General features: G+C 43.3%; 1 protein-coding gene across 1 annotated transcript; it reads right to left on the reverse strand.

Annotated features, from left to right (window-relative positions):
• Positions 1-31,859: 31,859 nt before the first annotated feature.
• LOC147678556 (vomeronasal type-2 receptor 26-like) lies at positions 31,860-119,085 on the reverse strand. Its single transcript, XM_086945690.1, has 4 exons — positions 118,828-119,085; positions 65,016-65,240; positions 32,864-32,987; positions 31,860-32,770 (listed from the first exon to the last, which is right to left on the reverse strand). Exons 1-4 carry the CDS (start codon positions 119,083-119,085, stop codon positions 31,860-31,862), a joined length of 1,518 nt encoding a protein of 505 aa, XP_086801816.1.
• Between the last annotated feature and the right edge of the window lie 25,094 nt (positions 119,086-144,179).

Raw genomic sequence — 144,179 nt, forward strand, 5'->3', positions numbered from 1 at the left:
CACATACGCAGATGATAATTACTGCAACGCTGTTGATTATCCTGGATGGTAATCACGAGTTAGCGAAATTAGGTTCAGCCATTTGAGGCACAATTAGTGAGATGAGCTCGAGTGTGACCTTGCTTTGCTTTAGGAGACTTTTCTTTATAAAGTATGTGGTGTGCAGCGATTTTTCCCCAAAAGTCTGAGGGGCGAAGATTTAGATTCCTATTATGAGTAGTGCCTTTTTCAGGACCTCCATACTTGTGGTGGTGGTCCCACCACCACTCTGGGTCCACCCGCAGTATTCTGAGTGTGGCGGTCGGACCACCACAGGACCGCTGCCTGCCCTGGGGTCCAGGATCTCACAGTGGTGGTGCTTGCAGGGGAAGTAATATGCTGGTGGTGCCGATGTTGGCACCAACAAGCACATTACGACTTGTCTCTCCACCGCCCCTTCACGGCAGGGAGTCCGCCATGAATAGGGTGGCACAGATGCAGGTAAGGGGGCGCTGACAAGGACCACAGCTGCATCTGGCCATGTTTTGTGCGCCCCTACAAACACACCTTTGTTCCTGTACGGTGTGCATTGCACACAATGGCGCGTGCCACACCTTGCAGGAATGTGCACTTGGCCCTCTCATGTTAGGCTCTCCCCAATGAGCCTAACATACCACTGCTGTGGAATCGCATCCACATGGATTCAACTCTGAATCTGGCAGGTGAGTGCTCCATGGCCTTGGTGGTCCTCCTGTGGGTGGAGTGGTGGAAGATCCACAGGAGGACTGCCAAAGTCATAATAAGGGTCTCGCCTGCAGCTGTGCATATCACATGCATACCCGGCCTTAGGTATCTTGAGTAACAGACCTTTATACTATATTATGTGTACAAATACTGACTGCTTGAGCAATGCATCTGTACAGACACTCATCCATTTACCTTGAATACTGAGTGACATCCACTTGAAGGAAATGTTGGGGGTGAGATACCCACACAGTCTTTGGGCGGCTATCACTGTGTGAAGGGGTCATTCTGAAGCCTCACCTTGCTACAGAGTAAATACATTTATAGTTTGAGAAGTGTTCAACGCTTCTCGAACAATGCACATAGATGGAATGTAATGCATGTTCCATCCTAACTTCTCAATGCATGCCTGCTACGTGAATCCATTAATCAATATTGATATAATTCCTTTCAAAATTGTATTGTACAGTTTGGCGGTCTAGGCAGCCTATTTCGACCTGAGATTAAGCAGCATTCCCACGCCACGAATAAGATGTGTCATCACTCCGCCTGTAACACTACTGTGTCCATTGGTAGTGGCCACCTTTTTCTCTCAGGTCTACGCGCATTACTCTGGCAGGGGACTAATGTATGTTGTAATGTTCTTTAATGCTTTTAATTTATGCTTTGTCTTTTTACAATTTAGTGCGATGGAGGACCCAAACATCAAAGAGATAGTTGGCCATCCTCTGTATCACCTGGCCTATCACTTATAGGCCAGCATGAGGATTTAAATGTGTGTTCGTTGTTTCAGAGTGACTATACCAAACTGGTCCTGATGAAAGCCCCTGAGCTGGGTCAATCTAGGACAGAAACATGTCGGACTTGTAAATTGACATTTTTTTCCAAACTCTCTGTCACCTTTGGTTTAATCCTATCCACTAGGGGCTCAACTGATATTGAGCCCACCACAAGATAGTCTTATTATCACCACACACTCTATACATATATATGTATAGCATTCTACCTCTCACCCATACGTAGCGCTCACCTGAAACTAAAACCACCCCAGCTCCTCTCCATTGGAGAGTTGTAGCACACACCAGCCCCATTTGGTGCATGTGTGAGCAAAGATATGGCACTGGAGCGAGTGAAATCGTATGTGTTGCAAGGTTGGGCAGAGAAGACAGTTGTTGAGGGAGATTGTCATAAGTTCTGGGACATTTGTGGTGAATTGTCCATTTAAGATGAGAATTTGATGAGATGAGAGGAAATTGTGCTACCGCAGAGAATAAGATCTAAAGTAATTGAGTTATTTCATGAAGGACATTTGGGCATTGTAAAGATAAAGAAAAGGAATAAGGAGAATTACTGGTGGCCAGGGATAGATGTCGATGTGGAATGTGCTGTGAGGTCTCCTTTAGTTCCTCTGGATGGGCCTTTCGTGGCTTGGAAAACGTTTGGTGTGGACACTATGGCTCCTGTTATGGCTGAGAAAGAAGAATGTGTCCATGGATTTTTTTCAGAAATGACTGAAAATGGCTTTTGTAGAGAATGTAGTGAAAATGTTTAGAATGCATTTTTACACAAGGAAGGTTTACCTAGGAATGTGATTGCTGATAATAGCGCACAATTTAGAAGGTTGAATCCATTTTTAAGCGTAATGGCATATGGCACAAGCCCACTTCCATTTCTCATATATAAGTGAAGGATGAAGTGGAAAGGTTCAACCAAGTTATTAAGGATGCTCTGCAATTGGTCACTAGAAAAAACTTAAAAATGGATGTTGAAAGTGAGAAAATGATGTAGTTGTACTGGATTACACCAGGTGTCACTAGATTCAGGCCTTTTATGGTCATGCAAGGTAGAGTTTCGCCCACTAAGGATTCTTCTGTGGTAAGTGATGAATGCTTTAGTGGTCGACAGAAGTAGTTAAAGATACCATTAGAAATGTGCAGAAAAAGTATAAACTTTGCAGTAATAAAATGTCTAGAGCAAATATGCTGCATTCACGAGTGGTAGAAATGGTGCAAAAAGAAAACAGTGAAAAGGAAGACGAGAGAGACTGTATTTTCTAAAACTATGAAGGCAAAGGAAGGCTATGTGAATGCTGCTAAACTGAGTGATGGACATATGTAGCATATGAGCAGAATGGTGAGATGCAAAGGTGTAGTGACGGAAGAGGAAGGTGATGGTTATGGAGGAGTCATGATTGGTTGACCTGGGGTGAGTCTGGATACAGAGTTGGTGTGGGAGGAGGTGGTACTGCAGAGTTACACTTGGCTGCCTGGAGAAAGAGGGATCCGAGTAAACCTGGTTGCTTTGTCACAAGACCCATTTACTTAAAAGATTAAGTTACCTGAACTTTCTTTTGTTTAGAAGTGGTGGGAAGGACTGAATCAAGTGTTACCTACCAAGGCATGGATAGAGTATTTTTTGGCGGAGGAGGAGTTTTATAAAGCGTGAGCTCGACCCAAAGGTATCAGAGGGCTTTACATGAGTGCTAGATGCGTTGCAGATGGACTCATTCATTTTGTTAGGCAAGGGGAGTTTGAGTGATTTTCCCAGAATCACAGGATGTTGAGCGTTCCTGTCGAGACTCAAACCCAGTTCTCCAGCTTTGAGGTTGACTGCTCTAGCCATTAGGCCACAGTCTTACTTTGTACACAATCTAAGGGGCTGATTACGAGTTTTAGCTGTGAGGGAGTGGGGCAGCATGCCACCTCCCACTTCCACACAGTAAAACTCAACCCCTGACGACCCACCGGATTCCAAGTTGTAATCTGGGTGGGCGGTCCTGCGGCGGCTGACCAACAGCGCTGCCTTTCAAAGGATCGTAGGAGAGGCTTAGAAAGGCAGTCCAGTGGGACCGTCACAGCATGTTCCAGCACAACATGGACGGAAAAGTCCTTGCCATGCTGGAACAGGGGGTGAATACACACAGGAAGACACAACATGTGCCCCCCTGCAGGCACCACATCGCCCTGAGACCATGAAAGCTGTGGCGGTGAGGAAACTTCAAATATGCTCTGCGGTGGCCCAGCAGCACTGCCAGGCATATTGGAGCCTCTGACCACCATGCCACCGCTAGGGATCGTGGATCCCTGGCGGTTACGGCAGTCTTGCAGAGGTGGGTTGGCTGCACTCAAAATGTTTACAACAAGGGGTGGTGAGGGACAGAGTCTCTGAATTAAGAAGAAAGCTCTCACCCAGTCAAGAGATCAGGGCTAGATCCAACACCGTTTTTTAGCTCACTGCACCATCCCAGTTTCAGAACCTGGCTGTATGCAAATTAGTCTGTTCCTGTCCCGGTGCATGATGGGAACAGGGCAAACCAAACTACAAAAGCCAATTCTTACACTGGGAACATCACCACCCCCTTTTCTGAATCGTTTTTGGCCACTATAGGTGTGGCAGGGTATACTCAGACATGAGTCCCTTTCTCACTGCTCCATCAGGATTCAAGCAAGCCGGGCCGAAGACGGCTGAAATGCCAGAAACCGGTTCCCGGTAGCTTGTCTCCTTTCTGGTGAAGAATTGGCTTGGTAGTTTAGTCTGCCCTGTTCCCATGATGCACTGGGCCAGGGACAGACTGATTTGCATATAGCCAGGTTCTGAGCTGGGATGGTGCAGTGAGATAAATAACGGTGATGGATCAAGCCCTGATCTTTGGACTGGGTAAGAGTGGTCTGTTTAATTCAGACACTCTGTTCATCACCACCCCCTTTTCTGCACTCAAATAATAGATTCAATTATAACATAGATACAGGTGAAAAGCTTTTTACCATCTGTCTTTTAAACTAAAAATGTGTACAAAAAATTAAAAATGTGGTCTAATTTATAAACAACTCCCTGATTCAGGTAATTTTGTTAATGTTGTATCTAATTAGGTTTGTAGGTCTTTATTTCTGCTGTTTACATTTTTTATCTAATTTTTTTTAATTTTTAAATTTATAGTTTATATTTATACATGCTAGTGCACTCAGAATTTTTTGTATGCAAGATACTAAAGCTAATTTGTGAGACCAACCCCCTTCTACTGAACAGCAGTGTGTGATTTCCAGGTCAATATGTTCATTACAGATTCATGCTGCCCTCCAGGTACATGGTGTCATGTATCTGGGTGTTTGGCTGTTCAAAACATTCAGGGCCCTGGAGATCAAGTGAGTAATACTTCATTTTCCCTATATCTCCTGGCTGATGATGAAAATTCAGACAACAAATTTCCTTCGTTATTTTTGGGAATCCATCCATGTGATTTTGAGTCAATTAAATTGAGAAGCAAGGATTAACATTTTTAGTTTGAAATAGTAAGTAATGTGTAAAGGCAGTGAAATATAAAGGGCATTTCTGTGGCTTCAACCTCTGTAAGGAAAACTGAGAGCGGACAGAGTTCTTCAATGCCTAGACAAGTTTTAATTTATTGAAATAATAACACATGAATGCAAGGTACCAGGGGCCTTATTTATGAAGGCCTTGCGTCAGTTTTGCGCCCCCGGTGCGTCACTTTTTGTGACGCACCAGCGGTGTAAAACATGCGCCATATTTAAAAAGTGACGCATCTAGGTAGATGCGTCACTTTTTAAACCCCTACGCCACATTATACCTGCGTCAGGTATAATGTATGCAGAGGGGGCGTTTCCCCGCAAAAAGCCTCGTAATAGTGACGCAGTGAAATCTATGAGATTTCACTGCGTCACTTTTAGGATGCTGTTGCGTCAAAATCTTACGCCTGCCTCCCAGCAGGCGTAAGACTGACGCAAGCCCTTTCACATGGGGCTTTCCCCATGTGAAAGTACGCATTGCTGGAGTTGCGTCACTTTTGTGACACACTCCAGCAGTGCGTCACTTTTGTGCTTACAGATGCGTCAGAAATACTGACGTATCTGTAAGTCCTTGCGACATGATGCGTCATACATTAAATATGACCCATCATTGGTGTTGCAAGGAGGGCGCAATGAAAAGTGACGCATCACTGTTTTCACGCAGCGATGCGTCACTTTTCATAAATGAGGCCCCAGATTCTTTGACGGGAGGGTCAAGAGATGATCATATATGTTATGTTATTTATTTATAGTTCAAAGCTGTCACCCAAATGTTGTTCTGACACTAAGACCAACTATTTTCAACAAAGCATAAGCCCAAGAAGCAACAGCTATCATGCCCGAAAAAAACAAAGACTTAGGCATTTCCTAAAAGCCAGATGATCAGATATCAAACTAAGAGAGAGTGCCAACTCATTGTACTGATTGACCGCCTGGACTAATAAAGGGTGAACACAGGACCATTTCTTTCTATATCAAAGCATTGAAAGTAATAGTAAATTAAGGTAAATTACCAGCAAGGGGATCATTTACAAAAAGTGAACGACCGAATGAATGTATTCTTATGTCCCAAAAAGGTGACATTTAGATAAATTTATATGAGGCAACTTAACATAATAAGGTATAACAACAGATCAGAAAAGGAGGTGTACCATGGATGCGGCCATGGTTGCTGAAAGAACGGTGTTTGTCAATAGGGGGTGTCCCCGGAAGTGGAGTAAAGTCTGGGGGGCATGGAACAAATTCAGAGGGGATATATGTGAACCACCAAGTGATCAAGATGGGGAGGTCTCAGAGAATGCATAATATGGAAGGGAGTATTGCCGATGAAAAAGGAATGGATTATGTAAAGAGAGCAAGCGCTGGTGACGATATGCCTGTAACAATTGTATCCAACTGTGTTCTGGGATTCAATAATATATATCTGAGATTTTGTATAATGCTGTGCTGTGATTTCACTGTTAATGGATTAATAAACATAAATTAAAAAAATTCAAAATTTGGGTTACATAACATGTATGCAAAACAGCATACATCGATCATGTCCGATATAAATTACTTATAGAAAATTTAAACCATGATTCACACGTAGTGATCACAGGCTGCTCATGCCAGACACCTGGACACATACACACTGACCCATACTACCTCTCTCCGAGATCGAGAGCCATCTGTGTCCTTATCTGATGCCCAAGCCTGGTAATTGATGACTGAGATGCTTTTCGGGAATGCGGAAATTGTTTTCATTTTACCTCACAAAATGTATATAATACCAGCCAAAACTTGCACACCAAGAGACTTTCCTCAGATGCATTCTGTCTGGACTCTCCCCGCCACTGTGTTTAATTAAACCAACTAGTTCCTGTTTTGCCAAATGCCTCTAGTCTTTTATTTTCTTTGAGGAAATTCATATCTGAGCCACATTTTGGTGAGCCACCATGAGAAATTGGTTAAATGAGCCTGACTGCTGTCGAAGGAAGGACGCTGGCCCAAATTGATTTACATCTGCACAAAAAGATCAATCAGGTAGATTCATCAAGCTAAATTGCGCTCACAAAGGGCCAGATTCTCAGAATCTGGCCCTTTGCGAGTGCAATTTTTGCATTTGGGATTCATCATCCCAAATGCAAAGATCGCTATTTGCATAATCGCATATTTGCGAAGAATTGGATTTAAGGAATCTCTATTGGAGATTCCTTAAATTCAATTCATTAACCAATTTGAAATTGCGAATCCGCAATATGTGGTCGCTATTTACCACGAAGTCTGACTTCGTGGTAAATAGCGAAAAAATAGAAAAAAGCACTTTAGTGCATTTTTCTCTGTTGCATGTTGCACACACACATGTCCTTTGGACATGTGTGTGCGCAACACCTGTGTAAATTTGCATTTCAGGGGTGCTACAAGGTGTCCTTTGGACACCATTGGCACCCTTGAAATCGCTTTCTTATTTGCGATTAGCTAATTGCTAATCGCAAATAAGGAATACTCCCCATTCATTCCTATGGGCCTTTATGCCCATAGGAATGAATGGGGAGTTATTCCTTATTTGTGATTAGCAATTTGCTAATCGCAAATAAGGAATGTGTAGGAATCGCAATTTATTTTGCGATTCCTACATGAATCCCGTTTTGCGAGTCTGTAATTCCTTATGAATCGCAAAATGGGTCTTTGATGAATCGGGCCAAATGAGCCAACACCATAATTGATTAAAAGTTCGGCTGAATCCATGTGACAGAGGCCAGTTCAGAGAAGCTGTTGCAGGGAGAAAGACCACATCTGATCCTTAGTCCCAGGATGTGGCATATGGAAAACTAGGACAAGCACTCAGATCACTTTTGTTTTTCCCCTAGTCAGCAAACTAGAAGAAGGCGAAGGTGGCTACAGTTTTTGGTGTTTGACCCTGGGCATGGAGCAGAAGGTACACCTCATTCCTGGGTGTCAGTAAGGGATCAGTTGGTCCTTTGGGCATGGAACAGGGTGCACCTCATCCCTGTGTGCCGGTAAGGGATCACTTGGAGAGTGGAATCAGTCGGTACCCATAGAATCCTGGTGTGATATAGAGCTAAAACCTCATTCTTATTTTTTAGTCAAAAAGTGTTTTCTTAGTACTATCGGTCTCAGCGCTGGTAGTATCCAAAAGAGGTGAGATGTGTTCCCCTTTTTCTCTCCTCTTGGACCTCTGGGAATTAGACAGTCATTACTGTTGGGTAAAATTCAGACCTTGGTGAATCAGGTGTACCTTGTGTCTAGCAACAGAGTGCCAATAGTTATCATGTTATTTATTTTACTACCACACATATTTCTGCTCTTTTTTGTCTGCCAAACGATATTAACAGTCTTTCGGACTGACTTAGCTCTACGTGTCATGAAGAACATCCCCTCATCTCGGGCTGTAGGCACTAGTAGGGGCCATGTTTATATTGAGGCAAAATAACAATTTTTTCTGTCTCACTTTTTCTCTTTTTTGTCTCATCTACATTTTTCTATTTATGCATTTATGGATGTTGTGGTGCTGTTGAAATTTTACAAATCATGCTGCATGTTAAAATGTTATGTCATGCTAGTGAGTCCATGCTTTATGAAATAACAAAAAAAAATTCCAAATTTAAAGTTAGCGGTTGCTAGTTTACTCCTACAATTAAACTCGTACTGCTCTGGACTAACAATTGCGTTCTGTTTCAGGTTGGTACTATTTTATTGCATTTGTCTTTTGTTTAGTGTTAATTGTCCATTTTTCAATGCATTGATTTTTTATAAGAGCTCATACAGAAGATTATTTTTGGTGTCACCTCGTGTACACTGTTCTCCAACAATTAGAGAAGATTTTGTAATTGTTTAACCGCTTCGCTGCTAAGGCACCATTAATATTTTACATTCATTTTCCATTGAAATGAATGGAAAGTTCATGACGAGTTACCCTTGTCATTAGCATCGAAGAGGTTAAAGAATCTCGAAACGATCCAAGTTTGCAAAATCCTTAAAACAAATGTCCTATTCTTCCATGGAGACTCCACTAAGCCACATGCAAGCAAGGATCCCCATCCATCGATGCCTGGAGACTAGTGAGACACTGCCGTGAGTGGCATACCTATACCATAACATAAGCATTTCCCATGGGCCAAGAGAGTGATATGCAAATTACCCTGTTTAGCATGTGGGTCTCTCTCTGGTTGGCAAAATACAGCGAATCTCGGGATCCATGGCCAGGGTCCCCCTCACAGAACCCCTCGAGCTGGAAATAGGAGGAAATAAAATCAGGGAACAGTTACTGTACTATCCATTCTCCCCAACCAATATATTAAGACGGGACTAATTGTCGAAATTGAGGATGTTTATCCAGTTCACTGAGGATGGAACTTTAACCTGCTCCATACCTGGAGTCTCACCCCATAGAGCACCAACCATCAACATCCACTCACTCCACAGTGACACCTGCCAGTATGCTCCAGGACCATAGAGCCCTCTTCAAAAGGGTAGTCCAGGACTATATGGGAAACCTCTTAGAATTTTAGCACCTGCCAGGTGCACCATCACTTGGTAGAAACTGCCAAGCAGTAGCATGCAGGCCATCAGGAAGCCAGGGGCCCAAGATTGTGACAAGCTCATGGCCACTGCATCCCCTGTAGCTAGGTGGTGAGTTGGCTTGGGTCATGTGGGGATAATGGCAGTAGCAGGCAGACCATTTTCGCCCCCTGGAGCTACCCGGAACAGCCTCTGTCACCACCCTGGAAGCAGCACAGGAAAAGGGGGAGCATTTCGCGCACTGGGAGACCCCTCCCTATCATCAAATGGAGTACTGAGCCGAGTGAACATGGTAGGAAATGCGGCATGCCCGATTGGCAGAACAGCACCTCAAGGACATGTCCCTGACGGTCACAGGGGAGAAATCCCTTTGCTTACAGTGGGCAGGCTACCTCCTGCACTCCCCAAACAGGGGTTCCATTGGGATGATCTGGAAACTGGCAAAAGCACCCAAAGGGGCTGTGGTGGGATCACTGACTTAATATTGATGACAAATGTATGCCCATACACAAATATCGACACAAAAATATCGTTTGCCAAAATATCAACATCCTATCTTTATAATGTAAATGACTAAAATATCGAAAACATAATATAGATGTAAAAAATATTGATGTACAATTTTTTTTATATATATAAAACATAAAGTTCAATTAATGAAATATTAAAATGAACTTTAAATTTGTTTTAGATGTAAGGTACATTTTAACAAATATAACAAATACATGTAAATAAAAAATGTTAAACATACATATATAAAAAGTAATATATAAATTGTATATGTACTTCAAAATAATTAATAAACTAATATTTTTTTCAAATGTTATAAATATATAAAAATCTACAAATAGTTTCCACAGGAAAAGCGTTTTTTCTTTTTCCAATAACTTTAGCGCCAGTTGACGAATCTTCACAAAATTTCCAAATCTAGTGGCCTGCTCCAGTCAGCTTCTGTCTTGAACATTTCGGGTTGATTTGTCAAGCAGGGGCTGAGAAAAAAGGGGGGTCCCAAAACACGTTTTCCCGATGTTAATTTCCATTGGAAACTTTAGAGAAAGTTACAGCCCGAACTGCTGAACGGAATTACACCCAATTTGGCAAAAAGGTAGATCTTAGTTCGGAAAGAACCCTTTTTCAAAATAGAGTAAATCAGTTCAGTAGTTCCTGAGAAATTAGAAAAAGAAAATGTTTCGATATCTGAGCACAGAGGAGGGTTCGCGAACCCTCCTGGGCATGAGCTTCACTCTGATTGGCTGCCAACACTCCAAACCAGGAGGTGCTGGCAGCCATCTTGTGACTCAATAGAATCGAGTCACAAGAAAACAGTAAAACAAAGATACAAAACAAGAAAATGGGGCAGGGTAAAAACACCCTGACCCCCTAGGCCTGCTAAGGGGTTCCACAAGGACCCTCTGGGTCAACAAAAAGCATTTTTGTTTATTTTAAACTGCAGAATTTGCGCTGGGGTCGCGAATCCTGCTGAAAAGAAACCAAGGCTACTGCGCTTCAATGTATTTAAGCCCCCTGGTGGGCCAGGTCCCGGGGCAATGAGAAATTGATTTGCAGGGGCCCATGGGGGCCCCGCAGACCCGGGGACCACCACCTCCAATGGGCTTTACTATTTACACACGGGCTTTAGTTACAAGGAGCAGGGGTGTATGGAGACCTCTCGCGCCATGCACAACCAAGGCTTTGTTTCAGACAACATGATAAAAATGGGCAGTCAGACTCCCTTGCCTTTCACAGGGAGAGAACCGAGAGCTTGTATCTTAAAAATAAATGACTGAGAACCGAGATGATGGAGCGCTCACATTTTACATGCTTTATGAACAAAATGCTCCATTTTAAACCAGTGCGGTGCTATTATACAGTCGGGTCCGTTTTATTAGGTTTGCATCTTACGATTTTGTGTGTCTCTGTTAAGAAAGCTGCTTTTGTAACTGGGCTCGGCGGACTAGCGCTTCGGAAAGGGGAATTAGGGGAACCCGTGAGTTTTGGGGGTACAGGCTGGGCCCACGGACCAATCCCCTTGTTAATATCAAAGCGATGATCGATGCTCCAACGAATATGTAACTTCACTGAATGAGGTCCGCATGGTGTAGCCATTAACCACTGTCTCCCTCAGTTTAAACCTGAACGCAGTTTCTTACAGAGTTGGTATACTCTGCCAATCCTCTTAGTTTACTCGCAACAGCTCGTGCATTTGCCAGGATTGCTGATTATTAGATGCAAAGGTCCAGTGATTGCAGAAACTTCAAACACTACGCTAAGCATCTCATACTCGCAAACCAGTGTCATCAGAGGATTCGGGGAAGAGAGTACTTCAGTCATGACCAACTTTGTGACTTTGTGAGTTACACCTGAGCGCCAGGAAGGGGAGCAGATGGGATGCAGTGCCATAGAGCCCACCCTTCCACACTCAACCCCACTTCACACCTTAACCTGAAAGTATAGATGCAAATGACCCCTTAATCGGTGGAGTCTAAAGAAATATAAAGCTAAGGTGCTGCGCCACATGGGATGTTCTAGACTGAATGACATGTGAGGACTGGGCCTTGTGTCGCACATTTGACCTTCAGGGGGAAGTTAGGGTACCATGGACTCGGAGACATCTGAAACACTCCTATACCTAAGGAGGGAAGAGGTCTGAAAGAGGGAGAGGGGAGGGGTGTGTAGGGTGTCTCATGTCAAGCATGTGCACCTGAGGAGTGAGCTGGAGTGAACAAAGCTGGGTGGGGGGGCACAATCCCCCATCTCAATTCCGAGCTTATTTACACAACGATAAGCTCGCACTTGAGCTGTGTATTTTAACTACTAAGCCCATAATGCATCTTAATTTGCTGCATGGAGTCCTATGTATAAATAAGTGAAACAAATGATGGACAATTGTTTGTTTACCGTGATCAGGGACAGTTTCTGTCCGAAAACGCGTAGGTGGGGATCCTACAGGAACAATAAATCACAGAAGAACCTTTAAAGTGGTGTGCGGCATCTTCTTGACTGAAGTTTTTTTGCTACAAACATATATATATATATATATATATATATATATATATATATAGAGAGAGAGAGAGAAAGATATTTATATATATATATATATATATGGATCTGTGAACGAGGGCGGATGCCCGAAACGCATAGGATCTGGTGGCTTGAGCGCAAATAAACTGTTTTTTGGCCCATTACGAACGTTGGAGTGGCGTGGCTTCTTTTCGACATTGCTGCGGCAGCTGCGGTAATCACAGGAGAGAGCTACACTTTGCGCATATATATATAGATATATATAAATCACTAACCTGCACAGTACCTCTCGTTCTCCTCCTTGCCAGGATGTCCAAAGCCACCAATGGAAATGATCCTGATGCATTTTGGGTGTCCAATCAGATCCAAGTTGATGTTAATAACATTTCCTAATTGCTCATTTCACAATTAGGATTTGCTATGCCCATGCGTTTAGGAAATCACAAATGGAAAATCCCTGTTTGCGATTTCCTATTTTGGGAATCACAAAATGAAATTTCGAATGGGTAGACATATCATTGTGCAACCACATTTATGCCCTTTGCACGAAAGGAAAGGCAGTTTTGCATGTCTTAATGGCCTGAAATTGTGGTTCAGTCCCTTCAGAAATGCAATTTCCTTTCATACATTTGGCCCTAAGAGTCTATCTGCCAGATTCATGAAAACCCAATTATGCGAATTCCAAATTGCGATTAATACCGAATCGCAATTTAGAATTCGCATAATGGGATTCATGTAAATCTGCGAGTAAATTTAGCGAATCGCATTCGGCTGCAAAAACCGATAGCGATTATTCCGAAATCGCAGAATAATCGCTAAATCGGTCAATTTCCGTGTTAAAATTGCGATCTCGCTATTAGCGAGATCGCAAATTGCGATCTCGCTAATAGCGAGATCGCAAAGACGGGAAGTCGCATTTCGAGCACAGAGATGACATCACAACCAGGAAGCAGGCAGTTCCCTCCCACATTGAGAACACTGAGGAAGAATTGGAAGCAGCACTACCCAGAGCTCCACTCCAACCACCTCCAGTTATTGTTTTTGGACACTGCAGACTGCAGCCATGTCACAGGAAGGAGCAGCAGGGCCCAGTGACACAGGGAGAAAGCGCAAAATCAAGTTCTCTGAACAGGCGCTGGAGCATCTCATCAATGGAGTCTGTAAGGACCACGACAAACATTTTGGCAAGGACTCCAGGAGGGTGCCTGAGGCAGAGAAACGGCGACTGTGGCTGTGCATCCGCGCCAAAGTGAACTCTGTTGGAGTCACACAGAGGTCCATTGACGACCTCAAAAAGAGGTGGTACGACCTCCGAGGTCGTGCCAAGGAGAGGGTGGCTGAGAGGGGAGAGCCTACAGTCCCTCCCAACACCCCATTGGAGGATTGTGTTAAGGACACATTGCAGCCTGAGGCATGTGTGGGGGTAACCCGTCTGGACTCATCCCGACCCACCCAAGACAGCCAAGGTAAGTGCCATGCGACTGCGACCCTGTCCCCTAACAATGGCCATGTCCCTATAGCCACTCATAATAAACCCCAGGCATGCAGCCCATGCACATCAGAACATCCCTATTGCATTGTGGGACATGTAGTCTGACCACAATGTACAAAATGTCCCATGCAGCCAGACATGTCCTAATGTACACAATGCAACAGCCAGTCAGGGAATGGTAGCCAGCATGCATGTATCAACCACACATGTCAAACATACATGTAATTAATCTACGTCCACTTTCCATCACAGGTGGGGCAGATAACACCAGCAGCGACAGTGAGGGGCTGCAGATTGATGATACACAAGAGGAGCCTGAGGGTGAGGGAGAATCATCCACACAAGCAGCTCCATCTGGCCAAGCACCATTGCCAGCATGCGTACCACCACCTGCAACGCCAGCTACATCAGGCACACCACCATTGCCAGCTGCAAGACCCATGCCAGTGGCACCATCAACATCAGGTGCTGCAAGACCAGCGACACAACGCACACCCACTGTGGGCACCCAGGCCAGCAGGCATGTCAGGGAGCGGCGCCAGAGTACACCACGCACCGGCAGGAGGGGGATGCCTGTGCGTGTGCCAGGGCTCTCAATAGAGCGCCGCATGCTGCGTGTGCACCAATTACAGGCACGACACCTAGCTGCTATACACCTGCAGCTGCACAACACAGGCAGGAATGTTGCCAATATGTCCGACCGCATGGACCAGATGACCACAGCCATGGAGGCAAACACGGCGGCCAGGGTCAGCCAGCGTAACCTCACCCGCCGCCGCCACCGCCAGCTCCTCACACGCCTCTCGGCGTACATGCATTCAAATTACGTCATTGGAAACACCACCTCCCAGCTGTCCCGTAGGTCTCTGGAAATGCAACTACAGATGGTACAATGCTGTCAGGACGTGGCACGGGCACTAGAGCAGGTAACCACTGCTTTCCAGGCTCTGCAGCCAACTGGCCAAGGCCACGCAGGAGGGGATGACACAAGCAAGGGGACATCGAGTCACAGCAGCCTGTCATCGTCACAGGTCATTGTTCCACGCCGCAGCAACAGGCCCAGTGCGGCATCAAGTGCTCTGCCGGAGGAAGAGCCCGAGAGGCGACTGGGAGCTTCGCGCCGGAGGCACCAATGACATTTATGTATATAGGGCAGGGACATGCTGCTGACATAAGCATGTCCACTACATAATATTGACCAGTACGGCGCAATACTGCTCATATGTTACAGTTTGAAATAATGCCATATTATTGTGCAACCAACAATAATATTTATTCAATAATAGTACATCAGACTCATGACATTATTTCCATAGTCATGCATGAGTGAAGTGTTGGGTGAGGGGAGTGGGTGCACTAGAAACAGTTCATTGTGATTTGGTTGCGCCGTCTGTGTCCTTCAACAGGATTTTCACCGCGTGCATGACGCGCATGTGCAGGTGGGCGGTGGTCCCCTTCCGACTCACTGCCAGATATCTCTACAGGTATCCGGCGCTTGGTAGCAATGTTGTGTAGTATAGCACACACAGCCACAATGTGGCAGCAGACCTCAGGCTCGTATTTGATGGCCCCACCAGTCTTGTGAAGTATGCGGAATCTGCTCTTCAGTAGGCCAAATGTCCTCTCAATGCAATTTCTTGTGCGTATGTGTGCTACATTCTAACGCTGTTGCTGTGGTGTTGCAGGGTTGAGGTATGGGGTGAGGAGGTACTCACGGAGAGCGTAGCCACTGTCACCTGAATAAGAGGAGCAGAGGGTGAGTGCCTGTGCTGCGCAGCTACATCATCACAGTGTCACATTCTGGGGTAAGTGTACTTACCGAGTAGGTGTCCTTCACCAAAATCTCCCCTGGCCAGTTGTGTGTGGAGGCCGCTGTGCCGGAATATGAAGGAGTCATGTGTGCTCCCCGGGTACTGTGCCACTATGTCCGTGATGTATGTCTTAGCATTGCACACCATCTGGATGTTCAGGGAGTGGTAGGACTTGCGGTTGCGGTACATGTATTCCGTTTGTGCTGGTGGGCAGATGTGGATGTGGGTACAGTCAATGCATCCTATCACATGTGGAAATTGAGCAACATTGTAAAATTGATGCTTGGTCTCATCCAAGTCCTGTTGGCTGGTGGGGAATGAGATGTGGTGGTGTAGCTGGGTCAGCATTGCATCTAGGAAACTCCTTAGGCAGCGGGACATGGTGGTCTGGGATATCCCCCCTGCAACTGCAACTATCCCCCTGAAAGCTTCCGGAGGCCAGAAGGTGCAGGCTGCACAATACCTGGACATGTGTGGGCACGGCATTGGTCCGCAATGTTGGGTGCTGCATCAGGGGGTTTAGGTCCTGGATTGGCCCATTCAGGCGGTACTTTGCGTATATTTGCTCTCTGGTTTGGCCCAGAAGGGTGACCCGCTGGCGGAATATCCTCTCCTGGATCCTACCTCTGTTCCGTGCTGCTCGCTGTAGCCTTCGCCGTCTGACCACCATGTAGAGTCCTGGCATTGTGAGAGTCTCGATGCTGCAGCTGCATCTCCTTAAGTGTGTTTGGTCAGGCCTGCACCTGTTGCTAATTAGGAAAGTTTTTTCAAATATTTTATTTTCCTTACTGGTTACCACCTGGTTTGGGTTCTCCTTAAATTGCGTGTCGCAAAATGTGATTTTTGGGTTTTTCGCAAATTGCGATTTTTTATGAATTGCGATTGCAATTTATTTGCGATTTCGCAGTTTTATTCGCAGAATCAATGGTTTCTCGCAATTACAGAATCGCTAATGGGCTTCTTCCAGGATTCTGCGAATGTAATTGTGATTTCACAAAAAATAATAGCGATTTCGCTATTTGTTGTCTTGAATTCCTTTTCATCAAATTGCGATCGCAATTGCTTTTTCGCTGATATTGCGATCGCAATTTGGCTTCATGAATCTAGCTGTATAAGCTTCATTTTGCGATTGGCAGAGAGGGAATTGATTCAGAAAAAAACAGAGTACCTTGTCTGACAAGCCTCAGTCCTACTTCATTAGAGATGGGTTGACAAAGGGCTATGTTGACAGGAAGTTTCCTCTGATGGATCAATAAAGTAGGGGCCATTGGATCTAGGACAATACACGACCGCCCTATTTCGGGCTGATGCTGTAATATCTTAATTTTCTGTCCCTGAGAAACAGGAAAAACAATGATAACTCTCACATCCTGTGAGAAAACTCCCAGGGTGTAGGGGTCTTTAGTTTTTTGTTTTCCTGGAAACAAACTCACACTTTGGGAGTTTGTTTCTGAAAGCTGTTGAAACTGAAGGTGGACGTCCACCAAACGGTTTGAACATAGAAAGGAACCGCTGTGATATGTGTTTCTTTCAATGTACAGAGGTGACTGCTGAGCTGGCAGTCATCTCTTAAAGTGCAGATGGCAAACCATCAGGGTGAACCACGCATTGTCCTCCCTCACTTGGATGGATGGATGGAGTACCGTCCTATAAACCTTAAATCAGGTCCCGAGTAAATTCTTTTGAAAGGAGGGATGTCAAGCAAATAGTGTCCTGCTGATCAAAGGCCTCTAACATGCATGTAACAATGAAAGCTATTAGACAGATAGTTGGGCACATGTCAATAATATACTCTTTGGATGAATGTAAATGTAAATGTAAATTGATACTTGTATAGCGCACTACTCACCCGCAAGGGTCTCAAGGCGCTTGTACGAATACCGCTGTGGAACCCGTCCTGGCTTTCCCTGTGAGGCGTCCACTCCTGGGCACCCCCAGGGTGAAGGCCAGGCATCCTTAGCGTTGTGGGGGCCGTTGTGGAGATTAAGCAAGCTATTGCCCAGAGTTGCAGAGTGGGACTCCATGATTGGAATAGGCACCGGGGAGAGAATTATCAGGTCCGTGGAATTTTGAGCCCAAGACCCGCCGAGGCGGGGAATTGAACCCCGGTCCCGGGACAGACCTCTGCATCAGGGTCTGCCGCTCTAACCATTGAGCCACACCTCTCCACTTGAGCCACACCTCTCCATACCTTCCCTTTTACATAGTCACTAATGTATGGCATGCTCAATGGCTGAGACTTTTTGAAGTGAAATGCTGTTACAGTAGGCAAACTTAGAAATAACCCTGGCTGGGCACCACTTTAGCATGATCTTTTGTAGGAAGGTAGCAGCTAGTAATTTGTGAAAACATGGGTGTAAAATGATTTCTGTTCATTGGAAAAGCACTTGTGGTTGATTGTAATACTTAGCTATTTGACCTTAGAGGGCTTGGTTTATTTAGAATTGTTGGATTGCAAGAATCAGACAGGGGGGCATGCAGGACTGAGATTGCTCCATGCAATTCAGAAAATGCAATAGGATGTAATAGGCACTAGAACGAAAATCAGTTGAAAGCAAGGGTTAATAAGCACATGAAAAACATGTGCAGCGGGAACAAACTACTTTATTCAATACATTCATGACACTTGTAGTGTTCATTCTGTCCTAAGAAGACAGGTACATTAAGAGGGCAAGTGATTGGAAAAATCTTTGCATGTCAAACTAATGCCAGACAGAACTAACAATCGATGAGTCTCACTCACTGGGTACAACTTCCCTGATAGTCACTAAGTGGGAGTTGGGGATGGGGGGGGCGGAGTGGTAAGAGTTTGGCCAGGTGAATGGGAGTTTTGACATGAGTTAAGGTAAAACAAAAGTTTTAAGATTATTAAGAAAACGTGAATTAGGAAAGTCATCAGGTGAACAATCATCAACATTAAAATCTATTTCGGTGTAGGGGTGATTTCTGCAGCCATGTGAATTGAGCATAAATGAACTGGCTCATCATAGCATGAGTTCCACATGGTATATTGTTTGCATGCTCTAAATACAACATGTCCGTACCCCGCATGCGATATTTATCACATGCTGTATTTCTTGCATACAATATTTATAGCACGTGAAATATTTCATATATAGTAATTTAACCAAATTGCAAGATTGATAGTTAATTGAAACACAGCAGTGCACATGCCAGAAATAAATGAACAGTCTTACACAGATGAGGAATCACAGCTGGATTGCAGGTGTTCATACTTCTACTCAGCAATAATTCATCATTGATGCAGCAATGTTAGGTATTTACATCTCACTATGTCAGATGCATCCCCTATTGCAGCAACCAATCCAGGTCACTCATACACAACATCAAAGGGTGCAGCTAATCAGGATGAGAGGTTGTATTGATAGAGTAAGGCTGGATCACCTAAGCATGGCTCAGCCTGAGAGCCTGAGGGCATACTGGCTTAGTATAGGCAATATGAAATCACATTTGCTTCGTTAATAGTTACCCTCTGGTCCAAGTTAAACAGTTTGCACATGTGCATTCTTCACAACAGACACCACACAATGGACAGTAGGATTAGTACTCTGCCTTTCTCAGCCAACCCTCAGCAAAATACTCGACCAGACGAGGGAAGCTTTGCAGAGAGGGAGTGGTCAGCATACACAATTCCCCATGGACACCACGCAAATGCGATGTAATGGTATGCGTTGTAAAATGACCTGCGTTGTAATAGTATCTGTTGTAATGGTATGCATTGTAAAATGACCTGCGTTGTAATAGTATGCGTTGTAATGGTATGCGTTGTAAAATGACCTGCGTTGTAATAGTATGCGTTGTAATGGTATGCGTTGTAAAATGACCTGCGATGTAATAGTATCCGTTGTAATGGTATGCGTTTTAAAAAATCCGTGGTAACAGTTACATACCCCACGTGACATCAAAGCAAAGTTTTCAGCGGGAGTTCCAAATGTCCTAGGTTCAATTGACTGGTCTAATACAGCCTTGGTAACCTCACACTGAAGGGAACAAGTGTACTGTAGCCATAAAATGCAGCGAGCTATGCAAACAATGTGATGCAGACCATGTATACTAAACTCAGTGCCAGGTTTCCTGTGTTAACCGACAATAATATGGTAATTCTGAGGAGCAACATTGGTAAAACGATGTCGACACGTCAACCTCAAAGTACACAGTAGCTTTCTGAGTAACAGACAAGTCCGCTCTTCATCAACATGAGAACAATGTATTTGCTTGCTGCATTGCAGATTCCATACACATAATAACGCAAAAGCAATGTCTGAAAACTTGATAACCTAGTAATCTGTTAAAGAAATAGACAGTTTTTCAAAGTTCAACAAACACATTCATTGGCTCAAGATAGGTAAGTGTACCACATGGGTTTAGATTAGGTGACGTTGAGAATCCTAATGACTGTATCACACTAGGGAACCAATCTCAGTTCTGGTGACCTGCAGACCAATGTCTGGCTCACAGACACAGAAGGAAGTCCGAAGGAACAAAGGGCTCCCCTCTGTCCACACCGGTCTCTATCAAGCCTGCTAGTTTGCAAGCCAACTGGGTGCTGGACCAATGGACCATTAGCAGAGTTCAATGATGACTGATCTTAATAGAGGCTGGTGCTGCAAGGCAGTGTGGAACCCAATCAGAATGCCTACTCTGCTCACCTACACTTGCACATGTTGTGTCTTGGGTCACTCCCCCTCTTTTTTCTGGTGAGTAGTGGAGTCATATCTTTGGACATCTTGGGCTGAATAAGGGCTTTTAAGCAAGCAAGGACAGCAACAGGAAGGCCAGGGAAGCTTGAGAAAGGGCCCTTAGATTTTTTCCTAGCCAGGAGGAAACTTGTAGCACTGATCTCCACATTGTGGAAGCACCAACAATAGCAGGGTCCACACTGTCTTGCTGCACAAACCTTTATTTAGCTGTGGTTCAGCAAGTTGGAATGAAGCATTAATTCAGGCTTCTCCAACGAGTAGCTTGTAAGCTACTGGTAGTTCTCCAGCTAACATTGAGTAGCTCTCCTGTGTGAAGCCCAGCCTAATAAATTTGAAGCTTTTGCTTGGCTTAATATATTTAAACCAACATTGCAAAGTGTGTATTTGAGATGAGCATGTGTCTGATGCACTGAGGTGATCATTTCTGGTAATCTTGCATAGTGTGGCCACTTGCCCGATGTGGTCACTATTACAACAAATAATAATACTAGTAGCTCAGGATCATTTTCATTTAACATAATTGGCTCTTGTTACAGAAAAGGTTGAGACCCCTCTTCTAAATTAAACTTTAATTTATGGCAGTCGGGCTAGTCTCACTGTCATTCAGAGTCAGTGAATTCTCCAGTTTAAAGGATCCTGCCCAAATAATATGTTGCATATTTTAAATATGCTTTTGCAAGCATATGCTTTTGATTCGGCATGGTGAATGACAATATTAGGTTAAACGTGCAGTAGTACATGTATTAAGAACATTAAGAGGATCTCTACCAGAAAGATCCACTGTTCCAATTTAAAAAGAAATTCTCCAGTGGGGTTAGTCCTATATTTGTAGCAAACATCCAGCATTCTTACAGTTCTGTCATAGCATCACAGGAATACTCACAGATGTAAACACGTACACATTCAGAAATGTAAAAGGTGCAGAATTTCAAATGAGGATTTAGTAAACTAGCATTTACACAGAGTCTAAAATAACCTAAGCATTTTATATTCTAGGTAAAGGATTACATAATTTGCATTATTGAAACACCATTAACATCAACCTGGAAATAGTGAAACAAACTTGTTTTAAAAGAGCTCATTAAAAGAGCTTAACTTATTTCAATGATGAGGTTCCAGTATAACTTTAACTGAACTTTTTAATTTGCTTTATCTAGAATAGATGGATGCCCGAGCTTGTTTCTTCTTTTGTATACCTTATAAGACCCTTTAATTGTTGTTTAAACACTTTGATTTCACCAACATAAAGCAGGCTTAAAGTGATTCAAAAGACACATAATAAAAATAATGATATAAGTTACATTAAGGCAAGTCTCTGTGCCTGCTAGTGCTGTTTCCCTGACGCTCGCTACAGACAAACCCAGCCTAACAAGTCTGGTGGGACAGGGATCCCAGGGGCAACGCTTACACCGAGCACTGCTGGATTCATGCTGGTTCTTACACTCAGGGGTGCACTCTAACCCCCGGAGTGCACAGCTGCTTCTGCGGTTCCCACAGCTGCCGCCAGTGAGGGGGAGGCAGGGCCAACGGGCTCATAGCGCAGCCTCTCCCACCGCGACGTGGGACGTGCGAGGGACGCAGCCCGAGTGAAGCCCGGACCAAGGGCGGGGCCGTCAGAGGCCGAAGGAGGCTGGGCTGGGCCACCCCATTTGGTTTTTGGGTTCGGGAGAGCCTTTGGATGTTGTTTTGGACACCGGTTGCTGGAACACCAAGGCGCAAGTTAAAGCGAAGCACCTTGTAAACATTGACTCTACCTTTTTGTTTGGGGGATTTATATTGTTATATTTGGGTCACAAAATGAGTAAACTGAGAGGGGTAGCTGGGACTCCGGATGCTTTTCTCATAAGGGCCGAGTCGCTCCTTGTGCATGAGATTCAGATGACGGAGAGACGACTGTCCTTGGACCCTGCCACACTACAGTCTCGTCTGTCGCTGGGGCCCAAGTTGTTTCTAATACTGTATGTCCAGAAACAGTAAATGTACCATCAGCTATGGCTGATCCTGTCACTCCCACCCCACCTTCACCTCTTCAGGACTCTTCTAACACGTCTGCTTTAGGCACGCCATGCACCAACACTCGAGGATATGCCGCAAAACTACATAGAAATACCAAACTAACTGTTCAACCCGTCAAAAGGAAGAAAAACGTTGCAAACGCTGTAACTGCTAAGCCCAAACCCAAACCCAAAACTAAAAATGCCAAAAGCGGCCTATCAACCAGTAGTTCGGAAGTATATGAGACAGTTAGCACAAACTCTGTTGCGACTCAGACAGATATCATTTCAGAGTCTAGACGCAATGAGGTTGATATGGGTTCTGCACTCTTGGGGCCTATAACAGAATCTCTTGAAACAAAGTTGGATTACATAAAGGATGTGATTGCCAAGAACTTTGACCTGCTTTGAGGGAAATGAATGCACTTGAACTTTGTTGTGGACAAGTTAAGCGGGGGAGGCTGAACAATGTTTTTACTGACGCAGGGGGGAATCCTATAACATCCATGACATCTGTGGCTGACAAACGTGGTCCCGAGCTGCAGCCGATTAGTATTGCTCCTCTCATAGATACACCCTCCGCTACTTTATGTGTATCCTGTGGAAATCGAGGAGACCATCTTGTGTCTAACCCTACCCCTATTGGGAGAGAAAACCAGGCCACGTCAAGACTAGACAATATAAATAATTTAAATCCGGTTGGAGGGAGTGTAAATTGTAATCAGCCCCAGTTGGGTATTACTGTGGTTGACCCCACTAATAACACTGGAGAGCACCTTAGGGATATACGCACAAGCCCAAACACTGATGTCCTGAGTCTACCGCCTGCTTCTAGTCCCTATGTGGTAGTTCTGGCCGGTGTCCCAAACCTTGTCAGGGGTCAGATGGAGTCCTGGTCAGATCTCTGAACAAATCTGTAGACTTTTCTACGCAAACATTAAAGCTTCCACCCATCCTCAATGGATGAAATTATCATGGCCAGGAGTGTAGGGTGGGTTGGCCAATCAAGTAAGAACATTAACGGCGATTGTATTGTTCTCGACTTTCAGGGTCCGCAAACGGTCCGTCGCCTATTAACTACCAGAGAGCAGTCCTTTGCCGTAAACACAAACATTTGTGCACTCCCCTTAGGCCATTTCTACAACCATCACCGTCAGGGCTCTTGACGTACTTGCTTTGGCAGGTAATAGGTTCCATGCACTCTCCAACCTGGACGCTCAAGACTGACAACCAATGTTGATGCCCAAAACACAGGTCTTTGAGGGGGCTCGACCGGGTACTACACCTGCATCTCATAGGGATAAAGAAAGGGCAGTGACAATTAAGGCTAGCAGTGGGGCTGATCTAAGCGTCCTAAGTTGGAATATGGCAGGGCTTCAAACTAGGCTTGACAATCAGGACTGCCTGCGCATAGTAAAGGAACATGATATAGTCATGTTCCAAGAGACCTGGACCACCGAAGATTTATCTATTTAAGGGTTCCATTGTTTCAGTGTGGGAGCTCCAGGTCCCAAAACGGGCAGACCTTCGGGGGGCATTTTTATTGGGATTAATGTGGCTGCTGGTAGCAGCTTTAAGGCCCTTCCAACTAATAGCCAAAATTACCAAGTTGTGCTTTTTAAAAGGAGAGTTTGTTTTCATTTGGTAAACTTTTATAATAATGATTTTTATTCAGTTCCTAATAAAAACTTCATTGGGCTTTTTGATTTTATTTCAAATTTGGACACTCAGCTTAATATGAAAGGTCCTACTGGGATTCTGTTGGGGAGTGATTTTAACGCCAAACTTACTAACAAGGGGAATGATGAGTAACCCCGGACCATCTACCCGTAGGGGGGCGCCAACTAGCTATGTTCTTAAAATCATTTAATCTGACCAATGTTATGGATCTGGTGGGAGGCCATAATGCAACCAACTATATACAACCAACATTCAGGGGAAGGGGATGTTGTTCAACAATTGATTTTGTTTTCCTCTCCCCTTCTCTCGAAGACCAACTAAAGGCTGCAGAGGTCATTGCCACGGACCATGGGGATCATAATCCCATCAAAATAGTACTTAGCTCTGCCCCAAGACCCATGTTTCAGACTGAATGTGGGGCTATGAATCTGACCCCCTCAACTGATAATTTAGGATTAATATTGAAGGGTATCGGCAGTGGTGAAGTACTTACAAAATGAATTAGGGGCCACATGCACCTTATTAACTCCTGCCTGCCATTGCAACCTATACATACCAAGGTAATCCGGGACTTTAATAAACTTTGTCAGGCCACAAAAACTGTCTTATCAAAACCTGTACCTCGATCAGGTAGCACTCCTAGATGGTTTGATCGAGAATGTACTTTGGCCAATAGGAATTCACGCAGGGCCCTGTCAACCAATCCGAGGTGTGCTATAGATGTACAGCTGACAAGGAGGGAATATAATACGATGATTTCGAATAGGAAGAAAGCTATCCTAAGTGAACATTTGGAAACCCTTTCTGAGGCAGCCAGTACACAAAAGGGCAATATCTTCTGGTCCACAGTAAGGGGCCTCCATTCAACGGGTCAGCTATCAACCCCCATCAGCTGTAACATCTCCAGCGAGTTCTGGGAAAATAATTTTTCAAAAATGTACGCCACCCCCACACTAGAGACAGAACATTATGAGCTTGGCCCATTGGCTACCATAGTGCTAACTATTACAGAAGTAGAAGAGGCCATTCAACAGAGTGTAGGGAACTAAGCACCTGGGCCAGATGGGTTGCCAATTGACCTATTGAAATGGAACCCAGATTTTTTAGCCCCATTAGTTTTGAATGTCTTTAATAGTCTAACTCATGCCACTGTACCCGAAACATGGGCCAAGAGTATTATAGCTCCAATTTTTAAAAAAGGAAGCACGTCCCAGCCGAGTAATTACAGACCAATATCATTGAAAGATAATACCCAAAAATTATTTGAGAGAGTTCTGTATAACAAAAATTTAACCTGGACAGAAGAAAACGGCATTCTAGAGCCATGCCAGCTAGTCTTCCGGAGCAAGGTGGGTACAACTGAACAATGCCTTAAACTTAATTTGGTTATTGGGAAATACACCATCGCACGGAAGTCTCCAGTCTATTTGGCCTTTATGGATCTTTCCACAGCTTTTCACCTGGTTAATAGGTCAAAGCTGTGGACAATCCTTTTGGCAAACGGGCTGGGGCGTCCGCGGGGGTGGGGGCAAGGAGGGGCACTAGCCCCCCCACTGTTTACCCGCTTCCACAGAGTTGCCGTTCATACTGGAAATAGGAATATGCTCTCCCTACAGTAAGCGTTAGAACTGCAATTAGGCTTTGTTTTTATGACACCAAGAAGGTTTTTTTGTATCCTATGTCGAACTGGTGATGTTTTTTCTACTTCACTGCTTTTTAAGCTGGTGTGAACCAAACACTGGAAATATGGGTTGTGTGTGTTTTGTATCAGTATTTACAATGGAGGGTGCTTTAAGCTAAGCTTTAAATAAGACACATTGGGTACGTTTGAAAGTAAGGTTTAAATGTACACATTTTCATTTTATTGATGTATTGAAGCCACATAAAGCTGGTCAGGCAGTGTCTATAGGACAGGTTGCTGCCTACAGATCAATACACCATTACGGTAGTCCCATTTATACCTCTCAGCTTTGCGTGACCTTGGGCAACTCACTTCATCTGGCAGAGCCATGGAGACAAATTATTTGGACCATATACCTTTCATGATTATGTCTCTGATGAATCTTCTGGAATGTCTTTCATGAACTTCCCTATTGAGTATTAGATTTCATTTGTGGTTTATGTTGCACTAACGTTTGTGTTCAAATTTGCAGTTCTTGATGCCACATATCAAGGACCTTGAGTCTCACACGTCTGGAAGGAAGGTTGAGTAAGAATTGGCTTGTGTCTCATTTTCCCTTGATCAATTTCTTGTTACAACCCGTGCTTGCTTAAATTAAGATCTGTGTGGCAGTGAAATGCAGAGACATGGGGTACAGGGCTACATGGTTGTTTCCGTTAGCCGTGAGCCCCGAGACCTGCTGCCATGATATGCCACACCACTTTCAAATGTCACTAGCCGCCATTGAGTGGAAAGCCCCAAATTCCACACGTAATTCCTCATTTATATGAAGAAAACTCATAATTGAAAGTATTTGCCCTACCAGATAAATAACTCCCTCACTCTCAGTATTGGTATTCACACGGTTTAGTAAAATCTCAACACACTTTCCCCCATTTGTGGTCGATGCCAAAGTCATAAACTACGGGGCATATTACCAAGCAATAGCGATAATTATCGCTATTGCTTGGTTAGAGACAAAAATTTATTGCTGACCTGCGGCGATTTTTATCGCAGATAAACCTTGGTATTACCAAGGTTTTGTCGCAAATGCGATAACAATCGGCCGCAATGCATGAATATCGCAGAAAAGTCAGCGATATTCATGCATTACCGAGCTAATGCTCTAAGCCATGTTATCCACCTCCCATTGGATAACATGTCCAAGAACTGCTCAGGGCAGGTGTTAGCTTTTGGAGATATTCGCTCTTAGCGCGAATATCTCCAAAAGTTGATAATAGGAGATAGCGATGTTAGCGACTGTTTCAATCGCTAACATCTTGGCATGCCCACTTTGCATGTCATTAGTGATAAATTTCTCTGACATGCAAAGTGGGGCCCAAGATGGTTGCTATCTCCTACTAGCTGTCGCTAACTGGTGTTAGGGACAGCTAGGTAATAGGGAGATAATTTTATCTCTGCTTTCTTTGCTTTTAAAGCCAAAAAAGCGGAGATAAACCCCCTTGATAATATGCCCCTACATTTCCAGCAAAAAGAAATAAAACCACTGGCTGTGATTAACTCTAGCCCTATCGAAATGAAGTTTTCAACAACAATGTACAATGACGATGCTTGTATTAACGGATATATATTGTGAAGTTTATTTTTCCCCAAAAAGTGTACTATACATTATTGATGAAAAAATATGAAAGTGTCCATCTGTAACGCAACTGGTGCTCATGTAAAGCATTCTGATACCTTTAGGTCAAGTTTACGCTATATAAAACTACATTTTCTTTTTAAAACACACGTTGTAGATGTTATAGAGCTCTTTCAGTGTTTGAGGCGCTTCTAAGTTCCAATGCGTATACCTCAATTGGCTAACATTTCATATCTGGAACACCTTTCCTGCTAAAATATTTCCCTAAATTATGATTTCAAGTGATTTCTGCTACAAAGTGTACTGGTTTGTTTAAGCAAATTGAGACCCTGCCTCCCACACTCCTTCACAGTTAATCTTATGCAATAATGTGCTGCCATACACCTGCCTCATCACTGTTGGAGCATACCTCCAGATTGCACACACAAGACCAAAACTATTATTTATAGCTTAAACTAAACAATTTAAAGCAAGACATAGTGGTCACAAAGTTGCCAGATTTGTTTTAATCACTCCCAAAAACATTAGTGCCACTTTACAGACTTTACCAGTGAAGTTCTACTTTCATTTTTTCTCGTCTTTGAGAAGCATTTTTTCCCTCAGGTGAGGAAGTTCACCATTCCTGGAGGTACTGCGATATCTGGTTGATTCGTGGTGTAGAAAATATTTCATATGATCCTTATGAGCTGTTTTCCTTTTGTTAGTTTATGAAATGTGTAGTGTACTGCAGCTTTATGTTCATGAATGTGGTCTTTTAAAACCATACTCCTTATGTTTTGTAAGGATGTAAGCAATGGACATTGAAACGGGTCCCTTCCAGGCCCTGTAGTCATGTCCTTAGCTTTTCAGGCAAAAACACTCATTGATTTCTGAATAACGAATGCACAAGCATTAAGGTAAACATGTTGTTCCTGCTGACATTTCACATACTTTACTCAGTCCTGCATTCCCTGTGAGTGTTTGCTTTTTCCAGGAGGTTGTTACTGTTTTTTCAGGCAGAAAAATACTCTTGTCTACCGCATAATTTGAATTGAGTTGTTTCCAGGCGTTTATAGCAGAACACAATTGGAATGCATCTAAAGGCAGTGCGAGTTTCTTTTAGTGGAAGAGAATGGTGTTCAGTGGGGAGGGGAGTGGAGATGTGGCACTATGGCCAGAGCTGCCAAATTTGGAACTGGGGAGCCAGGTTCAGCCTTCTCTCCTAGGGGAGCACATTCCCATGCTAGACCTTTAAAGGCCCAGCTAGACCTTAGATGCCCTGGTGCCTTAGCACATCATATCCATTGCTGTGGGCAAGAGTGGGTTAACCTTTCAGGCCTGTCCACCATAATCTATACCGAAGTTCACTTTCAGTCTTGAGGGCAGGCCTACGAAGCAGCACCCGCTAGAGCAATAGTGACTCTGTCACAGAGGTCACAGGACCCTGAGGCTAGTCCGCCTCACCCATTGGTACCTCCATTGTCCTTGTTTCTGCAGAAGTAGTGCAACTCACTAAAGACTGGCAATGCAGGATTTGCACGCACACCAAACTAAGTTTGCAAGCTTTAGGGTCTCTGCTTCATGCACAAGCACTTTTAACATGTGCTGTCTGCTTTGGGGCCACAGAATTTTGCCGCAATGGAGGACAAAACTTTGTTGCAGTGTTAACTAAATTATGCAGCACAAATAGGGCTGCAGCGTAATGCAGTGCATTTTCTCATGCCAACTTCTGGAAGTTGTGAATGATATCTACCAAAGCCACAAAAGAAAGAGATGGCTGCGGCACAATAACCCTATGGTGTATGAGATCATATGCAGCCTGCTCCCTGTGCCCATAACTCCTCCTGCACCACAGTGTTTCTTGTGCCCCACCTGGCACACATCATGTCAGAGGATGGTGATGGCATTAAAATGTTGCCCCCCCCCCTGGAAAAATTTCTGCGGTTGCCCATGGCCGTTGGTAAATTGTTTTGCGTACCTCCATAAAGATCTCCAGACACAGGTGAGGATTGGCATGGGTGGAGATGTTTTGGGAGTTATCAAAGTAGGAAGGGGGTAAGACTGGGTTGTGTCTTGGCCCCCCTTCTCTTCATTATTTACATCAATGGGTTAAATAGCTCTCTGAAAATCGCAACTCAAGATGTCCCCATAATTAATGGGAAACCTCTCCCCGTGCTATAATATGCAGATGATGTGGTCCTTATAGGCCGCACTCCTAACTTTTAGTGCAAAATTTTGTAAGGCATATGGACAGCCTGGATCTGCGTGTCAATTAAAACATTTTTTTTTCATGTGCTGTGGCCCTGGGAAGCGTGAGATAAGCTCTATTGCAGTGGATAGTCAAAAACCGACATGCACCTGCACATTCCCTTATCTTGGGTTGGTCTTTGCTGCGAACGGCTCCTGGAGTGAGTATTTTGCTCACTCCAGGAGCAAGTTCTCAAAGGCCATCAATTTAATGCTTGGTCTCCCTCGCCCTAGGACCACTGGTGCAATTTTAGCTATTCAAGAAAACTATAAACTACAGTGCACTCCTGTGGCTACATATGGGGCTGAGATTTGGAGCAGCGTAAATCGTTTATGAATCCAGCAGGAAGAAAACAGGTTTTGTAGGAAACTGCTGGGTATCCCAATCTCTACCCCACAATACATATACCACAGAGAACTTAATCTTAACTATATATCTGATTTTATACGTGCTAGACTTGCTCTGTTTTGGTTATCAGTATGGAGGTACCAGGCTGCCTCTCTCACTCAAGTGATTATTAACAACTGTGTTTTGTGTGAGAAAGAGATGGATATCCCCTGGTTGAGTGGAGTGCAACAAAGTCTGCGCAGCATTAATAAGGAATCTATTTTCTTAGCTCCAACCACAACTGAAAGAGATGCCCTCTATTCTTTATTCAACACTGAAAGGATTGTTCTAGAATCTATGAAACCTTCTGTTCTTAGATATATGTCTATCGAACAGTATTATCACACTTTGCCCATATATCGCACCCTACCCATGAGTCGCTGGGAAAGGAGCCTGCTATTCTGTGTAAGAGCTGGAACCGTCAGATTTGCACTGTGCTTTGCTCTTGGTTACCACCCCAACCTCACACACCATGCCCTTGCGATGGGAGGAGTGGTCAATCAATTATACATTTTTTATTCTTTTGTAAGTATTATACTAAATACTCTAAGTGGCTTTTAAAACCATTTTTTGAAAAGAGAAAGCCTATTAGTCTGGATGAGGCTTATTTGTGTATAGTAACTCTGGACGATGAAGATTTGATTTTTCGTATAAGCACTTTTCTCAGAATTGCTATTAGAGCATGCAAGTCCTTGACTGACACCTGTGACTCCATTTTTTTACAATTGTAAAAAAGTTTTAGTGTTTTATATATCAGCAATTTACTTCTTCACTTATCGTCAAGTCACTTCTGATTTGTAAATTTAATTTATTAAAATGTTGTGTTATACCAGTGTAACTTTTTATATTACTGTGTGTCCACAAACTCTCAGATAGTTGTTTTAACTTGCTGTGACATTGTGCTTCTATGGGTATCAAGGTACCAGAATAAATACTATGTACTGAATAAGTTACATTTATTTTCCAGATTGTAATCATGAATCAAACAGCAAAAGTGCATCTTTTCCTAACAAGGCTCACTATAAGAATGCCTGAAATATAATATTGTAAGGTTTATCAATTAATTTATTTAGTGTCAGTAATGCACAGTAATGCCCAAGGTTCTGGAATGAAAATACTCTGGTGACCACCATAAAACAGTGATACATCTATAGCATCTAGCATTGAACAGTATATGTTAACAGCTGTGTAGCGGTAAATGACTGTTAGAGGTTACAGATGAAGAAGGGATAGGATAAGGCAATAGATGAGCTGAACGACATTGCCAACACTGGAGACATTGAACAGAGAATAATAGGCAAATTAGAGGATTTTTTACTTCATTTTTGATCACTAAGATAATTGTGAACTATTCCGAAGCATGTTCTAATTCACTTGGGATTCCATATAATGATTGTACTTTAGTTATGCAACAACCTTTTTACCATAGATTAAAGAATGACAAAAGTAACATCGATTTTTTGTTTTAACAGAATTATGGCATGCATAACTTCAGTTGGATAACAAATTCAAAGTTATTAATGTGTGTGTTTTTGATGTAGAACTCACACACAGTGTATCTGTTATTAATTTATAAACAAGTAATACCAATAAAGTGTTGAAGCCACATTGATCTCTACAATAGTTCAAGGACTACATATGAGATACAACAGCACCCTGCTCGCTTTAAAGAAACATGTATGCCATAATGTGGTATAGCTATGATTGAAACATATCTATATGGGACCTGAATCTCGGCCCATTAAATAAGCTTTTGTGTTTCTCTTCGGTCTCAAAATGATGATGTAACATTTTGGGAAAAATATAAAGAAAACCAGAGCTAAACTGGAAGTCAAAATGGCAAATATCTCCATGGCTACCATGTATTTGCCCTTAGTGCTGAGGTAGGCAGGAATAAATGAAATCCAAACGGAGAGGAAGGCGAGCATGCTGAAGGTGATTAACTTAGCCTCGTTGAAGCTGTTGGGGAGATTCCTGGCCAGAAAAGCAATTACAAAACTTATGGTAGCAAGAAATCCAAGATATCCCAGCATGCACCAAAAAGCAATGGCTGATCCTTCGTCACATTCTACTGTGATGATACCTGGGTGAGTGTGGGTGTTATAGACTGAAAAAGGAGGTGCGACAACCAACCAAATACCACAGAGAAGAATTTGGATTAGAGTACAGAAAAAGATGATTGTGTATGACAACTTAGGCCCAACCCACCTCCTTAAGTCACTGTTGGGTTTTTTGGCAGCAAAGGCAATGACCACCATGATGGTTCTGGCTAAGATGCAGGAGACACAAAGGGCAAAAGTGACGCCAAAGCCTGCCTGGCGAAGAAGGCATTTCTCTGATGTTGGGTAACCAATAAAAGCCAATGAGCAAAGGAAGCACATGATGAGAGACAGGAGCAAGAGGTAGCTAAGATAACAATTGCTTGCTTTGACAATAGGTGTGCCTCTGTAATGAATGTAGAGTCCAAGGATGGCAAGAGGAATTGTTGAGGACAAAAGACTGGCTCCAGCAAGGATGGCTCCAAAGGTTTCATTGTAGGAAAGAAACTCAGTGATCTTTGAGTTGCAACGGGTTCGATTATCATTGGACCATTGATCCCATGGACATTTGAGGCATTCAAGAGAATCTGATAGTTGGCAAGAAAGAAACATGTTTAAGTTTTTATTTGTTGACCACTGAAAAAACATAACACAAGCTCTCATACTGCAGGTCCAATTACCTGTTTGGTTGGAAATCTCTCCCCACAAACAGGGAACACACTGGTAGCAGCAAATGGGCTTTGTTGGTATAGCAGCTTTTCTGAATCCAGGAGGACAGCTAGGACTACAAACAGAGACAGGGACCTGGAGACAGCAAACAACATTACATAAAAATTAAGGTGAAATAAAATTCATAGACCAACTTCAAGGGGCAAAAGCACAGAGAAAAATGACACAATTAAAGCACAAATGTAAACAAAACTTGAGAAAACATCAGTAATTAAGAGAATCGGAAGGTGTTTTCTTTTCTTCCAATATGAAATGATATGTTTGCATGTCAAGAGCTGCCTCAGCTAGTGCTTTGCTGATGGTGTTCGTTTATTTAAATATGTATGTATAACTGAGAGCATGAAAAATTCATACAATACTATTAAATACTAATCATCTTTAAAAAACATAGGCCAGCGGTATTAGAGCAGTTTGTGTTTGTAAAGCTTCAACATAGTGGTATACTGTGTCCAGCCAAATCCCTAATATTCAATGCACTAAACTAAAATTATTAAAGAGTTAAAAACAAGATGGGGTTCCCTATTCTTATGACACACAAGTTAATTACTCAAAGCATTCTAACTTCTCCTGTGTCGACAAAATATTAAGGGCCGGATGTACAAAGATTTTTTTTAGTTCAGAAATGGCGCATTGCATGGAATATGGTCCCGTTAGAGTTTTACAAGGTGTTCTGGGAGGAGCTAGGGGGAGAGATGCTCTATATTATGAAACAGGCACAGAAGGGATGCTCAATACCAAACACCTGGTCTGGGGCTGAAATTGTTGTTATCCTTAAGAAAGGAAAAGTACCAACAGATCCTGGGTCATATAGACCAATCACTCTCATGAACACAGATACCAAGGTATACTCAAAGGCTCTGGCAGTAAGATTCGCCAGTGTAATAACACCTCTAGTTACCACCACCCAACATGGTTTTATACCAGGACGGGGAACTACGCATCACGTAAGGAAGCTAATTACTCTTATGGACAAAACTGAGGCTAGCGGGGATCCATTTGCGGTATTACTATTGGACGCTGAAAAAGCTTTTGACCGTGTATCATGGGTATATTTGTGGAGTGTTTCTGGGAAAAATGGGATTTGGAGATGGCTTTCTGACAGCGATAAAGACACTGTATAGAGATCCAGTTGCCACAATTAGAATCAATGCGGGTTCAACAGAAAAAGTAAAAATTAATAGGGGCACCAGGCAGGGCTGTCCATGCTCCCCGCTACTGTTTGCAGTATATTTAGATCCGTTAATTCGGAGACTGGAGTCAAATATGAATATTCCCCCAATTTCCACACTTAGGGGGGATTGTAAGATCTTGGCTTATGCTGATGACATGGCGGTTATAACACCATCACCCACAGAGGCTATAAGATATGTGGAACAGGAGGCAATAGAATTTGGGAAGGTGTCTGGGTATTCTTTGAATACTGGAAAAACACAAATTATAAAAAATAATAATGCTATATGTCATGATTTACGGGTGGTGCAGACAGGAACTTATCTGGGCATAACTATAACCTCAGACTTGGAAAAGATAGTAGAATTAAATATTGACCCAATTGTACGAAAAGTAGGGGGAGAATTAGACGGATTGAATAATCTCCATCTTACACTGGTTGGAAGAGTGAACATTGTAAAAATGTTAATAATGCCGACATTTTTATACCTTTTTCGGACAATTCCCCTATGGTTTGATAATTTGTGGTTTAAAAGGATTGAACGTATGACTAACAAATTTATATGGTCCAAAGGCAAAACTAGGAGAGCAGCAAGATTCATGGCACTTCCACGGGAAAGAGGAGGATGGGCATTACCGGACTTTAAACTCTATTACTGGGCCGCAGCCCTGCAATATATGATAGGATTAATAGGTGGCGCAGAAGTGGAAGGAGAAGACCATTTGGGATCACTGGCGATATATGGCATACTGATGGGAGAAGAAACTAAAAATATTTTTTTGAAAAATTTTGATACGGCTTACTTTAAAAGAACACGTTTCAAGACTATTTTGGGTGCATATAATTTATGGAAGGCTTTCATGAAGAAATCTGGACTGGGGAAGTTTAACAGATATACGAGGATATATGAGAGCACGTTATTTCCGGGAGATATATTCTCCGACTCAGTATATACAGAGTGGCATCGAAAAGGGATAATAAAATTGGGGGACCTTATGGTGTCACAAGGGGTGAAACAATTTGCAACTTTACAGACAGAATTTAATTTGTCAACAAGACACTTCTTCAAATATTTACAAGTAAGAAGCTTCCTACAAAATAAAAGGGGGGGACTAAGAGGATTTGAGAAAAACAACATACTAGAGATAATACATACTGGAGTAGATTGCACAATTAAAAGGTTTTACGCTGAGCTAAACGATCAAAGACCAGACAATATGGTTAAGTGGGGGGAAACTTGGTCGGCGAAGCTGGGCATAGAACAGGAATGTTTTAATATATCACTAGAATTAGGAAAGAATATTTTATGCTCTGCGTCTTTACAGGCCCAGCACTATAAGACCATGTATTGGCTATACTACACCCCGGCGAAATTAGCATAATGGGGGGCGACAACCGGAATAAACTGCCCTAGGTGCACGAGTATAGACGCAGATGCTATTCATATATTCGCAACATGCCCATGCTTAGCGACAATATTGAAGGAGATAGAAATGTTCTTACATAGGGCATTAAAACTATCTATTAATTTAACATCTGCGACTATTTTGCTAGGGGTAGACGGAAGCAACGAAAGTGAGGTAGGAAACTACTTTATTTTTGTTGCCATGGCAGTTTATAGACTATGTATCGCTTCAGCATGGTTAGATCAATTGGCACCATCATTCCAGCAATGGTTAGCTAGGCTGTTGAGTATATATAATTTAGAAAGAGCGATCTACTCAAGGAGAGGGAAAAATGCAAGGAAATTAGGATTGGAAATATGGGAGCCAAAAACGAAATGGAAGGAAGAAGTGTGAATTGTATATATAATGTATATATTCTGTATATAAAGTATAATGTATATATTGTGTATAATCGGTATCAATATGTAAGTATAAGGAGAGTGACTTCATTCTGTTAAGACTGGTTGTTGTAAATATTTGGATATGAAGAAGGATTTCTCTGTTTAGGTTATAACGAGCCATATGGCGGATACTCTTTATGATTATGTATCATTGTCTTTTTGTTTATTTATACTGTCATTTGTTCCTCGCCCCCTCTGGGTTCCAGAGGGTGGATAAATATCTAAAAATCTGTCAATAAAAAGATTAAAAAAAAAAAAAAAAAAAAAGGAATATGGTTGTTTGTGAATGAAAAAAGGCATTTTTTGATGTCCAAACACACAATTTGCAATTCGGTAACCTTTCACAAAATCGCAAATTGGGTTTGCGATTCTGTATTAGAAGGGGTGTGTTTAGGGCATCCGTTCCTAATACCAACTAGCAGGGGTATGTTTGAATGTTTTACGGCCAAAAGGTGCTTCCACAACATTTGCATTTTACCACCTACTTCAAGTAGGTGGTAACCCATTTGCAAAAGGGAAGGGGTTTCCAAGGAACCTCTTCCCCTTTGTGAATGTTTGTAAAAACATTTTTTAAGGTATGGCTGTGGCCCCATGTACTCCCCATTTTCTTCCAAGGAAAAAGGGCTGCATTAAAAAAAAACATTGCTCTGTTGAAAAGCAATCACAGACATGGCAGTCTGCTGACCCCAGCAAACCACCATCCCTGTGACTGAGACCTACCTCATGAATTTTACAGCCTGATTCATGACAGACCCGTTTTGCGAGTCTGTGATAGTGATTCATAAGGAATCGCTATAACAGGCTCGCAAAACGGGATTCATGTAGGAATCGCAAATTAAAATGCGATTCCTACATATTCCTTATTTGCGATTAGCAAATTGCTAATCGCAAATAAGGAAAACTCCCCATTCATTCCTATGGGCCAAAGGCCAATAGGAATGAATGGGGAGTTTTCCTTATTTGCGATTAGCAATTTGCTAATCGCAAATAAGATAGCGATTTAAAGGGTGCCAGGGGTGTCCAAAGGACACCCTGTAGCACCCCTTAAATGCAAATTCAAACAGGTGTTGCGCACACACATGTCCAAAGGACATGTGTGTGTGCAACATGCAACTTAGAAAAATGCTTTTAAAAGCATTTTTCTACGTTTTCGCTATTTACCACGAGGTTTGACCTCGCAGTAAATAGCGGGCCGAAATTGCGAATTCGCAATTTTAAAATGGATGATGAATTGCATTTAAGGAATCTCAAATAGAGATTCCTTAAATGTAATTCCTCGCAAAATAGCGAAGTCGCTATTACCGATTTTTGCATTTGGGATGATGAATCCCAAATGCAAAAATCGCACTCACAAAGGGCCAGATTCTCAGAATGTGGTCCTTTGCGAGCGCAATTCAGCTTGATGAATCAGGCTGCAAATCAGGTAGGACTTTTTGCGATCCACTAAGAATCGCAAAATGTGTTTGCAATTACCAAATTGTGAATCACAAAAATGTGCTATTTGGTAATAGCAAACACTTTCCTATGTACCTCTGGCCCTAAGTGTGTATTGATTTTTCAAGGCAAAAAGTCATTAGTCACCAGGAGAAAGGTTTCAATTTCTAACAACTTCTGTTGTGAGATTGACATCACCAGCATCAGGGGAGCAAACATGCACATCATGGACCACTGAATGCTCTCCATAATGTACATGTCAAATGACTGTTTTTTATGGAAATTAACGGTCGACATTTTCTGAAATGCCCTTCACTACTTCTCCAAATCATTGTGAAAATTGATACAAGCACAATAGCCAAATTTAATGGTATCCATGCCGTCCATTTTATTGACTCTATTTTCTGTCACACAAAACATGGTAACAAACAGCCAGAAAGTACTAGCCAGAAATTGGGCGACTTTATTTTTGCTGACTTAATGATTCTGGCTGTATTCTACTGTAAAACTGTTAAACCATATCTACACTGCTGCAGAGTCTCACAGCATTAAAGACTGAAACAAGCTAATTGTGCAAGGGGAATTAGATAAAAAAAATACAAAATGTCCTATTCATCAAATATGAACCAACGAATCTATGAAAAGGCTGTGAAAGAATTGTGTTTACTATATGACCATAAACGCTTTTCTCAATGAAGCAGCTGACATGGAAAGGAAAGGGACCTTGGACACCAAGTTGAAACAGATGGGTTTCCAACCACAGTTGTGTTTAGCATTTTTAACTCTCCCATTAGGACTGCAAAGTGGTAAAAAATGCTAAACAAAAAGCCTTTGCTCATTAGCATAAATGCAAAGCCTGGCATCGGTGAGGGGTGAGGCCCTTCTTTTCCAGAACCACAGCCAACCACATCCATCCACCCCCCTCGCCCCTCCTAGGAACACAAATTAAACACATCTTTGGATAAGAGGTCATAAACCCCGGCCGTATTTTATTACACACTTTACCTAAAACAAAACACACAGCATTTCAACATTGTTTACTTAGTAATCCTCATATTTACAGCATTATTTACACCAGGTAATGCATGCCTAACAATAACATAGCTGCTAGACACCATCTTCCTACCGCTATCTAGACATGCTCCTGCATATCCCAATTTACACCCCAAGTGAGATCATGTTTGGCTCCAGTAATAACTCCCCAGTACAGGTAAAGCCATTTCTGTCCAATGACCTGTGGTGGTTCCCTCCTAAAGGGAGGGCCCCACACACCCAAAACGAATCCCCATTTGGGGTGTCCATGTGCAAGGTGATTGTGAAAGGGGCCTGTCTGCCCTCTAGTATGCCTACCTCAGGCACCCTCTACACCCGTCACTTCTCTCCTCCCCCCAGTGGCTAGTGTGAGGCATGCCCATTGCGCATGTGCAGATGGTTGGCCATAAAGGCCAGATGTGAGTCTTCACTTGCAATCACCCATACCCCTTGATCCTCCTAGTGATCTCCTGTCACTACCCCTTGCGTGGGCCTGTGACCCAGCTGTCGTGGAATTATAAGGAAAGGTAGTGCCTAACTGACCCCCTAATCATGAGCTCACCTGCAAAGCCTCCAACAAAAATACAACAAAAACATTTGACCTGAACATGAATAATTAGTTAGCATATACACAAGACAACACAGCACCCAACCTGTGAGGAACCCAGCCCTAAAATCTATTTACTATGGGGATTGTGGAATGGACAAAAAAAGACACTGCTGGCCTGTTGCAGTGGGCATAGCAGGACAATTCTCTTGAGGTGGTGATCGGGAATAGAAGGCCCCGACCGCCACCTCAATCCCCTTTTTAGGTCTCGCCTAGCGTAATGCGTAAGCAAACGATATGCGAGAGATATAGAGAGCTGCTCCAGGAAAGATTACCAAGAGGGCTTTTGAATGCGGCTTCTGGACAGTGCATGTGCGACGTGGGTGCGCCTGCCATTTGCTCCCCGAGCCTCGGCATCAGACTTCAAAGGAATGCCTCCCGCTCCCCCCACCCCGGCACACCAGCCACGTCACAAACCACCATTTGCCTCGCATCAGACTTCAAAGGCTCGCATGCGCTCCCCCGCCCCCGCCACAGCAATGCCGAGAGCTTGTCTTATCTGGTTCCATTACGTGCCTGAACATCTTTATATCTATCTGTCAGTATCTTCTAATCTGTTTTCGAATTTTCCTCTGTTTTTCCATTTTCTCTTCCCGTTTATGTTGTCTCGATCTTTCACTCTCTGTCTGTTCTTCTTTACATTTAAGATTTTCCTGGCTCCCCAGTTCGCAAATATATATTTCTGAAATCCTTGACGTGCTTTAATCTCTGTATTTCCTCTTGTCTCGTGTATGTGTTTAGTGCCCCCCACCTCCGCTCATCCTTAGCGGTTCATATGTGTTTTTAGTGTTGATGTAATTTCTCTCTGACGTTTCCCTGAGACGCTCTTTATGTTTGTGTCTTGTATTTGTCTCCTCTAAATATACATTACCCCCACTATCCTTTCCATCACCAGTGAGGCGTTCTACCTGCTTTCATATTTTAATTTCATTCTTTTTTCCTGCCACACTCTGTTCTGTTGCACGTTTATAATTTTCCCTACTCGAGTATTCACTAAATTGAAGGTTTTAACTATTGTGTTTTTACTGTTCGACGTTAGGTGATCAACATGCACAAATTTGAAGTTCAGGGTGAATTTTGAAATATTCCTTTCTTCTCACTATAATTTGAAAGTGTTTGCAGTTTTGTAAATGCTCATTGTAATGCAGTGTACCCTGTGTGCAAATGTCTGTTATACTCAATAATGGATTACAATCTCATTAAAAGCAAGTGGTAAGGGCATCTAAAATCTTATCAAACTCAATTCACCCACCAGACACAACTCTACACTTCCCCAAAAGAGTCCAGTTTTTTATTTCCAACATATATGGGGCACAGTAGAAAAATCATTATACAATCCAGCTGACACATTTTTCACTAAATTACTTTGCCTATTCAAGGCTAGCTATCATTTCAAGTTGTTGCAACTTAGGCCAAATATTTTGTGAGTACCTGTGTGTTTGTCTTTTGCCTGCCTTCTAAAATGTTAATCAAATGAATTTTTGCAAGACTTGGAAAGCCAATCACAGTTGTCAACTTCCTCCATTCATCCTCCTCTCCCCCTGACGTCGCTCCCTTTTCCCACACCCCCTCTGACTGTCTGTGTCCCCAATGCTGTGGGAGCACTCGCTGTCCCTCATTTCTATTTCTCAGGCACATCGCCCTGATTTCAGAGAGGCGCTTGATACCTCTGAGGCCCAGAGGCCTCCAGAGCCGGGGACTGCGTGGGACGCTCACATCTGCATTCACAAAGACCCCCGGGCCTCTGAGCTTGTCTTGAGGGCCCCTTCACTGACGCAGCTCAGATTCACGCAGACACTAGTGTTGAGACGACATGTGCAGAATTCTCTTTATAATTATTTATTAGAATGTAATCTTTTAAGTCAGATTTTGGTTTTTAAAAAGTCACCATTGCAAAAATAAATTGCATTTCAAACAAGGGACGGGGTGCCTATTTTAATAATATATTCAGTTTTTTTGTAAAATAAAAAGACAAACCCATGTTTTGTGTAGAATGTAATTGAACACCGGCATTTGTAAGCATATTTATACGTATTATTTACGCCTCAGTTAGCGGATTCTATAGGAGAAACGTTCTCTTCTTTCCTGGACTTTAAGAGGGACAAAAAACATTGTGGTTTGCTACAAGGAGCATGGCATGTATAATTTAGGGCGTGACTTACACATGTAAATTACATTTCTGTGATTCCTATAGTGTGCCACCCATCTAGCATTTTGGTGCCTCTGTGCTTTCGGTTATTTCATCCAGGTGTTATCCTGGGGTATTCGACCACAGTGGCACTGCCCTTTGGGCGGCTTGAAAAGGCAGTGTGTGCCAGAGTGCACGACAGGCAATTCCATCACTGTCGCACCCAGCTATATATACACAACAACCAACATACACCTAAAACCAGCCATGACTATTGGTATTATCAATAATCGTTAGGTGTTAAGGATAAAGCATTGTACAAGAGTAACATGCCACACTGAAAAAAAAAGAAACCAACATCCTCTAAAAAATCTAACATTTTAAGGGAATGCAACATTAAATAAAACAAGTGAAATATATACTAAATCACCGACGTAAATTCTTTCTCTCCTACTAACCGTTCTACATGTGCTATTTATCTCGAAACAACACCAGTCCTATTTCCCTTTCGCCCTCCATTTCCCACCTGGTCTATCCCCTTCTCTCCATCTACTCCATGCCACTGTCTCTCATGTTACGACCGTTTCTCACTTTTACTTTATGTCTTTACCTCGTTGTTGTCTCCCTTCTATTTCCATCTCTCCCATTTTTAACCGGTATCCCCAAATTACCCATCTACTATGCTTCTTCCTTGCTTCCACTTTTTCATCTTCACTCCTCCACCTCTTACTTGTGTTCCTAAATTGCCTTTTTTCCTTTATTTTTATTCCCCTTCTCCTTTCAGCCCGTCTCATCCATTTGTGCCTCTTCCCCATCACTCCTGTATCCTGCTGGTCATTCCTAATTTTCCATTCCCCTCTTTGCTATTTTCTTTCATATTTCTGCCCCCCTCCCTTCTGCGTTTTATGGTTTCTATATTGTCCTCCTGCCTCTATTTCAGTTACGCACCTCATCCCTCCATCCCCCGCCTCTCCCATATCCCACGCGTCCTCCCCTACCCCTGACGTATCTCCCTTTTCCTCACACCCCCTTCACACTTCATCCTCTGACTGGTCGTGTCCCCACTATATATCTATAGCCCTCACTCTATCTATCTATCTATTGCCCTCACTCTATCTATCTATTGCCCTCACTCTATCTATCTATCTATTGCCCTTACTCTATCTATCTATCGCCCATACTCTATCTATCGCCCTCACTCTATCTATTGCCCTCACTCTATCTATCTATTGCCCTCACTCTATCCTATCTATCTATCGCCCTAACTCTATCCTATCTATCTATCTATTGCCCTCACTCTATCTATCTATCTATTGCCCTCACTCTATCTATCTATTGCCCTCACTCTATCTATCTATTGCCCTCACTCTATCTATCTATCTATCTATCTATTGCACTCACTCTATCTATCGCCCTCACTTTATCCTATCTATCTATCTATTGCCCTCACTCTATCTATTGCCCTCACTCTATCTATCTATTGCCCTCGCTCTATCTATCTATTGCCCTCACTCTATCTGTCTATTACCCTCACTCTATCTATCTATTGCCCTCACTCTATCTATCTATTGCCCTCACTCTATCTATCTATTGCCCTCACCCTATCTATCTATTGCCCTCTATCTATCTATCTATCTATCTATCTATCTATCTATCTATCTATCTATCTATCTATCTATCTATCTATCTATCTATCTATCTATCTATCTATCTATCTATCTATCTATCTATCTATCGCCCCCACTCTATCCTATCTAACGCCCTCACTCTATCCTATCTATCTATCACCTTCACTCTATCCTATCTATCTATCGCACTCACACTATCCTATCTATCTACCGCCCTCACTCTATCCTATCAATCTATTGCCCTCACTCTATCTATCTATTGCCCGCACCACAGCATCACTTAGGGGCACCACAACATCACTCAGAGGCACCACAACATCACTCAGAGGCACCACAACATCACTCAGGGGCACCACATCATCACTCAGGGGCACCACATCATCACTCAGGGGCACCACATCATCACTCAGGGGCACCACAACATCAGTCAGGGGCACCACAACATCGGTCAGGGGCACCACAACATCAGTCAGGGGCACCCCATAATCAGTCAGGGGCACCACAACATCACTATGCGCTACCACAGCATCACTGAACGCCACAGCATCACTTGTCGCCACCACAACATTACTGAACGCCACAGCATCACTCGTCGCCACCACAACATTACTGAACTCCACAGCATCACTCGTCGCTACCACAACATCACTGAACGCCACAGCATCACTCGTCGCCACCATAGCATCAATAGGTGCAACCATTCCACAACAACTGGTTCAAATATGGTCTCTCAATGTTTCAAGCTTTATTACAAATGTCACAAAAAGATGTTAATATTTCTATTCTGTTCTTGTTATATGTGGGGCTTCACAGTTCGATTGGACAGGTACCCCGGAATCCAAACCTATGACTTCTAGGGTCAAAACCCCACCCACAGCCAATCATAGTTCTTGAAGTTGCAGGGTGGCAGTGCAAGGTATCTGGCCTATCAAGAGTTGTCACGATTGATGCTCCCTCAAGGTGGGGGAGCCTTGGCCACGTGGCCTAGCATTGCAAAGGCCCTTCTGCTCCTGAACCACAGCCTGCCATGTCTATCCATCCCCCCACCCTCCTGCAGGGAACACAATCTACACAAATCTTTGGATTAGGGGTATTTAACCCCATGCGTATTTTATTACATACATTATGGAAAACAAAACACACAGCATTTCAACATTGTATAGGCAGTAAACCTCACATTTACAGAATTATTTACAACCAGTGATGCGTACATAACCTTAACAGAGCCACATAGCATCATCTTCCTATCGCTATCTAGACATGTTTCTGCGTATCCCAATTTATGCCCAAGTGAGAACATGATTGGCTCCTGTGTTATTGCCCCAGTCCAGGCCCAGCCTTTCCGCCCAATGACCTGTGGTGGGTCCCTCCTTAGGGGAGTACCCCACACACCACCAACTCATTCCTACTAAGTGTGTCCATGTGCAAGATGGCTGTGTAAGGGGCCAGTCTGCCTGCTAGTATACCGACCCCGGGCACCTCCTCCACCCCAATGGCTAGTGCGAGGCATGTCCATTGCGCTTGATGGATGGTTGGCCATAAGGGCCAGATGTAAGCATTTGCTTCCAACCCCCATGCCCCTGGATGCTCCCAGTGACCTCCTGCCAGTACCCCTTGGGCAGTCCCGTGACCACATGTCATGGAAATGTAAGGAAAGAAGGAAAGGTTGTGACCTCGCCAGCCACAGGCCAGCATAGTTCACCTACTATCAGGCCTCCCTCCAAACCTGGTCTGCTCCTCTACTGAGGGTGATGCGCGAGCCAGACCAAAATGTTCTTAAGGAAAATATAATTACTGATCTTTGATAAGTGTACTCCATCCTGCCGGAAAAAACGCTCACCCTTAATGAGCCCATGGGGGATGGACGTCAACTCATATGATCTGAATAGCTTGCTAGCTTTTTTGTTCACATGCTTTACCAAATAATTGAGAGCATGGATTGAGCTACCACCTCTCTATTCCATCCTTGCTTTCATGTGTGACCATGCCAACAGTGCCTGCTGGAACTTCCGGGCTAGACAGCTGAGTTCAGTTATCAACATCTCCAACAGCATCAACCAACCAACATGTACCAAGTCGTTGCCACCTAAATGCAGTATGATGACAGGAAACATCATGTCTAAAACAGCACTCAGTTGGTCCTGCTGCAGTCCCCCTCATCCGTGAAAGTGCAGGCGATAACCTACACTCTGTGCTCTGCTCGGGAAGTCACCTACAAGGTATCTCTCCTTAGCACGCTGGACATAGGAATGGCCCAAGATCAAAACGTCTTTAAACTCATTTGCCTCTGCGTGGACAGACGCCGCAAATGCTTCAGGCCACTTGCTCAACTTGCCATTCCCCCAACGTGACCATGTAGGAAAACAGAAGATAGGGTTCAGGAACGTATCACCACTGTTACAACATATTCAGCCTCACATAGCACTTGTAACAACCTGACAACCTTCTGCTAATCCCCTGCACTGCTGCACCAGGGAGCCCCATTGACATTGCTGCTGTGGGTGCCCCAATTCAAAAGGAATGCAACCCAAACTCCGAGGGATCATAGCCCAACACCCTCAAGGACCAGTCTAGAAGTCTGCAAAATTGGTACCTGATTAGAGGAGACCCATCACCGTGTACCAGTAAGGGGCCCTAAAACTCTGAAGCCGGTCAGCCAAGAACACCCTCAGATTTTTGATGGGGCAGCATGCATTGTCCGGTGCCCTCTGGAGCAAATGTATTCGCCCTTCCCAGCCTGATCTGTCTTGGGATATTAATCGGCAAGGACTTTTACCCCATCAACCAATGGATGCTTGGGAGCTGTAATCCACTGGCCTTGTCCCTCTTGTTCTTGGCTATCAACTCACGACCCGTAAAACACCATAGAAATTGATGGTGAATGCGGTTGTGAACAGCCTGACTTCCCCCTTGGATTTACAGACTACCCCCAGTGATTCTTTTAGCACAGCTAATTTGCCTCTTTCAAAGAGGCATGGTGTATTAGGCTTAGAGCTCTACAGGCACACCCTTCCCCTCAATGCCTTCTGGACCAGGAAGGACGTAGTCCCATCAGGTTTCCCACTAATCTTTGCAAAAAAAGAAATTGCTGCTACATGTTACCTAGCGGCGGCAACTGAGCACCCTTCCCCCACCAGAGCCCCCAAGAAACCCATGACTGATGAGGAGGTAAACCAGGACCCAGCCCCCAACTGCCCCAAGAAGTCACAGTAAGCACAGAATGCCCTTTCATGCACCTGCCTGATCCTGGGAGACAGGCTAGCTGCACAAGGTCTGGTAGGCTGTGGCACCAATCTGCTCCAGATGGTCCAGGAAGGGTGTAGATGACACTGCTGCTCCTGGCACCTGAAAGCCTGCATCTTAAAATTAGACAATGCATCTGCACCATTGTTTAGGATGCCTGGCACATGCTTGGTTTTAAACAGCCCATTCAGTTTCAGACATGCCAACACAATCTCCTTCAGCATTATTAGAATAATCTTGCACTCCACCACTTGCTGACTATCGCATTCAACCACATAGATTTTATTTATGTATTTAGTGTTTCATAAAGTGCAAACTTGACCCGTTAGGTTATCAGAGCGCTTTACAAGGCTAAACGAGTTGTGTACAAGATTTGGAACAGACGATCATGAGAACGATTTGCCGGAATAAACAGGCTATCACAACGAGAAGGAAGAGGCGAACGTGAGTACGCTTAAGGGAGATAAACAAATGCTAGTAGGAGCAGAGGCAAGACTGCAGAGCACCAGCCTCTGCCCCTTAAAGTGTCAGTGAAGTACGAATGATGCAAAAAGAATAGCACCAGCCATGATACAAAATCGCGTAGGTTACATCTATGAAGTCAAGATCGGCATACACGGGTAGAGATCAAGAAGAGAGCAATTGCATATTGATAGGCCGTTGAGCTGTATATGCACAGACAGTGTTTATGGAAGGAATTTGCCCATTTTGGAAGACTTGGCGATTATCCTTGTTCAGGGCTTGTAACTCAGTCATTACCACATTTTCATAAGCCAGGACGTCTATCGGTAGTGTGTTGTCATGTGGGAAAAAGGACGATTTTGGTCTTAGTCCTGTATCGGTTTCCGTTGTTTTTTCTTTACCTTCAAAGAAAACCTGTAGTTTTATTTTCCGTATAAATTCATTTACCTCAGTGTGTAATTTGAATAGGTCTAGTTTGTTGGTGGGAACGAAGCCCAATCCTTTGTTTAAGACCTTCATTTGGGTATCAGTTAGTTCATACGGGGTAATATTTATTACTAAGTCCCCCTCTGGCTGGTTGATGGGTTCTCTGGTAGAGCCCCCGTCATACTCCTGGTATTCATTCTCGGATCCGTTTGGACATTGTGTGAATGACATCAGGTGGACAGTAGTTGAACAACTCCCATCTGAACAAGGACTCTTTGAGAAAGAGCAGAGATGGGTTTTCAGACTGGGGACTAACACTACAGGTCTAAATGACAATATCCCCTGGGGTCAGTTAACATAGAATGGTGCCCTGATGAATGACCTCTTCAATGCGGCGTAAAAACAATCCATGTAAACAGAGTGGTTCATGAAAATTTCCGCACATTCCCCACATGAACATCTACCAGGCGAACCATAATATACCCGGGGATCTGCATCTTTCACTCGCCCTAAGAATATGTATCCACTCATCCTGGTAAATATGTGTTCTCTGTCCATTTGCAAAAGAAAACGAGCAAAGAATGAAACTCAGGATTATGAACAAAGTGGGCCTTTTCTTTCCAACAAAATGGCATGCACAGCGCTTCGTTAGGAGGAAAAACATCATTCGTTTTGCCATAACTAACCATCATGAGATATCAGACAAGCGCAAGATGGCGCATGCGCATAACGGGTAACAAAGACACCCATAACAGCGCATGCACAGCAGGACAAAACATACTGCATGGACGCATGCGCGAAGGGAAGACGCGAGCAAACAATGACTGCGAGCAAGGAACCGACAATGCCCTTATATGACCATAAGAAAACCACAATCATGCAATTAACTAACTAAAACCGACAATGACCATATATGACCATAAGGAAACATGAATCATGTAATTAACTAATTAACTTCAACCCGGGGAAAGGGTATAAAACCCCTGTTTCGAAATTCCTTCTGGCATTATCACCGGAGCCACGAAGGGATCGATCGGAGGTATTTCCTCGTAGAAATCGTGAGTAGTAAGGTCTGATGACCGTGAGCACTGCCACCACTACATGAATGTAAGTAAAACCAAGACCTGAATATGCCTTTCTTTCTCAAACAGGTGCTAGTTAGCACACCAGATCCTGACGTTCTGGCTCATGAGGTTTATCTGCAACTCCAAAACAGTATGTTATAAATATGTAATGGCATGATATCGATATTTTTCCTCCTCACTTAACAGGGATATAACACAAACTTTATCCTTTACCTCTTTACCAACAATGGTGTTACGACCAGATAATGATTTAAAAACACCTGATCAAAAATGTCCTCATTAAGTGTGTGTGCTCTATGTTGTGTGTCAGTAAGTCTAGTGTGTTTTTTATAAGATTTGTTTTTGTCTTCTTTCCTTTACAGGTTGATCAATAGACAACGTCTTTTTTTGCTAGGTACATTACTTTAACCTGCACTGTAATTTTTCCTCACTTTTATTAGAAAATTCTGGTATTAGTTAGAGAAACGTGAGTAAGGTAGGGATTTGTGCACCCCGTCCTGAAGAAGGTGCTTCTGGCACCGAAACATGTCGACGCACATAAAAAGGAGGTAACGCACATTATCAGCGTAGTGACCTCCCACCCTCATTTTTAACAGGGGGCTTAATAAATAATTTTTAGTCATCCCACGAGCCTGGTTCTTTTTAACTATCACTATTTCCCAAACCCCACTACACACTCACATTTATTTAAATAAACCCCTCACCAACACCACACATAGTCTAAACAAGTGCTCCCACGTCTCCGTAGGTGCAGCACGCCGTACCCCGTAGAGGGGTACGATGACCCCGATGATGAAGCATGACACCAAGGGGCCTGTTGGTGTGTGAGGGGACCAAAAAACATAAAGGTGTTCCCCACTGTGGAGGAGACACCCTCAATCTCAAGGAGTGGATTCTAACTGTTTATTTATCTGTGCCCAGGGAGAATGAATCCATTCTGATCTCTCTCTCTCCCCCCTCTGTTTGTTAATTTTAACTTATTCACTAAACCAGATTGTGCAGAGCCTGCAACTCGAAAGGCCCAAACAGATGTGTAACCAGTTCCATGCTGTAAAATGCCCTTCCCTGTAGTTGGGATAGTTATTGCTGTGACAACCCCATGCAATGGCCCATAGCCACCCTCACCATGACCTCGGGTTGTTCCATAGGGAGACCCCTGAAAACAGCAGGGTCCGACATGCTCTATCAGCTGGTTGCAGCCATCGCCTGCCCTACTCCCCTGCTCTTACCCTGAGCCTTGACCCTCTTGGGGACCGAGAGAAATGCCCTCTTGGGAGGCACCCCAGACCTCCTGGGTCACTCCACCTACTCTTCCAGGGCCACAAGCCATGAAGGCTGGGCCTGTAGAGCTGCAATTGTACCATCCATTGTATCCACCTTTCTTATTAAGGCCTTTAGGAGCCCCTCAGCCCTGGAGCACTTCATACTTTACTTACTTCCAGGCGTAGCAGCTTCAAACAACATAATACCCACAAAATGTATGTCCACCAAACAGCATCCCCTGAGACCATCTAAAAATACCTCAATGCCTTCAGCCATAAAACCCTGCCCAACAAGGGTAGCCCCCATCGAATTCTGTCCAAGCGTACTGGCAGCCTGGTGTCACCTGCGCAAACAGGTCTACCTACAATCACATCAAATCTAATACCTTAACATGTCTCAAAGGGGGCAGCCAGATTTGAATAGGAGGCATCTTTACATTTGCAAACACTCTCAAACCTGTATCAATGAAAATTATGCAAGGAGCCAAAGGCTCAACCAATGAGCTATACCTATATAATGCCCTGCAAACAAAAGCACTGAGCTATCACACACAACTAGCAACTACACAGGTAAACATGTTCCCCCCACCACTGTAGGTCTCCCCACCTGCAGCCACAGCCGACCCATCCAGAGTCACCACCGAACGTAAAAATGCCTGGGTCAGGTGAGCAGTGCTAAAACCTGTGTGGCCCCCAACCTGGAGACGGCTGGGTTGCCATTGTCCTCCGATGTGAGGAAATGCTGAGCAGAAGCATGCAGTCCACCTGTAAGGGGAGACCAACGTGAAAGGAGGAAAACAAAAAATATGCTGCTGGCCTGTTGTGGTGTGGGGTGCAGGTCAATTCTCTTGATGTGGCAATCAAGAATAGAAAGACCCAACCACCGCCTCCCTCCCCCTTTTATGGGTGAGTCTTCATGGTTTGATCGGACACGCGCCCTGGAAGCCAAAGCTATGACTTCTAGTATCATAGCCCAACCCACAGCCAATCACGGCTCTTAAAGGTGTAGAGTGGCAGGGCAAGGTGCTGCCACTTCCCTCCTCCAGGTTTCCAGCCCATTGAAAGCCACCATCCATGTGGCTTCCCCAAGGTGGGGAACCCATGGCCATAGTAACTTGAAGAGATAGGGGCAAGAACATATGCTCACGAAAGCTTTTGCTCTTAATCCTAAATATGGTATCTTAAAATGAAACAATATAAGCCCATGTTAACCTGCCCACTATACCATGTAAACGAATAGCTTGAACTTTTAACCCCTTCAGCGTGGCGCAAATTTTTGCGCTGTGCTGAACGTTCCATTGGGGCTATGGAACCATGACGGAACGGTTCCGTCATAAGCACAGGCCAACCGACGCTCATGACGGAACAGTTCCGTCATGAGCATGGAAGGGGTTAAACCTTGTTGGAATACCCTTGGTAGCTCCGATCAGAATCATCTGGGTCTTGTGAGTACTTAACCAAGTTAGAGATTCTTTCACTGCTGTTAATATAAAAATGTCAGAAAGTGAGGTTCAGTTCTGAAAAGACTTCCATTGTTTTCTTGTTGCTGTTAGTACCTTGATTTGGCTGATATGATGTACGTCAGTGATGTTGTTACATGTGGGTGAGTTTTTTTTTAAAAAGAAAGATGCCTTGTCACTACGGTATATTCTATTATATTAATGATGATAATTTATTGGGTTGTCAGGTTAAACAAAGAACCACTCTCTCAATTAACTAAATTTTAATTAGGTTAAAGTTTAGATTAATGTCAAGTGTAATAGTTGCAAGTTGTAGTGAAATTGCATGTCAAAATATCAAAACTAAATGGTTGTACTACTGAATATCAACTACAAAAGCATTTACCAACAACAATTTCAGGGTCAAAATATAGACAACCATATTACGAAACCCCTAACTGAAAATAAAATCAACAATAAGCATGGGCGTAAAATCCGTTCTGCTCGCGGAATTTGCCATTTTTCGGCAAATTCGCAATCCGCGAACTCTCGCGAATTTGCTGAAAATTCGCAAATTTGCACGCAACGGATTTTTTTGCTTGGTGATACAATATTGCGCCGCACGGCGTTCACTTTCCGTCATTCAGCGTTTGCAGAGTTGTTTTTCTCCATATTTTGCGTGTGCTGCGCCATTTTGGATCTTGCTGCGGGATTACGTCATCGCGGCTTGCCACCTTGCACAACATGCATCGCGAGAGTTCGCAATTGCGAACACGTACATGCCGCGGGCAGCAACAATCTCGCACTCGCGAAATTGAAAAATTTGCAATTCTGCACAAGAAATCCACCAGCAAGCAGCATAAACCTTCTGAAAATGATGATTTTTATCGGAATAACTCCTCAGATTGACATTTGCCTGCACTTTTGTTTTGATAGGAGTCCATTTTGGGGGGGGGGGTGGGAGGAAGGAAGTGCCCCACAGTCTACAACTTCCTGTTCCTGTCCAGCAGGCTCCTCCCAGTTCTTTCTTCATGTGCTGGTCACTTTCATTTGGATCTTGACTTGGAAGGATTACTTTTTGTGGATGCTGCTGGATATTTGGATTTGAGGCCTTTTTGACTTTCTTTGGATCACTTTTGGATTAGAATTTTCACAAGTAAGTTTGTTTGGGGCATCACAGTTGCTGCAACTACAATTTTGGAATTTTCGATTTTTGGGCTGTTGTTGGGGCCTTTTGCCCAGGGGTACTCAGTGGTGGATGGACTGAGTCTTTCTGTGGGGTCTCTTTAATGTAAACCTCATGGAGGGCATGGATGGCATTGGATTGTGGTGATTTTTGTGTGTTTTTCGATTTTTTGGGGTGTTGATTGGGACTGACCATGTGGGTGGGTGCCATTTTGAGTGCTGGTACAGGCAGGCCCTGGCTATGTGCTGGGGGGCAAATGGCCATTTTGAAGGCAGGCAGTGTTCTCAGGCCTGCACCCATTTTGCCTAGCTTTCATCCATTATGCCCAGGGGTAGTGAGTGGTGCATTGGCCTAGTCTTTCTGTGGGGTGACTTGAATTTAAACATCATTGAGGGCATGGATGGCATGGGATTGTGCTGATTTATGTGTGTTTTTCGATTGTTTGGGCTGCCTGCTGTTGGGGCCTTTTGCCCAGGGGTAGTGAGTGGTGCATGGACTGAGTCTTTCTGTGGGGTCTCTTTAATGTAAACATCATGGAGGGCATGAATGGCATTGGATTGTGGTGATTGCTGTGTATTTTTCGATATTTTGGGGTGTTGATGGGGACTGGCCATGTGGGTGGGGTCCATTTTGAGTGCTGGTACAGGCAGGCCCTGGCCATGTGCTGGGGGGCAAGGGGCCATTTTGAAGGCAGGCAGTGTTCTCAGGCCTGCACCCATTTTGCCTAGCTTTCATCCATTATGCCCAGTGGTAGTGAGTGGTGCATGGGCCTAGTCTTTCTGTGGGTTGTCTTGAATTTAAACATCATTGAGGGCATGGATGGCATGGGATTGTGTTGATTTTTGTGTGATTTTCGATTTTTTGGCTGCTGTTGGGGCCTTTTGCCAAGGGATAGTGAGTGGTGCATGGACTGAGTCTTTCTGTGGGGTCTCTTTAATGTAAACATCATGGAGGGCATGGATGGCATTGGATTGTGGTGATTTTTGTGTGATTTTCGATTTTTTGGGGTGTTGATGGGAACTGGCCATGTGGGAGGGGGCCATTTTGAGTGCTGGTACAGGCAGGCCCTGGCCATGTGCTAGGGGGCAAGGGGCCATTTTGAAGGCAGGCAGTGTTCTCAGGCCTGCACCCATTTTGCCTAGCTTTCATCCATTATGCCCAGGGGTAGTGAGTGGTGAATGGGCCTAGTCTTTCTGTGGGGTGTCTTGAATTTAAACATCATTGAGGGCATGGATGGCATGGGATTGTGCTGATTTTTGTGTGTGTTTCGATTTTTTTGGCTGCTGTTGGGGCCTTTTGCCCAGGGGTAGTGAGTGGTGCATGGACTGAGTCTTTCTGTGGGGTCTCTTTAATGTAAACATCATGGAGGGCATGGATGGCATTGGATTGTGGTGATTTTTGTGTGTTTTTCGATTTTTTGGGGTGTTGATGGGGACTGGCCATGTGGGTGGGGGCCAGTTTGAGTGCTGGTACAGGCAGGCCCTGGCCATGTGCTGGGGGCAAGGGGCCATTTTAAAGGCAGGCAGTGTTCTCAGGCCTCCACCCATTTTGCCTAGCTTTCATCCATTATGCCCAGGGGTAGTGAGTGGTGCATGGGCCTAGTCTTTCTGTGGGGTGTCTTGAATTTAAAGATCATTTAGGGCATGGATGGCATGGGATTGTGCAGATTTTTGTGTGTTTTTCGACTTTTTGGGCTGTATAACTGATGTTCCTCTGTCTTCCATTGCTTTGAGGTGCACAAGAGAACCACAAGTGCCAGGAAGAAGTCCTGCAGCGGTGTGTGCAGCATAACGTCACGCGACGTCACGTGTGGCCACAGACAAGACAACTCTGCAACTCGTGCAACTGCGGCCTGCTCTTCTGACATCTGAAGAAGATGGCCCCAAAAAACGTTCCCCGTAGATCCTCTAGCAAGAAAGTTGCCAGTAAGGAGCAGAAGAAGCAAGTGGCGCCACTTACCAAGGAGACTGGTGTGCCGCCCGCCACATTTTTTGGGAATAAAAAAAAAAGTACGCCTGCAGCAGCAGCGGGATCGGCTGGGGACCAAGCTGGGAGCAGCACCCCCGCTCCATTGGGCTCAGTGCCACCACCACCAAGCCAACTTAACTCCAAGCCCTTGAGTGCTTTAGAGGCAGCCAGTCTAGTTGTTCAATCACCATCGACCAGTGATGTTGGCTCATCGCAAGAAAGTAGCAGCATCCCTCAATCAACACAGGTTGTTGTAACTCATCTGACGAGTGTTCAACAACCACAGCCGCAGCAATAACCACATGTGCAAGTACAAGCCCAAGTACATGTGGAAGGTGAGTCAGCGCAAGGAGATGCGCAAGCAGAGGTGCATGGAGCGGCACACGTGCCCACAATAGTTGTTCCTCCCGAAGTAGGGGCACATCAGGAAATCGACATTCAAGCCGAGGTATCATTTGAGGAAACCACTCCTCCTGATCATTCATTGTCTTCCAGATCCCTAGCAAGGAAAAGATCAAGGATGGTGTCTACATCTTCTTCAAGCCCTCTTCCTTCTGATGATATGGATCCAAATTGGGAACCATCACTGCCGTCTGAGAGTGAGGCACACCATGATCTGACAAAGGTAGCTAAGGGTAAAAGGAAGGTCCCCGAAACTCTCGTACTTATGGAGTGTGATGATGACGCTGAAGAAGAAGTGGCGTATACTACTCTGCTGATGAAGACTCTCACGACGACGACACAGTCATCATAAACGTCACTCCAGGCTCAGCGGGAATGCAGCAAACAGACATTTTTACCCTAGCCCGAAATGCTGCTGAGTGTGATGTTGGCGACTTGGGAATGGGACCACCACCATTGCAGTTAACTAGTGCATCACCACCTACCGCTTCCATATTTTCTCACCAGATGGGACCTCCATCCACCTCGACCTCCATTTCCTCAATTAGTGGTGCTGCAAGTGCACAACATAGTAAAGTTCGGCAACACACATCCTCCACTTCATCTGGCATTAGCATGACCAGTATCGCCTCCTACGCCCCCACAGACATTTAAAGTCCGCAGTTTGGGACATCTTTTGTGTTAGCACAAGGGAAAACATAGCCATTTGTACCATTTGTAAGCTTGCAGTTAGTCGTGGTAAGCTTGGTACCAACTATGGTACCGGAGGCCAGAGAGGTCATCTTGAGAGACTGCACACTGTCAAATGGCATGCGCACCTAAAGGAGATCAGGGAAGCCCGAATTGCAAGTCAACAAACTGTATCCGTTGATGTTTCATCTGATGATGACGAGGAGGAAGAAGCATCAAACATTTCTTCACTTACACCCAGTACCTCTGTCAGCAGCACACCCCCTGTGAGCCACATTAAGAGTGTGGGAGAGAGTGAGACATCAATGCGAAAAAGTTCATCATCACCGAGCGTAACTGGGTCGAAGAAGTCATCATCATCATCATCACGTAAAATCATGGTCCAGCCCACCATTAGAAGCATGTTCTTTTCAGATGCGCCATTTGAACGCAACCACCCAATGACGCGTCTGTATAACACTAAGCTGGCTAAAATGCTAGCTCTGGACCTTCTCCCTTTCTCTTTTGTGGAAGGGGTTGGTTTTCTTGAAATAGTGGCAAGGCTCTGCCCTAAATGGAAGGTTCCTAGCCGGTTCTATTTTGCCAGAGTTGCAGTTCCAGCACTACATGAAGATGTGCTGGAGGTGATTGGGGCAGCTTTGCAGAAGAGTGCTGTTCACACTATACATCTGACAACATACATGTGGACTAGTTGCGCAGCCACTGATTACATGTGCATCACTGCACACTGGGTCTCTTTTTCAGGGGTTACAGCAAAGCTAAGGGCAGGTGTTGACCCGGACAAAGTTTTTAAAGCTGCTCGGAAACATGCAACACTAGCCATGTTTGGCATGGAGAAAGTCATACAGGAGAAAACATTTTGCAGGAGTTTAACACAAAGGTCTTTCAATGGCTGTCCCCAATAAAACGCAAGATTAGTTATGTTTCCATGGATAATGGCGCCAATGTAGTTAAGGCCATGGATATGGGTAACGATTTCAGAGTGCCGTGTTTGGCGCACTGTATAAACCTGGTTGTTAAAAAATTCTTGAGTGAAGAAAGTCCAGTGTGCGAGTTACTGACCACCTGCCGAAAAATGTGCACACATTTCAGCCATTCTTTTAAGGCCCGGAAGCTTCTGAGGGGCCTGCTACATCAACGTAAACTGCCAGTGAAAGCATCCAGGAGGTGTCAACACGTTGGAACTCAACCTTCTACATGCTTGAGCGTCTGTTTGAGCAGTGTGCGGAAGTCGATCAGTATTTCTTTGCACAGGGTGCAGCTATGAAAGACCTGAGAATACATGCGGAGCAATGGAAGCTAGTTCAAAGCCTGACAGACATGCTTCGTCCTTTTGAGTGTCATGAGGTAGAAACCCCTTCAGAAAAACCCACCCCTTTCCCGTGCACCCAGCACGCAACAGATAGTCAGTGTGATTGTGTACTGTGAAAGTCGTGACTTTCCATTTTGCTTATGTGACTAAACCTTTCCATTTGATCTTGTATTATTGTTATTGCTCGCTTTTTCTCACATTTTTGTATTAAAGAATGAATCCAAATTCAAGTTAGTCAAGTGAGCCTTTGCCTACACATTTGCCGAAGTGCAGGACACCGGCCTCTTTGCAGGTAAGGGCCTTGTGTACTGATTCAGCGCTACTCGCACGCAAGCTGTCGGTGCGCTGAAGGGCGCGGCTGGATGCGCTGCACGCACGCACGCTGTCTGTGCGCAAAAGGGCGCGGCTGGGTGCGGTTCACTATTTAAACCGCACCCAACCCTCCAGAAGGTGCTTTGCCTTCCGCCCGGCTCCAAGGAAGGATCGCGCACGGAACCTCTCCAGGCCTCTTCAGGACACAACGGAAAGATCAGCGGCAGGAAACGTCTTCAGAGGCTTTCCTTTCTCCACGAAGAAGCTAAGTACTATTTTTAGAATTCTTTCATCAAGGCGCCCATTGCAAGAAAGGTCAAGAGAGCATTTCAGGACTAAAGACTTTCTCTGAAAACAAGACGAAAGGCTTATTTCTTTTAGGAACTTTAATTCAGTTTGGGACATTGTGATTTTAGGCAAAAGTATTATTCTTGGAGTTATAGATAGCTAACCTGCAATACTTTATGCTCTGTTTATTCCAGTGAGTTATACAAAACCTCATGTTTGATAAATGTGTAGTGATGTAACTGAAAGATACTTTTTGGAAGGCTTTGTATTTTAAAAGGTTCTTTTCTCAGCCAATCAAGAATCCAATATTGGAAGGAGACTCATAAAGAGATACATAGTAAGTGAATTTCAAGGAGTTTGGCTTCCTTGATTAGAGAATTGGAAGGTAGATACTAATACAGGAATTTTATTTCTTCAACTTCTTCAAGGTCATTTCTCCAAGGAAAAGGACAGCCTGAGGCAAGACAACTGAGGTACCTGACCCAAAAACCATCACGACAAGACAAGACAAAGACATACTGGACGACAGCCACACAACACTGATCACAGGTAGGCTATTTACAAAAAAGACACAGACTCTAGTTACAGAGGGAGGGGTTAGGCTAGTGGTTGTAGTATGTTTCAGATTTAGGGGTAGTTAAGAATTGTCTTAGGGAAAGACTTGTTGTAGTAAAATCTGGGTACTTGTTGTTCCGCAGGTCGACAGCAAGAACCCGGCAACAACCTAACGCCAACGTCCAGTACCGGCCCTCTTCCCTAATTTCTAGTTTAGTCTTGCTGTGAATAGTATTTCAGTAAGGTTTAACTTAGTGGTCAGGGAAGTTGGTCCCTTGTGTCTCTGCAAAATCCTCTACGTCATCCACAAGACTTCAGCTTCAAGGCAAGGTAAGGGACGACGTAGCTGGTCTTGACAGAAGGCAAAGCCCACGAGAATTATTTTGCCCAGACGCAATGGATCAAGTCACGTTACAGGGTTTAGCAACCGTCCTGGAAGATATAAGACAGGAAAATGTAGCCTTACGTAGGGATATGTCCTCCCTCCAAGAGGCACTCCAGACTTCAGCTACCTTTCAGAATACCTCATCTGATTCCGGATCCCAGACTCGGATTCAAGTAGTGACCCCGGTTTCTACTCCTTTAGCCCAGCCAGAAAGGTTTTATGGGGGCAGTAACAAGTTCTCAGTATTTTTGCAACAATGTCATTTGCATTTCATAGCTAAGACTTCAGCATTCCCTGATGATTCATCCAAGGTAGCTTTTATGTTATCTTATTTAGGAGGTGACGCAGCTCTCTGGTCAGTCCCTCTGGTTGAAAATGATGACCGGATTTTGTATAATTTTAAGGATTTTGAACGAGCATTAAAAAAGATGTTCGCTAAACATGTTTTTGTTCAATCTGCTGATAACGAACTCCTTAGTTTAAAGCAAGGCTCCTCTGATCTGCTACATTACATCTCTTTGTTCAATCGCTTGGTTTTAGAAGCAGATTGGCCTTATGACAAGAGAGTTTCAATTTTTTACAGGGGTTTGAAAGACGAACTGAAGGACATGATAACTCAAATCTTAGAACCTCCAGATGATATCAGTGAGTTCATAGATCTAGTAGTTAAGCTCAACCACCGTTTATCAGAAAGAAGAGGAGAAAGGGGAAAGTCCGAACATAAATTAGTGTTCTTAAAAGAAAAGACGTCTAGAGAGGTAAATCCCAGAGTAGATCCGGCAGAACCAATGCAAATAGGCACCATACGAGGTCCAATTTCTAAAGAGGAAAAAGAAAAGAGACGAAAACTAAATCAATGCCTTTACTGCGGGAAGACGGGACATTTCGTTAAGGAATGCCCGGTTAGGCCAAATAAGCTTAAACCTAAAACTTCTGATATAGCCATAACCCAGGAAGCTTCGGGAAATGAGAGTGCTCGGTAAGGTTGGAGGCCAGTTTATCGAGTAAAGATCCCAGTTTGGCCTCTACTCTTCCCCCTTTAGGGTGTAAGCATTTCAGTATTTTTGTGGAATTGAGAAGTACTACTTCAACCTCAATTCTTAGAAAGGTAGAAGCAATAATTGATTCGGGAGCTACTGGCAATTTCATTGATTCACACTTCTTTCTGAAACTAGGATTTAATTCTATACTTAAAGAACATCCAGAAATTGTTAGAGCAGTGGATGGCAAGGAACTATCATCTGGCCCAATATGTAAACGAACAGAACTATTAGAAATGGATTGTTCGAGGATTCATAGGGAGAAGATTCATTTTGACATCATTGATGCTCCCCAATTTAAGTTGATTTTAGGAATTCCTTGTTTGATCCAACATAATCCCCTAATAGACTGGGTTTCGAAAACAGTGACCTTCAAATCCTCTCATTGTTCACAACATTGTTTTCTGCTAGACAAGATGGAAGACGTAATCCAGGGGTTTGATTTCAGAACTGAAACAGTTCCAAAGATTTTGGCCTTAGATGGAGTACCCACAGATTACTCAGATCTTTTAAATGTTTTTGACAAAACAAAAGCTAATACTTTACCTCCACACCGGGACTTCGACTGTAGGATAGATCTTGTACCTGGTGCCACCTTGCCCTGTAGTAGGATATATGCCCTGACTGAAAAAGAGAACATACACCTTAGAGAATATCTTGACGAGTACCTTGCAAACGGCTTTATACGACATTCCAAATCACCTGTGTCTTCTTCTCTTTTTTTCATTCCGAAGAAGGGAGGAGAATTGCGCACGTGCATTGATTATAGAGCCCTGAATAACATAAACATTAAAAATAGGTATCCACTGCCTCTAATTCCCACACTTTTGGACCAGATAAAGAAGGCAACCATTTATACGAAATTGGATCTGCGTGGAGCATACCACCTTGTACGAGTGCGAAAGGGTGACGAGTGGAAGACGGCCTTTCGCACCAAGTTTGGCCTCTTTGAATATCAAGTCATGCCTTTCGGACTCTGCCACGCTCCCGCAGCCTTTCAATTCTTTATAAACGAGGTTTTGCATGAATTCATTGATGTATGCTGTGTAGTTTACATAGATGATATTCTCATCTACTCTAATTCTGAGCAAGAGCATGTGCAGCAAGTCCGCGCTATTCTCCAAAAACTGCTTTCAAATTCCCTTTACGTAAAACTTGAAAAGAGTCTGTTTCACGTCTCTAAAGTGGATTTCCTTGGCTATGTCATCAGTCCCATGGGAATTGAGATGGATCCTAACAAGGTTAATGCAGTCAGTTCTTGGCCAAGTCCCACTACTGTGAAGCAGATCCAAAGCTTTTTAGGATTAGCAAATTTTTATCGCCGATTTATACAAGATTTTTCGCAAATAATAATTCCCATTACCAAGTTATTACGAAAAGGCGTGAAATTCCTTTGGTCAGCCCCTGCAGAAGAAGCATTTCAAGAGCTAAAGAAAAGGTTTACATCAGCTCCCGTTTTGTCCCATCCAGATCCTAGTCAACCTTTCATAGTAGAAGCTGACGCTTCACAATTTGCTTTGGGAGGCATTTTGTCTCAAAGAGATCTGAACACAGGACAAATGCATCCGATAGCCTATTATTCCAGGAAATTGTCCGAAGCCGAACAAAATTATGCAATTGCAGATAAAGAGCTATTGGCAATAAAGGCAGTATTTGGAGAATGGCGTCACTATTTGCTTGGAGCTCGCCATCCGGTAACTATTTACACAGATCACAGAAACCTTCAGGCCTTAAAATCTGTGAAGGCCCTTTCAGCTAGACAGTTACGATGGTCATTGTTTTTCAACGATTATAATTTCGTGATCACCTATCGACCAGGGAAAGAGAATTTAAAAGCTGACGCCTTATCCCGAATTGGGGATAAAGGACCAGATCAACCAGAAAAAATTCTTCCTGTTATCCCAACTTCTTGTTTTCAGGCAAGTCTATCCCATTGTGATATCATTACCGAGATTAAAAAGGCCTTGGAAGAAAAGAGTTTTGATCTCTGGAAAAAAGATCATCCTTTTCTACAGGAAAGAGACAAATTGTTATTGGTTCATGATCTTATTTTTGTACCTACTGAATCACTGAAAAAGGACATAATTCATCTTCATCACGATACTCCTCTAACAGCTCATCCCAGTATAATGAAAACTTATGAGCTCATCAAAAGAGATTTCTGGTGGCCTTCAATGTTCCACGACATCCAACAATTTGTAGAGACTTGTAGCATTTGTATTCAGAACAAAGTTTCTCATCAAGCTCCTAGTGGATTCTTGATGCCACTTCCTATACCACCTCAGCCGTGGCATTCAATATCTTTAGACTTCATTGTAGAACTGCCTGAAACCAAGAAGGGATTTACAACTATCTTAACAGTAGTGGACCAATTCTCTCGTATGGCCCACTTTATTCCCTTAAAAAAACTTCCTTCTGCAATGGAACTTGCCCACTTAATAATGATACATATCATTCGCTTACATGGCATCACATCTGTAGTCATTTCGGATAGAGGATCTCAATTTATATCCCGAGTTTGGCACAATTTGAGTTCTCTGCTTCATATGGAAGTCAAATTGTCTTCTAGTTACCACCCTCAGACTGATGGTTTAACAGAACGGACCAACCAGACCATTGAACAATTCCTACGTTGTATGCTAACTGAGGTTTCTGAAGAATGGTCAGACCTGTTAAGTCCTTTAGAATTCGCCTATAACAATCTTGAACATTCCTCAATCAAAATGTCTCCATTATTTTGCAACTACGGTTTTCACCCTAAATGTATCCCTAAGCTAACTGACAAGGTAGAGTCAGTACCAGCAGTTTCTGATTATGTTTCTAAACTATTTACAATTCAAGAAGAAGCTAGATATAATTTAGCCAAGGCAAAAGAAACGCAAAAGGGGGCAACCGATAAACATAGAACCAAACAACCTGAGTACAAGATTGGAGACCAAGTATGGTTAAGCACCAAGAATTTAAAATTGAAGGGAAACAAGAAATTTAACCCTAGATTCATTGGTCCTTTTCCAATACTGAAGGTAGTCAATCCTGTTTGTGTTAAATTAGATCTTCACGAAAAATACTTGATACACCCAGTATTTCATGTTTCTTTGGTCAAACCATTTCTGTCCAAAACCCGCCTGATCCAGTCTCCTCCCTCAATTGAAATTGAGGGTCATCCTGAATTCGAGGTTAAATCAATCCTAGATTCTAAAAGAGTCAGAGGAAAACTTTTCTACCTTTTAGATTGGAAGGGATTCGGCCCAGAAGAAAGATCATGGGAACCTTTGGAGCACTTAAAAAATGCTCCGAAGTTACTTAGAGCCTTTCATATTTGGCACCCTGACAAACCGAAACCGATTGCTACAGTTCTTGGGGGGATCTTGAGGAGGGAGTACTGTCATGAGGTAGAAACCCCTTCAGAAAAACACACCCCTTTCCCGTGCACCCAGCACGCAACAGGACCTCTTTCAGAGTAATCCAGCCGTATGGGCACCCATTTTGGAGAGGGTCCTCAATGCTGCAGTTGGATCAGGTATGCCCCCATCATGGTCCACGGCAACTATTGTCCCGATTTTAAAAAAGGGAACAGGGATAGCCCGCTTTGCCACCCCCCAATATCCCTGATTGACGTGACAGTTAAGGTACTGGGCAGTGTGGTTTTGAATAGATTGGCAGATTGGGCAGAGACTCACAGTATAATAATGGATGTCCAATGTGGGTTTCTGGCTGGGAAATCAATGACTAATCAATGTCTAAACCTTTATCTTGTTGCTTCAAAGGACACCATAGCTAAATCGGGGGCAATCTAACTAACCTTTATGGATCTTACTGCAGCATTCGAACAAGTCAATTGTTGCAAACTCTGGAATCTAATGAGAATGTTGGGCGTGGATCCAGGCTTGATTAATATCCTAATGGCACTATATTCAAACACAACTGCCTCAGTAAGGGGAATATCACAGACCATTTTAAGTGTTACGAGCGGGGTGAGACAGGGCTGTATTTGAGCACCTTTTTTAATTACACTATATATTAACAACCTGGATCGAGCACTAACCACATCAGAAACAGACACCCCAAAAGTTGTCTCAAGACAAGATCCGGTCCTTCTCTGCACAGACAATGCAGTTCTTTTGGCCGCACGCCAAAGGGCTTGCAACTTTTGCTTGACAGATTTGTAGGGTTCATGAATGACATGGACCTGTCCCCTAATCTCTCTAAATCCTACACAATGAAGATGGGTACGATGAGCAGGGAGGAAAATACCTATACAATAGGCCCCCACATCCTTGAGAAAGTACCCACCTTCTCATATCTGGGCATAGTGTTTGACCAGAAAGTGTGGTTTAAGCAGTTACTAGAGGCAAAATGCCTTGAGCTGACAAGGTCAACTGGAGCGATTAGTACCTTTGCTCACAGATTAGGCAAATGGTCACCTGGGACAATAATGACTCTTTATCATTCTTTTGTTGTTCCAAAGTAGCATATTGAAGTGAGGTCTGGGGATTTATGAAAACAAACAAATTACAAACTGCTGAAGATCAATATCTTAGCCAATTGCTGAAAGTTCCCCAGAGTACCCCCGCTTTTATTGTTCACGTGGAGTTGGACTCAAAATGTATTGCTGATATGGTGGTTGTGAAACCTCTCCTGTGCTGGGTGAATATTTAGTTCAACGTAGAGACAGGTTTCAACAGGCAAGTTTACATGATTGTCTCTCCTTGGACCATGCACTGAAAATTCCTTGGCTGAAATACATAAAAGATGCCTTCACTACGTTAGGTAGATCAGACCTGTTCTTTCACCCAGATAAGGCATGCTCACGGGATAAAGCGTCCATTAAGGCCCTGATTTTTAAATATGTCTCGGCACATAGGGAAGAACAGGAATTGATGAAACCCTCAATTCGAGACTATGGGGTATACGTATGAAAATCCGTTTTTGCGATTCTCAAAAAGCGATTTTTTGTGAATTGCAAAATGGGATGTATTTACAAATTCACAATTCTTTTGTGATTTCTTATTATTCCTCAATTGCAATTTGCAAATTGTGAAATGGCAATTAAGGAATACCTTCCTATTCATTCCTACAGGCCAGGAGGACCATAGGAATGAATGGGAAGTCATTCTCAATTTGCGATTCGCAATTTGAGAATTGCAAATTGAGAATAATTACAAGGGTGCAAGATTGTCATAAGGACACCCTGATGCACCCCTGAAATGAGCATGTGTGCGCATATGGCACCTTGAAAAATGCCACAACGTGCTTTTTTGAAAGAAATTGCAAATTACCACCAACTTGAAGTTAGTGGTAATTTGCAATTTCTTAAGGAGAAATCGCACAACTTGGGTGCTTGTTGCATAGCATTTCAACATAGGGCATGGAACCATACCTATCTTTTATATCTAGTGCTCATGATCATTTTTTAATCACACGGTTCAGATTGAACCTCCTTCATCACCTACTATCAGTACTTTCAGGGTATATGGCCAAGGACGATCAAAAAGGGCCCTGTGGCTGCGACAGTAAGTCTCCTCAGGATCCCCTACACTTTCTTCTCTTGTGTCCATATTACTCGCACCCAAGGAGGAAATTTCTGGAGGGGCTACTCAGGGAATACTGATTTAAGCAGGCCCGTGTGGCTCTGCTGTTTTTAAAACTGTCTCCAGACATTGCCACCCTTTCCTGTGTTTCGAATTTCCTAAGAACTGCTTTAAAGCTAAGACTCACCAGGGGCACCTGAAAGAGGATTATTCTTTTTTTAAGGCTGTTCTATAGCTTCTGAGCACTGCTTTTATCATGTGTTTCCCTTTTTTTTTTTAAATTATTGTGTTGGTAACATTCCTTTATGATTTTGCCTAATACTGATATTTTGGTGACATTGTATCTTTTATGGACATATTTTATATGCCGAATAAAGATTATTATTATTATTACTATTCTTATAAATGACCAACGGTTATATCTTTTCAGACTTACTTTAATGTTTATCATGTTTATTGTGATTGTTCTAAATGAGCACCCAAAACCTGTGTGTGGTATAGGAGCAATAATTTAAACTGTTTAAAGAATAAAAATGAATATGTGAATTGAACAAGTGCTTCATTACTTTTAGTACACTTCAATTTATAGTTTATTTTCTATAGTGATACATTGCAGTTATCAGAAAAGAGAATTACATGGATGTCTCAAAGCTCTTCGAAGTTGTTCCTACCTGTGTGTTTCCTGCAGGCCATTGAACAGAGCTGACATTAATGACCAGACTCTTCCCTGGAGGAGCACTGGAATCATAGGTTCCCACCTTCACTTGCCTGATTGTGCCATCAGGACCCTGCTGCCAGTTGACAATATCATACCAGCCTGGAGAGTTGCCATTTTTATCAAAGAGTGTTTCTGTGTCTTCTTTTTGCAAGCGTACCTTTTTAAGGTAGTGGAGGAGCTGTGGAAAGGAGGAAATCCCTTTAGTAACTCACAAGTGTTCTATTGCATCTTTAAATATTTCTAAGAAAACATTGTGTCAAGCATCTCTGAGCCCTGCCAATTTGATTCTGATTTACAGAGCCAATTCAGAGTATCAAGAATAAATTAGTATTGCTAAACATTTCAACCATTCTTGGGGCCTTCCTTATATATAAAGCTTGAACGATCTTCAGATCTTCAAAATCTACAGAAGATTGGTAGAGTTTGAAGTCTTTGGGGCTCCGTCCATGCCACGTGGCAATCTGCTTCCCATTTATGTTATTCTGGCATTTCTGTTTTTAGTGCAGCCGACCAGTGTTACAAGTCTCCTATGTTCCATATAGTTGTGGTGTGCTACTCAACAGCAGAGTGCTAGACTCTCTTAGATGATTGGGAACCACCCGAAGTGGGACTTTTTTAGTGTTGGATGCTACTACCTCCATGATCAGGACAGAGTACTACTAATGGCTGTTGTCAGCCTAATATATTTATGGGGTAGAAGCCTTTTTACTTCCATCACAGTGCAGAGGCTACCTAGTGATTCTCCCTGGTAAATCTACATAATAGGTCATAATATGTGTGACTGAGAATTCTTGAGCCAGGGAATTAATCTTAGAACTTTTATAGCTTCAGGTTCTTCAATACATTGAATGTAAGAGTTTTCTGTATCCCCACTATGTGTATGTGCCCCTATGCTGCTCCTATACTTCCCCCTTCCCTCTAGATTATTTGTAAAGCTTAGTTCAACTTTCTGCTTTGATTGGCTATCCTGGAAAAAGGTGAAGAAGGGGTGTGTTGACAACAATGTGCAATACCTCTATAAAAATTCTTCAAAAGTAGAACAAGTAATTTATTGTCAACACCAACATTGGTCTTTTATGCTGCACAGCCCCAATCCTTCTTTCTTACTCTCAAACATCCTCGATCTCTGCCCAACATTGCAAACCCAGGGAGGAACCAAGAGAATGTTGAAGTGGAGAAAGAGAAAATAGTAAGAAAAGTGTAAGGGTATAAAAGGGTTTAACAAGGAAAACATAAAACACACGACTGAGAATGTTTGAGCTGTGTATTTGTCTTAAAGCCTGAAAAGAGTGTTTTGAACCTATAAGGCTGTAGGTTAATACATTGGTTTATTTATAGTCAGGGCTTTTTGTCTCATGTGTCTGTTTGTGCGCATCTCATCCACAAGGTCATTAGTGGTTTAGGGTGCCAACTGGATCTGAAAAGGGGCTCGTGCACGATGGCTGGCAGAACTGCAGGACCTCGATGAGAGCCTTGACTCTGGCAGAATGATCAAGGCTCCCAATGTGGATGGTGAGAAAATTCAGAGTGAGGCAAAGTATGGGCCTGGAAAGGTGTTGTTGTTGTCGGGATGCTGCATGAAATCGTCCCACTCTGACTTTCTGGATCCTTTCAGGGGAACACACAAGCAAGTTGAGTCTGACAGCAGCTCAACATAGCCTGGTTCATTTGCTGAATAGTCTAGTCTTGCCAAATCTAGAGGGAGAAAGAATACACTTTAAACCCAGCCATGGTTCTGGACCTTTTGGGCACCACTTAGGGCAGGGGTCTCCAAACCGGTCCTGGAGGGCCGGATCCATGCCAGATTTTTAAAATTACTACATGTATCTCAATGGGGATATCCAAAAAATCTGGCATGGATCCGGCCCTCCAGGACCGGTTTGGAGACCACTGACTTAGGGGATAGGACTCAATCTCCTACCAGTCATCAGAAGGGTCAAGGGCAAATACAGTTGGTCAGCTTTTGTGTTCCTAGAGCTGAACAAGAAGCTAGCCAATTAGTCATTGGATTCTATTTCTCTGTCTTGGGTAAAAGTGGAGCACAGGGAAAGCTCTCAGGGTTTCTATCCACAGGATCCACCATAGGTGCGGTCCCTTTTCTATCTTCCACAGGCCCTGGGGTGGTCTGAAGGAGATACTGAGGGTACCAATTATATGTCCAGTGGCAACTTGTGGATGGGAAAAACATGCTGGGCACTCCCTAATCATTGGGGTAAAAGGTCCCAGTCATTCCCTTATCCCCTTTTTCAGCACTTTCTGTGAGTTTTACTGTGAACGATCTCACAGTACCCCTCTCTACCTAAAAACAATATAGTAAAATCTTTCTTTTCTGCAAATCTCTGGGCATACCCGTTAGGTGTGTTTCTAGAAATAGGAAGATTTCCCCTAGAAACAAAGTCTAAAGCAGTTTATTGACCAATGGGATTGGTGCCATTCTGGATTTGGAAAATTGCAGAGCCAGGCCTAGGAATGTGTTACATCTTCATGTGACCGGGATTGCACCTTTTAACCATGTGTAGTTGATTGTCATTCCCCCACTCCAACATGTTAGGTGGAGCTCACACCTCCTCCCAGCCAAGTCCATTCTGTACCATTTCCTGAGAGTCATTTACACCTCTTTGGAGGGGGGCAACAGCCTGACAGGTGACAGTGGAAATTAACTCTAAAAAAGTACTAAAATATGTAGGAAGGAAAATTTAAACTTTCTAAAAGTAGTATTTTCAAAAGAGTAATTTAAAAAATACTTGACTTTTGGTAACTGTTCTAACTATTTCCAAGCTTAACTAATGCATGTGAAGGTGTTATTATGTAAACCAGTGCTTTTCTATGGGAGAGCAGGCCTTGCCACAGTGAAAAACAATGTTTAGGTTTAAATCTCCTTTATTGTTGCTATGCATCAACAAGTGACATCAACAGCATGTCATGAAAAGCTATAAGTGTTACAGCACACAAATGATGGACGGAATGCAGACAATACAAACATTCTCCCCCAGTCAAAAGATCTGGGTTAAATCCATTGTTCTTTTGCCCACTACGCCACCCCAGTTTGGACTCAGTCATATGCAAATCAGTCTTGACCCTGTGCCTCAAGGTATCATTTCAGGCCGAACTGCCAGGCCATGTCCTCCCTGGACCGAAAACAAGCATCCTGGGACTGGTTTTAGGGTATGTCACCTATCTTCAGCCAGGCTAGCTTGAAGCCAGTGGCAGAGTGAGCAAGGGGCCCACGTCTGGGCATACCCATCCCACTTAGGGCGAAAAGTGTTACAGCAAAGAAATGATGGACGGAATGCTGACAATACACACATTCGCCCCAGCCAAAAGATCTGAGTTAAATCCATTGTTCTGTTGCCCACTACGCCACCACAATTTGGACTCAGCCATATGCAAATCCGTCTTGACCCTTTGCCTCATGGGAACAGTCCAGACCGAACTGCCAGGCCATGTCCGTCTTGGACCGGAAACAAGCATCCTGAGACCAGTTTCAGGGTATGTCATCCATCTTCAGCCAGCTAGCTTGAATCCAGTGGCACAGTGAGCAAGGGGCCCTCATCTCGGCGAATAGTGTTACAGCAAAGAAATGGTGGACAGAATGCTGACAATACAAACATTCTCCCCCAGTCAAAATATCTGGGTTAAATCCATTATTCTTTTGCCCACTACCCCACCCCCTGTTTGGACTCAGCCATATGCAACTTAGTTTTGACCCTGTGACTGACGAGAACAGTCCAGACGGAACTGCCAGGCCATGTCCTCCCCTGACTGAAAACAAGCATCCTGGGACCGCCTTTATGGTATGTCCCTCAGCTGCAGGCAGGCTAGCTTGCATCCAGTGGCACTGTGAGCAGGGGACCCATGTCTGGGCATACCCATCCCACTTAAGGCGAAAAGTGTTACAGTAAACAAATTATTTTGCCCACTACGCCACCCCAGTTTGGACTCAGCCATATGCAAATCAGTCTTGACCCTGTGCCTCATGGGAACAGTCCAGCCCAAACTGCCCATCCATGTCTTCCCTGGTCCAGAAACAAGCATCTTGGGACCGGTTTCGGACTAACAGCCCTCATCAGCCAAGCTATCTTGAATCCAGTGGCAAAGTAAGCAAGGGACCCATGTCTGGGCATACCCTGCCAACTTAGGATGAACAAAGCGAACACAAGGAGATAATGGAAGGAGTGCTGAAAGTTTTCAAACACTCCCCCCCCAGTCAAAGATCCGGGTTAAATCCATCATCATTCATTAGCTCACTTTGCCACCCCAGTTCAGACAAAGCTATATGCAAATCAGTCTTGACCCTGTCCCTCATGGGAACAATCCAGCCCACACTGCCAAGACATTTCTTCCCTGGACCGGGAACAAGCATCCTGGGACTGGTTACGGGCTAACAGCCCTCATCAGCCAGGCTAGCTTGAATCCAACTGAAAGTAAGGAGAAATACCCAACCACCTGGGAATTCTTTTCATTAAGGTAGAAGCACTGGGATAGACCATCAGCATCGGCATTGTCTGATCCAAGGCGGTGTTCCACCGTAAAGGATATTGCCTGTAGGGAGAGGGGCCTCCTCAACAGTTTGGGATTTTCAGCCCTAATTTGCATGAGCCATCCAAGGGGTCGGTGGTCTGTCTGAACCCGGAAGGAGAGTCTCAAACAGGTATGGCCTCAGTTTCTTCAGCGCCCAGACCACAGTAAAAGTCTCCCTCTCAATAGCACTCCTCCTCTCTTCTCGGGGCAGTAACCTCCTACTGATGGAGGCTACAGCTTGGTCTAGGCCCTCCTCATTTAACTGTGCTAGGACAGCCCCCATGCCATGTTCTGATGCATCTGTCTGCATAATGCACTCCTTGGAGAAGACAAGAGTAAGCCTGGATGTAAAACTCTGCTGAGTTCTGGCATATCCGCGATCAGTGTAGGACGCAGAGTTGCCGATATACTCCGTACTCCACAACGGAGCGAAGTTTATTTTGGTGCGCCCAAAATACATTTTAGCACCCGCAGGAGTGACTTGCCAGGTGCCTGCGATCGCTGACCAGATTTCCGAGCTGCTCGCGAGCGCCACAAGATATACTAGTCAGTGCATGGTCAAGCAAGACTTTGTGGTCACCAACATGCCATTCGAGCGCACTAGCTGAGTCATGGCAGGGGTTTCGTGAAGAACATGATCCAGAAAGCACAGGATCTACTGTGACTTCAATCTGGAGAAGGTTCTCTCCCCGAGCAGCATTTAAACCTTCTCAAAATGAGGAATTGGAGTAAAAAAAGTCCTCAAATTGACATTTGGCTATACTTTTTTGTGCAAGGAGTCCTTTTTCAAAAAAACTTTTTTTCAAGAGGAAGGAAGTGCCCCAGAGTCTCTGACTTCCTGTTCCTGTCCAGTAGGCTCCCCCTAGTGCTTTGTCCATCTCCTGTTTATAGGAAAAACAAGGGAACCCCATATTAGATCATGGTGTGACTATTAATGTTTTGAGAAAACAATGGTTCCTAAAAGGGCCAGTGTGGTCCAAGGTAGACAAGAGTATTTGCATTAGCGATGATGTTAATCAATATGCCTATCTTAAGCAGGCATATTAATCCCAGGTAATTAATCCCAGGAGGAGCAATAAATAATAGTTATTTAACAAGTACACAGAAAAATAGCTTACAATATTAAATGTAATTGGATATTGTTGTCATTCAAAAATATATAGCTCTAGTGCTTATAAATTTAGTGAGAACACGGGTGATGTAAGAAGTGAAGGTGAATTTTTCAAAAAATATGTACATCGCATTGACAACAGGGGTAGAAGCTCCAAAATGTAATTTACAAACAATAGAGAGAGTTTTTTGTTGTATGGGGGTCGACGGTGTTTCGGTCTCACTGATTTAAGATCATCATCTGGACAGAAAGCAATTGTGAGCAAGATCAATTAAGTGAACTGGTAAGTAGAATTTTTATTGTATGAATAATTACGTTGCAATTAGAATTTCAAATAAGTCTAAAATTCTTAATAATTTTAATCGGAAAAAATTCCAGATGTTACCACAAAATAAATAATTAATCCAGTCCATCATCTTTAAAACATATAGGAAAGACTTAATATAGATAATAGCAATTATAATTTCATTACTAATGAGCAAATAAACTTACATAGTACAGAATTCATCCCTATCTATCCATTTTAATATTTAGTAGTCTCAACTCTCTGACGTCCAATTTCTTTTTTGCAAGTATAAGATTTTTTGTAAAATTAGTATTCATGTCCATTGGTCTAAAACAAACTACCATAGCATGTCTACATGTGTGAACACCTTTTTCAATGAAGCAATTTTTCAGGTATCTCTTTCTTTCAGCTGTCATTGCTGCACACATGCAAACCAAATGTGTCATATTTTCTTCTCATGAATTGCACAATCTGCAGGGAATCGATATAAGTGGTCTCAACAAGGCATCGCATGCTTTGAGCTTGGCAGGTTGCCAAATCTTGCTTTCATAAATATATTTTTGGTTTGTACTGTCCAGGGTATTTCTAAATACGGCTGAACTTTAAGCATCGTATATTCATTGACTATCATCCATGCATGCGACCACTTAATAAACATATCTTTATCTTTCAGAAGAGTTAAATGTTTTACTGATTTGTTAATTATTTTCTTAAAAGCTTGTGGGGTTAAAGGCATTTCCCAGATCGCATGAATTGAAAGTTCTTTCAAAGCCATATCAAGGTATGTATAAAAAGACATCTTTTGATTCCATTGTATCACTTGCCATAGAAGACAGCACATTCGATTATTAATATTGTTTTTAATTTGTTTTTCGTGTCTTTACGTATTGAACCATTCTTGCAATATGATGATTGCAGAAGCCAAATTCAAGCCTGATCTGAGCAGGCGATGCATTGGCTGGCAGTCCAAAAAAATATTTAAACATTTTTGTGACAACATTATTTAATAATGTAGAGTTTGAACCACATAGAACTTCACTTCCGTAGGTTAGGCGAGGGAGCAATTTCACTTTTGTTACATTTAGAAGTGGGAGGTAAGTTGGGCCTCCCAAAGAGCTGTAGAGTAAGCCAAAGGCCCCTTTTAAACAGTTTACCCTTTCTTTCATCTCTGTTTTATGATGTGAAAAGGATCCATTTTTGTCAAACAGTATACTAAGATATTTGTAGCATCGCACTTTTTCTAGCTGCCGTTTTTGTAGATACCATTTGTGTTTATTGCGGATAAATATTGTGTTGCTGACTTCCATTACTTTGGTTTTTATTTAGTTGATTATCATTTTATTCTCAATTGAATACATTAACATTTTGTTAATTAAGCGCTGCAGCCCTATCCTTGTTTGACTAAGCAATTGTCAGCATATACTAAATTCGATATTTGTTTATCTGGCAATTTCCGAGAATGTGCTAACTCATTGTCCAATCCTACTGTAAGGTCGGTAAAAAATAAATTAAATAAATACAGTGCTAAAACACAACCTTGCTTTAAGCCTTGGGTTGATTTAATTTTCTAGAAAGACTTGAGCCATTGCCTAGATGAACCCTAGTCCAGTTCTCCATATATAATAATTGAATTGCTTTTAGAAGACATGGACTAATACCATAATGAGCCAACTTACTCCATAAAATGTGCCTATCCACACAGTCAAATGCAGATTTAAAATCCATGAAGCATAAATATAATGGCTGTTTTTTCATTTTATATTTTTCCATTAGTGTTTCCAATATTAAAATATTTGTTGCCATCCCTTGGCCTGGTACAAACCCTGATGGATTCGGCGGAATTAAGTGCTTATCTGTTGCTCACTCTATTAACTCTTTGAGGAGAATTGATGCAAAAAGCTTAGTTTCAATATCTTGCAGCGTGAATAATCTATAGTTGGCAGGAAGTGACCAGTTGACACTTTTATAAATAGGTGAAATTATAGAACCCTTCCAGGACTCTGGGATGGTCCTTGTTTCCAGTGCTTGGTTGAATACTAGTGTTAAATAGTTTGACCAATATGATGCTTTCTCCTTATAGAAAACAGCCGGAATCCCATTTGGTCCCGGGGCACCATTGGATCTCTGTTTCTTAATAAGTTTACAGACTTGACTTTCCGTTATAGTTATTTCAGTATTCTTATTTTCCTCTGTTCCATATGTGCTCTCAGTGAAGAGGTTCAAAACCGTGCCTAGATCGCAATCTGCTTCAGCAACTGTCGAAGAGGTAGATTTCCTACTAGCTCTGTTCAAGTTATTGACTAGTACCCAGAATTCTCTTGCATTGCTCCTTTTACATGTAGATAAAGCTTTAGCCCATAGCTCTTGTTTTGCTTGCATTTTGTCCTTCCAGGTCAATTTCCTTACTTCTGCATTTATCCGTTTACGTTTTTCACCATGGATTTGACTGCCTGAGTACTTCTTTACCAGTCTTAGGGTTCTATTATGGTCTGTTTTTAATATGACATTAAGACGTTATTTTAACTAATGCCAGTGATTTTCTTTTCAGCTTCCCTTTATTACCATCTCTTTTGGACTGACTGGAGATTAATTTCTTCGTAAAGAGGGACAATTTTTCAATAAAAGCGAACTTGTACAGATCAGTACTGTATAAGTTGAAAGTGAAGACGCTGCTGCTGGCGTTAGGAATACATCAAGAGGACCAAGTATTAATTAGTATCCCCTCCGTGCATCAATTAATTAATTGGATGCAAAGCGAGTGCAGAAAAAAACGGTTTTAATCTGTTAATGCTGCTGCTGGTGGCAGGATTACATCAAGGGGATCGGGGCATTAATTGGTGAGCACTTGAGCTATATATTGTTTATTGTCAAAAATATCCAATTAAATTTATTATTGTACCTATTCCATGTACCTGTCAAATAACTATCTTCCATCTACTGGTCACTCCTCGTTTGGATTTGGTGCTGGAAGGATCACTCTGTATGTTTGCTGCATAATATAACATTGTATTTGAGTACTTTTAATTTGAAATTTCACATGTAAGTCGGAAGACTGGTGTTTTTTGTTTGATTGGGGCCATGCGCCTATATTTATTTGTACTTTTCATTGATTTTTTAAAATGTATTATGGTGGGTGGCCTGTAATTTCAGTAGGGGCCTAGTTGTTTCTTTGTAAGTAATTTTTCTTCTTTTATAAAGGAAACATGTTGCACAGTTCACTACATTTTCTACATTTTTTAAAATCAATTTGCAATATATCTTTAATTCCCTATGTAGCGCAGTATTCTGCTAATAGGCTTTTCAGCCAGTAGGCCCAGAGATACTCATGGGTGCATGAAACAACTGGTTCTGTGGTGTTTGTTGAACTTAAACGTCATTTAGCGCATGGATGGCTTTGGATTGAAATACAAAATGTGTTTTTTTATGGTATTTCACTTTCTTTTTTCATGTGCGATAATGCCTTTGTTGGATGTTTGTGGATGTAACTTGCAAACATTTTTAGCCCTGTGGATTTTTGTTTTTGCCATTGTTGCATTAAAGATGGGTTTTTTAGCATGCCTCCTTTTTCTGACCAATGTGTAAGTGTGTTTGTATTAGTGGTCTGATACCAAAGGGGATAATGGATGGAGAGTTTGAGCAATTCTAACACTCACACCCAGTCAACTGATCTGGGTTTAATCCATCAATATTCTTTAGCTCACTCCACCACCCCTGTTCATACCTTGCCATATGCAAATCAGTCTGACCTTGTGCCTCATGCGAACAGTCCAGCCCGAACTGCCAAGCCATGTCTTCCCTGGACCGGAAACAAGCATCCTGGGACCGGTTTCAGGTACATAACCCTCATCAGCCAGGCTATCTTGAATCCAGTGGCAGAGTGAGCAAGGGACCCAAGTCTGGGCATACCCTGCCAACTTAGGGCGAACAAAGTGATACCAAAGGGGTTGATGGACGGAGCATTTGAGCAAATCAAACACTCACCCCCAGTCAACTTATCTAGGTTTAATCCATCATCATTCTTTAGCTCACTCCACCACCCCAGTTCAGACATGGCCATATGCAAATCAGTCTGACCCTGTGCCTCATGCAAACAGTCCAGCACGAACTGCCAAGCCATGTCTTCCCTGGACCGGAAACAAGGCAATCAGTGTGCTTATGTCAAAGGCCTGCATGTCTTACCTTTGTTCCCCTTGGCTTTTTGCTTCTTGTTGTGGCCTGACCTCGTGGCTGGCAGCCATTTTGTGAAGCAGCCAGTGTGCTTCTGCTATAGGCCTGCATGTCTTCTCTTTGCCATATGCTTGCATGGATGGTTGATCAATGAGATAATAGCAGCTTAATAAGTTAATATTAAGATGCATGAGATTAATTTTTATTTTTTACTTATTTATGAATATCTCTTTATTTTAATTATTTTTATTTTTGTTTTTGTTTATTTAATTTTTATTTTTTTTCTTTATTTACTTTTTCCAGTTTTTAATTTTTTTTTTATATTTTCAGTTTCAAAGTAAGATGATTTGGCATCAATGAACCATCAACCCCATGTCTGCTCTATGACGTGCATAACAGTATCCATTGTTTAGGTATTGTGCCATTAGATTGTTATTTGTCAGCTGCAGCTCCCTGAGTGGTGCACTCCATATGATGCACAATGCAAATTTGTTACATTTGTATTTTTGTCTTTCTTCCTTCCTTTCCTTCCTGAGTGTACTGTACTGTAAAGTACATCATGAAAGCCCTTGCTGTTATCAAAGTCTCACAAATGGTTACAATATATTGTTATTTTTTTTAATAACTGAGGTAACACTAACAAGTGTGACCACATACTAAATTATATATATTATACTTGTTTGTACTAGTATTTGAACTACAACAATGCCACATTTCACTGATGTTCTTCTTGCTTCTTTCCTTTTGGGTGCATAAGAGGAGGAGACAACATCACCCATTGTACTGCCAGTCTGTAGGCCTGCATCCTGCACACAACTTCACATGAAGTGTGACCACAAACATCTCTTCAACTTGTGAGGGAAACAGCCGTTACAATGCAACTTGTACAACGCACTACCATTACAACGCTACTTTTACAACGCAGGATCCATTACATCGCATGCCTTTACAACGCATGACATTAAATAGCAGATGCTATTACAACGCATGCCATTACAACGTAAGTATAGGTAAGTATATAATTTTATTTCATATTTTATTTAACATTATTTAATTAATTTAATTAATATTAAAAATAAATAAATATATTAATTTATGTATTTTTATAAAATAAATTAAATATATTAATTTAAGTAATTTAAAAAAATAAGTATGAGTATAGGAGTATATGTTTTTGGGTACTGAGGTATATGTTTTGGGGTGTTTGGGTATTTTTAGGGTTCAGGGCTAGGTTTGGGTTATGGGGTACAGGGGTATTTTTAGGGTTCAGGGCTAGGTTTGGGTTATGGGGTACAGGGGTATTTTTAGGGTTCAGGGCTAGGTTTGGGTTATGGGGTACAGGGGTATTTTTTGGGTTCAGGGCTAGGTTTAGGTTATGGGGTACAGGGGTATTTTTAGGGTTCAGGACTAGGTTTGGGTTATGGGGTACAGGGGTATTTTTAGGGATCAGGGCTAGGTTTGGGTTATGGGGTACAGGGGTATTTTCAGGGTTCAGGGCTAGGTTTGGGTTTTGGGGTACAGGGGTATTTTTAGGGTTCAGGGCTAGGTTTGGGTTATGGGGTTCAGGGGTATTTTTAGGGTTCAGGGCTAGGTTTGGGTTATGGGGTACAGGGGTATTTTTAGGGTTCAGGGCTAGGTTTGGGTTATGGGGTACAGGGGTATTTTTCGGGTTCAGGGCTAGGTTTGGGTTATGGGGTACAGGGGTATTTTTAGGGTCCAGGCCTAGGTTTGGGTTTTGGGGTACAGGGGTATTTTTAGGGTTCAGGGCTAGGTTTGGGTTATGGGGTACAGGGGTATTTTTAGGGTTCAGGGCTAGGTTTGGGTTATGGGGTACAGGGGTATTTTTAGGGTTCAGGGCTAGGTTTGGGTTATGGGGTACAGGGGTATTTTTAGGGTTCAGGGCTAGGTTTGGGTTATGGGGTACAGGGGTATTTTTAGGGTTCAGGGCTAGGTTTGGGTTATGGGGTACAGGGGTATTTTTAGGGTTCAGGGCTAGGTTTGGGTTTTGGGGTACAGGGGTATTTTTAGGGTTCAGGGCTAGGTTTGGGTTATGGGGTACAGGGGTATTTTGTGGGTTCAGGGCTAGGTTTGGGTTATGGGGTACAGGGGTATTTTTCGGGTTCAGGGCTAGGTTTGGGTTATGGGGTAAAGGGGTATTTTTAGGGTCCAGGGCTAGGTTTGGGTTTTGGGGTACAGGGGTATTTTTAGGGTTCAGGGCTAGGTTTGGGTTATGGGGTACAGGGGTAGTTTTGGGGTACAGGGGTATTTTTAGAGTTCAGGCCTAGGTTTGGGTTATGGGGTACAGGGGTATTTTTAGGGTTCAGTTTTTTAAAAATACGACTTTAAATAAATTAAATTAATTAAAGTAAATTAATTAAATTAAATAATTAAATTAAATTAATTACAATTTTAAAAAAAGATATACTTACCTATACTTACGTTGTAATGGCATGCGTTGTAATAGCATCTGCTATGTAATGACATGCGTTGTAAAGGCATGCATTGTAAAGGATCCTGCGTTGTAAAAATCGCGTTGTAATGGTATGCGATTTAAAAGTATGCGTTGTAACGCCATACATCCACTTGTGAATATAAGACAAGCTCTGCTGTGTTCTGACAGCTTCAAGATTGCCCCAAAGAAAGGTACCAGTACCAAGAAAGTCAAAGTTGCCAGTGAGAAGAAGAAGGCACTGCTGCTTACCACCACTGGTATGTCGCCCAACCCATTTTTTGGGAAACAAAAAATTGCGCCTGCAGTAGCAGTGTCCGGTGAGCAAGTTGCGAGCAGCACTGCCACATCAGCTGGCTCACCCCTCCAACTTAGCCTTAAGTACATGTAAGGTTCAGAGGTAGCCAGTCTAATCATCGCAACAACGACGAGCAGTGGCGTTGAGATTGACTTATTACCCTGGGCAAAGCACTACGCTACGCTTGCGTAATTAGCGAAGGTAGCCCAACTTTGCAATACGCGAACAGCACGTAGCACAGTGCAAACATGCGTTGCGTAGAGTTGCGTAGTGTAGCGTAGTGCAGCGATAATTTTTTGCTTGCTCGTGGTCCTCAACGTCAAGTCGGCGACCGCGAGCAAGCAAAATGACATCCTCGCAAGACTTTTTCCTTGTTCGCGATCAGCAACATCAAGTTGCCGATCGCGAGCATGGAAAATAAACCTCCCGGCGAGATTTTCATTGCGGGGAGGTCAGGTTTCTCATTGCAAGTGGTCGCGCATGCTCGCTACCGCTCGCGATGAGAAACTACCAGTCAGCGTTGAGAAAGCTGCAGCTGGAGTAAAAATCTACTCGATCCGCAGAAAAGTACATCTCACACTGTGCAAGATGCTGTTTTCAATGATTACACAGTGCCGGATGCTTGTCCGCACTGTGCAGTCATTGAAAACGACATCTTGCACGGTGTGAACATGCTACAACGCAGTTCGGGTAGTGCTACCCGTAGCTCCCGTAGTGCGAAGTGCACTTTGCGTAGCTACACGTAGCGTTACTTCGCGGACTACACCCACCCCTAATCATTATCACAGAGTAGTACCCAATCAATGCATTAAACTCAGATAAGTGGGCAACAGAAGCTGCAACCACCAACAATAGTGGTAGTTCCTCCCAAAATGGGGTCAGTTCATGAGATCAAACTTCCTGCTGAGGAAGAAGAGCAAGCCACTCTTTCAGAAGATCCATTGTCTTCCAGATCTCCAGCAAGGAAAAGGAGGGCAAGTCCATCAACTTCTGCTCCCCCTTCTAAGGATCCAGACACCACTTGGATCCCACCTGAGCTTGAGAGTGAGACACACCACGCCCACAAGACAAGGCTAGGGACAAGGAAGGTTCCGGATAGCCTTAGAGATATTAGGGTAAATGTAATAGAGGAAAATGATGACGAGCCAGTCATTATGGATTTTAGCTCCACCCCAGTAGAGACCAACATTTTCCGATCCCAATATTGCTGTGAGGGAGGTGGCACGGATACCACCAACACCAACACCACCTCCAGTTGCCATATTTACAAAGTCCTGGCAGTGACCTACATCTACCACAACCACCATAGTAGAAGTAGGGACTGCAGAGTCAAATGTCAAGCCCACCTCCCAGTTAATCTCTCATTGTAAGTTACACCAGCAGCATCTGAAAGCTGACCCCCGAGTTTGGGGCTTCTTTTCGGTTAGCCAGAAGGAGGTAAACACTGCCATATGCTCCATTTTCGGAGTAAGTGTTAGTCAGGGTAAGCTTGGTACAAACTATGGTTACCAAGGGCCAAGCAACCCATCCGAGAAAACACCACTTGAGACAGTGGGAAGCGCACCTTAGCGACCCAATAGCTGCAAGTGTTCTTGGTGGAAAAGGATGAAGATCCGATCACAGTGCACTGTGAAGAAGAGGGAACAAAATTCTCTGGTACACAAAGCAGCCCTGTCCTCTGCAGTGCAGTGGTATGTCCCACATCATCATCACCAACATTGCAATGGCACAAGAGTCAAGTCGAGACACCAAGGTGTCCAAGGCAAAAGATTACAGTGACTGCCGCAACGAAAAAACGTGCATAGAGCCTAACAGTATCTGGTATGATGAAGTCCCCTGCATCAGTGGCACCAGAAAAAAAAGAAATCCAGGCTACCATTTATGGCATGTAACCACCCAACGGCACGTTTATACAAAGCAAAAAGCTGGCTAAAATGGGGTGGGTTTTCTTGAATTTGTGGCAGTCATCTGCCCAAAATTGAAGGTTCCCAGCCGGCCCTGTTTCGCCAGAGTTGTGTTCCAGCACTACATCATGACATTCTGGAATTGATTAGACAAGCTCAGCAGCAGAGTGCTGTTCACACTATCCACCTGACGACAGACATGTGGACCAGTTGCCACGCCACTGATTACATGTGCATCACTGCACAAGGATCTCTTTTGTGGGGGTTAGAGAAAAGATATCTGCAGGTGTTGACATTGCTGACATTTTTAATGGTGCTCCGAAGCAGACTACAGTAGCCATGTTCGCCATGGATAAATTCAATACTGCTGAAAACATTTTGGAAGACTTTAACACTGAGATCTTTCAATGGCTGGAATGAAGAGGGCTTAACATTGGTTTTGTTGCCACAGACAATGGCAGTAATATAGCTCAGGCCATGACCGATGGTGGCTATTTCAGGGTCCTGTGTTTGGCGCACTTCATTAACATCATTGTTCAGGATTTTCTGCCTAGGGAAACATGGCTTCTGGCTAGTCTGGCTGTGAACTTTGTCCCCTTCCTCCGGCATCACATGCTCTAGTCCCTGAACCGTATTTTCACTTACCTCTGCTTTGTTGGTCTCGACTGGCTGGTGCAGGATCGGGCGGCGGCTGCTGCATTTTTGCAGGAAGGTCTTGGAGGCATTCCCCTTCTTGCATCTTCAGCATCACCGGGGGGCTGCTCGGCACTCAGGAGTGCTACGGAGGTGGCTGAGTGCTGCTCCACACATTCGGGCGGGGGGGGGCTCATGCTGCATGTTGTGAATGGGGGGCACCATGACAGGCACACCACACCAAGTATCTCCTTCCGGGGCATAGCATGCAGGGTCAGCTCCTGCTGGGTGCCCTGTGTCACCATCCACACCTCCAGCAAGCCTCTTACTGGGTTTGAGCCTCCTGGTGGGCTTCTGCCACAATTGTGTGGTGTGCCACAGTGCTAGTTCCATCGCCCATGAGCCATAGACAAGTTAAAGACATTGGTGGCAGGGAGCTGAGTGCCTCCTGCACCTCTAAACCAACTCTACGGAAGCAGGAAAAGCAAAGCAAGCAGAACAAGTAAAAGGGGGAAGTAACTGTAGTGCAAAATTTACCTGAGTTAGTGATCTTATTTCCACAGCTTGAGGGCCCACTTTGTGAGAAGGGGGTTGATTATCCTAGCAGGTATACGCTAAGAAACCAGCATTTTGACACTGTAGACTCCTTGGTGCACCCCACTATGTTCCCACTTGTTCCTTCTTGTGGGAAAACTGTAATTAAAAATTCTAGTAGAAAAACAGGGTGGAAGCTTTCTTTAAACCCGCAGGACTCTCTTTCTATGTCCTTAACGAGACAAGGGACAAAGCAGCCTAAGTCAGGATAACCCTTTTGCTTAGATCCTTTTTTAAGGTACAGGCTAACATACTGCTGCCTGGGTCTTTATCCCTGAAGTAGTGGTTTCACTCCAGGATAAGGGAATATCTGCTGGAACATCTACAATAAGTATGGAGTCTACTAATCAAGAGGAAGTAATTGTTCATCAGAGAATCGCCACCTCCAATAGATTTCAGGGCTTAGACGATGGTGATAGCGATCATCTCATTCTCCCAGATGAGCTAAACCAGGGGCTGGACCCTTTGGTTTCTGCTGATCTCCCGATCTCAAATAACTCGAAACTGCTAGATCTGCCTGAAATGTTAGAAACTCTATCCACAGGGATTAGAATTAAGTTTGCTATTTCCGAAACAAACCAATCTAAAATCCAAGACTCCTGTGAGACACTTGAGACCAAAATGTCGGTAATCACAGAGAGAATCTGTGTGATGGAAGCTTCAGGAGAGGCCCTTAACAAGGAAGAGGAGATCATCCGAAGTGAAATACAAACATAAAAAATTGGGAGAAGGCTATGCTAGATAAAATAGAGTCCTTGGAAAACAATGCCAAACACGACAACATCAATATACTTAACATCCAGGAAGGTCTGGAGGCAGATCATTTCAAAGCTTTTCTCTTAAGCTTAGTGAAGGGGTTCATCCCCTCCGTTGATGCCCAAGAACTGGAAGCAGATATCCAAAGGATTCATAGAGACCCATTTTCTAAAACCCTAAACAGAAAAACCTCCAGAAGAATTTTGATTAATTTTAAGATCTATACAATAAAATAATGAATTCTCCTTGTAGCTCTAAAAGTGGGCAGTTTTACTAAAGAGGGGTGGTTATTTTAGATTAGATCAGATGTCTCTAGGATTACTCAAGTGGGAGCTGGGGAAATTTATCCCAGAGTTAAGATCTTTGGGTGCCACAGCCCAATTGAAATTCCCAGCCCTACTTAAAGTCATGTGGAAGAACAAAATGCATAACTTCCGGTACCCCAAGGAGGCAGATACCTTTATTGACCAGATAACGGCTCAGGTCTAATTCTGTTTATTTTTTCTTTTCTTTCTTCTTTATTACAAGCCACGGAAGAAGTGAAATCAAAAGGGTATCCATTTCAAAATATCCATTTGGTTTTTGGGGAGTGTTCCCAGGGGAGCGGGAGGAGGCACAAGAAGAACAGTTTAGATTAGAAATTCACAGGATAGGGAGCACACTAGGGGAAAAAAATCCTCATCATTTGGCTAGGGTAAATGAGATTCGAAGTAAGAGAGGAAAAGGCAATTATCAGTTTGGAGTAAATATTATGGAAAAAATAAAAAGCAAATTCCTGTCTATACCCGGGTAAGAATATTTACATGGAATGTTAATGCCCTTAGGGTAGTGAGTAGAAAGAGGAGAATCTTTCAATATCTGAGTCAAGGAAATTATGATATTATTCTATCACATGAAATGCATCTAACTCATAAAGATTGGGAGACCACTTGATCCAACCAGAAGTGCATCAAAGTATCTGTCCACCCAACTCAAATGTGTTGAACAAAAGGAGTGGCTTTACTGGTTAAAAGGTCGGCTACAGCAACCTCATGGGCTGTCAAAGTGGATGTTAAAGGTCGATTCATCATTGCTAATATTAAAATGCAGAATGAATGGTATGTCTTAGTGGGGTATTACGGGCCTAACATAGAAGATGAATCCTCTTTAAATTCTATTTACAATCAGTTGATAGAATCTAATTTTCACCTTATTAGGGGAAGGGATTTTAATATTCTCCTGAATCCTAATTTCGATATTAAAGGGGGTGCACAGGCCCTACAGAAATTAGTGTTTATTAAAGATCTAGGTCCAATAGATATTTTGATGGTTAAAAATAGAGAAATAAGGAACGCTTTGAGTTTCACTTTTAACAATAAAAAGCATGGGCATGCCTCTAGAACATACCTCTTTTAGTAGATTTTATGTTGGCTGATAGGGTTAAAACTTTGAAGCATATTCCGAGCATCTCTCAGACCACTCTGCTGTGCTCTTGAAGCTACAAATAGAAAAATGATCCACTAAGGAAGGTGGACCTTTGATGGATCCCTACTTTCCAATTTATCTGTAATAATGCAGCTGAAGAGAGACACCTTGTCCTTCTTTGAAATGAATGATTCCTCGGCCCGTCGCATATAATTTGGGATGCTTATAAAGCATATATAAGAGGCAAAGTTATCAGTTTTGCTGCTAAAAACCATAAGGAAACAAGAGCTATGATAAAAAAATGGAAGAGGACATTTCTAGAGCTCTATGTAAGAGACTTGTACTGCAAGACAGTCAGGAACAAGAGCTCACCAATTAAATAATAATAAAAGACATGTGCTAACAGATTACTTGGATGGTGTTGTTAAGGAAAAGTGGGAGGCTAGTAAATTAGCCAACTACGAGTATGGAGAGGGATGTGGGAAGTTGCTTGCTTGAAAAACTTGTATTAATCAAACAAGAAATATAATTAAAGAGATATTAATGCTGGCTCGGGGGAGGTTTTGTCAGAGAGTATTAAAATTGAACAAGCACTCAAGTCCTTCTTTCAAGACCTACACACTGAGGATCAGTTAATCTCAGAGTCCCAGATTAAAGATTATGTTCATAGAATAGCTTTGCCCTCACTTACTGATGTCCAAGCCCAATGACTGAATCAAAATATCTCCCTTGAAGAACTTCAGATTGTAGTGAAAAATCTAAAAAGAGTTTTACATCTCCCTTGATGAGGTAATCATCCCGGTCCTGGCAAAACTGATTGACAGTATTTTCTCTGATGGCTACCTATTCCCGAATCTTGGGATAAGGCAGATGTTAGTCTAATCTTGAAGCCTAATAAGGATCCTAAAAAGTGTGAGTCTTACTTGCCCATCTCCTTGCTGAATTTTGACTATAAAATCTATACTCAAGTTTTGGCCAGGAGATTGAAACCTGTGATGGAGTCACTAGTCCAGGCTAACCAGAAGGGATTTATTAAAGGTTGCCAACTACATGATCTGACGTATGAGCTGATAGGCACAATTGATATAGCCTCAGAGAAGAAACTGCCTCCTACCATTTTCACCTTCGACGCTGCCAAAGTCTTTGTTAGGGTATGCTGCCCCTTTTTACGCTATATGATTCACTAGCAAGGATTGAGGTTAACAGGAATCTCACAAGTTCAATCAAGCTAGAACAAGGTACAAGACCGGGCTGCCCCTTCTCCCCATTGCTTTTTGACCAATATATCAAGCCTCTTGCATGTAGTATCAGAGCCAGTCAATCCTTCGCACCATTTGAATTGCATGGCTGAAAAAAGTATCCTTATATGCTGATGACTTGATGGTCTTTACAAGGGAGTCCACCAATATTCTACCCATACTGGAGCAACTCCTATTGGAATTTGGCAAGGTCTATGGCTATTTCATAAACTGTCAAAAAACTGAAATTATGTCCTGGAACATGCAATCTAATAACTCACTGATTAAGCAAAATATTAGATATTTAGGGGTGCAAATCACCCAGGACATGACCAAGTTAGCCCAGTTAAACCTTGAGCTAACAATGAAAGAGAAGGGAATATTATTATGATCTTGGGACATTCTTCCTCTCTCTATCTTGGGTCACTCCAATCTGGTTAAAATGTCAATATTGCCAAAATTCACATATATCTTTTGGGCGATTCCTCTATCTTTTAACCCTATAACATTAAAAACACTGCCAGGAGACAGATCCAATTTTATCTGGTCTAACAAGGGAGTGAGGCTCGCCTCGAAGAAACTGTAAGGGTCAAAGGAAGAAAGTGGCATTGCAAACCCCTACTTTTGCTTCTATTGTTGGGCATTCCAGTTTTTCTGTTCCTCATGTTTTCCTCCTTTTCTGCAAGCTATTATGAATATTCCTCCCTGGGGCACCAATGGCTTTCTTTTTAAGTTTGTTCATCCCAAGTTTAAAAAAAAGTCAAACTAAAAGTAGTGAGATCAGCCAGTGAACTCTGATACCAGATTAGAAGAATCTTAAAGATACCATATGACAGCTGAGGAGCCCATATCTGGAACTCCTCAGGCACGCCTTTGTGCCTTAAAGATAGTTTGACTGTACCGTTGATGGAAGAAGGGATTGACAAATGGAGACAACTTTTACAAAACAACTAGCTACTCCCCTGGGATCTTCTAAATAATATCCCAAACCAGAGGCTGTCTAAGTTAAAAATTTTAGCAACTATCAACCTGGGCCGCTAGTTTGGTTAAAGATGGGGAAGATATTCTGCTAGGCCCCCTCCACCAGCGTAAAGAAGTTTCTAAATAGTACTGGTTGCTGGTAAAAGGGGACCCTTCACCAAGGCCTATGGGAGTACCCTGGAAAAGAGACCTGCAAGTATCGATGCACACTTTATGGAGTGTTTTTAAAACCGCTCCTCTCAGAAGGAATCATCTGTTTATACTCCACAGAGCATATTGTACCTCTGAAAGGCTTTCAAAAATGTGAGGTGAAGGAGTGAAGCTCTGCCTGAAGGGTGCCTCCTTGATGGTGGATAACTTGCATTTGTTTCATCAGTGTCCCCAGATCGAGGGCTTCTGGCAAGACATTGGTAAGACCATGACCAAGGTGTTGGGGCAAAAAATTGAGGTAAGCCCAGCTTTAAATATTTTTGGGGGTCTACCAGAAGAGAGTGCTAGGTGTAAGCTTTCCAAATATTAAGCATACTTGCTATTTATTTTAATTATTCTGGCAAGAAGAGCAATGAAATGGGTATGGCCTATATCTCCGGCATTTTTGGACTGGGTTAATTTAATTATTAGAGTTAATAAGCTGGATCATGGGTGTTGCTCTAAACAAAAACTTGATTTTGACCTGGTTGGGAAGAGTGGACTTAGGATCACATAATACATATTATAATCTCCTCACACTCGTCCAGTGATTATGAAATAAGTAAGTTGAAGGCAATGAGGTTGATTGTTGGGAAGGTCGCCACATTCCACCCCTCGTTCTTGCACAAGTGTCTTGGGGTTGGCCCTTGCAGGATCCTTGGAGATAGTAAGGTAACAGTCAAAGTTGAAACCTCCATAGGTGCCTTCAAAGAGCCTGTACTCTCTAAAAGACAACTACTTATTTATGAATGAGGAGAAAAAACAAAAAGATTTTCTGAAAAAATAAGACAGAGTCAGCAACTTCCTGTCCACCTGCAGAAGAATCTGCACATATTTCAGCTATTCTTTTAAAGCCCAGAACCAGCTGGGGATCATTCAACATGATAATATAATACCAGTTAAAACACTCATACCAGAGGTGCCAACACGTCGGAACTCGACTTATTACATGATTGAACATCTGTTTCAGACCAATATGGGGCCTAGTTAAATGCCTGAAAGAGATGCTGCTCACTTTCGAGGTCACGTAAAGTCAGCAAGTAGGACTGTACCATGGGCCAAGGTATCCTATTGCTGCACATGCTACAGGAACAGCTAAAGGAGGTATCTGCAATGCATGCAGGTGTGGAGGAAAAAAGATGCATATGAGTTGGTGAAGAGGATAATCCTTCGCTTATCTGAAAATATAAGGGTGCAAAGAGATATTATGTTATCCAACCATTACAGTTGTGCCACAATTCCTGATGCAGGCTGCAAACATTTACTGGACACTTTCATTCCTTTTTCAGATGGAGATATCGCCAACTACAAAACTTGGATATCTGTGCAAGCCAGTCAGCTAGAACAAGAACGGCCGGAGATAAGAGGCCCGCTCCTCCTGAGCACAACAAGTACTGCAGGGCACCCTTCAAGCGCAACTACAGAGCCTAAGGGCAGTGTGGTTGGCTCAGAGCAAGCAAACCCACCAACAACAGCAAGACCAACATCAACAAGAACAAGAACAGGAGCATCAGCTCCAATATAGGCAAACAAATGGTTTCTGCTGGCAGAGCTTAAGTTCAGTGCTAAGGCAAAGGCAAAATAAGCTGAGCAAAGCTAAGCACCCATGATCATTGAGCAGATGGTCCAGGTCTATCTGGATGACCCAACAGAGGTCTACTTTGAACAAATCCCACTGCTATATTGGTATGGGAAAAGGCACCAATGGTCAGTGCTCAGCAGGCTGGCGATAAACTATCTGGCTTGCCCCGTAGCAAGTGTCTCTACTGAGCATGTTTTCAGTGCTGCTGGTGCTGTTCTGACAATGAGAAGGATTAGACTCTTGCCCCAAAATGTGGAGAAATTAACCATGAGCAAAATGAATCAGCACTTTATACTACCATATTACACCATACCTGAAGTACCACAGCAGGAGATGATGGGGGCGACTCGGGTCAAAGAAGTAGTGTGTTAGGTGACCTACTTTTGTACAAACTACCAGAGTTTCAGGACAAGCTCTACTTCCCTGACAACTAGGCTTTCTAGTTATTGGTTTTCTTTTTTTGACACCCCAAATTAATATAGCTAAGGAACATAAATTACTTTATTATTTGTGTGTGTCTGGTTGATCATTCCATCCCCACCATCTTACTCTTAGACACATTTTATTGTCAGATTGGAGTTACAATTGTGTGCAGTTAAGGATTCCTGACTCGCCCAAAAGTAATTTCCCTCAAGCCAGACATATATATACTTAGCCTACATATGTGAAGTATCGGCGATTTTCAACTAGCAGGAACAGCACATTGGGGTACAACGGAGGAGAGAAAGATGAAAAGTACCTACTTTATGAACTTTAAATGTCCTCTTTCTATGCCAACAATGCTGCTCTAATGAGATTCCTCCGTGATGGATAAACACAAACCCCCGCAAAATTTGCAATCATTGACAGTCGAGCGCAGTACTGGCAGGAAGAAAGCAGTCACCGAAATGCGTCCCAGGTGCGAGACTGATGCTAAAGATGCTGTTATTTTGATTCTGTAAGGTGGAAATTAAAGCCCCGCAGAACTCAGCGCAACAGCACCACAGACGGATGTCTGTTTCCAGTACTTCCTTTGATCTACACTGCGGACAGTAGGGTTCTCAACTTGAATTCAGCTTTGGATCTACACTACGCACAGTATTGAAGTTATCCTTCAATTATGTAAGGCAGAGAGAATTCTACTCTATGTCCTCAGACTTTGTTAAAATAAGTGATAGAAATTCTTCGTCGATATCTGTGGTGACTCCTGCCTTCGATCTACAGTGCAGTCAGTAGAGTTCAGAACTTGATACCAGTAGCGCTTAAGCACTACAGACGACATTGAATTCAATCTCAATTTATTTAAAGCAAAGACCATTGTGCTATGTCCTCAGATTTTTTAAAGTATGAACAGTAGGAAATTCAGCCTTAATTTATTTAATGCAGAGGCAATTCTACTATATGTCTTCAGATTTTGTTCAAAAAAGTAACAAAAAGCCTTCCTCCATGTCTGTGTCAACTACTGTCTTCGATCTACACTGCGGACAGCAGGGTTCACAACTTCCATTCAGCTTTCCATCTACATTACGGACAGCACTCAAGTTAGCCTTCATTCATGTAAGGCAAAGACAATTTTGTTAAATGATGCAACAGAAAAACATTCCTCAATATCTGTACTGAGTACTGATTTCAAATGTAGACTGCGAACAACAGAGTTTACTACTTGATACCAGTTCATCAGGTCCGTATGCAAAAGTCAATGTATGGAGTACATTACAGATAATGCAGTGCAGCCTAAGATCTACACTGCGTACAGCAGGGTTCACAACTTCAATACAGCTTTCCATCTACACTACGGACAGCATTCAAGTTATCCTTGATTTATGTAAGGCAGAGACAATTTTGTTAAAGGATGCCACAAAAAACATTGCACAATATCTATACTAACTACTGCCTTCAAATGTACACTGCGATCGACAGAGTTTACCACTTGACACCTGTGGTGCATCAGCACTACACACAACATTACATTCATTCTCAATTTATTTAAGGCAGAGACAATTGTACTGTGTCCTCAGATTTTGCTGTGACAAAAAAGGATTCATCGATGTTTGTGTCGAGTACTGCTTTCGATGTACATTGCGGACAGCAGGGTTCACAACTTGAATTCAACTTTGCATCTACACTACGGACAGTAGGAAATTCACCCTTGATTTATTTAATGCAAAAACATTTGTACTGTATGTGCTCAGCCTTTGTTAAAATAAGAGACAAAAATAATTTGTCCATATCTGTGCTCAGTACTGCCTTCGATCACAGGGTTTACAACTTCAATTAAGCTTTGAATCTATACTACAGACAGCATGAAATTTAGCCTTGATTTATTTAAGGTAGCAATAATTGTACTTTAATCCTCAGATTTTGTTAAAGGATATGACAAAAATAATTTTTTGATGTTTGTGATGACTACTGCTTTTGATCTACATTGTGAGGGCTCACGCTTCAGGTGGAATGGCGATTGCACATGATGCATTCCAGTAGGCAAGAGACATTGTACCAGTGCGACCTGCCCAAACCATGAATCATCGCAGGGTACGCACATGCTGAGTTCTTCAGGTACCACTAACTCACTGCATCACAAGTCATCTTCCTGTGGCCTTATTAAGACCGAATTCACTAGGCAAAAAACATTGCTCCAAGTTCAGCTGGCCTACACCACACATCATCGCTGGCTGCTTAGATGCTGAGAGCCACACCTACCACTAACTCTATACAGCTCAAGTCAATGCCTCATGGCTGTGGGCCCTTACTGACGACAGCCTCCGGTATATACTGTGAACAGTAGGGCTCACAATTCAAGATTAGTACCAATGAAAATTGTGTGAGAGACTATAATTGGTTAAGGAAACCAAATGCTCTCAATCAGCAACATGGCCACCAGACATACGTCCCCATTTTGAGAAAGTTAGAATGCACTGCAGGAAGTACAATTGTTTAATTTGTTATGGGGAGCAATCAGTAGACCTAGTTACAGAACAATTGATAACCATCGATTGTAGTCTTTTTTTCTCCTCCTCAAAGTACATGCAATCCAGTATGCAACATTCAATGCTTTGAGTGCAACCCGTTCAGACCACGCATCATCGCACGGTGAGCACACGCTAAACACCAGACGTACCACTAACTCATTACACCATAAATAATCGCCCAAGGCTTTATTAAGGGAAAATTCAGTAGTCAAAAATCGCAGATTATGTACACGCTCAGGCCCAATGGTACTACTAACTCAGTGCACCATAATTCATCTCCAGATGACCGTATTCAGGCAGAATTCAACTAATTCTTCATTCATTATTTGCAGAGTGCAGTACAAAACTAAAGAAAACATCTATCAAATCCTATACAATATTCCTTTATTAGCCTTCCTTCAAAAACTTCTTTTATATCAGTTCTAGGTTTAGTTGAAAAACAAAATTCACGCTAAAAGTGCAGAGGCACACTCAATGGGCGTCTACACTGCAGATAGCACATGTCACAATTTGAACTATAATGTCCCTGAAACATACTCATTGGGACAATGTATTCCATACATGTTTCATCTTTTATTTCAATCGTGTTTACAGATTATGCAGTACAGTAGGCAACATGCTGACTACCAGATGTACCACTAACTCAGTGCACCATAAAAAATCGCCACGTGGCCTTATTAAGGCAAAATTCAGTATCCAAAAGACATTCTTAGCAGTGCAGTCTGCCTAAATTGCACATCATCGCAGGTTCCACACAAACCGACCCAACCTTAGTTCACCACAACTCATGAACCCTTTACGATAGCATATTCTGTGTATTATTTCACATGTAGTGCTCCTACCTTTGTACAGCAGAAGTCCTAAACCATTTACGATTGAATATCTATGTATGATATCATGATTACTATTCTACATGTTACCAACAGCAACGTAATAAAATGGAGTCGAGCACACATGCCTGTACACACTTTGACTATCTATTTGTGTCTGTGTATTTATTATGTTTGTAAAATGCTGCTCCTATGCCCTACCACATTATATTGTGATATACATAGTGTATACAACCATCTTACCTCCTTTCTTTTATTTTTAGCTTATTTATATAGCGCAAAATCAACTAAAAACGATATCAGCAATTTACATGAGCACAGTATTTACAGTACATTTTCAGGCACACGTAGATTACGTCATTACTCTACAATAACAGGATGTGGACGCAACTCCGAGCCTCAAACACTGATTTCCATCACCAAGTTCAACAGTATATCTGAATGACCACACACGTATTAATATTATCTGCCTTTCATGTGCCAAAAACTGAAACTTAAACCTTTCACAGCCCTGTATTACTACAGCTACAACACTCCACTGAATGTACAACAAGCATTCATAATTGCAGAAATGCGTCATGTCCACTATCTTTTATGTATGCAACTATGAATGAATATAGAGTCAGTGATACACCAGTACATTCCATGTTGGCCATGTTGTGGGACGTTATAGATATAATGACACATTTGCGTTTAAGACCCGGGTGACGTTAGCACTACAAGGCGGACACCCAAATCACTTGATTTCTCATATAGCTCATGATTGAACCACGCCTATAGCTCCAGAATCATGGTTCAGAGCCTCGCGCAGCATTGGCATACGTCAGGCCAGCCCACTCCGCTTACACTTCCAGGAAAAAACAAAAATGCAACATTGCCCAGATTTCCATTGTACTGATTTCTTAGTTCCTGGTCTAGTTGTCAGAACGGCACACGCACACTCCCTCATGCCTGGTATACACCCACACCACACCCATCCAGCACATGCGCCACCACACACGTGACCCTACCAATAAAAAAGCTGGGGCGCACGTGCCGTGTAGATTTTAGGTCTGTCATCCATAGTGACTTTTAACCTGGCAGTGTACAACATTGCATACTCTATGTTGAGATCACGCAGTTTGTGTTTTACCGGAACAAATTGTTATCCCTACTTCCTGCTCCATGGGTGTGAAATCTGGGAATAAAGATAGCTTTGAGCCCTCATACTGAAGTTCAAGCAGCTCCCTTGCTCGGCACAGCACCGCATCTCTTTCCCTGTAGTTGAGTAACCTCGCTATTACAGGACGTGGAGCTGCTCCCGGTGGAGGTCTAGGGACCAGAGAATGATGGGCCCTTTCCACTATGAATACTGTGGAGAAAGTGTCATGCCCAAGTAAGGACACCAGTAAGTGTTCAATACATTTTTCCATATTTCCGTTTGTAGAGGTTTCTGGAAGGCCCATGATACGTAGGTTGTTGCACCTTGAGCGCTTTTCTAAATCTTCAGACTTATCTTGGATAGACATTAAAAGCTTCCCCATGTGTTTCTGTGGTTCATCAGTTTTGGTCTGAGCCTTTTCAGCTTCTGATATTCTGCGCTCTGCCATGTCCAACCTCTCAACATGTTTATCTATGCACTCCATCATTCGATCCATTCGGAAGGCCAGTGAATCTATTTTACCATCTATCGTGGTGAGGCTCTTCTGCATACCAGTGAGGATTTGGCGTAGGTCACCCTCTATGCCTTCAGGTACTGCGTCTTGTGTGGGTGAGGCAGTCTTCACTTCCTTTCTGCAGCTTATCTGTTTTCCCCATGCTCAGTGCTGCTGTTGACGTCTCTTTTGGGGAATATTTATTAGTGATGAAGAGCCTCCGTCTGATTCAAAAGAGTGTGTCTAAGCAGCAAATTGCGCTTTTATACAAGCTAATAACTCAGTTAGACACCCTCAGCCGTGATGCATTAATTGTGGGTGGCTGCTGGCGGCACAGACCTAAATTGTGTGCGGTTCTGCCCTGCTGACCACAATAGACCAAAGTGTGATTTCCCATAGTTTAGCCTATTAACAATGTGCTCTTTAAAGTGTCTTCTGGCTGTAATTGATCAATGAGTCAGTTTGAGCCCCCAGCTGCAGTATCTACGCATTTTTTAGTAGACTCCTTGAGTTGTGCACTTTACTGTCTATAGCTTATGGGTTGGACCGGCATTTATTCCCCACTGCCCTACAGATGAGGGCCTCCACATCCCGGTCTCCATTTTATGGTCCCACTCGGTTATTTAACAAGAGTGAGGCAGCCGTGCAGTCTCTTTCACCAAGATGATCCGGTGCTGCATTGCACCTTTTCCATGAGGGCCTGCCTGAGTTGTCGCTCACTCACTGCTGTGCCACGTAGCTGATGTGCAGTCCTCTGGCGTGGCTCCGAGCAATCGGCCTCCACACCGTACAGCACCCCCGCCACACTCACGCTTGATTGCTCATTTATTCCGCTTTACCTTGAGGCTCTGCAGCGTAACCACACAGCGTCAGCCAGCACTCGCCTCCACCTGTCTTCTGCGGGTTGTGCACTTCTGTTTTTCAGGGATCGCCACCGTTGTTGGGTTGTTCAGCGCCCAGGCCATGCGTGTATCCTCATCACAGTGTGCTAGGCCTTACTGCTCCTGCCAGCTACAGGTCTCGATTTTTCCACCTTATTGCAACGCTTGTTTTCAGGGCAAATACGTTCACAGCGTTAGCAGCAGCGCAGGCTTCGGATCTGTTAGAAATCTTAAGGATAGTTTAGACGGTCATCGGAGCTCGTCTAAATGGCGGCCATCTTGGTGTCTGGCAAACTCCGCCCGATGAGCTCCACCTGTTATTTACCCCCACCTGCAGCACTCAGAAGAATTTCATAAAATGAATAAGATTAGTTTATATAATCTACAGCAGCTGGAACCCTGGAATTACTACATTGTGGTAAATTCTAATTACCCATGCTTAATTTATGCGGAAAAATCAATAAGAATAACTCAGATAAAATAAGAGGCAAAATCCGTGATATTGAGGTTTACTCAAAAGGGTTTTATTCCTTAAAAAGGAATTGGGTATTTGGCTCGAGCCAAGGTGGCATACCATTCCGTCACCACATAGGTTCGGGAAGGGACTGACAGACAACATTTTATTGACAGTTATTCATATATATAGTCAATGCATTACAGTAAAGGCATATGCAGAAGGCGTAACAGTTGAGAAGAGAGATAAAATGTTCACACGTAACTGAAAAGGCGTTGCAATAGGCGTGCATAAAGGCGTTCACTAAAAACGTCATTTATCATGAAGTCACAAGTAGGTGGATCCATGAGAGGGTCATGCAATGTCAGCAAAAATACATGGCAGAGATGCGCGCGCAGCAGTATGACGTGTGACTGACGTGTAACTGGAGGGTGAAGGGGGCTTGACATTTAGCCCTACAAGTGCAGACATAAGTCTGGGATGTCAGACCAACCTAATTCCAAATCGTATCTGATATCTTATGTTTAAGGAACTGTAGTATCTGGAAGGGAAAGGTCTCTCGGACGGAAGCTATTCTATACTGGTTGTGAGTGCGTGTATAAGCGTCTTGTGTCTACGTGTCTACGTGTCTGCATGAGAGGTGAGGGGGCATGGGCCTACCATGGCAACGGAGTCTATGAGTTACTTGCACAGAGACAGAAAGGCCGGGCCCATTGCTCCAGCAGCTAGGAGGATGTTTACTTGAACGTCGAGACAGGAATGTATTTTCGAGGAGTGGAGCAGATAAATCGAAGGTTGAAGACAGTCTTGGCAGGCAGAAGGCTGTGTTAAGCGCCGTGAGCCGCGCAAGGAGTAAGGCAGGGGTCACTGGTACAGAGGCAGCCGGGGCTGAGGCCCTCAGAGTCAGAAGGCAGGGAAAAAGAGGCTCGATGGCAGAATCAGGGCCTACTTTGCCAGAGCTGAAAAACGTGTAAAACATACCACAAAAAGACGTTGGCATAGCATATTTAGAAACTGAATATTCAATCCGTTCATGGCGGATCTGAAAGAGGACATGTTAAAGATGGACGCAAATGTATTTGCGTCTTCATAGCTGGCACAGGAGGGAAATTACATGCACTTCAAGCTAGTACATGGAGACGGTGGGGTACGCGTTAGGGAACACTATTTGACCAAGAATTATATTTCCTCATTCCCTCCTTGTTCCCTACGGACCCTTCATGATATATCGATTCTCATTAATTGATCAATCTGTTCACGTAACATCATTTGCTCTTCTTTCTTCTTTTCGCATTTTGAATGGGAATTTGAATGCGGAATACATGATGTGGCACACAGGCCGCATATCGCCGGTCCACATTGTAGACACAGGCAACAACTGAATACTATGAGAAGGCCAATGCCTAGGAGGGATAGGATCTTCCATCCCCAAGCAGTTATCGTTGTCCAAAACCAACCGGACCAAGTCCAGGTGCCTGGATTCTGGTGTATTAAACTTGCAATTTTATGAAGACGTGTGATAGCTTTATATACAGTTGGCGCGTTATTTGGAATGAAAACACAGCAACTTGACCCGATGACCTTACAAGCTCCACCCCTATCTGCCAAGATGACGTCAATAACGAGACGATTCTGAAGAACAATAACCCGCATGGCGGACTGCTCCTCTGTTAGGTTACCTAGAGCTGAAGTAGTCTCATTCACTACTGCTTCGAGAGTTCTGGTTAATCTGCGGATCAGTTTACTATTAAAAACAGCACCTAGGTAGGGGAAAAAGCCTTTATTGAAATCTGTATATTGCTCCCATGCCGTTTCAGTATAATCGACAAGCGGGAGATCTCTTCGGAGTCTATGGTTTACTAGAATTGTATTTCTATGGTAGTCAGGGGGGGCTAGAAAAACAGGTGGCAAAAGGAATGCGATGTAACAGGTACCACCCCAATCTAGAGGTAAGCGGATATAAGCAGTATGGCCGCAAACAAAATAGGAATGGCGTGAAGCTCTAAATGTAGATTTGCCATAATCACTGAAATCGACCACAGTAGTGCATTTACTATGACCTAAATGTACGGAACCATTTTTACGGACACATAATTCGCCTGTGGTTGGTAATACTGTCATAGCGGGTAAAACTGGTGCAGCATCAGATTCGACAGTTAGAATCATGAAAGTAACTGTGTAATTACCTAATCCATACACTTCATTTTCTAGATCAGTTCCTGTCCCAACGGGACGTCCCTCCTTGTCAGGGTAGCAGGCTTTAAGCAAGACTAAGTTCAGGTTTCCCCAAACCCAGCTTCCTTCATGTACAGCAATATCAGGATCTAGGAAATTAAGCAATTTAAACCATGCACCAGAGGTACCATTGTGAGTGAACGGGTACGGAAAGAGGGGCAGAACTCCCTTGTTTTCTTGGTAGGGAGGGATTCGGCCACATATCCAACAATTTGTAGCATTGGTAGTCTGATGGGAGTGATGTAACATACTAATGAAGGTGTTGTTGCGCAGCGCAAGTCTGTAGGATAATTCATGAGGGGGTAATTCACTAAAGGAATGTTCAGCAGTGACGTTATAAGCAGATTGTGCACGCTTGAATATAGGGTAATATATGTGCAATACAATACTAGCAGCAATAATCAAAAGACTTATAAAAAACATAATCAGTAGTGTCACTATACAGTGACTACGAAGTGATTTACAATATGCACTCTTCTTGAGTTGTCTTTGTCTATCTCTCTCTCTATCTCGATCTAGGGGATACATGTCAGAAACTAATTTAACCGATTCACCTAGGGGAGGACTTAAACAATTAAACTGTCTGACTTGCTAGATCGTAATTTCAGTCTATACTCTTCAGAGGCGGTTTTTTCAACCAAAGGGAGTTTCGAATCAGTTTGTGTAGGAGGGCAGGGCTTAGAGTCCAAGTCCGAAGGAAGTCCGTGAAATTTCTTTACGTGGCTGGAATGCAGCCACCCCTTCCTGCCCTCTACTTTTATCGCCGTCCTGGTTGTTAGAAGAACCAATTTCGGGGTTTGCCAGCGGGGCTCCAACGGACTTCTCCGATCGAAGTTGCGCACGAAGACAAAGTCCCCCGGGACCACCTCGTGGGGTTTCACCTCGGTGTTGTCGGGAAAGGCTGCAGCTACCTGTGAACGACAAGATTGTAGTGCAGACATCAAGGAGGCAAGGTAATCTGTCAGCATAATACAGTCAACATCTGTAATTTTGCGTGGAATAGGCGTCCCCCACATATTCGGTGGCCTACCAAAGACCACTTCATACGGGGATAGCCCAGTTCGAGAATGGGCCACCATCCTCATATAGAAGAGGGCAACCGGCAACGCAACTATCCAGTCAACACCCTTCTCTCTACAGATCTTGGAAAGTCTGATTTTTAGAGTCTGATTATGGCGCTCCACGAGACCTGCTGCCTCGGGATGCCGGACACAGTGGAACTTCCACTGATAGCCTAACAGGAGTGTAATGTGTTTCACAAGCTCGGATGAGAATGGCTGACCGTTATCTGAGTACACGATACGGGGCAAACCATATCGTGGGAAGAATTCACGAACCAGCTACTTGGCAGTGGTCGGAGCAGTATAATCTGGGACTGGGTATGCTTCTGTCCATCGGGAAAGAGCACATACGACTACGAGGACATATTTGAATCCTCGACAACGTTCCATCTGGATATAATCCATCTGGAGGATTTCAAAAGGGTGTTCGGGAGGCTGAAATCCACCTTGCTCTACGGGGATGCTTTTACCTGGATTAAACTGACCACAAATCATGCAAGTACGCACTTTCTGCTCGGCTGCTGCTCGTAAGTTATTATTGGACCATATGTGTTGAATACTGTCTAGCATTGCTTTCTCTCCTAGGTGTGCAGGACTATGTATCGTATTAATGATAACCTGAACCATAGAGTCGGGGAGAAACCATGTAGATTTTCCCTTGGTCATCCATCCCTGGTCTGTTTGGATCCCTCCTAGTTCAGTCCACTTCTTCATTTCATCTGGCGTGGCATGTGTTTGTATGTGGATTACATCATGTGCGGGATCCCTGACTGTCATGCAGTGTGTCGGTACTACTATTCGTGTCTGGTCAGTTACATGAGTTCGGTTTTGAGCGGTATGCTTTGCTGTTCGGTCTGCCAGATCATTACCCTGGGAGATGGTATCGATAACTTTTGTATGTGCCTTACATTTCATGATAGAGATTTCAATGGGTAGATGTATTGCATCTAACAGGGCTTGAATGAGGGGACCATGTTGGATGTTGGCACCGTGAGAAGTTAAATAACCTCTCTCTCGCCAGAGGACTCCAAAGTCGTGAACGACTCCGAATGCATAACGTGAATCAGTATATATATTGACTTTCTTATTCTTGGCTTGAATACATGCTTGCGTCAGAGCGATGAGCTCTGCTGCTTGAGCTGACAAGGTGTCGATACAGTTGGTTTCAATAACATCGGTGTCTGTCGTGACTGCATAGGCTGCCACTAATTCACCTGTCTTTGTTCTCATACATGAACCATCCACATAAAGTGTCAGGTCTGGATCTGATAGTGGATCATCTGTCAAGTCTTGTCTGGGTTTTGTTGTAATAGTAATGACTTCAATACAATCATGTGCCAATGGATCTACTCCATTGAGTGGCAATAACGTGGCAGGATTTAATGTGCTGCAGCGTCTGATTTCTATGTGTGGTTGAAACAATGTTAATTCGTAACCTGTCAATCTTGCTATGGTCAGGTGTTGGGTCTGAGTTCGATTTAAAAGGACTTCCACGGAATGTGGAACCTGTACTGTCAATGGATGTCCTAACACAATGGAATCACTCTGTCTGATTGCTAAAGCTGTTGCTGCAACTGATTTCAAACACGCCGGAAGGGTCTGGGCTACTGGGTCTAATGTGCTAGAAAAGTAAGCACACGGTTTGTGTGAACCTGCTTGTTCCTGAGTGAGGACTGACAAGGCAGTACCCTCACGTTCTGTGACAAAAAAGTGTAAAAGGTTTAGTGTAACATGGTGTCGCTAAAACAGGTGCTTGACATAAGGCTTTCTTCAAGTCTTCAAAAGCTTGTGTATGTTCCTGAGTCCAAGGGAGGACAGTCGAAGTTGCTGCCTCCTGTGTTGTCAACTGAATGAGTGGTTTAGCTAGAAATGCATATTGGGGAATCCATTGTCTGCAGTATGAAGTGAGGCCTATGAAAGCCCGCACCTCCTTTTGTGTTCTGGGTGGTGACATGTTTACAATTAACTGAATGCGATCAGGAGTGAGCTGTCTCCCCACTTTGGACAGCAAGTGACCCAGGTACACAACTTGCTGAACACAGAATTGCAGCTTCGAAGGGGACACCTTGTGCCCCTTGTCAGCCAGGAAGTTCAAAACAGTCAGTGAGGCATGTTCACATTCGGGTTCGCTTCGAGCGGTGATCAGCAGATCATCGACATATTGAAGCAGGGCAGTGTTAACTGGCATGTGGATACTGTCGAGCTGTTTTTTCAATGCTTGACTATAAATGCTGGGGCTTTCTGTGAATCCTTGAGGTGCGCGTGCAAATTTGAAAGATCGTCCATTTAAGCTGAATCCAAACAAGTATTGGCTTTCCAGATCGATCGGGACACTGAAGAAGGCGTTCTTGAGGTCAATTACAGTGAAGAACGTTGCTTCTGAATCAATAGCTGTCAGTAATGAGGAGATATCTGGGACCACAGGATACTGTGGTACAATGCATTTATTCAATTCGCGCAGATCAATAACTAATCGATAAACAGGTGGTGCATTTGGGTCAGTACGTTTAAGGACCGGGATAATAGGAGAATTACATACATTGGAGTCAGTTTCCACAACCACTCCTTGTGCAATGAGCTCGTCAATTATTCTCAGTAAAGCCACTACAGCATCTGGGGGTAACTTGTATTGACGAATACGTGGTAATATCACTCCTGGTTTGAGTGTGACTCGATATGGTGTAATGTGCATACAACCTACATCAGTGGGGCCTTTCGCCCACAAGTGTGCAGGGACATCCTGTAACCTGCGATCCATGTCTCTCAATACATAATGACCTTTGAAATCTCGCAAAAACAATCGTACCCCTTCCGGAGAACAGCATATAATAGCTCCTAGAGCTTTCAATGTCTTTATGCCTAACAGGTTTTCTGGGCATGATTTCGTAAGCAATAAATCTGTAGTCCGTGTCAAAGGACCAACTGCAAGAGGAAGGGGTTGTGATACTTCATTAATAATAGGTTTTCCTGAAAATCCAAGGGACACGTTCTGTGAGCCTGAGAGGGGTGCCCCTGGTACTTCATTGTGACTTATCGTGGTTCTGCTTGCCCCTGTATCAATGAGAAACTTTCTGTCTTTTCCCAATACTTGACTGTGTACATAAGGACCCCTTTGATCCACAGGAACCTCAATAAGAGGCAAGCGGAATTCCCTCTCTAGGCTGTTTCATGTGTAACGTTGATAATCGGGGTAATCATTTTGTGCATACTGGTACATCTGCTGTGTCGTGTTTTGTGTTGCAGTGATAGGCTGTTGTTGGGGTATCGCTACGGTCTGTGATGAAGCTGGCATCGGCGGAATATGTTGTATATTCTGGGGTACTTGTTGTTGAACCTGATCTTGTCTAGGTGGACGCGGTCTCTCCTTGGTCTTACCCGTGGAGATGTTATGTTTCAGAACTGCACAATCATTTATATAATGACCTGGCTGCTTACAATAGTTACATGTTCCCTTAACAGGAGCCGTTGAATTACTGGGCTGGGTCGCACCCTTTTTGTGACCGTCAGCTGGAACTGACTGAGCAACTAACATTTTCATTTTTGTATCTTTCATACGTCTTTGTTCGTGTTCTTGTTCTTCTCTAAGTCTATTCTGATGGTACTGTAACATTTGTAACATTTGTGAAGGAGTATTAGCTTGCCAAGTGCTTTCTACTTTCAGTACTCTGTTCTTAACCTGGGGCAGGGAATTCTCGACTAATTTCGTTACAAAAAGATGTGGATATGACTCGCTACTTGCTTTCAGACCACTATTAATACCAAAACATTTCTCAAATCGGGTGTAGAAATCACTAGTGTCTTCATCGGGTTTCTGTTTGCAGGCTGAGATTGCACCCCAGTCTTCCTTTTTTGTACTCAATAAACGTGGCAATACTTGTACTAACAACCCTGGTAACGCCTTGACTTTGTCTCCAAGTCCTAGGCCTGGAACTCGAGTATTTTCTTCATCTTCTAACGCAGCCCAATCAATCTTTGTGTCTCCCACCTCCCACTCTTTTTCTTTGAGTTTCTCGTATATACCTGGAGGCAGTAATACTTTCAATATTTTCATGAGGTCTGGAAAAGTGTAATCACCCATTAATAACATATCCTTTATTTCACTGTGAAAACCTGCGGGATCTTTGTCATGACTAGGTACTAATTTCTTCATCTCCAATAATTCCATTTTAGTTATGGGTGTGTACACAAACACGCGCCTAAGCGTATTGTCTGCATTCTGTACTGGGTGCACTTCTCGCAACGGATTCTGTCTGTCCATGTAATACATTTTTCTTTTCATGACACGTGTTGAGTTGATCTGTGGACATAAGAAGGTACTATACTTGTGACGATGTTCTAGAATTACTTTAATTAGATCAGTACCTAGACCACTCCATCTGTTCATGAGCAGTTCTATTAATATATCAGGAAGAGGGCCTGGATCGGAATGTTGGCTTCTATACAATAAGAGCAGGTGTTGTATCATGTATATACCAGCTAAACGCTGTTCACTTGGTGTCAGGTTCAAAAACGTATGTGCTAACGCGTCATCACCATATTTCTCAGAATTGTCAGCCCATTGCACGGCTGACCTAGCTAATTCTTGTTCGTCCATAGAATCGAGTACATGGTACCCCATTCGTTCTTGAAGTACTTTATCAGTGGCCTGGAATAAGTGTTCGGGGGTTTTTGGATTACACATGGCTTCCTGAAAAATCCTTTTACTTTCTGGACGCACTGGGCGTATTGAATTGTTGAACGGTCTTCCTTTACCTACATAAGCTATCATTTCTCTAGCTGGTAACTGTGTGTGCTCTAGTGTCTCTGCTTGATCATCCTCCTCCTCCTCCGAGGATTCATGTTTGTCTGAATCTACTTCCGGTAGTGGCTGTCTTTTCTCATGCATTTTATTAATTGCAGTTCTGATTCTTCGGTACATATTATCTACACAGGCCTCTTTATCGTGCTGCCCATCTGCTATATTCTGGCCCCACCTGTGAAGTGCTTTTACGTCATCCGGGTTCATACCCGGCCTGTCTACTTCTCTTATAAAACAATTTATAAGAAACCGTAATATCTTGGCTTTAGTATCCACTTTCTGGAAGGCCATGGCCTCTTTAATACTTTCAGGCCCTACTCCTGTCTGGACAAACCGATATATTCGATCTAGATGATCTATCATTCCAGGTAGTGTTAATAAGAAGTTCGTGACTCTCCGCAATCGCACTGATGCGAGCAACATTCTTTCATCATTCTTTTTACCAGGTACTGGATCATATCTACAGTCTGCAAGACGATCTCCATAGACGGTAATATCGCCTGTTCTAGGTGTACGCTGTTGTGCTTGTTCTCTAAAAGTCATCCGATGGGTGGGTGGCGGGGTCTGGAAACCTACCGCTCCTCCGGACGCGCCACCTGAGGCGCCGGCTCCGAAGGGATTAGTTGGGGCCATGTCAAGGGGTGCAGGTCCAGGAAGAGGTGGAAGGAGGATTGGAAGACCAGGAGGAATAGCGGGAGGAGGAGTAGCTTGTCGGGGAGGTAGGGCCTGACCATCTTGACCGCCAGGCGGAGGTGTGCGTGGCGGTACGGTATTAACATATGCAGGAGCTGCATCGTCTAGATAAGAAGAAAGAAAAACGTCCTTTGCTGTTTTCTGATGCTTTTTAGTCGGGAGCAGTGGGGGTGGTAGGTTTTTCGGGACTTCCGGGGTGGCCTTAGGCAAACCCTCAGTCAAGAGGGGATACATGCCATTCATGAGTGTGTTTCGCTGTCTGTCTACTTGTTCTAATTTTACTCGGATACCTTCCTCAACTAATACATTTTCTCGGGTCTTTTCAGGCTCCTCCTTATTTTTCTCTTCTAGTCTGTGTGCTTTTTCTGTGCGCCTATGCGATTCTTTACGCCATAGCTCAATGGCATCTTTCTGTGACTGTCTGGCTTTCTTTTTCCATAATGCTTCTTCTACTCTCATGATGCAATCTGCATCCCATGTCCCAGCAGCGGGCCATCTTTGATTCTCTGATAGGTCTTTAGTGTAATCCACCCATAAGTCGAGAAATAAAACGGCGTCTAGGCCGTGCTTGTGGTACATAAAGTACTCTGGAGTGTCCCTAGGTGGAATGGGGACGGCTTCTTCTAGTACCCCTTTTCTAGTTTTTATTTGTCTTAGTTTGGAGAATAACGGCATTCTGTAATCTGGCTACTTGGTTCCTACTCTGATCTGATCACACTGAACATGAACACAATAATCACAATAAAGAAGATCGAACATTCACTCATACCACGACATTTGAATGACACATTAAAACACATTAAAAACGAACCATCATAATTATAATAAAACCTACTAACTGAGCAAAACTGGATGTACCGCTAAACGGTACAGATACACCGTAAATAGTGCAAACTAGATATACTGCTAAACAGTACAGATACACTGCTAAACAGTGCAGACCAGGCTTGTGTACCCAAGCCCGTCTCGACCGGCACAAACTAATGCGCACGACTAGATGCGTCCCTAGCAACGGTACTCACCGGGAAGCACGGAAACAGAAGGCCTCGGAAACCCTGGACTGGACTGGACTGGACTGGATTCGGACTCAACTCGTGACGCAGATACTTCGGAACTTCGGAACCTGGTGGGCCTCCGTATACCTCGGATCTTGCTCTCTCAGCTAGGCTCTGGTCGGGATCCTCCGCACTCCTCACCGCCTCGTCTGGGTGTCGATCGCAGCCTCAGTCACCTCCGTTGGCCTGAGGGAAATACAGGAAATCCTGCGGGTACGCGTAATTGTCCGTCCGGCTGTGGCAGGGGGCCAGGCCTGCAACGCACCGCCGGCGCGTGAGATGGGGGAGGGGTTCCTATTCGGGCGCCAGTTCTGTGGTAAATTCTAATTACCCATGCTTAATTTATGCGGAAAAATCAATAAGAATAACTCAGATAAAATAAGAGGCAAAATCCGTGATATTGAGGTTTACTCAAAAGGGTTTTATTCCTTAAAAAGGAATTGGGTATTTGGCTCGAGCCAAGGTGGCATACCATTCCGTCACCACATAGGTTCGGGAAGGGACTGACAGACAACATTTTATTGACAGTTATTCATATATATAGTCAATGCATTACAGTAAAGGCATATGCAGAAGGCGTAACAGTTGAGAAGAGAGATAAAATGTTCACACGTAACTGAAAAGGCGTTGCAATAGGCGTGCATAAAGGCGTTCACTAAAAACGTCATTTATCATGAAGTCACAAGTAGGTGGATCCATGAGAGGGTCATGCAATGTCAGCAAAAATACATGGCAGAGATGCGCGCGCAGCAGTATGACGTGTGACTGACGTGTAACTGGAGGGTGAAGGGGGCTTGACATTTAGCCCTACAAGTGCAGACATAAGTCTGGGATGTCAGACCAACCTAATCCCAAATCGTATCTGATATCTTATGTTTAAGGAACTGTAGTATCTGGAAGGGAAAGGTCTCTCGGACGGAAGCTATTCTATACTGGTTGTGAGTGCATGTATAAGCGTCTTGTGTCTACGTGAGGGGTGAGGGGGCATGGGCCTACCATGGCAACGGAGTCTATGAGTTACTTGCACAGAGACAGAAAGGCCGGGCCCATTGCTACAGCAGCTAGGAGGATGTTTACTTGAACGTCGAGACAGGAATGTATTTTCGAGGAGTGGAGCAGATAAATCGAAGGTTGAAGACAGTCTTGGCAGGCAGAAGGCTGTGTTAAGCGCCGTGAGCCGCGCAAGGAGTAAGGCAGGGGTCACTGGTACAGAGGCAGCCGGGGCTGAGGCCCTCAGAGTCAGAAGGCAGGGAAAAAGAGGCTCGATGGCAGAATCAGGGCCTACTTTGCCAGAGCTGAAAAACGTGTAAAACATACCACAAAAAGACGTTGGCATAGCATATTTAGAAACTGAATATTCAATCCGTTCATGGCGGATCTGAAAGAGGACATGTTAAAGATGGACGCAAATGTATTTGCGTCTTCATAGCTGGCACAGGAGGGAAATTACATGCACTTCAAGCTAGTACATGGAGACGGTGGGGTACGCGTTAGGGAACACTATTTGACCAAGAATTATATTTCCTCAACATGCCTCTAATATAGTAGATGGGGGGCCTGATCAACAGCTGGTTTATTTTTCTTTAATCAAAAAACGATCAATTTTGTGGCAGGTTTTAAAGGATAAGGTAGCTGAGAGACTTAATGCAAACCAGACCCCACACTGTGAGCATGGGGAACAAGTAGGGAGGGTTTTAGCACATCAAATATCACACAGAAGTTCAAATATCTTTATACAGGGCATTAAACGGAGGAACGGCAGGATGTATACTAATCCAGATGGGATTGCTCAGCAATATTTAGAATTCTATCAAGATCTTTACAACCAGTCTGATGATTTCAACTCCACACAGTTTGGGCACCATATCCAGAGCTCTGCTCTACCTCTGTTGCTCCTGAGGCAGAAATTACTTTGGTTGAAATTATGACAGCACTGGTAATGCTTTCCCCAGGCTAGGCTGCCTGAGCAGATACTATTTCCCTGGAAATTTATAAGATTTTTAAAGGTACTGTTCTCCCCCTTCTTGTCCGCGTTTGTCAAGATATCAATATTAATGGTAGACTCCTGGAACAGGACCAATATTGTTATTTTTGAGAAAAATCTAAACCATCGGAGCTTGGGTCTTACTGCCATATCTCTCTCTTATTAATGCAGTTATAAAAATGTTTGCCAAGATTTTAGCTGTTCGTCTCTTTCCCCCATACAGCTGTGTTGGTACCATCACAGCAACATGTTTTCATACCCGTGCTGATATTGATATTATGTCAAATTTTAACACTGCACTGGCCACATTCGATATTGCAGCAAAATCTGGCATGGGTATGATATTCTCGCATATGGAGAAAGCGTTTGACTGGGTAAACTGTTCATGACTTTGGGCAAGGACATCCACTCTAGGCATTGCGGACCATTTTAAAAAGTGGGTACAGTCTTTATATCAAAATCCTTTCCGTCAACTACAATATTTTGGAACTTCTCCTAGACTGTTTCATATCTATCCAGCTACCAGGCAGGGGTGCACATTGTCCCCATTGGCACTCGCCTTATATATGGATCCATATCTGTGCTCCTTGCAACTCAATGAACAGATCTAGCCTGTTTTCTCTGGTGATTTGGCAGTTCTTAGATCCTACATTTGGAATTACATTTTAAACTGCTTGCAACTGTGAAGCGAGGAGGGACAGCTAACGGGGTGAGCCCTTCCCCTATTGGGAAACTGGATCGGGAACCACTCAAGTACTCTCCGCCCAGATCTTCCTGCCTAGGGATATGGTACTCAGGAGAAAGCGCCCCGTTTTCAAAATCAACTAAGTTTGCCAGTAAAATAAATAAAACAAATTTCGTAGCATGCCCTGCATCGCAAAATGTGATGCAGCGCACGCTACAAAATGTTTTAAAAATTAAATTGTTTACTTACCTCCAAATATACATATGCCAGTTTGTAGCAACCCCACCCTGCCCCTTCTTTGCGTCACCTCTCTGCCCCACCGCCACTCCCTCCACGGGCCGTGGCTGTTTCCAAATCATTTTTTCTGACTCGTATCGACTGTCGGAATCTGACTTTGGGAACCTGTAGCAGGACCCTCTCAGCCGAGGCCTTCCGAATCGGACCTGTGGGGTTACCCGAGGGACCCCCCTTTTCAACTATGCATAGTGTGGCAGGCATAATGGGGTGTCCGCCACAAGGTGCATGATTTTCCCCAGCCACCCCTTCCTTCAATGGGAGCCTGTGCATTTGGTCAGTGTACAGGCCTCCATTGAAGTCGGTCAAACTCCACCGAGCTGATTTGGTCGAAAAGCTTTCCAAGAACAATTGAGTCGGAAAGCATTCAGAACGGCATTATAAGCGACCCCTAAATATCCAAAGTGTGATCTTTTGGCAGCTGATACTCTTCACATGTTTGCTGTCTCTACAATGCTTTATGAATTTTGGACAGGGGTAGTACAACTCTCTAGCTCCAGTATTGGTATGGACAGACAGCTCACAAATAAGGAGCTCATGCTAGGCTATAGACCACAGCTGGGACCTAGAACAAATGATGGCAGTGTGCAGTAGCAACCCTATCTATTATTATCAATTCTGCCAGCGATGTATTGTAAGAGCTTAGATCTCTCCCTTACCACCCAAGCTAACAGAATGGTGGGCTCGCCTCAGGCTAATCTGTGATCTAGAGTTTTCTCTGGCTAAGTCTAGGGGGCATCAGTCCATTAAAAGTTTTTATTGTGTCTGGGCAGGTTTTAGGTGGGACCCCTTTAACATCACTAATCTAAGAAATGTAACTAAATCTGATCAAATCTCTTTTAGGTTTAGTACCCCATTTAGACCTATGAATTTAATACCGGTTGTACCAAGCAAGACTTTTTTTATATACATATATACTCTATGAGGTTGTATCCTACCTGTTAAGCATTTCTATCTATATATATTCTTTTTGTTTTTTAATATATTGTTATATTTTTGCATTAGTACATTGAATAATGTATATGAGATAAGTGTATTGATTTACTGTCATCCCCCAGCTTTATTTAAGCTCACTATGTAAATTGAACTGGTATCCATACTTTTTGTTTAACCATTTTTGACAAAGAAAATAAAATATATAAAAAAAATGAAATCTGATCATAAAAAGTATGCACCCAAATTGCTTTCAAATATGTTGACCAGTCCTGTAATATTGTATACTTTCACAATCTCATTCATATTTTTTGCCTCAGGAAAAAACATACCTGCCATGGATAGAAATTTGAAATATTTTTGCAGGTCCCTTCAATGAAAAGTCCTCCATCCTGTACACACAGCCTCAAATCCTCTAAAGCAAGTGCTGTGGCATATACTGCATTGTAAGTATTGAAGGTGATTCTAAAGTCAGACATGCTGTTAATTGGAAGGCTGTTCAGTTTCTCATCTCCTGTGCACATCTTGGTTAAATTGTTCTTGATATATAGGAAGTTTTCTTGGTTTATCCACTGACATTCAAATGTTGTTTCCCAGAACGTTCTGATGAAAGGATCTTTTGTGGAGGATGATGGGTGAATGCCGATAAAATATTCTTGAAAACTCATCATTTCTCTAATGCGGATCGCCAACCCAATGGTACCAACCAAGAATTCTGAGTATTGCTTGATGGGGAGAGGAGAAATTGTTGACCAGGCTTCGCTGGCAATCAAAATCTTTCCAGTCATATTCTGTCTGGACATCTCTTCCAGTAGAGGAACCAGCTCAGTGCTAGTAGAAAAGATAACGATGGCTTTGGCCATTGAAGTTTTCATTACTTCTACAAAATGATTTGCATTCTTATCTGGTTGGATCATTATGATATTGAAGGCCACACAAGTACCAGCCTTGATTAGCTCGTCCTGCAGTATTTGACTGCCCTGTTGTCCATAATCATTATTTGCAGCCAGTATGCCAACCCAGGTCCATCCCATGTGAATTATTAACCGTGCCAGTCCAAGGGATTGAAACTCATCGCTGGGGATGGTGCGGAAAAAGGAAGGAAACTGATTTCGGTCACTCAGAATTGGACTTGTTGAATAGTAACTAATCTTTTGTAAAAGAAATAGAAAATATTTTACAATTTTGCAGATTAATTTGTAAATAGTAGCAAAATATGAGCAGTATTATTTGAAGTCGCACCAGATCATGCGATCAAAAGAAATTAATTGTACAGCTTGGGTAGTATGTGAATAACTGTTTACAGAATGTTTGTCAGCTATTGGAAGTGTAACTTTACTTACATATGAATAACTTTTTTAAGTTGGGCTAAAAAATGCTTTTCTCAATATTTGAAATAAGCAGTCACATAAACAATTATATCATGATGGGCACAATAATAACATTATATATTAAGTATGTTGCTCCATGATATAAGCATAACCAGCTAATACACCCAGGAAAACAATTATTGAAAAGATCACTTACATGATTCAATTATTACTGTACACTTTTACACACTACAATGTACTTTTTCACAGAAAGAAGTTTAGAAATTGAGTGAAGAACTGGAAAATATGAAACAAAGGCTGAAAAGCTATGGAAAAGATTTGAGAAGAATTTGTCCAAAGATTGGAGGATGCGGATGCCCAATAAATATGTGCCAACCAAGAATCTAGAAAATACAGGTAATTTCAGGAAAACAGAGGTAATTTTAATCACTGGGGTAAAGAAGCACAGCCGACCGAAAAATAAATAAAGCTTTAGCGCACACAACAGAGAGTTAAACTGATAAAAGGAGCATGGCTATGCCACTCTTGAGACACACAACAGTTTGTCCCTGAAAAAAGAGAAAAGTACCCCAAACATATAGGGCCTCATTAGGATGACGGGCGGATTTTGCCCGCCCGTCATCCCATCGTGAATCGGGACCGCCCGCCATAAGGGCGGGGGTCCCGGGGGTGCAATTAGGATGCGCCCGCCACAGTGGTGGGTGCAATCCTCCATTTAACACTGTGGCGGGCAGTGCTCACTGCACCGCCTGCCACAATGTCAAAAGTAAATGCACGCATTTGCATAATGAAAGCGGCAGGCACCACGCGGTGCCTGCCGCTTTCATTATGCAAATGCAGGGGGGTACCGTAGGTACCCCCCATGTGCACCCCCCCCCCACCCCCCCACCCACCTTCACTCTGGGGGCCCGCAGGGGGCCCCCAGAGTGAAGGCCGCCTGCCTTTCCGTGGCGGCATTGCCGCCTCGGAAAGGCTTGCTGAAAACCCCATCTTAATATGGCTGGCGGTGTCTGATAGACACCGCCACCATATTATTCCTTTTCCGCCTCGGCCGCAAGGCGGCCGGAGCGGAAAAGTAACGGGCGGTGTTTTTGACCGCTCCGGTCCCCCAAGCCATACTAATATGGCGGGGGGAAACGGAAAGACAAAATCGGGCGGATTGCCTCCGCCAGGCATGCAGTGGCCACCGCAAGCCTGGCGGAGGCAATCCGCCCGATATCGTAATGACCCCCATATTTGGGTACAGCTGACCTGGAAGAAAGAAATACATTGCCCACAAAACAGAAAAATAAGGAAATGCCAGCACTATTATTATGGAGAGACAGTCATTATAAAGAGCACATAAACTACAGGTAACCAGTCTTCACAGACAACAGTGACCAAAGTCAAACGCATCATCGCTAGATAGATATGGTCATATTCATAGACGTCAGTGGAAACAACAGAACAGCAGAGCCCCAGGAAGTGTATTACTGAAAATCATTACCATGATAATGCAAGCAAAACATTAATGAAATATTTTTATTGCAAGTTTAATTAACATCTTTGCGAAGAAACGATATATCAAAAAACACAACCAATCTTAAGTCAACTAATAGGAAAAATATAAAATTAGACCAAATCATTCTTTAGTCCATTAGTAGCTGCTAATAGAGTACATTCACCATATCCTATTAATATTGAGAAATGGTAAAAGACTGGCAACATGATCGATAAAAAATGTAATTAATCTAATTTCTAGATGGTGAAAGAAGAAATTGTTATTAATGATTTCTCCGTAAATTCCTTAATGGGTGTTTTTGCGGGATTAATAAAAAATAATAAAAATTCAAAGGGTGCTACAATGCAATCAGTTCCAGAGAGGACTTTGAAAAGACATCGCATAAGGATAATGTAGAAGGTCTCCTTTCACTGTTTAAGGCAACTCTTAATCACAATTTTTCTTTTTTTAGTTACATTTCATTAATTTAAAGAAGCTGGATCTCAGATACCTGATTCGTACTCAAGACAAACCACAGATAAGCCAGGTCCAATGGACATACTTCTGACAATCAGGTTCAGACAGTATTTCTGAGCAATTGCAAGACTAAGGCAAGCACAGATGATGTGAACTAATAGACACAGCCCCACAGAAATGGCACAAGCAGGCTGACACTTGTCCCAGCCTCCGTACCAGAATGCTCTAAAGGGAATAAGCCCAAAATGTCACCTCATCAGAGCTATTTTCTAGTTGAGTTGTCAAGGTTGCTTGAAATAATTAGGGGCCAGGATCTTAGAGCAATAAAGCCTGCTTGGAACTAGATTCTTCTACTCAATTCCTCAAAATCTGAGTCATTTTATAATAGATTAGCCTGTTTATTAACTATTTTGGAGAGAGGCCCATACTCTAAATATCAATGGCTTCTAGATGCTTGAGGGATCTATGTAGTTAGTCGACTAGCTGGAGTGGTCTTTCTTTATCAAAGACCAAGGATGGCACTTCAAAGTGTTAGGGTCCGCTCTTTTTAGCTTGTTACAATACAATAGAGAAGTCTAGTTTGAAGATGTTTACAGCTGTTCATATTGAAGTTAAATCTTAACTGAAATTGAAAATACATGAGGATAAACCCTAGATTTAGCAACCACAAACACATTGCAATACTTAGAAGCTTTGCTATGGTATGTGTATTTTTACAGTGAACTACTCACTACGTAATAGATTATATTAGTGAAACAGGAGCTGTCTGGGTCGTGTCTAGGATAAGAGATTAGTGTTCAGTTACTTGTGGAAATCAAGAACTGAGGAGGAGGATCTTTTTTTTAAAAATGTATTTATTTATTGGGTTTTTCATTAATAACATAAGTTACAATTGGCAGTTGACTGGGGTTTGAGCCCTGGTCAAGCAGCAACAACAATCATTGTCAGTGTTAGACACAAGCACACCCTAAATTAACCTGTGTTGAGCCGTTTGGTAGCTTGGTACAGAGCAGTCAGTCTTAACTTAGGGCAATGTGTAAAGTATTTGTGCAACACCTCAAACAGTAACAAAGTGGAAATATCACAAAAAAATGATCCCACACCTAGCTATAAAAATAATGATTTCTTTAATAAATAAAACAAGCCCAAAATACAAACATTCAATCAGTAGAACCAGAAATATGCACCAAAAAATACTAAGCGCCAACTGTGGAGATAGGTCATGCAGGACCAGGACAAAGCCAGATGTTCCAGTCGACCTTGATGGAGCATAGGCGGGCTACAGGACACAAAACGCAAAACTACCCAAATTCCTCATATTACGCGAGTGGAACGGAGTTTACCACCCAGGCCTATTTTAATCCTCCCCCTTTAAAATGGATCCACCCCTCATTTTTATTTCTTAAATTAGTGGGTGTTTTTCTGGGTTTATATTTTATGTTTTTGAAAAACAAAATGTGTTTTGTGACTTGTATTTTTTTATTTCGCTCCTTACTTCTTTATTTATTTCTTCTTTCCTTTCCTTTCCATTCATGTTCCTTCTCTACCCACCCTGCGCCATGACAGAGGTGCGCCTTCATAGTGGGCTATGCTCTCGCCCCGGTGTGCAGCACTGGGTGATCATTAGTGAGGAGGGGGGGCAACACTGTTTCTTTTTGTGCAGCACCACCTCACCTACATGCTGGTAGCCGGCAGCAGGCATGGCAGTGGACACCCCCTAGGAAGCATCGGCTGCGCTGAGGGAGAGTGCGCAAGTGCATGCGGTGCACCAGCCAGGTTTGGCTCCCTGACCATCAGGTGACACGCCACCGGGAAGATATCTTGGACTGCGAACAGGACCCGCTAGGCATCAAGATTCAGGCGCTGAGTGAGTAGTCATTATTTGTTTTTTTGTGTTCTACAATACTAACAATTGTTTTTAGTACCATGCTGCTTACACTACAAGGTAAATTCTGTTTAGTTTGCATTGAAATACTAATATATGATCCAGTTTCTGCTAGGCAGGTACTCAGCAACACTACCTAATCGTACTCATCATTAGTTTTCGCTTTGGCTGATTAATTAAGAAGCCATTGCAGACTCTCCTTTTGTCACCTTAGTGAATAAGTGATAGCAGTGGGTCTTGTCCTTGAAGCAGAAGGAGTACTCCCTGTGCAAGGTGGAAGGAGTAAGTCAACCTTGTCGGAGGAGCTTACAGGTGATGTTGATAGAAACAATTGACCCTGGAGAAGTGTCCTGCCGACCAGAGACTCACAAACTGTGTGTGAGTGCATGTTCTAATTTGAGAGACAAAAGTATCGATCAGCCTGCTTGACTGATGCTTGATATTACCCGCTGGCTCCTACTGTGTGCCCATGTATGAGACCTGTGTGAATGCTGCACTATCTGTCCTGTGCCCATAAGAAGAGGCCGGTATCATGTGGCATCTCCACCAGTGTACCTGATGAGCCAGCATGGCTAGTTCAGAACTGTACCAAGGTTCGGTGCTGAATGAACTGAGCTTTTGGAAATTCAAGCTTTTGCATTGAGGCATTCTGTGACAGAGCCATGCCTCCTTCATGATGTTAGAGACCTATGAATATGATCAGACCAGACCTTGTGCCTTAAAGCACCTTGAAGCTCTTAAGTGACTGCCAGAGCCCCACATCTGAAGAAGAGGACTGCAAGATCATTGCATGTAAAGAAGTCTCTGCGTGACTGCCATTGTGACTCATCAAAGTGGATGTACTGGTCCCTTTGTGATGAGGAGGCCCATCTGCTGAAGATCCCTCAAACCCAGAAGAGGGCCACCCAAAAAATCGAGCTGCTCCTACCCCTTTCTTCAGGATCCTGGAAAGCTGCATGCACCTACCCAGCCTAAGCAGTTTTTGTGCATGACTCAACTGCAATCCTGCCCAGTTCTAGTGAGTCAGACTCTAAGCAAAAAGGCTGCCCACCATCCTCCACTGCCCGGGGAGTGGTTAAAAGATTAAATGGCTCTCCTGAGTCAGAGTCATCCTATGTGCTAGAAAGGGTGTGTGGACGATTCACATGCACTAGTAACTATGCCTCTGGGCTTAAGTCTGTCATTGAAGGGGGGAGGGGAGGGGTCATGGGTGCTCACCCTGAAGCCACCCACAGACACAAACAACCGATACCTGGTATATATTTGTGTAGTATTGTGCCTTACTATAGAATAAAATATACTTTATTTTCTAAAATAAAGCACTGCACTGGACAATTGGGTTATTGTGCTGTGGGGCGCATTGTTGGGTTTTTGCCCCTTTTGTACTCCACATACTAACCTCCCTGAGAAGCCTGTGACTGATCACCATCACTACTAATAATCAATTACTGATGAGGTTGCAGAGCCATGATAGGGCAGACTCCTAGCTCAGTAGAGGTAAATGACCACAGCCCCAAAGTATAAACATGGTGAAGGGCCAAGGGGAGTTTGCAAAGTGGCTGCCACTGTACAAATGCAGGAAATGATGCTGCCCTACAGTCAGTAGTGCAAAGAGCATTACAACAGTGCAACTCTTGAGTCAGCAACTGACTGCTACCTCAGCTCTCAAAACTCCCAAATATTGCATAAAAGAGTAGAACAGCACTTCTGGATTCCTCCTCAATCAAGGGAATTTATTGTCATGGGTTTATTGGGTGTTTTAGGAAAGGGTGGATGTGTTTTTGTAGATTGGGTTTTGTATTTATGCAGTTGGCATGGTTTGTGAAACATGGAATTTTTTAGTTTCAGGGAGGTTGGTGTGTTTTGGTAAGTGGGTTAATGTTGAGTTTAGGAAAGAGAAGGAAATGTTTTGTGGAAGGAATATGCTAATTATTGCTGGGTTACGGAGGTGATAGTGACATTTTCAGTTAAGTTAGTACAAACATATCACATTCTACTTGCAAATTTGCCTCAAGCTATATTCTAGAATTTTTCTATTTTGTTTAATGGACCATATTTATTATATGTGCCTAGTTTCCTCTATTTGTTTAACAGCCAGGGTTTTTTCAATTGTTGTTTGGCTCAAGCATACACCATTTCAGTACACAGTCTCTGCTTGAACACCAACTCCAACCATGCCAAAGAACTCTTCACCATAATCAGAGAGTTCACCTGCTCATTAGCCACAAAAAACGCCATGCCAGCATTGCAGGAACTCTGCGATGCCCTTGCTTATCATTTCCACAACAAAATAGCAACCATCCATATAAACTTCGACCCCAACCCACCAACGTCATCAGACAGCAGCTAACCACCACCGCTGACAACCAGCTCACTGCATGGAAACAACTCAGCTCATTGGACATATCCAAGCTAATCAACATATTCCATTCAGAAGCACCCACTGACCCTTGCTCCCACCAGCTCTTCAACCTCAGCAGAGATGAGTTTAGCAACCAGCTCCTCACCATCCTCAACACCTTGTTCACCATGGCCACCTTCCTAGATGCTTGAAAACATGCTGTCAGACCACTCCTCAAGAAAACGTCAGCAAATCCAAGAGAGCTCCAGAACTACTGACTCATCTCGCTGCTCCCCTTCATTGCTAAGATCCTGGAGAAATACATCAACCTCCAGCTCGTTGAACACCTGGAGAAAAACAATTTTCTTGACCCTTCACCGTTAGGGTTCAGATCCAACCACAGCACCAACCCAGCCCTGATCTCTGCAATGGATGACATTCATACCCTAACGAACATAGGAGAAGCCAGCCGGATCCTGCTTAACCTCTTAGCAGCCTTCAACATGGTTTTGTTATGATTCATAAATGTACACCAATATAGGCTCATGTAGTCACCTAACCTTTCACCTACATTTTTCCTGCCATTGGGCTACATACCAGCTTTGGTACTGACCTTTTACCTAGTTATGTGCTGCCTAAATGTCGTACGGCTTTCCCTGAAAACTAGACTCATTTATTTTGCATAAGGATTCTCAGAATCACTGCACGATTACCATCTTCTGCATAACTAAGTGTAAGGGTCATCCCGTTCGTTATCCTTGGCCGGCATGACACAGAAAGGTAGAACCCTTGAGGGTAAAGTTTGAGTATATAAACACCATTTCTTTGCAGAGGAGAAATACTTTCATGCTGGCAGACTGACATGAGATGCTGAAGGTTCTGCGCACAGACACTCCAGTACACACTGGTCTGAAATCCCTCGCGGGGTATACTTCTCGAGACCAAGGCGGGGTACTACAGTTTTTCACTTCAGGTAATGGGGTTGGCCTCACCATTGGGGGATTCTTGGCTATACACTTACATACATGCTAGGTACATTTAGGTACATCTAGTTAGGGTTAGCATTGTAGGAATATGCAGTACTACTGTCATGTATCTATAAGCATACATATGATCAATTGTTTTAGCATTATGGTAGAAATCTACCATCCATTTACTCTTCTTGCCATTTTAACAGTCTACATCTGTTTCTGTCTTATGGTTGTTACAGCACACATATTTTACACTAGAATAAAGCTGACTCAGTAAATGCTTATTGAAAACGTCCCATTTGTTTATTCTGTGTATCTCTCTGAGACAGAGTGAGCCCGAGTGACTGATTGAAAAGTACGGTAATCTTTTTTAACTATGTAACACAGCTGTCCACAGTTATCAACATCAATATTCACAAAATATTCCAGATTTAGGGGGTCATTAGGATGCCCTATCGGTAAATGGACTGCCCGCCATAAGGGCGGGGGTCCCGTGGGGGCAATTAGGATGCGCCCGCCACAGTGGTGGGGGCATTCCTGTCATTGTGGCGGGCGGTATTGGGGCGGGCGGTGCACTCAGCACCCCCCGCCACAATGCCGGGAAGGCATGTTGTACATGGAATGGCTGGGGGGTACCATAGGTACCCCCCATGTGCAACCCCCCCGCCCAGAGTCCCTGTGGGCCCGCAACGGGCCCCCGATGTCTAACACCGCATGAAAGGCATGTCCCCACCTGCATGGTAATATGGATGGCGGTGTCTAACAGAGACCGCCACCATATTAAACCCTATTCCGCCCGTCAACTCGTGGCGGGGGAATTGGGTTGCGGGTGGGGTAGGATCACGGTCGGATCGCCACTACCATACGGGCAGTGGCGATCCGCCAGTGATCCTAATGGGCCCCTTAGTGTCTAACTACAGTTGAGCCAGTAATATACACACTTGTCTTTTTAATCCCTTCTCATGGTTTCAAACACGTGTATATTATTGTAAGGTAATTTTAACGGAACCCCCTTGAAAACGTGAGGAGTACTCTCCCTGTTCCACTTTATAATTGAGGAACAAATAGCCCTCTGGAATTGGTCTTTGGTATTGGTTGTTTTGGATTGATTCTTTAGTTCCACTTTATAATTGAGGAACAATTGCCTTCTTGAATTGACCTTTACTACTAGTTGTTCGGACTGATTTTTGCCCTGAAGAAGTCATTTGGGTGACTGTACCCTCTGACGAAACACGTGTTGGCTACCTCTGTTTGAACTAGATGAAGACCATGAAGAGATTTGATGTTTTGAAGAGAAAAGAAATGGAAATTAAAGGAATTTAATCTGATGAACTGTGAAAGGATATTCATTTGACTGTGGTTATCTTTTCTCTTTGAATTACATAAGAATTGACATATATGTGCTCGGGGACAACTTACCTTTTATTACTGAATTCTCTGGTTGCAGAGGACTTCTTTGGGGACGCAAGTGGACGCTTTCCCCTGTTCCCTTGAGCCTTCATATAAGGAGAATACTAATCCAGTTATAGTTGCGCAATAGTTACCCAGCCACTATCTGTTCTGTTGTATTATTGTAATAAGGCCCAGACTTTATCTTTATCATTGAGGCCCATCATAGCAGTATGGTATTTCGCATTCAATCTGGCTTCTAGTCTGTTCAGTTTGGTTTGCAGTTCTACTCCACACGCATTTCTGATCACACATAGTACTGACCATTTTATATCATTCTCTGAGTGATTCTGATCTTGAAAATGTTGTACTAAAGGAGCCCCTTGTACATTACATTTTATCCTTGATTTATGTTGCAGAATCCGCTTTTTTATGGGTTGTGTTGTTTGGCCTATGTAGAATTTATTACATGGGCATTTTATACAATATAGCGCATTTTTGGAATTACAATTTGAGAATCCTTTCTAGTAATGTATCTGTCCATCGATGTCTAAATGTTTGTAATCTTCTGTTAGCCTACAGGCCACACAATTTTGACATCAAAAATGTCCTATCACGGGTGGTAAACTTAATAAGTCTCAAAGGTCTTTTTTGGGCAATTCGGTCTCTCTCGCTGCTCTCTCCAACTGTTGCCGAATGTTCTTTCCCTTTTTAAAAGCAAACAGAGGATTGAGGATTCCTAAGGGTTCAATAAGTTTCCAGGTTTTTTTTACAATTTTTTTAACTCGATTAGCTTTAGGGTCATATGTCAATACACATGTCATTGGAGTATTTTTGTCATGTTCTTTAGGACTAAGTAACACTTCTCTAGGTGTGTACCATGCTCTCTTAAGAGCAACTTTCACCAATCTTTTAGGATAGCCACGAGCTATTAGTTTATCCTTAAGATTGTTGGCATTAGTAAAGTAGTCTTCTTTATTGATACAATTCCTCCTCACGCGGAGGAATTGTCCATATGGCAGATTTTCCTTCAGCGTACATGGATGACTAGTGGTGAAGTCTAATAGAGTATCTCGATTTGTGGGCTTCTGTACAAACTAACCCCTCCGCCTCCACACTGCACAATCACTGACTGAGTTCAGGAGGGGAGTCTAGACCTGGCTGTTCGACTGAGACCAGCAGTAAATGCCTGGAAACCCTCAGGGTTGACACACAGCGCTGTACAAATATGACCTGATTGAACTGATCCTACAGAACAGTAATTGCACTTAATTGTGCATTGCAATGTCTTACCTGAGGATATCTGTAAAGACCCAGAATCCTTGCAATGGCAATTGACCGGGTGGAGCCAGCATCTCCTATAATGGCGGCTGGCATTAAACGTCTCTGGCACCAGTAGTTTGTAACTGTCTCCTCTTGTCCTGTGAGAATCCACAAGGCTCCCTTCAGTGCTCCATGGAGGATTTTACAGGAGTCATAGATCTGGAATCCAAGTGTTATGTTGGGTAAAAGTGTTGGGTTGCTGTTAATTTCTTCAATGGCAAACACCATCGCTTGGATGTACTGATAATTCCGAAACCCAAACCTTGAATAAAGAGAAATATATTTCTGACAAATTTAGCATGATCATAATACCAAAAAATAGGATACCATTATGTGGCTTCACTGGTGCAGGCCTTGTTTTTATAGTAAAAAATATATCAGAGTAAATTGATCTACTTAGGGTTATGTAGGAAAATCGGTTTCCTGGCATTGCAGTATCAAAATATGAAAATCCTGGAAATGCATTTTTTTCTTGCGGAACAAGTTACGCGGAAAGAATGAACTACCGCTGCAATTTAATATTTAACATATAAACATCAACAATGTTCCAATGAGGCATCCTTCAGAGATATATCCCATTAAATCAGACACAACTGAATTCTGCATGGTTCACTCAACTACTTTTGTTCTTTATGAATGTTGTCTTAGAATAATGTTCTGATTGGGGGCTCAACTACTCCTATACTAATGCCAAGAAACCAACCTGTGTACGTGCGCTTAAAAAATAATTTTGACATAACATTGTTGGTTTCTGAAACTGTAATTTAACACCTTAATTTTTCAGTCTCGGAGACTAATCCTTTATTCTACTAGTAATTTCACAATAAAAAGAAGTGCCTGATGAACCAGAGGGTGACAGTAGTGAACCAGAGGGTGACAGTGGTGAACCAGAGGGTGCTGTGATGAACCATAGGGTGGCAGTGATGAACCAGAGCGTGGCAGCGGTGAACCAGAGGGTGGCAGTGGTGAACCAGAGGGTGGCAGTGATGAACCAGAGGGTGGCGCTGCTAAACTGCCCGGGAGCCCTGTGGGTGTGAGCCCCCGCGCTGCTGAGCTGCCCAGGGGTTGTGATCCCCCGCGCTACTGAACAGCCCCGGGGCCCAGTGGGTGTGAGCCCCCATGCTGCTGAACTGCCCCGGAGCCCTCTCAGTGTGAAAATCATTCATGCTCAATTGCCTGGGAGCCCTCTGGGTGTGAGCACACATTGTGCTAAGTGCCCCCCTGCCCACAGTACATATATACCCGTACCGCACAGCACCATTATGCTCTTGCACCATGAAGTCTGGTGCCTAGATGCTCCTGATCCGTGTAGGTGGTACCACCATCTGGTGCAGTCAAAATGTAAAGTCATAACTTGCTACACAGCACCAATAAACCCTTGTCCCTCCTGGCACCAGTGTGCGCATGTACCAGGCGTGCAGCACCCTCATGCCACTGCACCCTACTGCCCAGCACCAGCATATGCCTGTACGGGGCAGTTTAGTATGAGATGGGACATTGTCCAGCAGCAGCAGCTGCATGCCCCTGAACCCACTGAGCAGGATCAGAATGGCTTTGTACCAAAACGCGCAGCAGAGCTGTCTTGGACATCTGAAGTATTGTGGGGTCCTGTGCCAAACGTATTTTTGCATCCATGAGTTTCCAGAGCGCCATCCCCGTGTAGCTCCTGTGACCAGGAGGCTGCTTTCTCCTCATCTGCTGCTCTGCTCGGTCTCTGACCCTTTATAAACAAGATGCATGTGAACTCGCATAGAAGACCCGCCCGTTTGGCCTCGTCCACCACACACTAGCGGTATGAAACGTCTTCCTGCCCCTCCCCACTATAATGGCCAGCTCACTCAAGGGACCTCAGCGCCTTTTGGCGCTCTGGCAAAGTTACAGGCACAAGTGGTCACATATTTGTGTTAATGGAAAAAAAAATTGCGAACTCGTGGATTTTTTTGCCATTTTGCGTGAATTCGGAATCTCCATCTTGAAATGCCTATACATCAAAAATCAATTCATATCCTTACATTTGTTACAGAATGCCAATCCTTTCCCTTTTTCTTGACCCAAACAATTCTGCAGGCAAATGTCAACTCTTCCTCTGAAACTTTCTGAAACCTCCAATTCACCAAATTTTGTTGGTCCACTTGAAACACCACCTCCAATGGTTCTGATTTTTTCACTGGTGTTCCCTAAGCTCTATTAAGTAACCTTGGATAGCATCCAGCACCCATTGATCCTTTGAAAATCCTTTCCAACTGTGTAAAAAACATTTTAATTGCCACTGACCTTTCCTAGGAAAGAACCAAAATATGTCCTTGTATTTCCCTTGGTTTCCTAATGTGGAATGAGCTTTTTCTCTGGGCTTGTGACCTCTGTTAACTCCACCTTTCTGAGGATAGAACCCGGTGGCAAACTGGAAATGTCTAAATAAACCACATCCCCGTGATTAACAATTGAGCCTGCTGTACGACCGGCAAGAGAAACTTCTCTTTGATCCAGCGCTGTCAAAAACACGTCTTCCAAACACGTGTTTTTTCAAACAGTTCGGGGGCTTATCTAGACTTGTGAAGGTAGCCACATACTTCCCAACACCTTTACGAGGCCATCTCCAAAAAGAAATCCTTTAGGATCCTCACTTGGTGACCAACCACTTACCAACTCTGTATTGACTGATACTGTGCCAACTACCCCTCTTTGCCCTTAGCATTAGTGCCTCTTCCTTGGTTGCTTTGCCTGGTACCTCATTTTGCTTACACATTGTGACTGTATTGTGCCTATTTTTATGTTGTGTACCTGGTTATTCATTGTTTAGGAAGTGTCTCTGATTTTTGTTTATCTTTCTCCTTGCTGTCTGCTACTCCCACTAAGCACCATTTTTCCCCACTGCGTCTCTCCTCCCAGCACTCCTCCCAGGGCCTTCTTAGTGGAGGCCGCAACACAACCCCATTGAGTAGACCTGAGTGCTTTCTCCCCCTGGCTGCCCTCAGCATTAGACCCTCCTCCTTGGTTTGCTGTGCCTGGTACCTCTTTGCACTTTGTCATTGTGACTGATTGGTCCTGTTTTTATGTTTTGTTCCTGATTTATAATTTCTTGGGACTTGACTCCATTTTTATCTAATTCTCCCCTCGCCGCCCATCTAGAGCCATTATTTTCCTGCCACCTACAGTGCCCCTCTCAGGAACATCTTAATAATGGCTGCAGGCTCATCTGCGCCTGTCCGTGCCTGGACAGCGCATACCCATAGACAGTCCCCATCAGAACTCCAAGGCCTGGACCTCACAACAACTGCTGATCGCAGCTCCTTTTTCTACAGCAGGACCATTTATCTGCCAGCACTGTCTCTTCACCTGCAACTCAGGACTTCTTGCCCTCGCAGTAATCCACACCTCTCCCCCTGCGCCGACCAAGACTGCCCCAGAACCACTCCGATGCCTCCTGCTCAACTCTAAATCTCTCTGCAAACATGCCACCGAAGTCTGTGGCACCATCTCCACCCTCACCCTGATATGATCTTGATCACAGAGACCTGACGCAACACCTCCTCCGCCCCTCATCATTGCCACCTAAATGCTCCATGGCTACAATATGACAGACCTTGACTGTAACAACAAACCTGGAGGGGCATTGCCATCATCCACAATGAAACAATACACTGCACCACCACTGAAGGTGACACCATGCAAATCATGGAACACCTCAACTTCCAACTTCATACCCATGACAGAGCAACCATCAAAGGCACCCTTGCCTACAGACCCCCAGGGCCATGCACTGTCCTCTCTGACACCATCGCAAATGTCATCACCCCTCTTGCCATCAAGTCCAAGCAGTACATTTTTCCCAGTGACCTCAACTTCCACCTGTACGACCCAACAGTCACAAACTCTGCCAACCTCTTGAAAAACATGGACAGCATCAGCCTCGCCCAGCTGGTCACATATCCCACACACAGAGCAGGACAAACACTGGACCAGACCTTCATGTCCAGTGACTGAGTCGAATACAGCCATGCCACAGAACTGACCTAGACTGACCACTCCTTCGTCCACTGCACCATTGCAGACTCACCATGCACCACCACCCTTCTCAGTGGGAACAAACTCACACAAACTGAACAGATGGAACTCCTGAGCACCACCCAGCCCTACCCCACAAATAACCTGGAACAAGCAGTCCAGAACTTTACCACCTGGATCACCAATGCTGCTGGCCTAGATGCCCCCATTAGAACAGCCAAGACCCGCAGATCCACCAAACAAGCCAGCTGGTACACACCAGAACTCAGGACAATAAAACCCAGCTGCAAACAGCTGGAGAGAAGCTGGTGCACCAGAAGAGATATTATAGACCAAACCACCTTCAAGTCAGACCTCAACAAATACCAGAAATCAACGGTGCCAAAAAAGATGCCCTAGCAGACTGCAATAATGCAAGCCAATCTCCACAGCCTCCTCACTCCAACAAATGGCTCCCCTGACCAACTTTTCACTGCGTAGGAACAGATCACAACTTAGATCACCACATCCATCATGAGCTCCATCCACTCGGGAGCAGCCATGGACCCCTGCACCACCACCTCTTCAACCTAGGAAGTAAGGATATCAGCGGCAAATCACCACAATCCTGAATACATCCATTGCTGCCATCGCCTATCACGATGCATTGAAACATACAGAAATCAGACCTCTCCTCAGGAAACCCACTGCCAACCCAGCAAACTCCAGAACTACCGTCCCATCTCCCTGCTCCCTTTCCCTGCCACAGTCTTTGAGAAGCACACCAACCAGCAGCTCACCGAACACCTGGAGAGAAACAAACTTCCAATTAGATTTAAATGCCAACTACCACACAGAGACTGCCCTGATTGCTGCAAGTGATTATATCTGCACCCTACTCTACAGGGGAGAATCAGCAGCCCTGTTCCTCCTCAAACTCTCCACAGCGGTTGACACCATATCCCAAACAAACACACATCAAGAGACTTCTCCACATCAGGATCCAGAGAGATGCACTCAGGTGGATCCTATCATTCCTCACATGTAAATTCAGAGAACCTACCTACTTCTTTTCTCCTCAGAATCCAAGAGCACCATCTGCACAGTCGTTCAAGGTTCATCTCTCAGCCCCACCATCTTCAACACCTACATGTCACCTCTCATTGACTTGACATCCCCAGAATCCCCAACCTCAACATTATATCTTATGCTGACAACACCCAGTTCATCCTCTTTATCTCAGCAGATGCCAGCACTACGAAGACCATCTTCCACCAAAACTGCATGAAGAATGTCACCGACTGCATGAACGCCAACTGGCGGGGGGAGGAGAGGATGACCTCGACAAGGGGGAACCGGGTTCAAGTCTTGTCAATGAGGCTCAACATACTGTGATTCTGGGCAACATTTTTAAAACTGTCTAAAGCTCAACACTGACACGACTGAAGCACTGATCTCTGACGACAAGGCTCCCCTTGGTATGTCACCTGGTGGCCCGCCGTACTCGTACCCACTTCCACACCGGCAGACCAAACCTGCAGCCTCAACATCGTCTTGGACAGCAAACTCACCAGGAAACGACATGTCAACGCTGTCTCCTCATTCTCCTTTCACACTCTCAATATACCCCGAAGAAACTTTAAATGGCTTACCTTTGGCATCACTCAAGCTCTAATTGCTGGCTGGCTGGACTACAGCAAAGCACTGTTTGCAGGAATCAACAATAAATCCTGAGAAAACTCCGGAAGATAAAGAACTCAGCGGCCAGACTCATCCTTAACTTGCCCAAACGGACCCCCATTTCCTCATACCTCAGGATCCTCCACTTGCTCCCCGTCCAGAAAAGATGCCATTTAATTCACAGGACCTAGGTACAGGTTCTACCATTTACTAGGCAGTTATAAATACTTTAAATGTGCCTATTAGGTGTAGGCCAATTCTACCACGTTATAAGGAGAGATCACAAGCACTTTAGCTCGGTCAAGACAGGGTGAGGTGCAGAGTCCTAATGCTGCCAAAAATGAGTTCAGCAGAGGTAGGGAGCGAAGGCAAAACATTTAAAGGAATACTACTCCAAGGTTTGTTGTCTGTCTGGAATAGCTTGCCAGCTGTTTTGAAGCCAAAAATGTCATGTTTGTCCAGGGGCAGACATTTCCCTAGCATCATTCAGTGCAGCCTGAGACTCGGAGGAGTCTCGCCGCATCTTTCTTCACTTAAGGTGAATTATGGTGCAAGTCATCTGGCTCTGCTTCTGGATTTGTGTCCTGGGTGGAGTTTCTCTTTCTCCTCTCCTCAGTTTTCAGTTCTGGAGGTTTTATGTAGGATTGACCAATTATTTTTCGCCTGCATTGCAGAATTCTAAAGCATTAACCCCTTCGATGCTGATGACGAGCTCAGCTCGTCATCAGCCACGGGTGGCGTGTGCGGATGACGAGCTGAGCTTGTCATGTAACGCGGTTTTGCGAAAAAAGCCGCACAGCGCAAAAATCACTGCAGCAGCGATGCGGTTAAATATAACAGGACTCAACCAGTGAATGCTAAAAACGTCAGTTATGAAAAAAACCCATAAGCATGTGTGCCCTCTTTAGCTCATGTTCATTTTTAGTGTCTACTTCTGGAAGCTTGAGAGACATTGAGAAGATATACTTGACTTACGGTGCCGGATAGTGTCACAATTCGGGCTAAGGGGGTTTATACGTGAATACCACCATCACACATTGTGTGAAAGATCACAAAAATGCTGATGATGAACTAAAGTGCAGACTGGTTAACTACATCGGAAACGATGGCTAAAGTGAAACCTGTCCTACATATATTTAAGAACATCAAACCGTCTACTAAAACTAAATAAAGATTCATAAAAGTATGAGACTAAAATAAATAAAATAATAGAACTATAAAAGGGAACGGTCACAACTAAGCAATCACTGAATGTGTTTGTGCATAAGCTTGATTATTATGACCGTGACTCATTTACAGAACAGAAGAATATACTAGAAATGTGCATTTTTACAGTTCATCGCTTGTTCCATATTCAGTAACACATTTCTATACTGAAATGCAAGAGGGTATCTGCAAAGGAAGACACAGGATCCCCGGCAGCAGTTGAACTCTTTCTTCTGCCCTCCATCCACCCCTCATTCCCCCCACTCTGCAGCAGCTGGTAACAAAACGAAAAAATGCATTAGACTGCCAGACAGAACAGAAACAAGGACATGCAGAGGCATGACACCATTCCGAATGGAACTCCTCCACATACATTACAAAGTGTGTAAGGTTCAGAACACCAGAACGTGATGCAATGCAATATATTACGACCACTGTGCTGGGAGACATCAATATCGAACAATAAATGCTCTTTACACTTAAGATGTCCAGTGCTCCTGTCATGGCTATATTGATGCCTATGATCTAGTGCCTTCGTAGATCCATTTGTCTTTTTACTGTCACCCCACATTTCATATATCCAGAATTTGTAGGGATGATGTGGGGACTTAGCGTATAGTTGCCATTAGTCAAGGCGTGTTATTTGACCTTTCAAAATGTGATTGTCTTTTTTTGTAATTTGCTAGAATGTTGGTGGCACCTTTGTGTTCTTCTAAAGTCTCCTTTCCCTCAGAATGTGCCACACATCTTTCAAGCCCTGTACTTTGTGGTGTCTGTGCTGTGTCATGAGCATGCTTTGTCTGTACAAAACCAGATGATACTAATGATGCAGCCTTTGCCAGCAGAGCAGTTAGAAAGAGTGAGGAAGGAGTGAATAAAGTGTGCAATAGGCTCCCGCACAGGTAGGGAGAAGATAGGGAAGACAAGACAGAAGAATGCTTTCAGGGACAGTCACTGGGTGCCTTATAACTCTGCTGCTGTAATCTTCAGGTGATATCACCGGGCAGGAAAAAAACAGAACATTTGTCTAAGTCCATCAGGCCGGCCCCTTAGTTATATCTCTGCAATGATGTATTTTGCCTTCCAATGTTTGCTTCGGCATGTTGATGGCAGTACCTCTCTCTAAACCACAGCTCTCCCCAAACATTTCAAGGAATTTTGGGTGAGTGGCAGCTGCAGTTTGTGCAGATTTGTCCCACTTTTGGGTGGTCTGTCATGCTGCCTATAGTCAGTGGGTGCAGGAAGCCAAATTCCCTTCTTTTTGCAGCTCAAACCTGCAAGAAAGTTGGGTATTATGCGGTGTGAGGTTTAAACCTCGCCGTGCACTGCTATCAAGATACCCCAAAGATGGTTCTTGGATTCACACTAATAAATACTTAGCTCAGTCCTGATAGTGTGGCAAAGAGCTGTCATGCTTCCCTAAAGGAACGTGTGTTAAGCGTTTCAGCAGGCCAACATGGATGATAACTACTTGACATAACTTGAGAGAATTCTGACACCAATTTATAAAAATAAAGTATATTTTTAAATTTATTTAGACACCAAAGTGAACACGATAGCATACATATTATCAGACTTATAGATTTCTTAATCAATATAAAATGAGTGCAACATAATCAAATGAAACTATATCATTGTGGTCAATGAGAAAACCACTAGTAACCATTGGTGACTTGCAGGTCGAACTGCGGGGGACTCTTGCAAGGTGAAGGTGATTTGGCTCCCAGGACCAAGCCACAACAGTCTGTTCAATTCTCTCTGGCCTCTGAAGCCCGGGTGCAGAGTTGTCCTGCTGTCACTGGTGCTGAGCGGGAGCTGTCGGAGAGCTGCTTTTACCACTTAACCTGTGCTGCTGGGGAAAAAGATGCAAAAACACAGCAATGGAGTAGTTGATGACATCAGTCAAAGGTTGGATAGAGTTCCCTCTGAGTGCAGCATGGAGTAACTGGGTCAGTTAACGGACTGGAGACCAACTAGCCTTAGCAGCGGTAAGTAGAGCAGAAAGTAACTTCCACGTCAGTTGACACTGGAGCATTAGCAAAAGCTGCCTGTAGCTACATGGAAGGAAGCCTACAGTTCCCATAATGTACTAGACCATCTGGATTTGGGTATTCCCCCAGAGGGCCTGATGGCCAACATTTCTTCGGATCTAGAGCATTGTTTTACAATAAAGTTGTTGGGGGCTAATGCCACTAATCCAGGGGAGTCTGAGGGTGCTTCTGGCTTCCATTGGGGTCCCTCTGTCAGGGGGAACTGAGAGATAGCCAAGGACGCATTTTGATCAGGCAGTTCCAAGAGCGATGCGCAAGTGCAGAGTATCCTTCTTTTGCTTTGCGCAAGTCCTTCCTTCTTTTGCTTTGTGCAAGTCCCATTGTTGCCAACACGAGTCTCTTCTTCTGTCCTTTTTGATGTAGGTTGTTCAGAGCTGAGGTTCTGGTGTTAAGGGTGTCCCTTACATCCTAGATTTAGAGGATCTAAGTGTGTGGAAGCAAGAAGACTATGGGCTGCTAGCCCCTGCAGGTTGTCTGCCCCTGAGGTGACCCCATCCGGAGGTGTGGATCAACTTTTCTACCCAGAATCTTCTATTCTGCAACTTCTCAGAATGGCAGAGATCTAATTGTTCATTTACAATGTTATTGCAGCATTATTACCTAATGTGGTAAAGGCAGGAATAAATGGTAACTCTTTAGTATGGTGTCAAACGGGCACACTGAAATGCACACCTTGTCTGGGGTCCTATCAATGTGTTTTTAAATCACCCTATACCTGAATATTGCACATTTCTAACCACCCCACAAATATTCCTATTAAGCGAAAACTGCCAGCTGTGGTTTGAGACTTCCTCGGGCAGTAGGTGGTTGCTGGGCAGCATTCCTGGTAGACAACCATGGTTTATGTTAAAGTTATTGGTTGTAAGACTATTTCATTCCTTTTCCATGAAGGAGTTACTCATTTTGAATATTTAACGCTATGAAGGTACCAATAGCCAGGGCCGGCTTTAGCGCTGATGGCACCCTGTGCCACAATCACTTTTGGCGCCCCCATATCCCATGACCACCTCTTCGGATTCTATCCCCACCACCTGTAAAAGTGACCCTTGTCTCTCCCATCATAAGATACTGCTAAACAGGGTGCCCCCCTGAGGTCACAGTGCCCCCCTCCTCCTCCACAGGTCAGCACCCAGTGCGACTGCACCAGTTGCACTGCCCTAAAGCCGGCCCTGCCAATAGCGAGCAGTCAACGCTTACTCCGAGAGGTGGTAAAGGGAGATTTGCAGTCATAGAGTAGCACACCAATCGGACTTGACAAGATCAATATTGAACTGACTATCTGCATCTTTTAAAGCTGGCTGATTTAGAAGGGAATTAAAATGAAATCCGAAAAATTTGCTCTGCTACTCATAATCCAACCTGCCCCAGCAAACATCCTGTGATTTGTCCATGCATGTAGCGGGTCTCCACACAGGCAGCCTCCGGGCACGCAAAGTGTCGATGCACACAAAGTGCCTGCGAAGTGATGATGGGAAGTTGGCCCCTCTATTGGAGACCGCTCATTCGTATCTACCGCCTGGGTGCATCACCCAGTTGGACAATGTGCGCTGTGTCCTGCTGCACAGAACCCACTGAGATGTTCTCCTGTGCACTTCACACCTTGACTCTCTGCGTCTTTCTAGTTAGTGTTACTGAGACGGCCAGTTGGCACGTGCGCTGGGACTCTGCTCACGTAATAAAGGGATGCAATGTGGTTTGCTGTTCAGGTGTAAAGGCGCTCTAATGTCCTATGGGCAAGTTTACTCTACGTAAACCTGCAAAATAATAAAATAAAAAACCGTCAGCCTCCGCCCCCGAGGCGGACGTCATTACTGCGACCACTCGGAAGCCTTTACCCGCTACACCCCTTTAAAATCATAACAATCTCTCAACTTGCAGGGCTAGTAAAGCTCTATTGAGTTTTCGATTCGAAGGGTCCCGAGAGCGCTCCACATTTTCTCTTAATTTGTTGCTGATGAGGAAATATGGCGCACGTGTTTAAAGCTTTTAACACCCCATGCTGCCAAAGTGGAGACGCCCGTCTTCACATGGCACAGTTTTCTATCCCCTTCTGTCTCCAGCATACCGTGAAGTGTAGTGTCTGGATGTTCCCTCCTGACTTGTGATCCGGCAAAGCATTTGAATGCATGAATGTGCACGCCAGTACCAACAAGCATTGGCAAAGCCAACAACTCCGCGTTTTAAATAAAGAGGAGGGAGTAACAGAAAAGCAGGCTGAGCAGGTTAACGTCTCCGCCTGCGTCGTGCCTGCCTGCATCACTTGCAGACCTGTGGCAAACATCTGTTCACTGACAAGCAGCCCCTTGTACTTCCCGACTTCAGACACTACTTCACCTCCTGCTGTACCATTGCTCAGTCCATAAACTGAGACTGGCAGTCTTGGCCACAGAGGCTGAAGCCAACCGAGAGCCCACCCAGTGAATCTGGAGGCTGACCTGCAGAACTGCTTCATGTCTGAGGTGCACTGCGCACCGTCAGCGCACCTCACAGATGACTTACTTCAAGGGTGTTGCACTGAAATGGTTTCCTGACGTCTCAGCATTGGCTCTCAGTTCAGGACACAGGCACTTTATGACCTGCAGCACTCCCTTGATGGCGGGGCACAGGGCAAACCAGGAGCTGCTCTGTATCCAGACGAGCAAAATCTATGCAATGCACCCGCTGTGTCTATTTGCAGGTATGGATATTCCACCAGAACATCATCTAAAAATATCATCGGGACAAAACACCAAGCCCTAAATATTGAGGATCAAAAGTATATATGGGTGAGTGCAGGTTTACTGTATTTAACATAGTTGTACCTTGATACACATATCTTCGATGCTGAGTAAATGTATATTTACTGGTATGCACTTACCTTCGCAATATTTTACTTCTTATTACTTAGACGTCAATATTTCGGCACCACAATATTTCATCCTCAATAGTCTTACATTGTGCAGTTGCACATTTCAGCTCCCTTGTAATGCTCGATGTGCTACTATTGAGCTGTGGTTCCACGCTGCCAATGCACCTTCCCAATGTCCTGGTGGATCCCTTCACATTTTCGAACACCCCAACTGTACAATGTGCTAAATTGGACGCCTGAAAAAAACGGTTCCAGCTTATATACAATTAAAATCACAGCATCAAGCATTATTAGCTGGGATGACCTACTTACATCTGACAGGTGGCTGGCGCGGGTTCCTCTCTAAAGGTGATGTCTCCTTGCACTGCATCATCATGCACAGGGAAGATCCCTCCGATCACGATATCTCCATCCCTTGAATATCCACTCGCTTCAATTCTCAGGAGATGGCACCCATCCGTCAAGCCCAGGGCAACTGACCCTGGCATCGAAGACCAGGAGAGCAGGTACACAAAGAGCCTCTGGAAGCAGAGAAGCCTAGTGAAGTTCATGCAAGCCATCTGTCTGCTAGCTTGAGGAGACACTTTCTACAATGGCCTATTCACCTGCTGATCAAGAGTCCCTTTCCCTTCATGGAGGAGGGTTGCCCGAGCGACTATGCCTTGAGGGGCAGGAAAGCATATATGTTGGTTGTCAGTGAGGATTTCACACGATCTACCACACACCATCACTCCATCATCATCACCAACAACCAGTATCTCTCCTAAAGTATCTCCGAAGCCACAGGGAATCTATGAGACTACTCTGCAAAATCACAGTATCCTGAGAAACCTGATCACAATCAGAGGCGAGGCATGGGTAACACCTCAGCCCAGTAACCCTGTGTCTCAGTGAACTCAACCAGAACAGGTCAGAGCTGCTAAGAACACAACATAGTTTAATAATAGTTCATGTTCTTGCCACAGTCTGGGATGGTTCACTTTGGTTATCTGCCCCAATGTAAGTAAACAGCACAAATCAATGAAGCACCAGCATTGCCATGTATAACACTGCAGCATCTAGCACATGTCTCCTGCAGTCTCTTGGTACCTGGCAGTGGAAGCCCTACATGTCTCTGTTGGCCACATGAGGCCTGTCGTTGGATCTGCTTCAGACCCGGTGTCACCGGACTCTGAAGTGATAAGAAGCCGAGCCTCAGTGCTGGCTCCAGCTGCTCTGTGGCTCTCAGAGGTGACCCAGCAGGCAGCAGCAGATCAGCTCCCAGCCACAGCTGAGCCACAAGTCAATGGAAGTAAGAGGGAGAGACAGTGAGGCGTGGGTAAGACTAGTCTGAGCATAAGATTGTCTGTGTGTGCATGTCTGCAAGGAAGAAACAAGTCTGGAATTGAAATATGAAGCACACGTTTAGTCCTAAAGGAAATGGATGTATTTTTTTTATCAGAGTTCGCCTGAAATAGGGGCAAACTCTCTGGTAGAGTTCGCTCTAATGTCACCTGCTCCTGAAATCTTCCTGCACGCCTTAGCAGCGGTCCCTCTGCCCCCTAAAGCACTGTGAGAGTCTGTTCAATTGCTGCAATCTTTTATAGGTAAAAACACTTCCCCAGGAGAGGGACAGAGGAGCTCTGCAGTAATTACATCATGATCACAGGTGGAAATGTGTGCTAAAGAAAAGGATATTTAATGCACAGCGCGCTCACCTGCCTCAGGGGGATAGAATCCCTGGCCACCTGGTATCTAAATCCCCTCAAATAACTTTTACTCTCAGGTTGTGGTCTTGTGCACTATATGAGATAAATCTTTGAACTAGTTTTACTTTTACAAAATCATCACTGCGCAAAGCAGCTGAACGCGAAGGGTTAATCAGCCATTTACGAAAGGACATGGAACGTCTGAGCAGTCTTCATATTGACCAGTCCATATGCGATAGCACACAGGCACAACAGTGAGAACCGTGTCAGATGTTAAGACTTAAAATGTATTAATTAATTCATTCTTCCCAAGAAAGACAACACTGTAGGGCACAATAAAACTTTCATTACAGTTTTAAAAAAATCAGGCCTATTACTTTTCAATCTGCTAACTGCAGCTCATTGATATGATACAACCTGTGAAAAGGTTTTAAAATTCCATAACGCATTGAGGAGATGATGCATTCTTATATGTTGACAACAGCTAGTAACATCTTCAATTTTGCCTCTTGTCCAAGCCCAAGATGTGCCTATCTTTTAAGTCAGTTTGACACTGGTTCAAACAATTGTGGACCAACTGACCATTCACCAGGCTTCATAATTTAGGTGTTGTGAGAAAGTCATCCTTTTTGCCCTGTTCACCCCTTTCTTGACTAACAGTAGTAGTAGGTGACTGTGACTGTGCCGTGGGCTCTTCTTACCAGACCCAGAGCAAGTGCTCTGATGAAAAAGGATATGGTGGTTAGGTTTCATTGCACTTGGCAATGACAGACACTTGTAAGTCCCTAGTATGATAAGGCAAGGGAGGTTTCCATCACCTATAACCCTCTAGTATATAATAGGGCATGGAGGTTTCTGAGGCCCAGTAGATTTCTTGGATTTATGTTTTGGACACTTTGAAACCTCAAGAGGAACTTCAGCAAGTAGTTCAAGAAGTTTGGGAACTTTTTGTAAAAGCCAAAAGGTCAAGCCTGCTACCTTCAACTGTGACTCATCCTGGATTTCAGGTTCATGCTGCTGAAAGCTCTGGACTTTCAGGATTTTATCAAGGCCACGTGGAGAAGCAATCCGATGATTCTAAAGTTCTGTGGTTCGGACCCCAATATTTATATTGCATTTCTCGAAAGCAGAGAGTGTCTGTGCCCAGGCCAAACCAGTTTGGTCCTCTTTGGCCCAGCTTCCCGGTAGGAGGGGAAGACACAATTTTTCCAAGACAGACCAGGCCCCTTCAGGTGCAAGGAAATCTCCTCCCACTACTCTAAATTCAGCCTAGGTCTACTCAGCCCAGCCCTGACTCATCCAGGAAAGGCTGGACACACATCCACCTCCCAGAGGCAATCTGAAAAAAAATCACATCCCCTAGCCCTGTCACTCCAAAGCCAGACAGTCCATCCACAAGTCAACAGAGACACACAAGATGGCTAAGCAAGAAAAAATAGCTACTTTCTAAAAGTGGTATTTTCAAACACAGAACATATAAAACATCCATACTAAAACATGCATTTCAACATTCTGAGTTCAGGCATACTTAACATCATTTCTCTATCTTGTCTCAATGGGAAGATATACTCGTAAAATGTTACAGAGTATTTCTCATTCTATCCTATGGCACAGATAGCCTTTGAACAGTGAAAAACAAATGACACTGTAGTTCCACAACAGGACATGTCACACACATCAGGATATGTCATACCTTTTACATATACTGCACCCTGCCCATAGGGGTATCTTGGGCCTACCTTAAGGGTGGCTCACATGTAATAAAAGGGAAGTTTACGGTTTGGCAAGTGGGTGCACTTGCCAAATTGACATTTCAGTAAAAACTGCATGCAGATACTGCGGTGGGAGGTCTGAGAACCCTTTGAAAGACTGCTTGTGTGGGTGGTACAATCCGTGCTGCAAGAACACTTGCAGCATTTTTTTTACAGGCCATGTCACTTTGTAGTGCTCCTTACTAGGGACTTACCAGTAAATCAAATATGCCAATCATGGAAACACCAATCCATAGTACAATTTACAATAGGAACACTTTAACATTAAACAACAGCCTGAATTTCCTTGGTTGTGTAACTCAATTTTAATTAATACTTTTAGATTATATCTTAAGTAGACGTTTGCTGATCTTCATATTCATGTCTCTTCCAAATCACAGTTTAATTGAAAAAATGTGAACATCATTTATTTTATTTAACAATTGCAAGTAAAAAAAAATTAAACAATTCAAAAACATTTAGTCAATAAGGACAAGTGTAAGAGAGAGAACACTGTAGTAGAACTACTCTATGTAAGCTTAGAAACAAATATATGTTGATTCAGTGCACTCCACATTTAAAAAAAACTTTCAAAAACGCAAATAATTGTAGGGTGCAAAAGAGTGTCACCCACTGATCTAATTTTTTGGATAGGTTTCCTTCTGTTTTTTGCACAGTTTACTTTGAAGGTCAAGGCTAAATCAGTATTGTATTTATAACAACATTAACGTCAAACTAAAACAAACTCCATATGATTATGAATTTCAATGCATTTCAGATGCTAGGTCCTTGATGAGGAGGGATTTTCACTCTGTGGGACAAAAAAGAAATGTGCACCAACGTTTAATCTCATGTTAAATGTCTAAATACATATGTCCATGGGTAATTATGATTAATATGACAATATTACTCTTGTTCCAGAATATGTAAGGTCAATATATTCCCATTTCATCAGTCGATTAACAGCGGAAAACTTCTCATAGGGTTATAGGTAATTGTTTTATAAATTAAAGCCCATCTATATCAGGGCTTGCTGGTGTTAATGAATTTCTGGTCCTTGGCTAAAGTTTTTGGGTATCTTGAACCTGTAAAAATGTGTAAACATACTGAGTATTTCTGGTGTGATGACAGGTGTAAAACAAGGACAAGTCCTGTGTTAAGTTTCCAAAAGTAAGTATATTTAAAAAGAATATTGAAATATAATTAAACAATGTAACATAAGATCATATATAAAATTGTGGTTATAACAGCAAGGAAGAGAAAAAAGAACATATATAAGGATATGTAAAAGGTTTGATATGAAATTATAACATTATATTCCTATTAAACATGCTTAAATAGTCGTAAATGTAAATTTTGGAATGTCAAGGAGGCTTTAAAACTTTTGCATGAAGGTCAATTAACATTGTAACTGGGGACCATAACTGTAGGCGTTTAGTAGCGAGAGAAATAGGATACACATAAGCTGTATCTAATTTTTGGTTATGGCAAACTGCATACCACCAAGCTTGAAAGGATAGTTCTGGCAAGTCTTTTCAAGGTTTAGTAATTTGTTGAAATTCTACTGCTATAAGTAAATCCAAAATTTCTACATTTGAGGGACAATTGTTCCAGTCTTCTGATAAAGCACATACAAAACATTAGCAACAGAAAAGGGTACTGTAAAGTCAAATATAAAGGTGATCTGATCCAAAACAAATTTCCAAAAAATCATGAACAAAAGGACAAGAAAAAAGTAAATGTTTGAAATCAGCATGTATTGAGGAGCAAGACCAGCAAGCATCAGATATATCTGCATTCATCCTATGTAAAGTTGTGGGAGGGAGAAGGAGCCTGATATATATTTTTTAAAGTGTCTGTGTTGTGGTCGCCGCTCCATACGCTCTTCTAATTTTAGTCCAGATCTTATTCCATATACAAATGGGCCATTCTTTATCAAAATCTTGTTGCCATTTTACCTCTACATTAGTTTTATCTCTAGTAACACTGGACCTTCGAAAGTAAGAGCATATGGCTAAAGCTTTAGGACCTGTGCTGAGGAAATTATGAGTTTGACTAACAGTTGTAGAAGAGAGACAGAATGAACTAAATTGGGCAAGAGCAAGACACACAATATTTTGTAATAACTGGTATTTGTTCTGAATGGAAAAGTGGAAGCCAAACAAAGAATGAGCATAAGAAAGAGGTATAACCTTATTGTTATCAAATAATTGATTCACTCAGATTAATACTTTTTGTCTCCATATTTTCCAATAAAAGGATGTACCCTAATGCATATGAATGTGTTGTGCCATATAGTGGATTTCATAAATGCTTCAGAATCTGTAGGCAGACATGGCAAAATTGTATCTAATATTTTACTTCAGTGCTTAAAAATGGGAGTGGCTAGATGTTTGGGTTTCCAAGTGAATGACAAATATTCTTTGAAAGAGCAAGGGTGAAGGTAAGATCGTTAAATCATGGCCCAAAGTGGAGACTCTAATAAAGATGCTGAAATTCACTTAGAAGATTGACGTAGCTGGAACGCTTTATGGTAATTAGGGAAATCTGGAAAATATATCCATCCTTCCAATTTCGGATGGATGGGGTTTGGTAATGACATGCAAGCTCTTTTACTACTCCAGAGAAAGGAAGATAGAAGGGAGTTAATTTTCTTAAATGATTTAAGCCATATGGCGGTTGATTAGTTAGAGATAGTGTAAAGTATTATGGGAGATCGCATAATCTTGATAGTATCTTGATGTTCCCACCAGGAGAGATAAAGGGGATGCCATTTATCTGTTAAAGTGGAGAGTTTTAAGAAACAAATATTCTATGTAAATGGAAATTAATGTTTTAATTGACATGGTAAAGTATAAACCCAGATATTTTATAGGATTCTATAGAAACTTGGATATAGTAAAATCATATTTAAATGTAAATTTGGTTAATGGTTATATATCTGAGATTTATCATTATTTTACTTATACTAAGCCTGGGCAGAAATCGCGTAGCAGCGCTATGTGGAACTCCGCGAAGTGGTAAAAAATCTTCACAGCCCTACGCGGAGTTCCACGAGCTGGCGGAGTTGCTTGTTCCACACGTTCCCAAGACGTTTCTGATGTTCCGCAATGTGGATTACGTGTTCGGGGGGGAAATATCGCACACACTTTACCAGGCGGTCACACATGGCTGCGGCCATCTTGTTTGTCCTTGTCTGTTATGGTTCTGGGCCTGTTTTTTAAAATCCTCCCTACATCTTTGCAATCCTTTGTTTATAAAACTTTTTTCTGATCTTTTTATTTATTAGCTATCCTTCTCTCTTCTTAAGTCTTGTTTTGCATGTTTTGTGTGCGTTTATGTACTGTTTTTCTATTACTTGCTTTTTATTTTTTTTACTTCCATTCTTCTTCTTCTTCACCTCACTTAACTTTTTACTTTCTAAATTTTCTTTTCTGCCCTCGCACCTCCAAAATCATGGCTAAGAAGAGTAAGACTCAGACTGTGACCCGGTGAGAGAAGAGGAGCTGCCTTCCTTGATGAAGGCATCACCTGTAAGGGGTGCAGCCCCGGGCCTTGTTTTCGGAGGTGGAGTTGGCTGCACTTGTTTTTTTTTGTGCAGCGCCACCTCCCCTCCACCTTAGAAGCAGGATCCAGGCCTGGGTCCAGTCCCTGGGAGCATCAGCAGCAATGAGTGAGGGTGCAGTGTATTGCTGCTCTGGGGTCCGGCGCATCCATAACCAAATGGCGCATGGGCGGCCCAACATACTGGACCGAGAGCAGGACCTACTGGACCTGCTAGGTGTTGAGGTCGCGGGCTTGGTGAGTACTAGCTAATTCTTATTATTATTGTGTATTTTATGTGATTGTGAATATTATTTTTTCCCAAATAGCAAGATAACTGCTGCTCACATGCAGGTAAGTTACTTTTAATTTTTTTTTATTATGCGATCGTTATTCCAGTTAGGTGCTTGGCGCTACCTAATCGTACTTGTATGCAACTTTGCGCTCACTTGGGCTGATTATTTAACAGAACTTAAGTAAGGTAGTGCAGACTAGAGAGACTACTTTCCTTTGTGCTGTCACTAAGATAGTGGTAGTTTGTTAGTTACGTAGTATTAGTTGGTAAGTTCTTAGCAGCCTGTGTGACGAGTCCTCTCATGTGAGTGACTTTAGTCTTTGAATCCTTAGTCCATAGTAATTTTATTTGAAATCTTTGTAGTTCGTATAGGGAGTGAGTGAATAGCAACCGACCAATTTGGTGTATATGGAATATGCATGCGTCCATCTATGCATTTAAAGACTAAATGCAGACTCAGTAAATTGGCCTGTCAAAAGGCGTTGAGATGATTGCGAATGAGATCGCAATTTGGAATTTAGAAACAAATATAAGATTTTTGCAATTCTTCCAAAGTCTTTGGAGTAGGTGGACTTGGTAGGTTTAGGATATAGGAATCGGAATGGAACTATGGAATGATAGCGATAGGTCGATCTGTGACCGTAATATTAGTCTACCCACTAGTTGATCCTATTTAGGCAATGTCAATGTTATTGCAATTGCTGTTTCCTATCCAAAAATATTTCTGGAGCGAATATTTTATATTTTTTTAACAACAATCTTTTTTTGTCACTTTAATTATATCTTACATGATCAGCATCAAGGGGCAAGATAAAGACTGGCTCTGCTGGTCCCAGTAAGTCCTCCTGTTGTTAATATTATTATTTATATTTCCCTAACTTTCACAGCTCCTTATTTTTGTTAACTAATATTTCCGTTTCCTAATTTTATTTTTTCCCAAATCCTCTTCAATTTATCTGTTTCTAAATTCTTGTTATCCCCGCATTACCTACCAACTTAGTTATTTATATATTTCTGCCCACACAGCCATCTTTGCAACAGGGGACTCCAATCCCCAGGGTCCTTTGCACCTAGAGGCGTCAACGGTTGAGCATGCAACATCGCCCGGAGGCGCATAAGAGTGATCAGGGCTCCCGCAGCGCGGGCGCCCGATTCTGCCTGCACAGCTGTCTTTGCAACAAAGGACTCCAATCCCCAGGGTCCTTTGCGCCTGGCGGTGCCAACGGTTGAGCCTGTGAGCATGCCCGGAGGCGCATAGGAGTGCTCAGGGCTCCCACAGCACGGGACGCATGCGGGGGTGCCCGGGATGCACCTAGGCAAATTCTGGGCCAATGGGGGCCCGTCTTTGGCCTGACAAGGCTGGGCTGGCCACTCTCCTGAGCTTTGCCATCAGAACTGGCTGACCCTGGTACCTAGACATCATATAGATTGAGGTCATTGCTTTAATCCCCAGCAGCACATACACTTGCTCCACTGAGCCCCTTTTTAATTTTCATATTTATTTTCTTTCTTTCTCAATTTCTACCTCTTGATTTGTGTGGTTCACTACAAGCCCCCGCTAACTGCTTTCTGATTTCTGATAAGTGTGAGAGCTTGAAACACAAGTGTTGACCCCACATACTTTATGCATAGCAAATAAGCAGAACATTGCAAATAAGCAGAACAATGGGTGAGCAAACCTGTGCTGACAAGAGGCAAATGACACTTTCGCAAACTGCGTCCACAACCCATCCCACTTCTATTGACAGGATGCTACAGGGGGATATAGGAGTGGTAGCCACTGAAATTGAATTGACTGAAAGACGGCTATCAGTAACTCTGAACTTAGACCTGCCCCTGACAGACTTGATGCCATACATGCTCCAGTAGCCCTGGCTAGTAATTCCCCCAAGGTCCAGCTGGAGGGGTGTGTAACTACAGATGAACTATCTAACGCTGATTTGCATCTGGGTGTTGTCCCATCAAGCCCCGTGAAAAAAGGGAAACCTAAGCCATCTGTGAGATCAGGGGAAAAATAGAAGAAGGGTGCAGAAGAAACAATGGATACCAGTGGCACAGGGGACGGAACACCTAGTTGCCTAGCGATAGACAAAAAACAGCCAACATGGGTAACAAATTTAGTGGTGGACTTAAAAGCTCAAGTTAGGGCCATTGTGAAGGTTGAGCTCAAACCGCTGATAGCACGGGTGGATAAGTTGGCCTTTCTGCTTGAGGCCCGGGTAGGCAATTGAGGGGTACCAACTGAGGGGAATGAGAATGTCAGTGGCCAGGAAGCACAGGCCACACCCAGCACTAACAACACTTGTACGAAACAGAACCGCTATTACTGCCCCAAATCAAGCTAACTAGTGTTCCACAAACATAAGTAGGGCTAATCTAATCCCCCCGCCAGTACATGAAAATGAGCAACGGCAAGAGCTCAGACAACGGGAGGGGGAAGCATAGAAGCCAGTAAAGAAAGTAATCCCTGGTGGTGAACTCTGCTCCGCTCGCAGAGTTTCTGGAGTTTCCGGCCTAAGTTCTACCAGTCAATGAGCCTTAAAAATTCCTCCCCCTCTAAACTCGACTCAGCTGTGAACACTAAAAATCATTCATTTCCCCAAACATCGACCATTCCTGATCCCTTAAAATCCCTCACGCCCCAAAAACTCCATTCTACCCTCCTTTTTAAAAACTCTTTCTACACCTGAACTCCATCCATCCTTGACACCCAAAAGCCCCTTGTGAGCCCTAAACACCATCCAGCCCTGGACCCAAATAAATACCTCACTACCCATAAACTCCACCCAGGTTTAATATATAATTTTGGATTGTTCCATAAAAATTTATTTTGTTTGAAATGATCCCTTTAACTTGGATTATTTGTATTTCCTTAAAATTGTCTTTCTTCAAAATTGGTTTTCCATGGTTTTGTTTCCTCTAATTTGATTTCTCAGTTTTCGTTTCTCCACTAATTTACATACATCAGTGAGGGGATCACGGTGGAGCTGGCAGCAGGGAAGTATTTCACTATTACAAAGATTTATTGGGCATTGTTGGAATAGTTCATGATTGAGATCATCAGAGGTGAGGGTTTGGTGTCTTTAATTTGCTATTGGTAGTATTAGAAGTGAAGGTTCTTCTTTCACTGCAGTACCTAGGATGCTTGTCTCTGGTCCGGAGAGGTCCTGGCCTGGATGTTCAGGCTGGACTGTTCCCATGGGAAGTAGGGTGAAGATAAATTTGAATATGGCTGGGTTCAAATTGTGGTGGTATGGTGAGCAAAAAAACAATAGATTTATGCTCAGATCTCTGACTTGGGATAAGTATTTGACATTGTTCAGCATTCCGTCTATCAATTGCTCTTTTTGCATCTGTCATCCAAAGTAGGATGGGGATGTCAAGGTGTGGGTCCTCTGTGCACCATGCCACTGGATTCACTCTAATAGGGCTGATGATGGGTGATACCTCAAACCTGGTCCTAGGATACTTGTTTCCAGTCCAGGGGGAAGCTGGCCTGCCAGTTTGGGCTTAACTGTACCCATGGGGAGCAGGTTCAAGACTAATTTACATAAGGCTTAGTATAAACTGGGGTGGTGTGATGAGCCAAAAAACAATAGATTTAGGGCGAGATCTCTGACTGGTGGAGAGTATTTGAAATTGTTCAGCCTTCCATCCATCAAATGTTCTTTTTTGCATACATCATGAATGTGCAAATGGTGTGTAATAGAGACCTGTGTAGGCTAGACCACTGTGCTAGGATTCCTTGGTGAACCCATAATGCTATAATCATGCTGAGGAGCGACATTGGTCAAACTATCTAACACATCATCCAGAAAGTACATGGTAGGTGGTGAGTAGAAGAAAAATCAACCCTTTGTTAACAAAATGAGACTGCATTAGGGTATTGGTAGTATAGACTCCATACACATCAGTAGTACCATTAATGAGTTATTAACCACCATCAGAGCACATACATGATGGATCAATGTGAACATATGCAGCAAAATACATTGTTTTCACCTTACATTGATGATGATTCTCATCCAAGTCAACATTTTTAAGGACTACATATGCCATCATTGAAATATGTGAGCTGCAGTATATCTACACAGTATGAGCTTTTAGCCATTGCACTATACACACCCATCTGTCACTCCCCCACAGGTGTTCTTTAGAACCACTCATGACTTGGCTGATGGCACCATTAGGGAAACCCACTAAATACCCATGAGGAAGCATAGACCCAAACACAAAGACAGACCAGGAATACAATAGATCATGCATTGGCATTCTAACATAGAGGTTTAGATACTTGCATTGTACAGGAGGTGCACCTCAGGACACACCTGATATAGTGTGCTCTATCCTAGTGGTATGAACCATGCTCCATAACATTGTCATCTGGCAATGCATCCATATGCCCAAGGACATGGAAGATTGAGGATACATCATAGGTGGAAGAGAGCCTCATTGAGAACAACCAATAGATCTGGCTGAAGGAAGGTTGAGAAACCTCAAGGGTATAGATTTGGTGATATATGTCACTGAATACTGTGTATCAAACTCTTTTTATTTCATAGTTGATGAAACATTTCTCCAGGCATTGTGACAGTGTTGAAGGGCTTTTGCACTGTATATGGCAAAGCAAAATAGGTACCTTCATAGTGGTTAATCAACGATTATTCCTTTATTTTAGGAGCAGACACCCTGGCAGGCCCTGAAACTTGAGATTCTACTGTCTCGCTGTCAGGATAACTGTGATGAGGAGGTAGATGTGGTGGAAGGTGACGTGATGGGTACAGAACTTTCCAGTCCAGCAAATTACCTAATTTGCACCAGGTTAATATTATGCCTTTCCATCAGCTGTTTCAAGATGTCAACAGCTTGTCAAGAGCTGTATGTTCTTCTACCATTTTTTCGCTGTGAATGAATATTGCAGGTGTGAGGGTGTAATTGTGAGTGGGAGTGTTAAAGTCTTTAGTACCAGCCAAGATGCTTTCAAAGCACCAGCCACTGCAAACAATAGACAAATGGGATACTATATAAAGAAAAAACAGAGTCACAGAAAAACCGACTGAGCAAATTAACCCCACCACTAATAGTACCTGAAAGGAATGAGTGATTATCAAAATACATGAAGAAAATAATGACAGCTTGACTGACAAAAGAGACAAAATGAAATGCATGCTGCCTTATTGATACAAATAAATCATGCTGCTAATGTGTGTAGTGAATGAAGGTCAACTATTTCTCTAAAGCAAAGCTCATTGTTGTTACAATTTTTTTAAATATATTTATGCTCATACGCACTTCAAATATTGGGTGTGATTTTATGGAGTCACGTTTGCTTTAAACCCCACTTGTATAGTGAAATTATAATTGTTATGCTTTGGATTGCGCTCTATTCTGTTATCAAGAATACCATGATATAATACATTTTACATTTCTTTCTCTTTTTGGAAATTTTTATGTAGAACTCATTGGAGTTCCAAATCATAGATAAACATATTGATTGATTGTTACTAAATCTACTCTGTAGGTTATTCTTGAAAACTTTGGAGAACTGGTTTTCAAAGCTTCTCTTAAGTCATATTTTCCTTGTTCGTTTACATATAAGGGGGCCTAGAGACCTTTTAGCCATAACGCGATATAAAAATGCTAATAGGTAAATATTGTGGTAAAAAAAAAAAATTCTATGTATAACTGCAAGGGCTACCCAATGATCCTCGTTTATGTGGGGATACAACAACGATTCATGCTCTTTATTGATGTTATAATGAACCATGATATGTTTATGTTATTGAAGAGATAGTTAACAAGCATTGAAAAGGCAATAGGTATGGCCTTTCATGAGGCTACAGTAGTTCCAGTCAGAAGCATTATCTTGAATTCTTTAAGAAGGCTGCAGTCCCTTAAGAAGTTCCCATGCCTACAGTACTTCAAGTCTTTCCTAGATGTGCCTCTTGAGTCATATTTAGAAGTCTTTAAACTGTTTCACAATTCTTGAGATCTTGAGTCAGATCTGACTAGTCTTCAGAAAGCTAGAGTACCTTTACACACATAGATCTCCATCTTGAGTCAGAAGCGACTGCTTCATATGTCTTTCTCAAAGGTAAGGGGGTGTGTCTTCAACATATACATTTGTGTTTACACTTTTGCTATTTGCTAAGAGGAGGTGTTGCACAACAGCCAGTGTAGCTGACTCCGGAGTACGGGGCTCACACTTTAATACCTGGCAGCTCAGATCGGCATCATGTGACTCTGGGCAATAGCTCACTAAGGGCCAGATGTAGG

Source organism: Lissotriton vulgaris, chromosome 12 (assembly GCF_964263255.1).
Source record: "Lissotriton vulgaris chromosome 12, aLisVul1.2, whole genome shotgun sequence".
Classification (NCBI taxonomy): domain Eukaryota; kingdom Metazoa; phylum Chordata; class Amphibia; order Caudata; family Salamandridae; genus Lissotriton; species Lissotriton vulgaris.

Excerpts from the sequence above, each read along its gene's own strand:
- LOC147678556 (XM_086945690.1), bottom strand. The coding sequence starts at position 119,085 with ATGGTGTTTGCCATTGAAGAAATTAACAGCAACCCAACACTTTTACCC. Across the intron at positions 65,241-118,827 it reads GTCTTTACAGATATCCTCAG|CTCCTCCACTACCTTAAAAA; the intron begins GTAAGACATTGC and ends TCCTTTCCACAG. Across the intron at positions 32,771-32,863 it reads AGAGATTTCCAACCAAACAG|ATTCTCTTGAATGCCTCAAA; the intron begins GTAATTGGACCT and ends GCCAACTATCAG.